The sequence below is a fragment of the Xiphophorus hellerii genome, chromosome 15 (assembly GCF_003331165.1).
Source record: "Xiphophorus hellerii strain 12219 chromosome 15, Xiphophorus_hellerii-4.1, whole genome shotgun sequence".
Classification (NCBI taxonomy): domain Eukaryota; kingdom Metazoa; phylum Chordata; class Actinopteri; order Cyprinodontiformes; family Poeciliidae; genus Xiphophorus; species Xiphophorus hellerii.
In genome coordinates, this window is record NC_045686.1 from 18,797,050 (window position 1) to 18,928,369 (window position 131,320).

The window sequence follows — 131,320 nt, forward strand, 5'->3', positions numbered from 1 at the left end:
TGGACAAAGTTCATAATTGTCTACAAAATACCTTCAAAACAAATTAACAGGGCAAACAATGACAATTGAACAAAGAAAGTGTGCTTTTTAACCAAATACAGTCCAACAAATCACATTATTATGAGAGCAAATCAAAACAAAAACTCCTTTGAGTAGAGAAACAACAGAAAAGTGTTTCTGGTTTGTTGTATTAAATTCTATTTCTTTTTTTTCCAGTGAACATATAGAAACAATTAAAATGCTCAGGATGAAACTTTTCCCTCAAAGATTAGTTTTAGAGCTCCCTAATTAGCTACTTAATATGAGGTCACCGGTTCAAATCCATATTTGTTTCTGGACAAAATACTTCGCCCAACATCCCCATCGTGGATGGTTCTGGACAGCGGCCAGTGCCCCTGTTCAACTAGTGCCGGCCACTGCACTGGAGAGATTACACTAAATCCATTTCTTATGATGATATGTGTTGACACAGAAACCGTAACTAATTGCTCCCTGAAATATTGTCCTTTTTTTTGTGTTGTTGTTTGTTCCATGCTTTTGTTTTGTGTTGTTTTGGTAAATCTGGCCTGAAACCGCCATGGTTCCCCATGTATAAATATGTTGGTGTGATTGTGGTTGTCTGGAGGGACCGCAGGTGCAGAATGGCAACCGCGCTGCCACCGCCGAATGCGACTGAGGGGTGAATGAGTGATGAACAAAATCGTAAAGCATCTTTTGGCATCTAGAAAAGCGTCGGTTATGTATTTTTTTGAAAGCACATAATCCAGTACTTTAACTTAAGTAATAATTTGACCTTTTACTCTTTCAGGGTCACGCATATTCCTTTGTAAATATACAGAAAGTTAGGGATATTAGAAAATCTTGTCATATAAGAGCTTTTGATGATTAAGTAGACTAGTCATTCTGTCTGCTGCAAATAATACAAATATACAGAAAAAAAAAAAAAATTCTTTATCTCTGACACGTCCAAAGTGATTTTTTTTTTTTAACTAATTGATCGTTTAGATTTTTGACTGACAGAGAAGTCACAGAAAAAACTGCATGCTCAATAAAGAATAAAAAAGGACATTTTGCTGTTTTTTTGGCCTCTACACCCTCAAACTGGTGTTTTGTCCTGTTTAAACTGGACCTCCGTTTCTTAAAACATCTATTTAAGATGTCAAATAAAGTCTTGAAACTCCTTTTTTTTTTTTTTTTAAACCAAATAAATGTGTCAGATATTGGGACTTTTTTAAGAATCCATGTTCGACGTAGGATAATCCAGTCCAGACTCTACAAGTCTGTGTTACAGATTTGGAAGCGTAGCTGATCTAAGTCGGTCCAGATGCAAAAAAAAGTAGTAAAATAGACCTTTAGCACAGCGTCTAATCAGAATCCTCCTTCAGAATTTTATCGTTAAATGGTTTGTGACACAAACCCCAAAGCAAACCTATGTCAGTGTAATTATTTTCAAGATAAATGTTCAAAGTGTTATAGTAATTGAAAAAAAAAAATCTGTTTAAAGTAGTGAATTTGAAAGCAGAAAATTTGTAGCAACAAGGATTTTTCTTCATGTTTTCATAAGTTCTTGCATTTATAATGTCCCAGGTGTGCATCACCATCACAATCAGTATATATTAGTATATGCATCAGGTTATTTTTTGGTAGTTAAGCATTTCATAAAATATGTAGGTGTAAAGTCATAGAAGCTATAGTCAAAAGACTAACCTATAATGATTTTTTATTTTCCAATGTTTTCTGAAGCTTTATATTAATACCTGTTTGGATTTATTTCGGTTCTAATCCCAGTTTGAGGCCAACGAGTCCAATTAAATGAATGACATTTAACAGATTATGATCTCAAAATATACCAAAGTATATTAACTTTGGTTTATTTGCAAATTTACTTTCGTTTATTTAATGGTTTTGTTTAATGGAGTCACATAACCCCACAGCTTTTAGTGTAGACAAAGATCAAAGTATAGAAAATTTGTTCACAGAGTGTATTAAACATCCCCAGATATATAAATTGACACGTAGTCAGCACGAAATATCTAGCAGCAGAGGAAACCATCGTGTTGAAAAACGGTCAAAAGTAAAACAATCAAACTGATCAAATGTAGTACAGACTCCTTACAAAATTTCAAATGAGATATTTAACTTCAACTAGCTATAAGGTACATCCATATTCCCTGACATTGTGCACAACACTCCTCATTGACAATGGGAAACTCATTTCCAGTGTGCTGCCCCCACCCCATGCCTCCCTGGATGATGAGCCACATCCCAATTATATATGGTGTGAGGCGCATGCCCTGTGTCATAAAACCACCACTTATTTGTGGAAAATCTTTTCCCAGTCGCCTTTATCATTCAGTATTCACCCCTTCACCTCTCCATGCCACCATTTGGTCCTCTGACCCCGCCGTCCCTCTTTTAGCGTTGCAAAAGCTCAGGGAGTGACGGGGGCCAATCTGAGCTGTGCCAAGTTATACTATTCAAAATACATGATACGGAACCATCCAATATTACTGCAGAGCATATCAGTCAGTCTGGGAGCCCGCTCCAGAAACAGGGACCACACACTCTTTATTAGAGCCAATAAAACGTCCCAGAGATGTGGCTGGACTCTGCTTTCTGCTTAGCTAACATGAACAATAGTAGGATTGTGCTGCTCCGCTCGCTTTCTTTTTGTAGGTCCTATTATTTTTTTCTAGCATTTGTTATTCTCACTTAAACTACAGACTGGCTCCACGAGTGGGCCATGGCGTCTCCGAACCGAGCCCTGCTCGGGCCAGGAAAAACCCGGTGGAGCCAGACGAATAAAAAGCCAAAGCGCCGACGCCGCACGGCTCCCAAATCTGGTTCCTGTCAGGGGGACATCAAGGGAACACCCGCAACGCAATCTCTCCAAACGTTTCCCTCTTCCTTTTCTTTTTTCCCCCCGCATCTCTCTCCACCCTTCAAGCGATACGTCTTACAGATGACTGAACCATCGCCAAATGCTCCCAGAATCCTTATTCTGCTTCTCTTCCCCCCACCCCCATCTTCCATCTCTCTCTCTTGTTTTTTTCTTCCTTTCTTTCCATCTTTCTTCCTTTCTTTCCCCCACCGTCTTATGTCTCCATGTTTGGAGCCAGCCCACATGGATTGGGATCAATTTAGGGTGAAATGATAATTACCCTGTCACTTTCAATTCCGACGTGATGAAGTGAGAAACAGGAAATGTAATAAACATAAATGGAATCTCACGCACTTATGATTCGGGGAGGAATCGTATCTGGGCTCCACAAACTCGGCCCGACTGTCAGCTGCGCGCCGTTCCTGCTGGGAGGCGGCTACGTGCTCATGGCCCGTCTCACACCAAACTGCTTGTTAAAGCATTTCGCTGTGGATAATTGCAAAATTCCAGTCTATACGCTGCTTTGTTTGGAACTTCATCCATGAGAAATGATTTGTGTCACAGGCTTCCAGAGGAAAACTCAGGAGCGCTCTCTCTCTCTTTTTTTTTTTTTTTTCCTCCTCCTCCATCCAAAATCTTTGACACACATTTGGCTGAATTTGATTCAGCCCCTTTTTAACTCAAGCAGCTCTAATATGTTTGGTGTTAGCAGATCAGAGATAAGAGCCGGGCTAACGGTAGCCGGCTCTAACCCTGCCATGTCGGCTGTTCCTCAGCTGATGTATGGATGTGATTCCTGGCGGGGCCACGGTGCGCCGCCTGGATTTGTTTAACCCAGTGGATCAGCCTTCAGACGGGAGCACGTGCGCAGGTAATGGCTGCCATATGAGGCCAGGCCTCGCAGATGAGCTCACATGTGCAAGCTAAAAAAAATAAATAAATAAATAAAATAAACCCTGGTGATCCAACAACAAAATGTGCAAACAAAAAAATAATAAAGTCAATATTCTAAACCGTGCTTCCTCCAGCAGTTCACTCAGAGGTTAAAGTTTTGAATTGCGAAAATATTTGAGTTAAGCATGGACTAATTCGAGGCTCTGTTTGCTGATGTGATGACAGCGTGGCTTTGAGCGATCTGCCCCGGTGAGATGTGAACCGTCCAGCACAGGGCAAAAGGCGAAGTTTGCTGGGCGGCGTCTGGATGTTGGTCTGGAAGGGACGACCCGGCGGACTGACCGGCTGGCCGCAGTCTAACAGGACAAACGGGCCCCTGTAAACGGCGGTACGCTGGAACTAATGGGACTTTCCACCACGCATAATCATCCACAAAGCAAATAAATGTCTTCAAAAGATTAAACACAGCGACGGCATCTTTGGCTTTTGCCACGACCACCCAAGAGGTCACAGAGGCTTCCGGTGACGAAGTTCGCAGACGACCACTCGAGCAAAAATACCCAGACAGCATCCTCTTTCTTTTAAACTGGTAACTTGTTGAAAAGGAACACTTCCTGGATCCGGATCAGCAGCGGGGACGATGTAAAACCTCACCCACCAACTATACAGCCATAAAAGTATAATACAGTTTCTTCCCTTTTTTTTGTACCTGTAAGCATAAGGCCCTGATTATGTTGGAAACAGGCAGAGCAAATCAAAAATGGGGCATTTGATTAAAAATGACCTCCAGGTTCTTGTTTCCAGTGACCAATGCTGCTGATTGGTCACAGCAGGTGTGAGCTCTTTCAAATTGAGTTCCTTGCTGTAACCTGTGCGACTGAAGAAATGGCATTAAGAGAAGCTTGTTTTTCTTTCTAAATCACCTGGTAGCCTGTGGGGGTGATATGGACTCATCCGGTTTGGAAGTGAATCAGGGTGGGACTAAAGTTTCAAAATGGTTCTCATCCAGTTGGAGTCACTTGACTCTAAAATTTGACAGGTTGTGACTCCAGATCAAACTAGAGTAATTTTAAATGAGCTCCTCCACTCAAAAGCCATATGCATGCGAACAGAGGAAATTAGTTTTTACATGCGTTTGTGTCCATCGTATCACCCCCAACGCCTGCATCGTGTTTTTAAGAATGAAATTCTGATAAAACAACAAAAAAAAACATGTTGAAAACACAAACTTAAACTTGTTATTGTTTTTAACGTCATGATATTTTGTATTATTAGTATGTGGACATAAATTCCAGTCTCAGCATCAGCGGCACATTTACAGAAAACTCCTAAAGTTCTGCTTTGGTGTGCCCCCCCTTCCCCCACCTCCCGGCGCCCGCCCGTCACAAAACTTCCTACTGGCGCCCCTGTTGAGCTCTGAATGTTTTGGTGATTTAAAATGTCTAATTTTAGTCTCTTATTCCATCTGTTTTACAATATGGCTCGCTGGGGCAAGTTCGGCGTAATTTTTTCCCCCCACCATCATGTTCTAAACTGAGCAGCGTGGCTGTAAATTAAATTGTTCCCCTCTCCGTACAGACAGAAAACTTCGCTTGTGGATTTTCCAGGAGGGAGCTCGGAAAGGGTGAAGGGGCGCTGTCTCGCAGGCAATTATTAGAGGGTGAACTTAATAAATCAAAGCAGCTGTTAGGGAGACCATCTTTCCTCTTCAACGCGGCGATTAAACATCCATGAGAAACGCGGCTCGGAAAACACGGGCGAACAGCAGGACAGGGGAAGGTGTGAGGAAAAACTGCAGCGGCTCGTCTCGTGGGGCCAATTTCGCCGGTAATAAAAGAAGCGAACGGCGTTGCTGATATTTCAGTTGAACCTTTTTCGGTGGGAGCAGCTATCGGGGAACATCCGCCAGGGAGCTCCGCGGCATGATTTACCACGGCGGCCCACGAAGCAGCGGCCCACAGGCGCAGCGAAACAGACGCCCGGGGGGTTTGATAACGACGCTTAGCGATGAAAAGGCCGCAGCTACCAGCAGCTGCCCTCCCGCCTGCGCTTTACAGAGAGAGGAGAGCCGCGGAGACCACTCCGAGCCAAAAACCCGTGCACCTGGACCCTTGCTCTCTCTGCCTCGCCAACTCTCTTTCCTGTTCCTGTTTCCTGTTATGACGTGTAATTTGAATTACTTCTCTCTCCGGCGTTTCAGCTCCAGAGCAGGTAAAACGGTCATTCAAGCATTGGAGCCACCTGGGACAACAGGTTGAGCAAAGCACAAGGGAGTTGGTGCTCTGGAATATGTCTGCGGACAAATTAGTCTGCCTGTACTGATTACTACGGCCAGCCTCCCTCCTAGCAAACACAACCTCCTCCGTGTGACAGCGTTGCAAAGAAAAACACTGTCAGCTTACATTATGTTGTGACATTTTGTTTTTGTTTCTTATGACGAAGCCGTGGCATGAAGGGATAAGCGAGTAGAGGAATTGTGCAATATATTTTAAAAAATAACTGCCATTCAAACTCTATGGGGGGGGGGGGGGGAGTATTTTGAAAGTTTATTTGAACAATATTCTAATCAAACATGTACACTACTTCAATTACTGATGTGACGAATAAGATAAGTGAGATGTAGTTTCTGTAATTTACTTTTTTTTTTTTTTTTGATGGGTCTTAGGTTTAAAAAAGAACTTTAGAGTGATACTTCTTGCCGCCATTTTTTTTTTTTTTTTTTTACCAACTTATCAACAATGCAAGAGTTTTAATACTGGTGCTTAAAATTTTATGTAATGCTTTTTAAATGAATATTTGCAGGTAAAAGGCCTTAAAATAAACATATCTTTTATTGCTGATGAATATTCTCTCAATAATAATAATAATAATAATAATAGCTTCCACAAAAAAAAAAAAAAAGTCGACGACATCATGATTGTGAGCACAATTTTGTTGTGCTCCCAATCTCTCTTGGAGCACAATCTCTCCAAGAGAGATTGGAGAGATTGTGGAATAAAGAGCCACAAGAATAATCTAATCTTATACTTTTTTAGGTTGTGTTTATACATTTTATTAATACGTGCCTTCATATTTCCCTTTGTTGTAAAACTATATAAGTGGAGTCAGAGGCCCATTTCTTTTTTTTCTTTTTCTTTAAACATTTTTATTAGTTTTGTGTTTTCACAAACAGAAAAAAACTGAAAATTTTACACTGTGCTGCCAGTCACCTTACATGAGTATGAGATATGAAGCGGAAACCAAAACAACAAAAACAAAACAAACAAACAAAAAAATAAATAAATAAATAAAATACAGAGGCCCATTTCTGCTAGACACTCTTCAAAATCGGCAAGAGAAGAGAACATACTGACAATACAGTGAGGTAAAAAAAAAAAAAAAAAAAACTCCAAAGCTTTCTTTTTAAAAATTGAACTGCTGCAAATATTTCAGTGTTAAGTTATGCTGTAGCAAATGAAATTAAAATGAAACGATTCTTCCAAAGCTTTTTTACAGATCTGCAGTATAGGGGTAAAAATATATGTGAAGGTCACTGTTTATACTTTGTTGTATAATATAGTCACCATCTAATGGCAATCATGATCATGGATTTTATATTCCGTTATATTCATGGAATATCTGGGCTTAATCCATACAGTGAATCCAGGTTGTGAGACTTTTCCCACCACTGTGGAATCACTCACTCAGGCCCTTTTGATGTCAATTTCTCACACGCTTGAACACTGGGTGGCACTGGTGCCAAGACCAGCCAAGACCAGCAACATACCAGCAGACAGTGAAAGAAACTGTAGTTGCCAGTAGGCTGTCAGTCCTCTCTCTTTTTCTCTCTCTCTCCCTCCTTCCTTTCCTCTGTCCTTTCTTTCTCTCTCTCTCTCTCTCAACGTCTTCCTGCATCAGCAGAACTCTGCGCCGGGCAATATTTAGGCATAAAACAAAAATATGAAACTCAGTTTCTATGATGTTAGACCGAGGTAAACATTAAAAATGTGGACTTGACCCTCTCCGCCTCCCCCTCCGGAAATCTGACTCACATTTCTGCACCAGCGTACGTTATAATTATTCTGACCACTCTGTTCCTTCTCTCTTCGTTTTCTTGTCCTTATCCTCCTCATTTCCTGCCGCCCCTGTAGGACAGAAATAGATGGGAAGATTCCTGTAGACACTAAACACACACAAAGTACTCTCACTACAAGCGTTTTCCACGTATGATATTTGCTCTTTTGATTTAAAGTCTCGATATATATCTGGAGCTTTGTGTCTGTTTGCTTTGGAGCAATTATACTGCAAGCGTTTGCCTTCGTATCTGGCGCGTATAATTCCGTTCTGGGTTCTTAAAAAAAAGGCTGCTTATTATTGAACGGACTCTGTTGGGTTTCAGGAGGACATCTATTAGGAGGTTAGCCAAACACTATCAGCTAATACGACCTGTAATTACACCAGCAGTGAGGAAACGCAGCGAGCTAACACCAGCATGGAAACAATCTGACAGTGCAAACACCGCAGCTAAGCCACTTCATCTCTGTGTGTGCATTTGTAAAAGAGTGGGTGTGTGTGTGTGTGTGTACAGAGGCCTCCTTGCGCAGATTGTGGCTGTGCGAATTGTCAAATTGGAGTGGATGTTTGGGTGTGGAGGGAGCACATCTGGAGGGAATTTATTGTATAATTCAGTCTATTATTGCTGCGGTCGGTGCTTAAGGAGCACGCACACAATTACCGTCCACTCTGCAAGGCTACAAGTGGCCTCTGGCCTAAACTAATAAACTGCGGACGAGGGTGGAGAGAGGAGAATTCATTTGAGGTTATCATCATCGCACTCCTCTCTGCTACCTCTCAGACTGACACTTACCAGAGTTTATTATAAATCAATGAGCAGCACTTAAAGTTAAAGCCCAGATTGTGGTCAGATTTGATGGGGATCTGGCTTTAAAGATTTGCATTAGATACAGACTGAGACAAAACAACTCACTTAAATTTTAAAGTTTGACGTATTGAATTATATTTTCTAATGTCCGCCTTATAAAAATGCTGTTTTTTTCTTTTTTTTGCGTGTGTACTTCATTGTGAATTATGTTAGAAGACAATTTCTAGGTTTTAGTATCCACTACTTAGATGCATCCACCTCTCGCAAAATATTATTATTATTGTAAAATATTAGCGGAGAGATTATTTTAAAAATACTAGTAATGAAACAATATCCCATGCCATGAAATCACACAACAGGAAATGACACAATATTTGTGTCAAAGACAAACCTGCATCGCGAAATACCGATGCTAGTTGAAGACTTTGTCAATATATTTTACAAGTATTCAGCACTGTATTGCAGCTCTGTCAAAAAGCAACTAGTGGCAAATCTCGCCATGTTTTCCAATTTTACTGTACAGTCTGACATAATTGTTGTAACAGTTGTTCTTCTCGATGAGCAACGGGTGTGGCTCCGTCCTGAAGTACGTATAGTCCAGTCCTCAGAGCCCTCGACGTTTTGTGGAAACCAATGGCTCCTTTCCTTAATGAGGAGTTAGCAATGACGTGCTAACAGCTATCCAGTTGCTGTTGGCACGTTAAAGTGAAAAAAAGGAAGTAGCTTTGAGTTCCTTTGTTGCCTTGACAACGTTGACCAGTTGTCGAGGCAGGCAGGAACGCCCAATATTTAGGTAGGTGGAAGTGAGAACCATGCAACTGGAAACTGTTAGCTGCTAGCGAGGCTAAAGGTAGCCCCTGGCTTCACAGCTTTCTGGAAATAAAATTAATCTGGAAACAAAAGCATGGAGCTTCTCAGTTTTTCCAAAAACATTAAGATTTTTTGCCACGTGTGAATGTCGTTGTGAAGGATTCATCCCCTCATTAACATCTGCTATCATTATTCACTTTCTTTACATCAAATTAGTCTTGTTTACGAAGTTTCTGATTGACCTACCTAAGAAGGGCTCAAACCTTGTTGATCCGTTTATGAGTTTAAGACGCTCTTCTCAGCGCTCCCCTTCTCTATGATGTCACCTGGTCATGCGTTGCCATGGAAGAGGAACTGGTGTGTTCAAACAGCCTCAATCTGAAAAAAGAAACACTGACTAAGAGGGGTCATGACCTGGACTGTATACATTTTCTGTTTGTTGTTTGCTTTTGAAGTTGAGTTCTACAAGGGAATTTATAGCACATAAATAATATCGTTGTCTCAATGGATTCTTGAAAAAAAAAAAAAGTGAGTACATTAACTAGGTGCATGAGCAGGAGAACTGTGTTGGTTTATGAGGTGACGGCTTTTCATATACATTAACTCGTGCCATGAAACAGTCCAAAGTTAAACCCACTTCGTCTTTTCCATTTTAGCAGGCCTCCTGGAATAGACCGGCGAGGCGTTCCGGATAAAGACTTTACCAGGGGGGAAAAAATCTGCCCAGGCCAGACCGGACTCTATCTGAGTGTGGCAACCCCGAATGACCCACGGTAGGCGTGTGTGTGTGGGTGTGTGTGTGTGTGTGAGGGAGTGACTTTGGAGCTCCCGACAGTGTTGGCGAGGAGCTCGTAACCCAGAACAATAAAGTACTTCTCCTCCAGGCCTCCCAGCAGTGATCTCCGCCAGAAGTGAAAGGTTCAACTTGCTGCACGTGTCAGCGTTTTGACCTTTCACCCTCAGAGGCTGTTTGTCTCTCGCTCGTTTTTTCTGCCTCCTCTTTCTGGCCCTATGCGTTCACAGTCTGGGACGTTATTTCTTTCTTTTCATGTTTGTTATTAATGATGAGTTTAGTTAAAATGTTTTAATATTTTATTGCTGATTCTTGGAACTTAGTGACCAAGTGATTCTTATACCGAGATAGCAGTTTATTTATTTCTTAAAGTAATAGCGCACACGATAACAACCCACAATTTCTCTAGATTGAATAAGCAGTAGACAGTAAGGCTACACATAAACTCTATTTAGATAAGAGTGAATGTTAAGATAATGCAATTAAGATGAATAAAAGCCTCAAAAAAGTAATATGAAAAGCCCAATCTGAAACTCTGAATATTTCCTTTGATTTAGTTTGAATTAACCAACATTTTTCTTTTTTTAATATGTGATTTGGCTGTAATAATATTAAACACTTATTTCTTTTTTATCTGAGAGCTTTTGTTTTGTACTGGTGGATTATTTTCATTTGAAGTGTTATCAAACACTTGACCTAACCTAAACACAAGATTACCAAAAACAAGGTTTGGTTTGTTGCCATCAAAGACAAAAAAAAAGGCAGTTTCCGCACGAAAACAAAAGTGCAGGAATGATTTTATATATTTTTGTTGGGGGTCACATTTTAAAAAAACAAATCAGATATTACACTCGGTGCCAGTCCTTTCTAAATATATGAATAATTCCGGGATCAACAGCTGAAATTGGAGTCTGGGTCGAAAAAATCGCAATCAGATGTGAGTGGGCGCCTGTTTGAGTTAAAAACACAGATCTATCTGTTTTACACTGAGCTTTGTAGAAGTGTAACGTAAACCAGAGAGATTTATGTGGGCTTCAAACAGAGTTGTTTACGCATATTTGGCTGCAGAAGATCACCAAACCATTTCTACAGAGTTTTGGGCTCCACAAATCCATACGCAGACAGACATAAACAGAAGGAATCCTAGACCACTGTTACCTTCGTTGTGCAAGACGACCATTGAAGACCAATCGACGAGCCAGGTTTAGAAAAGTTGTTGAATTCAGGAGGAAGCTCATGGGAATGTCTAGGCAAGTACGGGCATTTGTTTGACTGGCTCAGAAATGATGTTGATGAGGGCATGGCAGGGCTACAGGATGAAGACAATACTGTGCAATAAGAAGACTGCAGTTTTTCTTATAAATATAGATATTAAAAAGATCTATGGAGCAAGCTGTGTGAAAAAAATGTAAATGGTCTGACCTCCCTGTTTGGAGCCAATTAAATGTAAATGACAGAAAATGGATGTTGCCGTACCGTAACATCTCACATTTATTTTAGTAAATGAACTCTGAATTCAAAAACTCTTATTATATAGACACATTAAACTCACAGTGATATATTTCAAGCATTTGTGCTGCTAATAGTGTTGAGCTTATTAAAAAACTTGGTAACATGTGCATGAGACTGACATTACACTGTCATAAACATGACATAACACCTGTTATGAACACAAAGGAGTCTATGAATGTCTATGACTGTTGTCATTATTTACCAAGTGTCACTCGGTAAAATAATTATGCTTTTAATGCAAAGTTCCTCTAAAAGTTGCGTTAAAAGTCCATTAAACGTGCCATCTTTGAATTAAAGTGTCATTATTCATGAAAGAATGCAAAGTTGGCACTCTTAAAGGACTTTTAATGCAACTTTGCATTAAAAGTGTCATTATTTACCGAGGGACACTTCATGACAGCATTCATCAAGACTCCTTCATGTTCATGACAGGTGTTATGTCATGTTTGACAGTGTCATGTCAGTCTTATGCACACCCCTTCAAATAAAGTATTACCAAAAACTTCAAATTTGAGTTCTTGGAGAACTATACTACATAATATCAGTAAATAGCATTCTTGATTCAGATTTTTTTTTTCCTTTTCTTATGGCCCACACACTCACGGCGAAGAAAGCCGACTTGATAGGTGCCTGACAAACCCCATTTTTTCCTTCTACTCAATATACTCAATAAAAAATTCCTTTCAATAATTGCAGAACTGTGTGAACAGCCAGCTTCTTTAGCTACAACTTTTAGCGGCTTTGGCTTTCCCTACTTGTGGAGGGTGTTAATGACTGTTAAGTCAGCAGCTTCTTCATCATGGTGTAGACCTTGACATGGATGTAACATACTTTTTTTTTTTTGGTCTCAGATAATAAAGAGCCATGATAATGAAAATTGATAGAAAATACTTTAATTCTATCACTCTGTGTGTAATAAATCTATATGGAATATAGGGGATCCCCTATTTTAATTGAATTCTGGAAATTATTGTTTTGATTTGCTGGGACGCACCTTCATGTCACTAGGCCAGGGTTTAATTGGACGGACAGACAGACATTTGCACAGATCGCTCGCTCCTGTTTCCCAATGCAGCCGCAGTGTTGTCTCATTTCTGCGAGGTGTTGTGTCTGCCGGGTTCAGTGCAATCCCCCCAGCTCATGTGGATGCGCTACAGTATTTACCAATATTGAAATAGCTTGGGATGAAGTGAGTATTAAATCAGGAATGTGCTTGTGGCAGATCTCCACCCTTGATAATATGGGGTGTTTTTTTTCCCAAGTGGTTTTGCCCACTTGTTTTTCCCACTATGTTTTTTTTCTCCCTGCGCAATGCTCTTTCACTCTTCCAGTAAAACAGTACATATGTGTATGTGTGTGTGCGTATGTGTTTTTCAAGGCAGCTTGTTTTTATTCCGGTTGCTGTCTGCGTTTGTCGTTATACTATCTTTACAAGTCTCGGGTTGTAAGCTGGAATGTAAAGTCACACATGTCCAAAGAACACAATAAAATCTGCGGGTTTCACTTCCTATGTACAGGCTCTTGGCTATGCAGTACGCATTTATCTTGCTTATTCACATAGTTAGGCGTGCTATAAAAAATGGCTAACTTCCCCTGGCCTGTTGTGGTAAATAGATGTTGTTCAAAACTTCTGAATTTGGACATTACTGGAAAACGCAACCATCTTGTGCTACAGTAAGCAGGTACAGAATGGGTCCTTCCTTTTGTGCGTCTAAATTGTAAAGGGACACATTCAAGAAGAGCCACAAGGACATTATCATTTAATTTGAGCAGAGATAGTGGTTGTGTGTTTCTGTTATCATTACTCTATCCCATTCATTCGAGGCGCTTCATTCATTCCGTTTTTTTTTGTTTTTTTTTCTTTAACTGTGCCACAGCGTTCAGTAGTCGAAATGAGAGCCTACTCCTTTGTCTGTCCCAATGTACAATTTACACAGCTTGGTGATTTGGTCAGACAGAGACCACACGATGAAGGCGATATACCACAGAGCAAGTGGCAAAAGGATAGGAAACATGCAATGAAAAGTGCAATGAAGTGGATGAGGTCACCCACATTCAACAAGCGAAAATCAAGAGACTCACAGCCTCAAAATTAAAGATGATCATTTCTCTGACCTACAACATTTGTGCCGCCACCACTGAAAAACTTACACGAGTCGAGTGTTTTTTGTTTTCTTTTTTCTTCTTCCTCCTTTCCCTTTCTTCCAGGCAAGTCTGTGCATACATTCATTTAAGCTGAGTGTAGACAAACCACATGAGAAGAGGATACAAACAGAAGCCAATTAAAGAACGAATGGGGGTGGAGGGGGTTACAACAATAAAATTAATGTCATGAAACAGCTGCGGTCAGTGTTTGTGTGACACTTCACAGGCTTTCATAAAAGAGAGGGCAGAAGAAACTGTTTAGGTATAATGACTGGGAACCAGTTCACATTCCTGATTTCGATGGCTTTGTCTTTTTTTATTTTTAGTTTCGACTTGGAAAAAGTCAGGAAATGTGGGTTATTATTGTTGGTTGTAATTGAGTTGGGGTTTTTTTAAGGATAAAGAGATTAAGTGTCTTCATTTAGTCTTTATTTTGCCACTTGAACAACATTTGCCATGAACATCATCACAGATTGTACGAGTAGTGTCGCCCCTAGATGCCAACTTAAATCACTTATCGGTTTTTGTTTACATGTGATAGCTAAAGTCTAACAGTTATAAGTCTGGCAAAGTGATATTGTGATTTCCTCAGTCTGTGAGACTCCACCAGCCTTTAAGGGCAACGCCCACAGAGGCTGACGCTTTCCATTTCCTCAGAAATTGCAGTTTATCATTATGAATGAAATATCCTGACAGCAACTGAAGAAAGCCATGATTTATTTTGCCTCACAAATTAATTTCCCTCCATGTTATGAACTGGCACGCTGGAGTAGCGCTCGCTGCCATCTGTTTAGACTCTTAAATGCATTGCAACAATTTTTGTTTCAAACAATATAGTTACTAAACTTATGGTAATCTCATTTATGACTATCATAGTGATATTTATAACTATGGGACATTAGCATAAACAAAGGTAAATGACAGCCAGAGTGGTGCTGGAACGCTTTGTAAATGTGGGAACTTTCTTGGAAATTTTTGAGCTTTATGATGTTGTTTGATTCACCCCTCGAATTTCAACAGGGGGCGTCACAGCGGACCGGAAGTGACCTGACGGCGAACCGGAAGTGGCCGGACGGAAATTCGGAAGTGGTTTTCTGTCACCATTAGCTGAAGCAAGCGAGCTAAATTAACCTTTAAGCTACTTCTTACTTACTGTTTTGAGTATTGCTCAATGTGGTGAGTTGATGAATGTTGTAAGCTAGAGATATGTGTTCTATATGTGTGTTTTGACAAATTAGCTTTAAGCTAATGAAAATGCTAGTGGTTTCATGGTTTATTTTGTACAAGTCGCTAATTAGCACAATGGTAGCTCTTGTTTATTGCACAGTGGTATGTAATGCTGATATCCATTATACCTTATAGCAGTGGTCCCCAACCCCCGGGCCGCGGACCGGTACCGGTCCGTGGACCAATTGGTACTGGGCCACGTAAGAAACTATTAAATATGTCCGTTTTACGTATTATGTGAGTCTGGAGGAGCTTTTATTTTGAAAATCCTTTAACCGGACTCTCTCGGTTACATCTTGCGCGCCAGCATTGAGCCCACAAACAGCAAAATGAGTAAGAAACATATCAGATGTCTTTGGAAAGTTTCTTTGCGAGCAGAAAAGGCCCAGAGAAGAGACAGGAGAATGGATTTATCCCGGACCGGTAGGTGATTCCCACATTCCAAGCCCGCTCTGCATGATATGGTGACCGGCTCGTTAATGAGCAAATGAAGCCTTCAAACTGCTTCGCTATGTTGAGTCCAAGCACCCTGTGCATAAGCAACACTTCGGGTGTCATTGTCTCTCATCACTCCCAGATGGAACCATCTCGTTGCAGAGAAATAAGCTCAGGGCTCCCATTAGTCGTTATCGTAAGTTAAAATTTTCGCGAAAGTAAAATATTCGTTTTTGTGGCGCATCTGTATCTTATTTCGAAGGGATATGTAAACGTTACCATAGCGACCCGCGTCAGAGAGTGTTGGGACAGTGGTCAAGACTAGACGAGAGGAGTAGAGCTTGTGAGTTTTAGGTCTGGTTCACACGGCACGATTTAAGGATTGTCGGCCGATTTTGTGACCACACACGACACGAGCCTATAAAAGTCCAACAGGTTCGATCGGTTCGTGTGTCCGGCCACACGGCAGGAGCAACACACCACGCAAGAACCGATTCTACTTACGAACATCCCGATTCCAGAGGAAAATCCAGTAAAACCCCCCAACATACCATACGTGAATTTAGAATAATCAAACACAGATGACGATGTAGAAACAGTAGTGGTAGTTTGTGGTCTCATTTTAAGAATAAAAGACAAAACAAAAAGAAAAGGCGTTTGATAAAAGATGGCGGGAGCAGCCGCTCTATTTGCTGCACTATGATTTTAAGGTGAGTTATGTTTGTTCGTAGTTAACATTTTTAACTGAATAAACATAACCACAAATAATAAACATATAAAATGACCTTTACATATAGTAATAAACATTTCCACATATCACCTCTGATGTCCACCGGACTCTCAGTTGCCATGTGAACTGTTTGGGATTCCCTCCATTCTTACGTCATCGCGCTTTCTGATTGGCTACCTGTCACATTCAACAGGCTGAGTTCAAGCTCCCAGTCAGGGAAAAAAACCCACAGGCTGTAATAATTGGGCCAAGACAATGTTGAATATGCCTGATTTTAGCTCGGGCATATTCAACACACCACTCACTGCAGGACGTTCTAAGATTGTCGTAAAGGGAAAATAGGGGCAAAAAAAAGAAAAAAAGGCTTTAGCTGGAACGCCAACATGCAGAAGCATTATCTGACGGTCCCGGGCCGCAGCAAAATTGCCAAGTCTTGACCGGTGCGCGGTAAGAAAAAAGTTGGGGACCACTGCCTTATAGTATTCAAGGAGTTAAATATGTTCTTTATGGGCGTGCCGTGGTGGCGTAGTGGTTAGCGCGACCCATATTTGGAGGCCTTGAGTCCTCGACCCGACGATATTTGCCGCATGTCTTCCCCCCTTCTCCTTCCCCGTTTCCTGTCAGCCTACTGTCATATAAGGGACACTAGAGCCCACAAAAGACCCACTGGAGGGGTAAAAAAAAAAAAAGTTCTTCATTATATATTATTTAAGCATAATTGATGATGATATGGTAATATGATTTACTTTAAAGGTCTAAATCTAAGTTTTAAATTTTTGTTGATTTGAATATTATACAGTACTAAGTATTGCAATTTAGTTTTCACTTTGTTTAGTTTAACTGTCACTTTTTGATACTGAATTGCTCCTGCCGTTTCTGTGCAGAACATGCTCCAGGCAGGGAGTCAGACGAGCTGTGGGCCTGCAAACACACCAGAGATGAGTAGAGCAATGAAGCCATACCTCTGTGTGTCCTGTCACTTCTTGCTTTTATATTTAGCTACAATAAAGGTAAGTATAGCCAATATAACAGCACAAATGTTGTGTTTACACCAGCTGGTGTGGTTAAATAAAACCATGATTTTTTTTATTAAGAAACTTGTAGTACACCGCTGTTGGTTGCATTTAATCCTCTGATGCACAACACATGTTCACCCTTTCTAATCCTAAGCAAGGATAAAAAAATATTCCAATACATTTATTTGATGATGATCATCATCCCTTTGATGAAAACCAATCACAAAGTCATTGTGCTAAGACTTACATTTTTGTTTACATTTTATACTATATAGTCACTTGTCTGTCTGATTCCACTGCACAGTTTCTGGACATTGTCCAGCGTCTCGTTTTCTGGGCGTCTCCCTTTCAAGACACTTCCTCCGATTGCGTAGTGTGTCCTCGCGTTACAAATTAATTGCAAATGTGGGCGGATTGTTTCTGCCGCACTTGTGCAAACTTGATTTAGAATCCAAAAGCTTGTTCACTGGTTAGGAAAAGAAAACTAAAATAATTTCTGCTAAAATAAAAAAATAAAAAAATTAGGATGTATGATGATCACCGACGAGATAACTGGAGAATGTCTGGGACACTGATTTATGAAATTTATTGCAAGAAAAGAACATAAAAACTCAATTTGTTCACTTTTGTTGCATATTGTGCATCAAATATGAAGACAGTCTTCATAGGCTGCCTTTCAGTAAAATAGCAGAATAAGTTTTCATTTAGATTGTTAAAGTAGGACAATATGCGAGCAGCATGGCTGAGGATTTGTGTAAAATAAATAACAGTTTATGTGAGCAAACAAACAGGAGAGAAGCAAATTATATGATAAAGATACACTGATGTAATCTTTTATGTGCGGTTTGTGAATAAGCCACGTTTCACAGTGGCACATTTTGACCTTATTTCTATCCTTACCAACGTCAATCCTAACGGTCAGCAGAAAGACAGTTGGTTCTTGTGAACCCGGGTTGATGTCGGGTTTCAAAGGCTAAACGCGCTCCAAGTTCAATCACTCAGGCTCTTTCGCTGTCAGGACCCATAAACAGCGTCTCCGCAATTACCAACAATTACAGAGTAAACTTCCACCTACTGTTACTGAATGATTTTTTGTATGTTTTAAGGGGCCTTATAAATGAATCTGTGTGAAGAGCTGTTTGTTTTTGCGATGGGACCACAATCTTCTAATCCTGGAGCACTTCAAAGTATTTACAGAAACAAGCCATAACAGGATCAGCCTCTGAACAAGCCAACGGATCAAAGGGAGGGGCTGCTGCCTACATAAATATGGAAATAATATGACTCAGTGGGAACTTAGGGTGTAACAGAGACTCTATGGCAGACGAGAGGAATTGATTGGGAGACGCACGAGAGACAACGATTCTTGTTTTAAATCCAGGACCTTGATGTTGACCATTTATTAATGTAGTCAAACTGCTTGAGTTATTATTATGATTTTTTATTACTGAGGAGCAGTAATAAAATTAATAGTTTTCAAACTTTAACTACACATCCAGTCCATTGGGGTTTTTTTATATATATTGAGTGAGCTATTGTGTTTCATCTAAAGTAACTAAAAATAATAAATATCAAAGCCAAAATGCTTGGCATATGCTTTTGGATGCATTGGCTCATATTAAAGTACGCAGTAGTTCACTTAATAGTTTGACTGAATCATAAATATTATTAAAACAAATCAACATCACTTTTACGACTGCATGTTTTCATGAGAAAAATCAGACCATGTTAATAATGTTGCTTAAATGAAAAGAGCATTGTCAACGTTTTTAATATTCCGTTGTATCTTTTTGTAATTATGTCAAAATATCAGCTCTGATTCATAATGAAGATTTTGATTGACATTATATTTCTGGCAAAACATCATCTCGGGTGTAAGAGGAAGTTGTTAGCCATCACTGTTAATACAAATAGTGAGCCATTCACTAGGACTCACGCTGCCATTAGAAAGAGGGTTGTCCCAACCATACTAGTAGAATGGATGGTTCAGGGATGATTTGACTATCTCTGAAGCTGAAATATCCTGAAGCCCACAGTGCTCATCTGGATGATATTGTACAGCAGTAGGGAGCAGAATATATTGATTTTAAAACAGATTGATACAGTTTTTTTGTTTTGGTGTTTTCAAGGAATTTAAAGACTACAAGAAGGTTTCCTATCTAGTGTCTAGTAGTGAGTTCAGTTTGGTATATTTAACCTTTGCTGCAGGGTTATTGGTATTTAGCTATATGCTTTTCTTTAACATTCTAACTTGGGTATGTTTACTGTAGGCCCTGGTCTTACGTTTTACAGGTCTCTGTGGATTGGCAACTTCTGGTTGACTTGTCTCGGTGTCATCCACTCACGTGGAGGTAAAACAAAGACATAGACGGATTTGGTGTGAGATAAAAGTACCTATTTACTGCTTGGTCTATATTCTAAGTCTCTGTCCAATCAGAGCTAAGTATTGTGTAGTTGGTGCTTTTAGTCAGTTTTCAGTTAATTAAATCCAACTGAAAACTGATTAAATCCAAGTCTATGGAACACAAAATGTCACCAAAATCACTCTGTTCCTCTAAAATCTTTCAGAAAATCATAAAAGTGTATCGAATCGCATTGTCTGTGAGATTATGTGGCTATAAGGTTCAGCATTAATGAAATGCCAAAAAAAAAAGTCTGGGAATCACTGATCCTTCTCTCTGCAATTCTTTTGTGTGGCAAATCACTGGTAATAAGCCTCAAGGTTCCCCCTCCAATAAAAAAATATACGTTTTTACATTTTATATAAAGCACGTTTATATCGTACTTCTGAACCAATTCCACTGCGCTCTGTTGTGTTTGTCCAGTTTTACTGCTGCTGTTCATAATCAGTCCTCTGAACCTCATAAGCTGCTGTAGCAGTAACGCAGCCAAATGAATCAGCTGGATATGAACAGAGACAGTCGTAAAACTCACATTCCTCTGGCTCTTGAGAACCAGAATTGGACGCCACCGTGTTCGCTGATATGCTCAACTTAGGGCAACTAACTGTAGGGCTTCTAAAATTCAGTAAACTTCAGCTCAGACCATTCATCAATGCTTTTTTTGACTTTCTTTCACATCTTTCATGGGCAAGAAAGATGGCCAAGAGAACATCTTGGCCATCCAAAGTGCCATGGATGTCTGCATGGCACTTTTCTGCCATGCAGACATCCTAGTCACATCATCCCTTCACAAGTTTCCTGGGCTGAGACAGATTACTCAATAGACTTAAATTTACTGTGCAAATACTATTTAAGCTAAAATACGAATGCATATCCTCAGGTTTCTCTCATGCAGTCTTCATAACTTAACCTTATTTGAACTCCAATTTTATACTTGCAACAATTCATTCAGCTGCTTATTGCCCACCGGCAACACGCGGCCCGAATCCATGCAGTGATGTCATTTTCTGTGAACCAGGTACATAAGATGAGTAGCTCTTCCAGGCCACGAAATATTATGAAGGTAATAATTATCTGCTGGATGCTGACTCTGTGGCTAGGTATGGATTCAACAGAAACATAAGTCAGCATTTGAGCACTTTAAACTCTAAAACTTAACTGGAAAGTTGGCAGCCAAGCTTTGGTGGGAAATGTTATCCCTGTAACCAATGTTTGTATGCACAGGAGATAAATTTTGGTGCAGGGAATGTCAGTTTTCCATTTGAGTGCAGTTCAAAATTAAAAACAGCCCCATTCATAAAAAAGTATGAAGAAAGTCTGAGGCCTCGGTTCTCCACTGGAAAAAGGTAGAGCATCATTCTCTGCCTTCAGCAGAGCAGTTTAAGCGTCTTGGTGTGTTGTTCTCAAGTGATGGTAGGATGATGTACGGATAGACGGACTGGGGATCCGTCTGCTCTTGCTTGTTGAAGAAAAAGTTGAGGGAAAGAAAAGGAAGCTCTTGATTCATTTGTTCCAATTATAACTTCTCTTTGGCTGTGAAATATGGATGGCTGAAGTAAGCTTTCTTTGTAAGGTGGCTGGATTTTGCTTGTGAGATCAAGTCTGTCATCAAAGTAGAGTTGCTACTCTGGATTGAAAGTTCAGGATGCCTCCAGTTCGTCCGTTTGGAGTTTTTCTTACTCATTGGCTTGTTTGGGAATGTCCTGGATTCCCCCATAGAAACATATGTACTGTTTTCTTTATAATCTGATATTGGATGAGCACCAAAATATGGACAGATGCATAAATAATAAAGGATAAATTAAGCGATCTTATGTTTTTGCTTTCCCATTTTTTGACACAAGAAAAAAAAATAGCGAAACTTATCACTGACCTTTGTCTCTATCTTTATTAATCTCACCAGCTTAAATATTTAATAGTTTCTCTTTCTACTCTCATTCACTTTGGGTTGGTCCAGACTAATAAAAATATTTTTTCTATACCTTATGTTCACATTCAATCATGGACCAATAAGTAAATAATTAATCAATTATAGTTAGAATTCTGGAACTATCTTTTTTAACATGACAGGTCCATAATTATGTCTCACTTTAAATCAGACTAAACTTTTCTGATTAAAGATCAGTTTTCTTTGTTTGCTAAATACCAGATCAGTGAGCAATATGTATATATTTTTTTAGCGTTTAGCGTTGTGGAAATACTTCCAGAAGCTTTTAACTGTACCTTGCTTGAACTTTTGCCTACCCCCCCTGACATAACTGATCACAAATTTTCTATTGACTTCGATGACCTCAAGTCAGACTGTATGGCAGGGGTCAATGTTTGAATACATATAAAGAAAAAAAATCATTCTCATTATTTTGGCGTTTAGAAAATAAAAAAATGTAATCTTAAATGACATAAAAGAGGAAAAAGTTTGTCAGATTTAAATATATATATATTTTATGTCACAGTGAGAGAAAAAAATCATGTCGTTTCTATGCAATTTCTGTAAATATTTGGTTTTGGCTTTATTTTACCTCTTAGTATTTGTCTTACTCAAAAAGCTCTATATATGTATAGAAATTTGTGCTTGCTGCTTGTGTGTCTGCAGGAGACGGCGTGTGTGTGTGGGGGTTCAACGCAAAAATTATAGAGGTGCTGGGATGAATATTTAAAGCAGAGTTGATGACTGACCACAAGGGCCTGTGGCCAATTTATAGTGTAAGACAGTGTGAGCTGAAAAAGACAGAAAACGTGACCGTGGAGTTCACTTGCTTGAACCAATAGCTGGAATCTTCAATGCGATGTAAACTTTCAAAAGAAATACATATGCTTGACCCCTCACGGGGAGGGGTTTCTCTTTACCAGCATAATCGAGGTTGATGCTGGAAACCCACTTTTACGACTTCCCACTTTAATTTCTGCTCCAAACATAAAAGCATTTGTTATATAATAAATCCCAGTGACTTCCAGGGGGAAAACCTATAACTCACTCCAGTTGGGTAATGTCTTCCATTTGTTTAGTCACGAAAAAAAAAAAGGTTTTGGTTGGGGATCAGAGACGAGCGCATTTTTGAAAGTGCGCAGACTGGCCATTGATCAGTCAGTTCCTCCGCAGCAAAGACCAGGACAATGCCTCTCAGTAGTCTCAACAAAAACTCCACGGATCACAGCCCGTTCCTGTCGCACTGCGAGGAAGCTCCCTGTCAGTGTTTCATCTGAAGGCGCCCACATGCTGTTGCTTTATTACCCCCCACCCTGCCCACCCACACGTTTGGCTCGCTCCACCTAAAAGCACAGAGACCGGGCACACACGAGCCACACAAACATAAACTGTTATGAGAAAAGAAGGGCTTGATTTTGCACTGTCCTGCAGACAGTGTAACAAAATTGTCCCCATTAAAGTGTTGGGTTTTAAGACGCTGATTTGTGTCTAGAAAGTTGGTGAAAAGTTGAAATGGTTGGGTCCTCATATTTACTGTGACATTTACACACTGGAGCGGAGCTGCTTTGCTGCCACCAGCTGAGGATTTGGGCTTTTTTTTTTTTTTTTTTCTTTACAGCTACCAGGTGTGAATGTGGGCAACTATGAATCAGAGTTGTACTGAAGAGAATTTGTCATGTTGAGTCCTTGGTATGAAACCGAAAGCTTGCCAAAACTGTATCCGAGTCTTTTAACGAACACATGAGTTAAAAATGTACTCTTAGTGATAAGAGTTTAATCTCCTACATAGAATAGTCCTTTATTTCTTTTTCTAATGTGCAAAAAACCCAGCAACTAGCGACTGTAAAACTCTAGATGCAAAAATTTGTACAAATGTTTATCACTTTGTTACCACTTGGGGGCAGTGTCAAGAACATTTAGTCTGCGGTTTAGTTTGTTTCACAAAGGTGTACATCCTTTATCTATTGTTTTTATTTGTCTCTTTTTAAAGATGTAGCTGAATAAAATGTGAGCTCAAAGTAGAATATATAAGTTAAACAGGTGCTCAAAACATGTTTTTTTTTCACTTCACATTTATGCATGGGGAGGGGGGGGAAACATATCCTACTTTGCTTGTGCTTTAGCTTCACTACGCTACAAAGAAAGTCAGAAGTCAGTTTTGAAACTGGACTCATATGGCATCACTCTGTGTCTGTCTTATATCATGTATTTATCACTGACCAATTCCTGTGCAGGCATCTGACATCGTTCTGCGATTCATAGCATGGAGCTTCAGCTATCAATTGAAACCATATGCCTCATATTAAACACTTCCCCTGCACTTCAAATAAATCAGCCATGGTTGATGTTCAAATTTTATTGCTGCTGTATTAGACTGCGTCATCCCAGTCAAACTACAGATATTCTATTATTTTGTGTGTGTGTGTGTGTGTGTGTGCAGCTACTGTTCTGTTCTGTAGTTCAGATGTGCTAACAGTGTAAAAACAAAGTAGATGGCTTTCACGCAGTGGAAAGTAGCTCCTTGGTAACTCAGTGGAAATTTAGGTATAAATACTTTGCAAGTTGCAATATGAACCAATTAACCTGAATGTTAAGTTCAGACAGAAATATTTCCAAACTTTCCAGTATGAACTAAACCGAATCCTTGCGAACCAGGTAGAAGAGCTGATGACTTTATTAACTTCTGTTTAATTTAACAGTTCTCTATTTCTAAACTCATCAACCAGTATTTGCTCAATCAAACACTCTGTGACTAACCAACTGCTCTTAGCAATACAAAAAAAAAAAAAAAGCATTTCTCTCCATTTTTACTTTTAAGACAGCTGTACAAACATGGTAGCTAAAGAAGGTTGTGAAGACTTTACACTGGATTTATGAGGTAGAGATAAATGAGAAACCTCAAACTTTCGCGTTCTGAGTTGGAAATGACCTCACTGTTTACTTTTTTTTATGTGAAACATTTCACCTGGATCAGTTAGAGCAGGTGTGTCAAACTCAATTTCACCAAGGGTGGCCACTTCAGCCACCCACTTCAGCATATTGGCCACCCTCAACGGGCCACATTGACGGTATAAATCAGGAATGCCCAAGTGCAGTCCTCCAGACTGCAACTTTTAGATGCGTCCCTGCTAAAACATACCCCAGACAAAAAGTTGACTTCCCTCATTAGCAGCAACTCAGTTCTGTAGAGGCCTATGAATGAGTCAATGATCCAGGTGTGTTAGAGAAGGAACGCATCTAAAGTTGCAGAGTGAAAGGTCTGGAAAACTAGACTTGGGCAACCCTAGCATAAATGTATGAAAATACAATGTTAAAAATAAATTAAACACCTCATATTGTTAAATAACTGATTTTATGTATTCAAGTTTTAAATATTACATTTGAGTTTGCATGGATGTAAAATTACTGCTCAGTTTAAAAATTACAATATTTTTAAACTGAGCAGTTTAAAAACTGAGCAGTTTAAAAATATGCTCAGTATTTTTAAACTGCTCAGCTAAACTTTGTTCTTTAGCTTGTTAGCTTGTCGCTGGGAAAATTATTCTTTGTCTGCGTTAAAGATAAGCAGACAAAGAATAAAAACAAGTTTTGATATTAACTCTCAACTTCATTCACAAAACCTTTTCGTTATTTATTACACAACGAACATGTATTTCACATGAGAACAAAACAATGAGGTGATGTTGCCTGTCCTTGAACACAACGCTGATCCCTCTTCACCCTGTCACCAACAGAACACAAAACACAAGCAAAATCAATAAACTATATGCATATTCCAGTATACTGAGTTTTGGTTTTACATTCATTCTATTTAAATTTAGTTTGTTCGTGCTTACCACCGTTTTCCCCTGGTCAGTTCGTCCATGTCTGGTTTTAGTTCTTGTGCTGAGGAAATCCGCAAAACGGCGTGTAGGTTTTCGTCAGTAATGCGCGATCTGGTCTTGGTCTTGTTTAAATTCATTATTGAAAACATCTGTTCGCACAGATAGGTGCTTCCAAACATGGCCAAAAAACACGAGCAGCATGGAGTCGAAGCTGTGGCATCAAATCAGGGGGCAGTAGACGGTAAAAGTCCTCGATTGAAACATCACGGGACTTCGCTCTTTAGCTTGTTAGCTTGTCGATGTTTCAGTTTTATTCGCTGGGAAAATTAATAATCAGCTTGAGGTGACTCTGCTGCACTCTAGTGGCGAGAAGCCGTAATGTTGGCTGGTAACAATCGGAAGGCATTATGGGAGATGTAGTGTGTAGTCAATTCGTGCTCAAAACCTATTTTAAGTCAATCAATGGGGCTGTAAAACGGTGGTGGGGGGAGAGGGCCACATAAAATGACGTAGCGGGCCACATGTGGCCCGCGGGCCTTGAGTTTGACACATGTGAGTTAGAGTATGCGGTATATTCAGCTTGAAATGCTCTAGTCCTAATGTATTCACACTCCAAATTCAAGAGTTATCTTTGCATACAGAAGTTTCATATACAAACACTTCAAAAATCGTATTTCCAGCGAGCCACCGCCTCCCACATTCAGCGCTCCGTCTCACCCCAAAGTGCCTCAGTGTACCCGCGATTCAACCCTTTTTTTATTGCCGCCTCCCCCTCTGGCACTGCTGATAATTCCCTGTGATAAAATAATCTCATAGGTGAGGGTCAAACCTCAGGAGAGGATGACATGCTTCTGACTCTCCTCATCTATCCAGGCCTTTCATTACTAATCCCCATGCAGCTCCGTCTTGCGTGAAACCTCAACCTTATAGGCTCAACCTCAGTCCAGGGCCCTGAGACAGCCAGGCAGCCAGCCCCCCTTTGGAGAGGCACGCTGCCTTTGTGTGGCTGCACTCCCCCGGCTTGTCTGCCTCCCATTATTCCCCCATTCAAAATCCAAATCAAAGCCAACTCGCATATGAAACGCGTTTGAGGTTTAAAGTCTAGTACAACTACAGCAGCTACTATTTCCAACCCTGCATGATGGATCAATATTCATGTTTCCACAGTAAGATCTGTAGAGATAGCCGTTCTGCTGCAACTAATCACTCCAACATTATACATATTATAATTTTTTTCCCCAGGCCTAATAAGGTCTCGGTGATATATTTAATTACAAGGAAGTATGTTTTATTTTAATTAATACTGGCTCATTCTTGTGGCGAGACATGATTATAGTGTATCTTTTTACGCTCCTAGTTTGACAACTAGTAAGTCAAAAGGAGTGCCAGCAGCCTGGAGACGGGGGAAATGTGAAGTACAGACAGACAGATTTTTTTTTTTGTAGCTCTCTCTTTATTTAATCTAGCACGAGTGGAAATGAAACGACAGCTGCAGCGCTCTCACGTACTCCCCCCCCCCCCTGATAGTGATGACGGACGCTTTTTGATTCCCCCCCGCCTTTTTTTTCCCCTGGATGTTCGTTTTTGCTACGGTGCCCTTTCAATAAATATTTCTAAGTCTGTCAGTTAATTCTGAAATTCCATCGATGAACTCTGTCCAGAAAAATAAACGGGGCAGTCGCAGCAGTTGGCCTGGACGGGGAGTTGTTATTTTGTTCGGGGCTATTGGCAGCGACTCTTCACAGAAATATTGCTTATTTTTGCTTCGTTCCAGAGTCGAGCCTCTGACAGTTTGTGTGAAAAACTGCAAACTGGATTGTCGTTTAAACACAGCTCCTCTGCTCTGTAATTATGAGCACCGTTCACGCAGACGGCTTTTGCAGACAGCCACAGAATAAGGATGGTTCTTCAGACGTACACATCCCTGCAATCTCTAACAAATAGTGGTCAAATTGCAATCAGAGGTATAAAAACAATAATTCCCCTCATCACATTAGTCATCGCATTTGCATCAATCTGTGCCTGCTGCTCGAGGATTGAACTAGAAAACCTTGGAAATCCCATTGGGAGTAATTTGTTGGGTAGGCTTTGGGAAAACACTGTGGTGAAATTCAATGTCAGCTTGCTCAGTTATATTTCTTTACAAAGGATGCAGCGCCCTACAGATGTTGACACAATTACCTCAAAAATGTCCTGCGTCAAAACTTGTGACTGTCATTGGTTGTTTGTTTTTTTTGACCCAACATAGGGCTTTGTTGTAAAAATCCTGAGAGGGGCAGTGGCCGCCATGGCCCACAACCCACTGAGCGGGCTCGCTCTAAAATAGAATGGTACATTCCAAACCAATATAACAGCGGCAGTGCACCATCACAAGACCGCAGTAAATGGCAAAATTATTGTGCATACTTTCTGAGGCACGCCTAAAAAAACCCCACTGTGTCCACATGCACTCCCGCTAACATCAGGTAGTATTTAAGTGTCCTTCACCCTAATGTATGACTAAACGTGCTGCCCCTTTACCAAGCAGCCCTGATATGCAGAGCGGGACACTGTCATTCCACACCAGACACTTTAAAAACAGGATATGGTCTGGATTTCTCAGCTCTATATAATAAAACCCAACTCCAGTTTGATTAAAGTACGAGAAAAAGACAAAGAGTCATGCACACTGCCACCCACTTCCTGGGAAACTGCTCTATTCTGTGTGTGGATTTCCTGGCAGCTTGCAAACAAAATGCTAGGAATGATTGCCTTGAAGTGTCAGGCCGGATTCCTCTTGTTGAAGTTATAACTTAATAGCATGACAGGCAGTGTCGGGTTTAGACATCCGATTGAACAGATTTATAAATTTACAATGATGAGTAAAAAAAAATTAGGGAGTAAAGGGAACTAAGGAAAACAATGACAATTCCCGTACCATGCCCTGGAGCAGCTCTCCAAGGATGTAGACATGGACAAAAACTAGAAAACCACACCTCAAGCACCTATACCCAAAAAAGGAACCTGCTACCAGCAAGTGGACTGCTTGTACCATTGACTGGTACAATGGTACCCCAGAACCCAAACAAAAGCAGCCACCCACACATGTAAACCCCATTGAGCGACAAACTCCACCGAGTGCATTCCTCATACCCCTCACCCCTTAGATCAGGGGTCTCAAACTCCAGTCCTCGAGGGCCACTGCCCTGCAACTTTTAGATGTGCCTCTGCCTCACCACACCTGAACAGAATAATTAGGTCATTAAGACTCTGGAAAACTGATCTACACAAGGCGGAGGTAATTAAGCCATTTCATTCCAGTGCTTTGTACCTGTGGCACATCTAAAAACTGCAGGACCGAGGGCTGGAGTTTGAGACCCCTGCCTTAGATGTTCCAGAGCAGCCCACAATACCAGGCAAGATTCTGACTGCCAGAACCCGGTTTATGTTGATGGTTTTGTCTCTGCCTGGGCAAAATGATTTCCTGAGACTCTTAAATCTGGAAAGGCTGCCTCTAAGGTTGACATGAGCTGGTTTCCAGTATCAAGGTATTCCATCCATTCATTTTCTATACAAGCTTATCCCTGCAAGGTTGCTAAAGAAGACAGGTAGACCACAGACTGGTCACCAGTCTGTTGTTGTTTTCTTTTCTTAAATCCAGACTTTTTAACCCCTTTACTGTTTTTCTACATTTATATGTAAGTCAGTGGGTCCATGAGGATGCTGGTGTCATTTTGACAGTTAAACTATTGAAGTTTTCATCCATATCATGAATCATAGTTCTACTAACAAAAGGCCAGAGAAAGTAAATAAGACAGGAGTTTTCTGTGCTGCATTTAACATGTGCCAACCCACCCCTTAGTGCTACTTACTGCCAATCAGCTGGCAGCTAAAAGATTATTATGGTTTTCCTTTTAATACACAAAACATTAATTTGGCTGATTATAAATATTTCCGGTCAGCTATGAAACTAAAGGAGCACCACACTAACTATTAAGTTCAGGTTTTGAGCAGTATGTCAGCAAGCTAGCTAATCGAGTAGACAGCCACACTAAACCAGTTACTATCATTTTGTTATACTTTTGTGTGAACGGAGAATGGAAAACAGCATATTATTCTGTGCAACAAGCATGTTTAGTTTAAAACTGCTCTAATACTGTATTTTTGCCAAGTTCTGTCCATCAAAATATAAATAAGACATATATATATGAACTATAAGATCAATTATTATCTATTTTTATTGCTTTAGCCAAAATTTTGGATTTTTTGCTTTTACAGTTGTAAAGGAAAGCAGTAAGATTATCCAATACATTTTTACTTAAACTTTTTGTGTTGACATCAAGATACTGTCAGACTGTGGTATTTTTACTCAAGGGTGTGAGAATCACATACTGGCCGACGCCTACAAGTGTTCTAAAATCTGTTCCTTCTGTGTTTTGGTGCTCAAACTCATGTTATCCCACTCCGCTGCTGGAAAAATTAGGAATGCCCCAACAGCACTCCTTTAAAAAGAAAGCATGTGAGAATATTGAATTAATAAGACCATTAGGTTACCACCCAGCGAGAAAAAATAGTGCAGGCCTCAGCCATTCATTCTTTGCAGCTGTTAATCACTTTGTTACACTCCGAAACTTTTATCTGCATAGTTTTGGCCGGAGCAAGGAGGAGAAGTCAAACCAAGGCTAATCAGGAGATCTGTCTACGGCGTATTCCGTCTTCCAACCCCGCACTGAGAGCTCCCAGTGAAACACACAAACTTCGCTGTGAGGTATCCTTGAGGAAAATATCCACTTACTTCACAGCAACACATAAAGGTGTCCCTCAAACCAGGTGGAAATAAGAAAACTGACACATGCCGTCACTCTAGCGCTGTCAAATAACTCTCCTGTTTCCAGTTTTCTGAGGTGAGCGTATCTGCCAGGACTTTGCTGGCCTCCGAGGGGGATGTGGGGTGAAAGGGAGCAGTGACTCGGACCAAAGCTGTCAAAAGATTTAATTTAATCTTGATGGAAAACTTCAGCTCACACACAACAAATAGTAATACGGCTCTATTTGTGCTTTGGTTTTTATTTGTTAACAGAATTTATGGTCTAAATATTGACTTTAAATTGGCCCTTTAATTAGCCGAAGCAGTTGGAAATACTCAGTAACCGATGCAGTGAAAGCAAGTCTTTGGAAGCCGACACAAAAAAAAGAGGGCTTACAACGCTGGGCACAAGGGCGTTGCTAGACTTAAGGCAACAAAGAGGGTCAACCTCCAGCTGTGACCTACAAAGATAAGGCGTAGTTCATTTATTAGTTTGTTTTTAACCTTGTTTAAAAAGAAATAGTTACATCCATGATCCAAATCTGCACTGGATGGGGATCAAGTTCATGTTCAAGAAACCAGTTTGGAGTGAGCTAAGCTTTATTGCATTATCCTGCTTAAAGTAGCGATCAGAAGACAAGTAGACTGCAGTCACAAAGGTACGGTAGGTGTCTGTTGATACAAGATTGGATGGAACCATGTTGGATACATCATAGTCTCACTCCACGATATGAATGTTGCAAATTAAATCGTAACTCAATGGACCTTTTGCAATCTGCAGTTTTGGAGAGCCTGTGCGGATTGTAGCCTCAGTTTCCCTAGCTGATTGCTGTTGGACCTGGTGTGGTCTCCTGCTATTGTACAGCCTGTCTGCTTCACGGGTGAACATGTTGAATTTCCGGAGATGATATTTTACGTACTTCAGTTGTAGTGAGAGATTATTTAAGTCTCTGTTGTGTTCCTATTATTTCAAATTAGTCTGCTCATGTTACTCTGACCTCTAAATATCAAGGGGGTATTTTTATTACCACAAATCAGTCTTTCTTAAACCGTGTTGCCTAGGACTACTGGTTGTCTGCGGGTGCCCCTTAGTGGTCTGTCAGGTACTGCATGTAAACAATACCGCATCCCGCAATGTTAGCTCCATGTGTGACGCATAAAGTTAGCTTACCAAAGGACTGTGTTTAAAAATGGTAATGGATAAATGGCTAAAAACCGGGTCATTCAAGAGAAAAACTGAAGGTACCAGTAGAAAGTTTCACAGGGTGAGTTGCAGAACTTTTGTTTTTCAACACTATTACGATACATGCAGATTTTGGTCTGCGGTTTTGCTAATGCGATATGAAGGTGAAGAGGAGGCGACACACACTAACTGATTATTTCACCTATAACGAGACATTTTCCCCTATGTTATGTGAAATAATCTGCCAGTGAAACCAGTACTTTTTCAAAATCAATATTTAGAAATTATTTACTTTAGTCAAGCACGTATAGCTTGCTAAAAAGTTAATTGTAAGTTAGTTTTGTCTACTAAGATATTTGCACAAGAAACTAGACCACAAATGCTTGGTAAGATTTTGTTTTGGTGGTGTGAAAACCAGAGGTATGGTTTCTATGTGAATTTTGCAGTGCCGAAAATAGCAAAAAAAGAAGAAAAAACCCCCATTCATTTATGGCAGTGTCTCAAACTTTTTCAGGCAGAGGACCACTTAAGTCATTTAACAAACACTCATGGACCACCTAACTTGAAAATGCCTGGCAATAAAACAACATCTTAAAATACACAACATGAATTTAAATATTAGCCTTTTAACTCATTGTCTTTGTTCATTTTTTAAGGAATTACTCACCTAAAACAGGCTCCTATATTTTGCTAAAAAGTACTTGTGAGTTTGTTTTGTCTACTAAGATATTTGCACAAGAAACTAGACCACAAACACTTAGTAAGATTTTGTGTTTTTGTAGTGTGTAAGGTATTGTGTGTGTAGTTTAGAAGTTTCTTATAATTTTATAAGATCTGGTCACCCATCAGTCACCATCACTTGCTTGGATTGAGCAAGCCCTGTATTGTGTTGCTGCCATGAGGCAACTCATTTTCTATTTTTGTTAACAAGCAATTGACCAGGTACACTCAAAAGTGGGTCTGGTGACTGTATATCTCTGGGATCTGAGGTAATGGCTCTGATAGTGCCTGTTGTTAAGCACATTTCACAGATCTTCCTGTTTGAGCCTTTGTCCAGATACCATGAATCATCTGTTGTACATCAAATAGATCCGCAGTTTCGTCTGACAATGGGAGTCGCATCAGCATGAATGTATTCCAGATCTGGCAACCTGATAGCACGCCTTTCTTCTCCCGGTAAACAGATCATCCATTCAAAGCTTCTACATCTAACTTAAGAGCAGCTCAGGCTCACTGTCCGCTGACTGGTTCCACTTGTCTGTAGGCGAAACCCTTGTGTGAGTCGCATGTTTGCGCGTGTGTGTGTGCGCGCGCGCATTGATGCTTTTGCGTGTGTGCGGCAACACTAAGGGGGTCATGAGTCACTGAGACACGGACATGACTGATGCCCTCTCTAGGTTTTACTCTAATTACTGCTGAGGTGTTGGTGATTGTCCTGGTGACAATCCAGAGCTTGGCTGGTGTGTTGTTACAGCCTCGCCAAGATGAGGCAGTCACAAATCCAAGCTCATAAGCTGTAATTGCGCGTTTTTCAAAAATGCAGCACTACTAAGTCACAGCACACCTTGACGCTTGGATGTGCGTAGGCTGTGGCAAACAGCAACCCTGTCAACTGCTGTAGTAATTGCTGCTGAGTAATGTTCTTGCTTTGGCTCGGGTAACAAAAAAGCTCCCCAATAAATCTGGAGACCATTTTAGGACGTCACCCAACAGGCTGTGAGTTTGCATGGGAAAAAACGCACTATTAAAAGAAATAGCAAAGCTGAAACCATGCAACCTTAACAACATCAAATTAAAGCTCTCATCAAACTCTGGCTGCCACGAAAAGGAGGCGAAAAGGCACAAAGTTGGCCAACAAAGCATCTCAGTTTGAGGAAATACCCACACTGCACAGAAGCACAGCCTCCAGTCATTTCCAATGCTCACAAAGACAATGGGGATACGCTGAGGCTTAAGTAATAAGAACAAAATGACTTCCAGAGCAGCGAGGCCTCCTCGTTTTCAACGTGGCAGTCATGCGGGAAAATCAGAGCCACGCGAGCAGAGGGTTTCGTCGAGGATCAAAGATCGTGATTAGCCCGCACTGTCCGTCCGCCTTAATGGGGAGATCTGCTGCCAATGGCAACCATATGCAGGCTGGATTAACCTCTCCATCACAATCACTACCCGAGGGAAGAAGAGAGAAATACAAAGCAGGAGAGGAGGGCAGAACAGAGAGGTGAGGGAAGCCAAAGAGATGGGGACTAGAGAAAGGAGGGGGTGGAAGTATAGAGGTAAAAAAACCCCCAAACATTAAATGTCAGTCCCTGATGTGTGGCATAACACGTGTGCCCAATATGCAGGAACGGCTTTGGTAAGTTTACTGACCTATAGAGTCCGGAAGTTAGAGAAAACTGCCAGCTGAAACAAGTCTTTCAACTTTTAAATGAGCCACAGTAGATTTCCTGCACTGCACATTTGGAATTTTAATAAATCAGACGCAAGTGAGGAGAGAAGTGGTTGATATAATCATGTTGCTTTGAAGTCTGTGGTGTCATCATGTGTTGCAAAAAGTAGCCATTTCGTCTAAAAATCAATATTTAACTTAATAGTAACTGTAAATTTACCAGAGAGAACACAGGAAATGAAGGGACAGGGATCGTGAAGTTCCAGCCAGATGTAATTCATGGTTAATGTACTAACCATTTTTCCTGGAGGAGAGTTTAGCAAAAGACTCCCTGCTCTAAGCTGCAGCTCACTTTTTATATTATTTTGTTTGTCAAAAGATCTTTACGGTGTCCTGAAAGAAGTACATTTGTTAAAACATTTTTTACATCGGATTCATTAAGTCCTAGTAAATTTATTGAAATCAAATGGTTTAAAAAAACGTAGACAAAGACTTTTGACTGGAATTACAGTATACGGTTTTTGTGTTGACTGGTGTAAGGGTGAACATGGCTCTCCACATTGAAGTACATGAGCCTCATGGACAAGCACCCGTCAGCTCTTACTGTTTGTACCTTAGGTGAACAGCCATGTCCCATTCAGATTTAAGGATGTCATTAATGCCTCATGCGGTGCCATTGATGCACTGTCTTCCCAGAAAAGGAGAAGATGGGTCAAATAGGAACAAAAAGGGATTTCTCACTAAAATTCCAGTGCAGTTTTCGTATTTGTTTGGTCACTGAAATTAGTGTACAGGGGAAAAAGTAGATCTCTCCACACTGGCTTGGTCCAAAATAAGCAAAAAAGTAAGACAATCTGAAACTGACAAGTTTGTTGGTAACCCTTAGTGTTCATGTTCTTTTAGAGTTGATCCAATGGTGGTAGTGGTTTCTATATTCTAGTGTGTTCCAAGTTATGATCTGTTGCTAAGTCCTAGTGTCTTTGTGTGCGCTTGTGAAATGGTGCCGCTCACCTTGGGTTACCATCAGTGTAACCTCAGTGTTTTGTGGCCTAATAGTGTAGGAGCTTCGGGACCTACTTACTAATTAAACCACTGGTATCAACTGCCCTGTTCAGTATTCCATCTGGAAAAGCTGCTAACCCACAACCAACCCACCTCCCATAGCTGCTACTTCTTCCCCCACCTGCAATGTCACCGTTAACCTACCAATAAAATTAGTTAACCCCTTACCTCAACCATGGTTGTTCATGAAATGTGCCAAATTTTTTGTTTCCTTGTGGACGAATGTTCAACATATCGGTATGGTCAATTAATCACTTTAGAACCTTTGAGCTTCCTCTAAATAATACATAATTTCAAAAAACTTTTTCAAAATACTGAAGTCTTCATTAATCCTTTGCCACCAGATAGGAAGCAGCTTCAGCTTCCATCAAGGAGGTCAGATTTGTGACAAATCTTTTAATTCACCTAAGGGTACATTCACACCAGCCCTGCTTAGTGCGCTTTAATCAAACTCTAGTTTGTTTGTCGTGAAAGTCCGGTTCGTTTGGGGAGGTGTGAACGCATAGCCAATAAAGTGAACTCTGGTCCACCTAAAAACCTAGATCGCTTTTCCTTTGAAGTGAACTCGGGCATGATTCAAAGTGTGGACACAAGCAGACCAGAGACCGCTCCAAAAGCACGTATCAAGACTACAGCGCAGGGCATTCTGGGTCAATACTACCAAAACAAACATGCTAGAAGAAGAAATAGCTATGTGGCCTTTTGCAAAGTCAATAAAGAAATTCTTAAACTCCTAAAATTTGACGCCACTCCATTTTTGTTTACATTTTGTGAAGAATGAAATTGTGTTCAGTGTCTTCTTTGGAGGTTTTCAGGTTGTTTCCTTCAGTAGTGCTTGGTGTAGCGCCACCACAGGCAGGTTGTGAAAAGGTTTTTCAGAGAATTTGGATCGTTTGACACAGCGCAAGGTGAAAGCGAACCCCACCAGATGAAAATGTAACAAACATTGCAATTTTGTTCCCCTGGTGGTGAAAACAACTAAAATCAGAGTTACACTGAGCCTGGCCTAATGTAACACAATGGCCCACACATTGTACCACCTAGTGGTGACTTGCAGAATTGATCGGTGGCCGAATCTTTCACACCGTTTGCGGCCACCTGCAACATCAATTTTAATCTTAATTCCAGATGTCTGTCAATCCCTTTTCAATGTGGTGCTCTTTGAATTGGCACTTGATAGATAATGTCGAATATTTAATTTCCAATCTAACTGCAATGGAAGGGTTAAGACTCGCTTAGGTGTATCGACACATTTGTCTCAACTACTCTAGCATCTCTTTAAAAGGAAATACACAAGAAGCAATTTATGTTCACAGTCTGTTTGCGCCATCTCACAGTAAATGCATTCAGCAATACATTAAATGGCTGCAGCTATACCCGCACAAATTACTCCACGTCTGTACGGTGTATGTCAGTCAGCTGTTTTCCTCCCTGTTTTGCGCCCCGTGCATGCACGCGCTCCTTCACTCGTGTGCCTGCTCTGTATTACTCAGATGAGCCATTGAGTCCTCGGTTTAATGGGCCTCGGCTCTCTTTCATCAGCAGAAAGCCAAGTCATCACAGCTGAGCGCCGGCGACGTGGGCTTGGAGCCTTCAGGGAATAAGAGCCGGATTAAGTGATATATCGTTTAGCGGAGGATCTCCCTCCTTTGGCAGCCGTCCTGAGAGCGAGTCATGCCTTCAAAAGGTGTGCGCCGTTATCTGCTCTGGTGATATTTAATTTCGCAGATGTCCTGACGGTAAATTGGGATGAAAGTGAAGGCGTTTGTTTAGCAAGAAGTGAATCATTCATGCAGCCGAGTGACACATTAAGAGCATCAGCTTGTATCTGTCCGTCTGTTCTCCTAAGTGGGTAAGACCTTCTCTTAGGTACCGATTTTTTTGGACTGAGAATCAAGCTCAACGTTTAAGTTGTCAGCTTTTTTATTTCCACACTTTTCCTGTTTCAAGCTTCGAAATCCCTCTATGTTGCAATTTAAAGGGAATTTAAAAAAGGGGGGGAAGACGTCATAAAATCTTTTTTTCTCCATTATTCTACAAAACTGAACCGTCCAAGACAAGCTCATGCAGACGGATTTTGAACGCTTTGCTTTAATGTTACATCAATCTCCGTTTTCCTTTTGAGGTTTCCTTTCGTTTGAAATAAATAAAACGAGGAGATTCTGTAATCAAGTCACACTCGCTGCGGTTGCACAAGAAGAAAAAAGATATTTGTGAATCGGGCGACGGTTCCTGTGAAAAAGCCCGCTCCTAAGTCCACCATTCCGTTCTAATTAAGTGCAACAGATTCGACATAAACGTCATGGCCTTTCACATAATCCTGCCTGTTATAATAAGAACCACCATCAGGGAACACTGATGTAATGACTGTTATGAACACAAGCGTTTCTAAAAGTCAAATGCCATTTATCAGGGCCACCCACATTACACTGTGCAGGAACATTTCAACAAATGTTTACAAATGTATTTTTTTGAAACCGAAATCGTGACCCATGAGAAACGCTTTCTAATCTTTAGAAATCATTTCAAAGCATCCATTATTGATACAGAGCGGGACTAAAAAGCAGAATGAAGGAGGAAGTTCAAACCATCTCTTCCATTTCTCCAACGTCTCTCTCCCCTTCTTCCTAACAATTCAATCACACATAGATTTAAATAAGAGTGGCAAAAGCAAATGAGGAGGATTAGCGTTGCTTGCCAGCAACTGATGGCGTTATCCAGTTACTGTGTTATTATCTTTGCTGCCTGGAAATTGGGCTGCTACATGTCATGACAATCATGAGTCTGTCACATAGCAACAGCCTTCAAAAAGAGGCGTTTTCAGATTTGATGCAACACTGACTGCTACCGGAGATCCTTCCTGCCCGCAGCCTCACCGTCCACAGTGGCTCTTTGAAGATACTTGAATCATATGAGTTATAACAACATTTCATTTCCCTTCTGGATAAAATGTTTTTGAATTTTTACCAAACTCATCTCCAGACATTCTGTTTTTTGTATGTTAGCTAGCCATCTATCATTTTATGTAATAGCCATACTGTAAGCCAATGAGTTTGCACAGCCAATTTCCTTTTTTTTTAAACAAATGTACTGGACTTAAACAGCAGCAGCTTCCTGTCTACATGTGTCTATTGTCTCTGCATGGAGAAAAGCTGATATGCTCATCATAGATTTTATGACAAAACCTTCTAGAAATATCTATTTCTGGGGTGGAACAACAAGAAAGAATACGTTAAAACATTTCATCAAACTTTCTCCCTCAAGTGCTAAAGTTAGAAACGTCTTCTCTTCCCAGATACAGCAAAGAATCTTCCAGCTTTAACAGAAAAAAAGCATTTCTTTGATTTATCTTTTGAGCGAAAACTGGCTCATTTCATTTTGCAGGAAAATCTCAAACCTTAATGTTGTTCTGCTGTTCAGAAGGGAATAGGGAAGGGATATTTAGATTTCTAAATAAAGAGGACAGAGACAGGCTTTTTCTTTTAGGTCTCATTTCTGTTATTTCAGTGGGATTGAATTGCTCTTGCTTTGCCTGAGCAACGTTCGGCACAGTGGACCGGCTGGACTCTGTGTCTTTTCGGTGTAACTTTCGATAAGCTTCATCCTGAAAAGACCCCGCCGCCACCCCAGTGAAGAGTCTGCCCTCAGTGAAGAAGAGCACGTCGTTTGTTAGGCAGCAATGCGATGATGAGTGTGCGCGCATAAAAATTGCTGCATCCACACCCTTACTCTTTAGGGAGGACACCAAGAGGAAAAACCGTAAATCTTTCATATGCAAGACTTTCAAGAATTTTAGTCACCCTTTGAAAATTTGCCTTGATGAGCAGTAATTGACCCTTCCATCTTCTGCACACTTTCATGTCCCCTCAGTGGGTCTTGAATCACGGCATCTCGTGGTCTCCCTAACGACCCTCTGGGCGTCTGATGGAGGAGAGAAGACCACCATAAGAGCAAAACTTTGGCACCCGAGCCGGTTTCGCTGGTGTGCCGTTTAAATCATCTCAGCCCAATTCCCATCTCAGTAGAAGCTTCATATTCCTGAACAAGATAAATATTTGCATAACACATATACTGTAGTTGCAGCACTGGGCTCGGGCCAGAGACTTGGTAGTTAAAACATAAGCGAGAGAGAGTACCATTTACCATTAGGTAATTACGGCACTGTTTGCATTTCTCTGACAGGACTTTTGTGCATGTTTTACTTCCAGTAACTCCTCCTATGTAAAATATATCATTCTGACATTTTGTCATGTTTCAACCACAGCGTTCAGTGCATGCGTCGGGATTTTATTCTATCAGAAAAATGCAAAGTAGAGCATAATTGCGAAGTGGAAGGAAAATGAGACATGATTTTTCCACATTTTTAAGCCTCCAACACGTTTTTTTTTTTTTTTTTTTTTTTTTTTTGAAGACTGTCACGTGTTTTGCTCAATCCTACACAAACAGACTTTCATGTCAGAAGCAAAGAAAATCATCCCCACTGAATGGTGCTCTCACCACCGTGTTCCACTACGGCGATGTTCAAAACGACGAGTAGAGGTCAGAAAATGTCAGTTTTGGTCTCATGTCATCACAGCGCAAACAGAAGACCTTATGGCCTTCTCTCAACTGTTGCCTCTCAACAAATAGTTGCCCCTTCAACCAAACTTGAGCTTTGGATCCCGAAGGTGTTCCCAGAATTACCACGGTTGCTACTCTGATTTAAGCTTTCATTGGTTAAGTGGACAGCCTTGTCTTAATCGTTTTGCCATACTCTTTCAGTTGTCAGACGATGGATTGAGTCAAAGGAGTTGAATAAAAAAGCAAGAACATTTTGCATTCTTTAACCTCCTCCTACACTCTTCTTGTTGTTTTGAAGTTATGTACTACTTTATGTTGGCTTCTCACTTAAAACCTTCTTTTCTTGTAGCAACACCCTAAAGTTACATCTGGAGCTCATACTTTTTTTTCCTACAGTCACACCTTGAAAACTTGCTGAAATATTCTAACTCTCCTGTTCAAATTAGGGAAACATAATTGTCCAAATTCCCTTAATATATACATAAAAAGTGCACCCCACATTCAGGTCTCTTCAGTTACACACCGTTTCAGAAATATCAGATATATCCTGGAACCACGCACAAAAAAAAGAAACAACAAAAAATAAACACTGATAATTTGTTGAGAGAAAATTTTGAAATGTTTACGGTATCTCAGTTACATAATGCGTTTCGGGTTGTCGTCCAATTGGAGAGACACACTGCTGGCTTTCATTAGCATCAGGCATTTTTCTCCATCACATTGAGTGATGCTGCCAGAAGTCTGTGCTTCTGAAAACATCGCAGGGCCCTGCCAACAAGTCCCCCACACCTCCCCTCCGCCTCGTCCAAAAAAGCCGCCGCAACCTTCCGCCCCTCCACCCCCCCTGTTTTCGGCTCCCGGCGCAGCCAGAGTGGGGCCGGGTAGCTGAAAGGCAGCGCAGGCAGCGTGGCCCGGCTCCAAGCCCGGCCACTTTGGAAATTGCCACACGCAAAGTGCTGGCCTCTCCGGTTGTTGGCGTGACGGGGGTCACCCCTGGGGCTCCGGGGGTGGGTAAACACACATGACCCAAGACAAACTTTCACAATTCCGCCAGGTGTGCAAACAGGAGGCCGCAAAAATACCCGGAAAAAGTCTGACCTTGCAGAAACAATATGACCGCCTCCGATAAACTCCTCTCCGAATGCAGAGGGTTGCGAAGGAGGAGAGAGGCAGACCAATCCAGGGTGGAGCCGTCGCTAGAGGACAGGACTCGCGAAGGCTTGTTGCACAACAGCGAACACGCAAGATTGATTGGTTTGGATCGGGCCGACCCGTCCCGATTGGTCGTCTGCGTGGAACTCGTTCAGCCGTACCACATTGCTGAGAAAAACGAGAGCTTTATGTGAAAGACATATTTCTTACTTGTGTTTTTCACCTTTTTTTTTTTCTTTTTTAAGAAAGATTCCAGTTTGACAAAAGCCTCAACATGGCAAATTTCAAGTATAATCAGATTTTCTTTCCTCTCCTTTCTTTTTCCTGTCTCGGGCTGCATCGGCGATCCAATCCCCCGTCTACTGAACCATTGTCTCCTGGGTCGGTGCGTCCCAGAGCTGACCTCTGTGGGGAGTCTTCCAGGCACCACAAGTTGGTCTGTGCGCTCGTATGAACTCAGACTTGTTTGAGCACTCGGGCCCGTGCCATCGAGTCTGAAGGACGCAGCAAAACAAGGCCTTAACTGGAACCAGATGCGGCACTGTCCTCCCAGATCATCAGATATAGTTTGTGTCAGATTTTAGTCCGATAGCCGTGCTCTCCGGCGAAGGGATGGGCTGTTTGTTTGCGAGGGACAAACATAGCTCTGGAGTGGGGTTTTTTTTTTTCCCCAAATTTGTTTTTATCTTCATCTGAAAGCTAAAGGAACGCCGAACACCCATCGCTGCCATCTTGATTTCTCCGCTTTCCACTTAAAAACGTTCATTCAGAAACGCTCCTTGAAGCCAGAAGCAGTTGATTTTCTCCAAGCTGTCATAAATCTCTGTCACACTAATATGTAGTTTTAACCAAATTATATAATGATATCATTGTTAGAGCTTACCTCTGCTCAGCCCCTCTGCTAGACAGTGAGCGAGCACGTAGCAGCCTGCTGGTTATACTATTAGCAATACAGATGAGAGATGTCTGCGTGTCTGCAAAGTCAACCTGTAATTATCATGGCTTTATATCCCCAGGCAAGAGACTGAGTCAGATTTATAGATTTATTCTGTCTTCAAATTAGCATCGTGCCTCAGATTCCAGCATTTCATCTTGGAGGCTGCAGGAATGTTTTTAGGGCTGAAAAATAAAAATAAAAAAGTAAGGCGAGTCATTGTAATTCCCGGCTACACATCCCGAAACCGCTCCGTGGTAAAAACGGTGTTTGGAGGGGCGACTGTGCCGAGCTCTTCAAAGCGCACGCATTGGGGACCCCTCTCAGAGCTGCAGCCGCATGCGACGCGTTTCGTGTTTGTGAAGCAGCTGTAGACGTTTTTTTTTTTTTTTACAGGGATAGGAAAAAGACTGGCTTCAAAGTTTAGACTGCACTTTAACTTGAATGTCCTCGGTAAACAGAACTGGATCGCAGCTCTTGTTGTTGCGTGCCTTGTTAGAACCTCATGATTCAGTTTTCTGGTTGTTTTTTAAGTGCGTTGCTCATCCAAGAGCAGCGAGCCTTCAAAAAACAGACACTGGATTTTATGTGCACATGTCACATCAGATTGAATCCCTCGCTTTTATATTGTTTTCTGAAAAGCTGGGGTTATTGTTCTTATTTTCTTCTCTTTTCTTCCCCCTGTGATTTCCAACATTTGGACATTGAGTCAGGTTTAGTGGATCGCAGTCCAAAATATTCTGTGGCTCCTAGATGTGCTGGTTTTATTGGTTTCCTTTGCGTTCCAGTACAGTTTCTCTGTCACTGAGCTTCAATCAACTCGCTGACTGAAGTGTTTCAGTCTTGTACTTCAGTTACTTACTTACAATAATCAAAAGTTTTTATGTTCTAAACAAAATTTTCCCTAACTATTTTCACATTAGGGGTGCACCAATTTATCAGCCAGACGATTTATCCTTGATTTTGGGAGATCGGTGATTGGCTGATTTTTACACGTGAAGCCGATCTTATCTACCTCGGCAACAGTCTAAAAATCAACCACTGCCGTCTGCTCTGGTGTGAAAAAGATCTGAGTGACAGACCAGCCCACGTTTACAGTTATCAATACTGTTACTCCACTGAGGCCGATTCTGCAACTTTCTTCCTATATTGAGCAACATTTCAGACAAAAAATAAATAAAAAATTGGTATTGGCCAAAATCAGAATTAGCAGGTCAGGCTTTTCAAAAGATCGGTAATCGACGATCGGGCAGAAAACTCCAATCGGTGTTCTCATACATATTTTCAAAACTAAGATGTTGTTTGCATGTTCTCCCTGTGCTCATGTGGGTTTTCTCCAAGAACTCCAGCTTTCTATCGCAGTCCTAAAACATGACTTTGTTTGTTTGTTTAACAGGTTTCTCATAGTTGCTCTGGCATGACAGAGTGTGTGCCTGGTTGTTTGCCCGGTGTGTCTGTGTTGGATTTGCCGTACCTTTCCTCTCAGCTAAGCTTTCCCAAACAGCACAGATAATAATAATGCCAAGTGGATTAAACTGAAGTGAAATACATAGTTCAGTTCGTTGAAGGAGAACTGAACTGAATCTGACAGGAGTTAATATTTGATTCAGGTGAATCTGAATTGAACTGCTTTAAATATGACAAACTGAGCTCAATGTTAAATATATTACTCAATATAAACTCAGATAATGTAAGTTGAATCACATTCTCTTTGCCTTTATCTGAAATATTCTAAACTAATTTGGACTGGATGCAACAACTGAACAACTTAACTGTTTTTCCTTTCTTTTTGTTTTGCATCAACTCGAATTGAGCAGAACTTAATTTGTACACGAAACGCATTCGATTGAATTTAATTGAGCAGACGCAAATTAAACCTGAATAAAAGCGAACTTTTGCAGACAAACTTAAAAATGTACATGTCTTTATTCTACTCAGTTATATGACGACATGAGTACACTGCTTTAGCATCCTTGCAAACAGCCGTTTTAAACTGATTTTTTTTTTTTCTTCCTTCAAAGCGCCTAAAGAACTGCACGCCTCCGACATTTTATGAGGAAAATTGAACCCGCACGCTTCTTGAGTAGTTAAAAACTCTGGTGCTATCATAACACGATTAGTGCTTTCTGTTTGAAGCTGCGTGCTTTCTTCGTGACTGGTGGATGCATTCCTCCCGCGACTTGTCCTGGATTGATCTCTGCTGACTCAGAAGGAAGGCTGCATACCTCCCCAGCATCTAATGCATAACACCCCCGGGGGGGGGGGGGGGTTACCTTCGCGCACGTGCAGTCGGCTCCGTCTGGAGAGAACATGCTTTATGGTTTGCGCTCGTTTGTACTAGATTTCGAGAGAACCCCTGCTGTCAGGAAGAAAGACATGTTAATCTCTCGAAAAGTGCGGGCGATAAATTTCCCCCGTGAACGTAAATTTGCTTTATTTGGAGCTTATTTAACGTGAATAAAGAAGTAGTTACCTAATCTACATGGCAGAGGCTGATGCTGTCATCTTTTATTCAGTATGAAGCAGGGTTGATTTAAAGTAGCTCCATCTGATCTGAATTCGATATTCAGACATAATCAATGAGACAACTCTGTTTGAAATGATAAAACAATCCAGGCAGTGAACTCTTGAGAGCTGGCCTGCCTCCCCCGTGCTTTGGGCTGTATTGTGACTGGTTCAAGTCGGCGTCCCGCTCATACATCTTTCTAAAATTATACACCACAACCAAGAAAAACCCTCCACTTCTAAACATCTTCCAAAAATTCAGATTTCAGTCTCTCTGCCTCTTTTTTTTGTTTTTTTCCCCCCCCTTTTTTCTGTATCTTGTTATTGTGTTACACGGGGACTGAAAGACGAGTCACAGCATTATGAAATCATGTGAGGAGAGCAATTATCCATCACAAAAGCCCCACAGAACAAAAAATAACCCACCGGCTGGAGGAGACAACAGAGCCTTTTGTTTGCCCGATTGTAAGCGACACAGTGCCGAACTCCTCCCGCATAATGGCTTGTTTCTCCTGCGAGCTGTCTGCTTTTATCAAGCATACTTTGTTCTCTTCAGCAAGCAAGCCGGGTCTCTGGGCGGCTTATCTGTGAGCTCATTCAGGTTGTGATTGGCTTTCCTGACCTCCACGTTTGAGTCACGGCCAGCGCTGCATTAATTCATTCTTCCCTGCACTTGCCACTCATGACACACGGGCCATTTCTGGTTTTTGACATTTGCCTCGAGTGACGGCATCGTGTCACCGGGGGCGTCATGTGACTGCGGACCCTACAGTAGAGCTGTATCATCAGAGCAGTGTAATTATAATGCTGACTTGGCAGTTGAGCTGCTTGAACCTTGTTGAGCCCGATCTTGGAGCCATTGTAAAATGTCTCAGCTGTTGACAACTGGCCTCACAATGAAGGGTTCCCAGCAGTTATCTTGCTGTTTTTTCTATGCCAGAATATCTGGATGGGGATCTGAGTACCATTAGCAGGAAGATCCTCAGTCATGGTGCACAGGTCAAGACGTTATTCCACTTTAATCGAACTTTAGTTTGTTTACCTAGAAAGTCCGGTTTGTTTGGGGAATTGTGAATGCGCAATCGAACTCTGATGCAGGCCAAAAAAAGCAAACTTTGGGCAAACCAAGGTCTCCGTTCGGTTGAAATGAACTTTGGCGCTGTTTGAATGCGCCAAAGCAGAAAGCAGGAAATGCACTGCAGTGCAGGGCATTCTGGGTAAATACAACCAAAACAAACGCGACAGTCTAACGCTAGTGGAAGAAATGGCTCGTCCTCTGAGGCTTTTGTGGTGTTTCCTTCAGTAGTTGTTGGTGCAGCGCCGCCACAGGCGAGTGGCTGAACAGGTTTTTCAAAAGTTTTGGATCATTTGACAGTGCAGTGTAAAAGCAAACCGCACCAGCTCTCAAATGTAAAATAAAACATAGATTTTTGCTGATGAAGGCATTGAATAGATTTGATGGACAATGAAAGAAAATTCAGAGTCTTCGCTGGTGGCTCAGAAGGGGTTAAACAGAGTACCGGCCACTGTCTCGTTGACCAGACGTTTCTGGTGTGGGTTGTTCATTAAAAAAGCTTATTGTGGAACAGTTTCTGTCTCTGCATTACACCGCTGATGCATGTTTTTCTTAATTTTCATCTGACCAAACCACATTGTTGAAACTAGTTCAGGTAGATTTCAGGAAAAATGTTTGATTTCCTGGCATCACCCCAAAATAACCATTTTCATATAGAAATGGTCTGACAGTTCGTATTGGCAGTTCCATAGCTACAACTATTTTATTCTTTACTTTAGTCTCCTTAATCTATCATGGCGTCAAGATAAGTTTGGACTCACGTCAAACTAAGTGGTCAGTGTAAACAGAGCGTCACGTATTACAAATTAATTGTTTATTTGTGAAGTACTGAATTGCGTCAGTAACGTTTCATTTAAAAAGATGGTGCAGCAATCAATTATTGTGCCACTGGTGATTTAGTTAAAGACCAGTTTTGCTACTGCAATGAACAGATGAATTCATCTGAATGCTTGTCGCACGTTTTTACCGACGGTGCAAAATAAATTTGCCCAGGACCAGCAGAGGCCTGCTCTTCTTTTCCATACAAAAGTTTCACAGAGATGTAGAAATAGCAGCAGGGCTCGGGTGCCAAAAGCAAGAAGTCTAGCTCCATCTACTTAGCACACAAATTAAACCCGCTTGTCAGTGAACATTTAGAAATCATCGCAAGCGTCTCAGTGGGCCTCGCTGTTTGAACTGCAGTGTAGGTAGGCACTGTTTACCCTGGACCTGGTCCCTGATTAAAATGAGAAATGGGAGAAGAAAAAAAGAAAAGAAAAAGAAAACGACACGGCTCAGTCTGTCGGTGGTCAGCCACAGACCCCTCATCGCAGCGTCTAGCGATGATCTGACTCTCCTCTTTTTCTTTTTTCTTTGCCGCACTTTTATGCAATCACAGCTCCAGGAGCTATTTTTAATGCGTGTTTAGGTTGTGCGCGCGCCATTCGATATTAAACATTTCCCCTTATTACTTTATTTTCCCTCAAAGCTGCGACTCCAAAAACAGCCGTCCAGACACCACAAGAAAGGGCCCCGGGCTCCCCTGGAAGACGTCGATACGACTTCTGGACTCCCCGAAGAAAAATATCTCCTTTTCATTAGAGGTAACACCGTAAGAGTACCTCAGCAAACAATTCACGCAGAACATCAACATCCTCCCGGCGACACGGCGTCTTCCACGAGACCTGGCCCGGAGCGCGCGTCACGCCGCGGCTGCAGCCCGGCGACGGCTCGGGCAGGTATTTACCCTCACACCAGCGGGCAGGGGCGGCCAACAGAAGCTGATTGCAAGTGGTGTTTGTTTCCAATGAAAGCACGTTAATTCAGGCTCGGCCGCAGTGTAAACTGCCTTGGCGTTTTACAGATGTCGCCTGTTAAAGCGAATCACTGTACCTGCCTGTTTGCCCGGCCGGGGCCGTTTTGATGCCCCGCCAGAGAAAGTACACAACGCAAGCCAAAAGACGTCTATTAATAAGCCCTTCCTCTTCTGATGCTGCAACTCCTCGGCGTGTAACGTCTGCCCTCGGCTAATTGCGTCGCGTCATTTTTAGCCTTCACGGCGAGCGCTGCTTCACGGCACCAGGAGCGAGTTAATTTTAACTCATCTGAGGTATCATTATCCTCCAATATTTTTCCAGAATTGCTCCCATCCAAGAACTAATTTTCTGTGAAAACAGCCGTCTCGTGAAGGACATCTCCTGTGACAAAGCGAAGGAAAGGAGCGGCCCGTGTTTTACGCGCGCACGCCCGCCCGCGCTAATAGCCCGCGTAATTTTCGAGCATGTTCCAGCACATGATACTTCTATTATGTTACCGGGAGAGCTTGTGATAATAAAGTGAGTCCGTCTTGAAAAGGTGTGTGTGGTCCTGGGTGGTAGGAGGGAGAAAGTGTCTGGCAGGGTGGGCCACCAACCACAGTCCTCAGGGCAGACCTTGGTCAGAGCTCTGAGGATGGCCAAGCTCTTCAGCACCGCACAGACAAATACAGCCAGAGTGGTATACGGCCACCGGTGGAGAGCCAGTAATGAATGAAATATTATATTCCGCATCAGATTCCAGACTTTAACGTTATTAGCCTCACATAAAATGATTTTTTTGACAGCGAAATGTACATAAATTAGAAAAATGTCTCTGCAGCGAGTTGAAGTCTTCAAGTGGCGGCAAGGCCTTGAAAGGATTTTTTTTTATTATTATTTCATGAGAAACTGTAAAATCATTTCTCATCTGCTTATACTTTGTAGCTGGACAGTTACAGCGAGGGTGTGAGGGTGTTTGCCCCCTTGCAGTTTTCTTCATTGTTTTCATTATTATTTTTTTTTTCATTTTGTGTTTTAGATCATTGTCAAATATAATATTAGATCATCTGAGTAAGCTTGAAAAGCAGTTTAAATATTACAATTTTAATTGTTGAGGTAAAAAAGTTGTCTGAAAAAATTCAGCCCTTAGCAAAGAAAAAAAAAAATCATGCTTCGCTAACTTGCTAAGTGAGAAGTTTCAGAGGAAACATGCTGGCCTAGCTATTGCTAGATCCAAAAATTGCTTAGCTAACAATGCAAAGTAGATTAACACACCAGAACCCATCTAAAGAAATTTAAGAAAAGACTAGAAATGAAGTGAATGACATGTTTCAGTCCAGAAAGGTTTACAAAGTCATCTCTAAGACATTTTAGAAACAGAGAACTGCATCCACATTCAAACATGGAGGTGGAAGTGTGATGGTCTGGGGTTACGTTGATGCTTCAGGACCTGGACAACCTAGTGTGATTGATGGAACCAGGAATTTTGTTCTCTACCAGAAAATCTTGAAGGATAATTTACTGAAGCACACTTGGGTTTGGCAGCAGAATAACAATCCAACGTACACCAACAAGTCAACCTCTGATTTAAAAAAAGAAAAAAAAAGTGGTCTAGTTAAAGTCTAGTCTTGAATCCAACTGAGATGCATGGAACAAACTGTTCATGCTTATAAACCCTCCAATGACTTGTGAAAGACTTCCTATCAGGTATCAGAGGTGTTGCACAATCTGACCAATCGTAGCTTTAGGTGACATTTACATTTTCACTCAGAACCGGATTTGATTAGATTTAGCATTTTCCTTTAATAAATACAACCTCCTTCTGAAAACCTCTTCTTTGTTTGATATTAAAATTCATTTGATGATTGGAAGCATCTAAGTGAGGTAAAAAAAAAAAAAAAGCCAAAACAGTAGACAACTACACGGGGGCAAATACTTTTTATTTTTTGCTATGCAACTTTTTAAAATGTATTTATCTATTCAGGAAAAGAAAATAGATGTTTGAAGCATTACAAGAACCAAGTTTGATATTGTAAGCAGTTTAATTTCAGCTCTCAGTGCTGGAGTTTTCTTCAGGGGGCTGAACCACTGACCTTCCCGACAGTTTTGCAAGTAAGGCAATATTTGGCCGACTTTATCTAAACTCTGCGACTGTATCTCGAGCACGAAAACATGCTCAGCTCGCCTCAGATAGGATCAGTTCAGGTTTTTTTTTTAAAGAATCCGCGCAGTGATACTTGAGACTGTGCAGCATCATTAAAGTTGAGATTTTCACCATCAAGGATGTTTATCGCATGCCGTGCCACCCAAGGAGTAATGTTTCCTGCCATGCGAGAGGGGCAGTTGACATTTATGCTTTATTTTTTCATTCCACGTCTCGGGGCTCAATCACGACGGGCAAATTACATCCCCCCCCCCCATCAAACTGCACGTAATTTATCGTGGCTCCGCCGAGCTCATGCCGGTGCTGGACTTTGTCCGAAGGTTTAGCGCTTCTGACAGAAAAAGCATCCGTTTGCAGTAACCTTAAAAATGTTTAGACGTGACCTTAAACATTATTCTTGAGAAACTTCAGAATCACGAACCAAGCCGATCCTTAAACGCGGCCGGCCTGTGCTCCTGCCAGATCTAAAATGTGCAAACAATCGTCAAGTAGGCTTTTTTCTTTCTTTGTTTTTTGTCTTCTACCTAAAGAAAAGACGAAGTGCTAAAGTGACGTGGTAAATAAAATCTTTTTAAAATGGAAATAGGTGTTTCCTATATGATGCTCGGTTTTTTTTCCAGGATTCAAATTGCCTTTCCCGGAGGATTCTGAAGCATGTGCTGCAGCTCAAGAGGCATGTTCTTGTTTTAGATGGCAAATATTTACAAAGCAGCGAGCCAAGGCAAACGTTTCACTGCACAAAAATAAGGAAGGCGGTAAAGGCTTGTGGAAACGCTGTTGTGCTGCCGAATTTATTTATTTCTTTATTTTTATAAACCTACAGCGAGGTCAGTGACAGAAGAAATGAGACTGTAAATAAAAAATAAAAAAAAAGCATTTATTTTATTCACACTCATCTTCGTAAAAAAAAAAAGAGTGCAAACTAAAGCCGTCGCGTCGATTACTGGTGCGGCGGTTTCATTTTTTAGAGGCGTTACCGCTGGACAAATACGCTACTTTTTAAAACAACGCAAGTTGTAATCAATCAAATGTAGCACTAAAAAAAAAATCTGAAAATGATACGATTCTTATGCGTTTCACCACCAAAATTTAAAACAACTGCTACTAAAATGATTTAATTTACTAATTAAATCATTTTGAAACCACATATAGTTATTTTTATATAGACTACAGTAAAACTCTAAATAACATAGCTGCTAGATATAGTTAGTACACTTCTTATAGTGGAAAAGACAACGTCTCTCTGTTTTGCAGTAATACAAGTTAAAGGTTAGTTTGTGGGGCTATCTGCTCATGTAGCCAACATGCAGTTTTCTGCTTGACTCATAATGCTGCTTGTAGCTTTGAAAACCTTCATTGGAGTGATGGGTGGTGCTTCTTTACTTTCCATATTAAAACTGCTCATGTTTTTCTGGAAGCAGGTGTGCTACTTTATGCTTCACTTGGCCAGAGAAAATTGGTTGTTCTGCCAGTTTCTCTGGCATCTCATTAGAAGGACTTTGGACCAAAGGAACGCTACGGTGGAAAAGCCAGCGGCTATAAAAGCACAACATTTTAAAACCTTGTCTTTCCTAAATACCTTTGATTCTGAATGTCTACTGAACTGAAATGACGAAAATCTTTTTTTTTTAAATGTTGAGTTTTTACTTGGGGAAAATTATTATTATTATTTTTTTTAAAAACCATCAAAGTATAGGGCGTACATTATTTCAATCATACAATGTTTTTTATCAGAGTTATTTCCGAATCTAATGTAAAAAAATAAATAAATAAAATTGTATCGAGATGCACTAGTGGTACTGGATTTGTTGATTACAAAATATGTCTGAGTATTTCTTGAAACAGTATGAAAATACCTCAAACTCAATTAGTCATATAAAATTCAATCACCCGAACACAACAAGTTCTCCCAGGCATTTTTTTTAATTGCTAAAAACAACACTTCTTTTTTTTTTTTTTTTTTTTTACATTTTATGAATTTCAAACCACAAACTTCAATGTTCTTTATTGAGATTTTATATAACAGCTCAATAATTGCATAATTGTCAAACAAAAAGGAAAAATTTGGCTTTGTTTCATTCCAAGAAGGTGAAGCTCAACTTTGCAAAACTGTTTCCCTACCATGATGCTAACACCACCATCCTTTATCAAGACTATGGTCTGTTTAGCTAGCATGATATCCAGTGCATTTTTCTGCCATGCATTTTGCATGTAGCCCTCAAAGTTGAATTTTTTTGTTTGTTTTACCCAGGTGCATTCTTCCAGGTCTGGTTAGCTCTTACTCTTTATGGCTTTCCTCCAGTGTTGATTTTCTTCCTCCCACTCTTCCATAAAGACTATATTTGTGAAGTGCACTGCTAAAACATTGCCCTGTTAACACATTCTTCCTCAAGGGCTGCGGATGTCTGCAGCTCCTCCAGAGTTACCATGGGCATCTTTCACTTTTGGCTCGAAAGATGTTCTATGTTGAAGTTTGAGGGCAATGTTTTATCACTCAATACTTCTTTAAACTTAATCAACACCTTATTCCCCACCTGTCTGTTGTGTTTCTTGATCTGTGCGATGCTGTTCGTTCACTGACATCCTGCAATAAACCTCTGAGGCGTTCACAGAACAGCTTGTGCTCCGTCTGAACCCATTAAAGGAGGGAACGCAATTAACGGCACTGTCAGGGAAACGTGCTGAATGCAGGCGCACACAATGCCTTTCGAGACTGAACAGTTATGACAAAGACTTTTCTTTGCAAATTACTATCACACCTCATGACCGTTTTGGCAGATTTATGCAATTATTAATCACTACAACAATGCCATTTTTCTCTTTGACTGTTACGGTGTGTTGACATGACATGCTAACCTTTTATCTCGATGATCTTCATACCACTCATTCTTTTGGTTCTCCACCAACACCTCGCCTCCCTTTATGATCTGTCATAGCGCACACCTGTGATCGCTGATCAAAAGCCCAACCGTCTCTGTGGCGTGCAAGCACGTGTACAGCTTGAGCCTTCGTGGGAATTATCCTGTGATTAATCACTGATTGTTGGCGGGGGGGGGGGGAGATCTGCAGGGTGTCTGCGTTCGCGTGGGTGTTTGTGTCTGATTGTGCACAAGACCGTGTGAAGTGAAGCCGTCTCAGCAAGAGGACAGGTGGCCGCGATGCATGGCCTCTTACAGGAATTGCCCCGGTCCTTCTCTTTAGTGGAGGCCAGTGACGGGTCAGTGCATTGGCTTGGATGCAAATGCACATGCACAAACGCATGCCAGTAGAGCGTGACGCGATAACACGAAGTGCTGTCTGCGGCGCGGCGATATTCGAGACGGGAGAAAACAGGAAACTCGGGCAAGTCTCCTCGGCCGAGTGTCATAACACCTCCGCTTTCCACTCGCTTTTTCTCTCTCCTCCTGCTGCACATGCTTACACAGACAAACACACGCCGTCGCACACACCCAGCCTCACACCGCCAGTCAGCCAGCCAGCCTTTCGCGCTTCACTCACACCCTCAAATCTTACCAAGTTCAGCTCTCCCTGCTCAAAGGCAGACAGGAGCAGCACGGCAGCCTGTTAAACGAGTTGAGGGAAGGAACAGCGGAGTCACAGAGAGAGACATAGACGGGAAGGAGAGAAGGAGGGGAAGGGGGGCTGAATGAGTGAAGGGAGAGCAAGGCAGAGAGAGCACTGTTGCCCATATGCTGAGAGGAGCATGGGCGGTTGAGCAAGCTGGCCCCCACTGAAGCCTCCTGACTCATGGGAGCGTCAGGAACCGGGTCCCAAGAGAGCCTGGAAAACGCTGCCGGATCAAGCGTGGTGGGAGAAGGAGGGGAGAGGAAAAAACTCTTGGAAGGGGAGGCAAGAGGCAAGACAAGCTGCAACGGTAGGCTGTCCCACTCAGCTGCTGTGCCGTGATGACGTCGGCGGGCATGTGACCCAGGGTCTCCAGTGACGCCGCATGGAGGGCAGGAAAGAGACGAGTTTTAAAGCTGGTGCCTTTTGGGTTGTGTGAGGGCTCTGCTCGCCTCCCCAACAACCACAGAACCACAGACGTGCGGCTCGGGGTTGGTGTCTGAGGGCGACCTGGAGTGTAAATGGTTAATCGTCACGGGCCAGCACCAGTCACAAGGACGGCGCTAAGCAAGTAAGTACGTTCCAACCACACTGGCCAGGCAAGCCAGTCCGACACCATCTGATCTATCCGCAAAAGCGATATTTGCCTCTGCAATTTTTTTTTTTCTCTCTATAAAACCAAACCTGGTCGTTACTTGTGGTCATCCAAATAGTTGATACGTAGAAGCATGTCTTGTGGATGGCTTTTCCATTTTTTTTCCGCCTTCATGACACGCTGCGTGCTCTTGGTTTAGGACGTGTCGAGGGTCACAGAAACCGCAGAGGAACAAAAGTGGGGCTTGCTGGAACCAGAGGCAGCCATGGCATCTAACAGCCTCTTCAGCACAGTGACACCATGTCAGCAAAACTTCTTCTGGGGTGAGTACCTACGGTCACCGATTCTCTTCTGGAAACGGGTCGGTTGCGGGGCTCGGGGTCACGGAAAGGACTCGTGGGGGGGGAGGTCAGCTGCTGATATGCGGATAGCTTCTGTGATGAGGATAAAGATCTTGGACCTGAAGATCTTGAAGGATTTGAATCCAGACGAGGATCAGCCGAGGTCACCGCCATCAATTTTTGAGCATTTGCGGTGGAAGAGAGAGACCCAACCGTCATCAAGACTTTTTGACAAGTGACCAAAAAAAAAAAAAAAAAAAATTAAATCTGCACTGAGAGATTCCAGTATTTACTTATATGCAGTGTTTATAAATATTCCTGAAAGAGGGAGATGACATGTTTGTGCAACGTACCCTTAGATTTAGAGAGCGATGCCATTGCAGAACCAAAAACAAAGGCAGGGGTGATATTTTTGACAGACGTAAACAGCCGCTGCGCAAAGGAGTTTACAGTTGAGCATTGGAACAAGATGTGGGGATTACTGGGCTGTGTGTGGGTTTATGTGTCTCTGTTGGGAATACAGTATTGATTAGGCTGCCAAGAGGGATCTGTAATCGCTTCCTAAAGCTGCTTGGTCGCTCCGCTGTCATCAATTAATCTGTTTAGATTTCCTCCAGCACCGCAGCAGCTTGAACCGGCTGACGGAAATTCGGAACTGAACTGAGCAAACTCATCATAAGCTCAGATTTAGAACAACCACTTCGTTCTGATTTTTATTGGACTTCTAAAAATAATTCCTCGCCTCGGATACTTTTTAATCCTCTCGTTTCTCTGTTTGAAATTAGGGGACAAAAATAACTCCTGAACAGGAGCAGAGGCTACCTGGGAAGGCCAACTTGCATGTTTCACTTAAGACCCCCTCCACCTCACCCCTTCACTGTAGATTTACTTTAATCTGCTGTGACAGCTCTTTTACAGAGTCTACTTCAAGGTTGCAAAATTAACCGTATTGCATGGATTTTTTATTTTTTTTGCCAAATTGAAGGAAACAAATATTTCCTCCTGATGCAAGACCACCACACGTCTGCCTCCCTGCTCCACTCCGCAGCCTTCGCTCGCCTTGTCCAAATCAAACGCGTAAAAGATGTTTTGCAGAAGTCGCTCTGTGGTCAGCCACAGCTGCTCCGCACAGAAGCAGGCTGCAGGGGCTGTGGAGAATGAGAACGAGAAAGAGAGAGAGAGAGCGGGCTTTCTAACAATCACCGCCACCTATTAACGCTCTAACCCCCTCTGACCTTTCGGCGAGTCTCTGGGGCACGAGAGGACAAGAGAAGAAGAGCATGCTGCCGTGCATTCAAGTGTAGATCTCTGCGGATTTCAGGTAGACACACTTTGAAGGGAAGGTGATGAAAGTGATAATTAGTTTAAGTGTAACGGCATTGCCGCTTGTTATTTAATATCAGGCCCGAAAAAACTCAGTCCCCCTAAACAAAAAAGAAAAACATGATTTAGTATGTTTAACATATCATGACAATTACAAATGGCACCGTAAGTAGTTTTCCTCGAATCGCTTTGTTAAAATTCCCAATGATGCTTCATCTTCGCTTTGCTTTAAAAGCTTCAAGTAAATCCGTTTAAATGGGATCACGTTTTCAACTCCTTCTGTTTTTGTGTTTCTTTTGGTCCAGCGACATTCGGTTTTCATCTAAACCCCCCCCTTTGTTAGTTTTTTTTTTTCCACTCTACACATTGCTGCTTATCAGGAACATTTTTAATTCAAGACCCAGCTTTTTATCCACAGCAATAAACTGAGCTGGCGAAGATTTCTAATTAAGCAAAGACAGAGGAGAGGGATCATTAAAATTTGTCTTGGCATTTTGCGTCAGGCACTTCTCATTAAATCGCTTCAAAATCCATTTTTTTCCATTATATCTCCTCATACTGGCAGATCAGATGGAGAGGGGCAGAATAATCGACAACACGTGTGGCACCCACTCAACCGCCACTGCCTCTCTGGGGAACATTTAACTGCCTATTTTCTCTCTTACAAACCTAATTACGTATAGACAATTAAGTCATGGGTAGCAATTATCGTTCAATAAAGTCGTGCAGGAACAGTAAAGAATAATAAAAAATTGTAAAAAAAAAAGAAGGAGGGGAAAAAAAGGCAAAGGGACCCGAGTCAACACGATCAAAAGCGAAAGGGGTAAATATCTGAGGACTCCAGGCGGAAAACTTTACCCCCCCCCCCCCCCCCTACCCCTGAAGAAAATCTCGGATAATTTGCAAGGGAAACCGTATATGTATTTGAGAAAGGCAAGCTTCTGTTGCATAAGTATTGCCTTAGATCTAACCACAGGCCTGCTTCTTGGAGACATCTTAAAAGTGAACCAGACATCACCCCCCACCCCTCCTCTCTCATCCCACCCTCGTCCCAGCCGGGGAGCGAAGTGAAGCCCACTCATCAATAGGTAATTTGAAAATGCCAGAGGGTGGAGGGGGGGGGGGGAGGAAAAAAAAGCGGCAGCGCTTCACTGGCTGCTACTGTGCAGCGGAGACTCTTCCCTCAACTCCGCGCTCAAAGGAACTCTTTTTAGCGTCTCTTAATTGTACCTCTGAGGCAAACTTGCTATTTAATCCCAGCAGGGTCATACTTGATGAAGTACAACGCTTCTGTTTGTGTTTGCAAACTGCCTGGGCTATTAAAACCTATTAGCCTACGCTTGTTCCTGAGGGGGAAAACAGAAAGGTTCAGAGTGTTAATGTGATCAGGATTTATTCGGAGATAGATTAATGTCAGTGAAATGTGCAAGCAGCGAATGGTGGGCTTGTTGCGGCCAAAACTTAAGCTGCAGGTAGCTATTACGGTCTGAATGAGAGTGTCATGGAAACACAATAACCTGTGATTTTAATGGGCTGAAACAAGCTATTCCCACTTTTTTTTTTTTTTTTTTTTTTAGGAAACTATCTGTAATTTTTGCCCTTTCTACAGCGACGCTGCGAAGGCAACAAAGGTTAGGAGTAGGCATGAGTTGGTTTTCACACTATGTGGAGGGTTTAAAAGTGGCCTTCGCAACACAACAGAAACATTCTCTGATCACGTTCCTAATTTTTAAAAAGTTTTTGTAAAGTGATACGTGAGAAAGTGCCAAAGCAAGCCTGGATTTATGACTGTGTGGGTCATAAATTCATACAGTGACAAAGCGCTGACCCTGACAGACCGGTTGCTGTGCAATGGTGGTCAGTTGAGTTGAATAAATGAGCCTACGCTTTGGAAGAAAGACAAATTCATCTGTTTGGAAATAGTTGCAAAAAAAAAAACACAGGAAACTTAAGGGGATGCAAGAACTCGTCACTCTTGTTGGCTCAGAGTCTCTGGGGATGTTAGGTTTGTAAAATGCCTGGATGTGTCTCGTTGAAGTGAAGTCTCCCTTGCAAGTTTGAGGTAAATTAAAAAACTTTTTCTTTTTCTGTTTGTGAAATGCTTTTGTGCCGATCGGCCAGAAAAAAGTGTCCTGAGTTTGGGAATCAAATCCCAGGAGGACTTTGTAGGGGGCAATTTGAGGCACCTGCTCTACCTCTAAGCACGATGACACCCAAAAACCGAGCATTGTCAATGTTTTTATAGCATTAAACCTGTGATATAATGAGACGAAATATCAGTGGATGGATTGGATTACTCTGCTCTGCCTACAGATTCTATTAAAACACAGTTTTTTAAATCAATTTCTGAAGACAGAAACAAAGAAAATTACATTCTTAGTTCTTAATTTTAAAAATTCTGCTACTGTTTGTCCTCTCATGAGCTGGAACGGGGAAGAAGCACCACCTATCACTCTTAGTTAAACTATTTTATAGTATGTTTGTTAGCAGCTGACTGCGAGTGGCAGATAGCCTGACAAAATATCCAACTCCTATAAAAAATGGATCAAATTCTGCACAATAACCACTCAGAAACATAAGCATATCTCTCAAAATGCTAAAAAAAAAAAACTACATGTAGCTAACACCATTATTACTACTAATAATAAGTATGCAACATGATTTAAGCAACTGGAAAAATAAATATGGATGTCCTCCATTATATAGAGGCAATTAGACCATGTAATGTGTTGTGTAAATACAGTGAAACTTATTTTTACTCAATGTTATCGTTTCATGTGAATCTCGTACACATACACAGGTTAAATAGCTCAAGCTAAGTCTGCCAACAAAAGCTTGTGAAGAAGTGCTTCTACATGTAATTTAATGTACAGTAAATAACCTGCAAACGATTGGATTCTGTTTTCCTACCTAACTCTGAGCTATTAGTTCGTGGATTATCGTCCGGCTCCGGTGGAAGAAAAGGAACGGAGAGTTGTTAAAACAAATGAGATTATTCTAATCCCTGTAATATGAAGACTGTGACAACAAACCCACAATTCGGCGCACATTTTCACAAGGCAGCGTGTATTATCTTTCGTTTTATCCCAATACCCACTTGCAATGGGAGTAATTACACTATTATGATAAGGTGACCTGCCAGCTGACTGTTCTGCCTGTTGATAGTGTTGACGAAAGACTCACTTTTTAAACACCGTTACTGCTAACCTCTCTCTTTTTTGATCTCTTTTTTATTTTTTTTTTACAATTTTTTCCAAATCCTTTGCCATTTTTATTCAAAGTAAAAGTCTGACCGGTTTGATTTTTGAACTCTTGACTCCTCTACATGTTGCCAGGTAACCGTTAACCGGCGAATCTTTTAATGCGGCGCTTTTTCAGCACTTAGCGGGTTCAGGCCCTCGTCCTCGGCAGCAGCAGCATCACGCTGGGCGAATTACCGTTATCCGATATAAGCCCTCAGAGAGGAAGTAACTACCTAACACTTTGAAAATTGGTCTATCTTGGACCGGGTTCATTCTAATGAAACACAAGCCGCTTCACCTCGCTCTGTCCCGTGTCATGTCCTTCCTTTTTCCCCCACCGCCACCCTCACCTTTATTTGCGTTTGATTCCTGTTATTCGATCAGCAGGCAGCTTTGGGCCGAGCTGATACAGCGATCTCGAACCGCAGGGGAAGCTGAACATCGTCCCGCAACACCCCTCCCCACCCGTTTGGACTTTCAGCCTTTTCTATATTGAGAGGAAATATGGAGTGTTGAGCTTTCCCCGTGTTTGGATTCAGCTTGTAACGACGTGAGTAAATGAGAGCGCGGCCAGCAGCACCGGCACAAGGCGCTACCTGTTCTCGTCTGCGCCGGGGGGAAAAATGGCCAACTATTTCACCCTGTTTGGTTTAATCTGAAAGGAATGCGGCATCCCCTCTGACTCGGGATGGACTCAAACGTATATGTAAAAGCCTCCACTTTCCTTCGAAGGGTAGTAAAAAGAGCAGGAGGTGGAGTGGCTCATCCATGAAGTAATTAAATAAGCACGCATGAGTTAATTTGATTCATTTCTAGGAATGAATTAAACTGGTATCTGGATTCTGAGGTCCACCTGGGCAGAATCTCTACTACTTCTAGATTAAACATGAGCTGTGTTTCCATTGCAAATGCGTGCAAAACTTTTTTGATAGTCTCTTAATGTCGAAAAGGCACAATTTAGCAATTGCGGTGTTTCCATGAAATAAGAAATGCAATTAAAATCACACGTGAGTAAGTGATAAAAAATCACGGCGGTGACAGATGTGAACATTTACATGAGAAAAGCCCCTAGGGAGCGGCGACGTATCCATGCACGGGAGTTTTACAGAAGAGCGTCGGCTTCAACGCGTTCAAATGTCAAACTCAGTTTTTGATGAACTGAGCGAAGCTGTGAGACTTCTGGTGGAGCCGTCTGAGCGCTGTCTCACGAAATCTGGCCTGATGCGGAAAAAGTGTTTCTATCGCAGTTTTGCGATAGAAACACTGCACCAATTTTGACACAGCTCTGAAAAACCACTTCGTCCTAGTGGAGGCTTTTATTTTGAAAAACTTGAATTTTTCTTTTTCCCTTTGTAAATCCAATTTGCGCAATTCAATGGTCCATGGAAATGCAGACCCTATAGTATTTGGGTCTTAACACAAATTCCTGCCACTCAGATTTTTTTCAAACATTTTCAACTCGTACATCATTTTCCTTTGCCATTCCTCTGTTTTGGCCCGTCACACAAAATCCTAACTAAATACATTAAAGTCTTGACAAAACATGAAAAACTTCCATCAGCATGAATAGCTTTGCATAAAGCTGGATATGTAGGAGCTCTACTGTAAAGTGTGTATGCTATGTGAGGACTTCGAGAGTGTGAAGGTTTCTGCGTCAGGAAGATCTGTCTGCTTGATTAATGCGCTCACTCAAACTGGCACCTGGAACCAATCCCCCCCCCCTCCCCGATGAACCCCTTTGCTCGCCCCCATGTGCACTATATGTTTATGTGTGTGTGCATTCCACACACTCTGCCTGACTGAGGCTGAGTGTTGAGCAGGAGGCACAGATGGGACTGAGGAGGGGGCGATTCAGAGCGGAAGAAAAGAAAGGTGTGTGCAGGGGAGGGAACAATAGGTGGACGTGCAGCAGAGGGTGTGGGGTGTCATTAATGGCACACAGGCCCCATCTCCTAATTTGCTCGAATTACCAGCCCACGCAGAGGGGCGGGGAGGGACCCCCCCCCTGCCAGCGTCGAGGTGTGAACACAACAAATCAAATGCACCTCAAAGTCGGGGAGCCCACCCACTCGACGACACCCACACAAGCCCTTTATGGTTTCCGACCGCTCCGTGATTCGATGACGCACGGAAGACCGACGTTTCATGCGTCGCGGATTCCGGTGGGAGAGATGTAGTGAGCAGCACAAAAAAAAAAAAAAAACGGAGGGCAGAGAATGCCCAGTAGCTACAGATTGGTCCTCCGTAGGGCTGACTCTTCAGAACCACCTCCCATATGGCACTGTCAAAGGTTGCAATTTGCCGTCATCAGCTCTCCTCGCCTACCTTCCTCCCCTTCCCTTCGGAGGTCCCCTCCCACCCACGCTTTCAGGAAAAGGGCGATGACAAATGCGATGGGGCGGTGATGCTTTTGGTCACCACAACAATCAGAGTCACCAGCGCCGCGCCACCTGTGGCACGCACACACTCTCAGACACACACACCGGCACACACCGAGACTCATTCAAGTGCATTCACCGACACCAAAATGAAATACGCCCCAGGGACACAAAGGGTGGAGGTAGTGGAGGGGGAGAAAGGGTATAGGAGTGTGTGTAGGTGTGTTTAGTGGGATGCTAGTCTTTGAACCTTTGAATCGGGTGTGTAGCTGACATTGACAAGTCTCTGGGGAAAGAGGGGGATGCGAGAAAAGGTAGCTCTCATTTGTAGAGTGGCCTGTAGAGAGAAACAAGGAAGGAGAGAGAAAGAGAGAAGGAAAGAAACTGAAGAAAGATCTTCAGATTTAAATGTTTTATTTAAATCTTTAACCTATGCAAAGAAACAATATACTGTAATGATTTTTTTTTTTTTTTTTTGCCGGCTCTATTTCCCTTGAGTTATACATCTTTATACAGAAGTAACAAATCTCCAAAAACCTTTTAAATTTCCCTTTAAATGAGACTTCTTATTAAATACACAAGACTACTAATCTATAACTCCTAACCTTTGGCTGTGACGTATGTAATGCGCCAGTTTGACATAATGAAGCTTACAGCTGCAAGCGACCGTCCTCCGCTGCGGAGAGAGAAGTTTATTCTCTGCTGCCAGTTTTACAACTACTGGCAGACTACGATTCTACAACGTTGCAGAAAATCAACGTCACGGCTCATCACTTGTCCTTCTGTTCGCTGATTGACCTGGTTGAAATTCTACGTGAGAAATCAAGCTCAATGAGAGAAATCCCCGATAGAGCACTAAAGGGAGATGAGAATCAAAACGAATAGCATGAAAAGACAAAGGCTACAGTTGTGTGTTTGAATTTGTTTTTTAGTATTTGTGGACAAAAAAATAGTGACCGGAGATAAATACGATGAGATTTTCAAATATTTACTCTTTTCAAACAGATGGAAGCACACGTTTGTATATATGAATTGTTTTAAACAATCAAGCTGAACAGGATGTGTGCCGACAGCGAGATGCTTTCTCTATATCACAGGAGATGAAGTTCAGTTTATTTCATGAGCAAAATGTCAGTTGTGCGTAAATAACTTTAGTTTCCAACCAGGTTTTCTAGAAAAAGCTCTTCTGTCACCGAGTTCAGAACACAGAACAGATGAACAAATGAACTTAAATCAAATTTTGAAAAATGTACGACCGATAAAATTGTGAACGATACATAAAAGCAATCCTAAACGTATATAACATGTGCACCTGGAGAGGTATCGTTGCAAAATTCATAACGTATGTTTTAGTAGCAGAGAGGTCCTGAGCTCAAGTTTTTTACACCAGCAATTGTAAAAATGGCTAAAACACACCTACGTCCACGGCCACACACCAAAGCTAGCTTTAGCGATTCTAAGTGCCATTTTAACTCTCGCAGCGGCTAAGTTGTCTTGTTTTTGCATCAAATGTCGCAAAATGTCCCGTCACTTCCCTATTGGTGAACTATCAAAACAACAAAATCAGCTTATTTTTCGTCCTTTGCGTGACATAATTTTCACATCACACTGAGTCGCACTGTATAGCAGCTGTAACACTAAGCTCTTTGTTTAATAAATGTCCTTTATATTTTAAATAATTTAATAGTTTTTTTTTAGCTTCATTCCCATGTTTCATTCTAGTGTATCATCATTTCACATCGTACCAAACCGTATCGTTCTGTGTAGTATTGTTTTGTATCATAGCTTAACTTGATGTATTGTATTGGATTCTGCTTACCTGATGTGAATCATGGCAGGATTGGTGAACTCAGTCGCATTGAACCCGACCAGTGCATCAAGATGCAGCCTCACTGTCTTATATTTAAAGTAAATTGGAGGGAAAGTTACGGAATAAAATTGTTTTGTCAAAATGTCTTTTTAGAATCCCGGCCATATCTGGAGAACTGCAGCGTTAGCCTGGCTTATTCTATTATCGAAACGGGTATATAAAGTTATTTTGTCTTTTCCTGCTACAACTTTCTTAAGTCTGCAGCTCTTTTTGCTTTTGAAGAAAAAAAAATAAAACACAGTTTCGAACTACTCCTGCAAGGACAGCAATGTTACCAACCTGCAAAAAAAAAAAAAAGAAAAGGAAAGAAAGAAAAAGAAATCCCCTGAGTTACATTTCAGGTTGTTTGAAAGCACTTTCCTCTGACTGACTGGGGCGGAGGACGTCTTTTAAGAGTTTTTCTCTTGTTTTTGTGTTGATCCGTGAGCTGTTCCAGTTTACACACTCTCTCAATCAAATCACACTGCTGCTCCGACAGGCTGCTCTGGCTGATCAAAGTCCATATACATACGTACAGTCTGATCCTTGCTGGGGTAGGCTTTCAGTCTGGAGCTGAATAATCCTGTCACTCACCCAGACAGCTGCTCTCTTACAGTCGTCTGTAGTTGGGGGGGGGGAGAGTCCTCTTTTTTTTGCAGTTAAAAGTTTTCCTTCAACTGTTACTCTGTTCATTTTATTTTGCGTCTTTCCTCAAAGGAAATAGGTCTCTCTCTCTCTCTCGCTCTTTTTCTCTCGTTCCCCTTGTTGGACAGAGACCAATAACAGGCCTTTTCCACTTTACCTCCCGTGATGCTGAATGAGCATCCCAGAGGAGCGGGAATATTTTATTAGAGTGATATTTTGAAAGCTCCTTTTCTCCTCCTGCCTTTCTTCCTCTCCCGTGAAGGAGTCCTGCGATGCTGCGACACTGCAGCATATGTGTTTGTGCGAAGGAAAAAAGCTCACACAGAGCAAAGATGATTCAAAGTCACAGCTAAATGAAAGGCTGCGAGCTCCGGTCTATTGAATTGCATTGTTTTCTTTTTAGTCCTGCTTGGGAGGAGGATTACGGCGGGGGCGGGAAAAGAAGAAGAAGAAGAAGAAAAAAAGCCCAACAGGGACAGAAAGTGAGCGGTTTGGTCTCTGGAGAATTAGACTCAACACAAACAAAAATAGAAGTCAGACAGTTTTTGCTGACAAACATTTTTTTAATGCAAGGGTGTTTCTTTCGGGAAGTTTGCATCATTTATTTCGTCTTTTTTCATTTATGAGAAGGCTGACATTTCAGGATGAAAATGTAGTCGGTGGATCATTGGAGATAGGGCCGTCCCAACATTAATCTGGGGCCCTGAGCGGAATGCAGTGTGGTTCCCCTGTTGTAGTTAAACCCACCAGCTACTAATTACCAGTTCTAAATTAGCAAAGTTTCATAATTTTATTTTAAAAAGGCAACAAGTGGTTTATAAGTTATTTAAAAACTGTACAACAATAAGTAAACTGTGAGACAAAGTTATTTCTCTTGTTTATTAATTTGGTTCTGGCAGTCATTTCTGGAGTTTGGCTCAATTGGAAAGGAGAGATGGTTTAATTAGTATATATGGAAAATTGTCATTTAGTGATAATTCACTTTGTTTTACAGCGTCTATTAAATGTGACCTCTCATACACACAATTAGCAGAATTAACAAGAAAATTAGCAATATTACAATTTTGAACCTTAAAATAACTGTTGGGAGATGAAAAGTTTTGTCTGTGTGAATACGACTGGTACATTTTCATGTCCTTAGATTATAAAAATAAATTAAAATTTAAAGAATTTTAATTCTTCTTTTATGCTTGCTACTCTTGAATTATAAAAACAAATTTTAAAATAGGATCATTCTTCAGCAAAATAACCACAAATTAGAACCTTTGAGAAGGTCTATGAGAAGCTGAGAGCTCTTGGGGGCCCCCTGCTGATCTGGAGTCGCTGGGCAACAGCTTATTTCGCTCATGCCTAAATTTGTGCCAAAAAGCTAGAAACTAGGATTAGTCTCATACTAATCAAACTAGAAATGTTTTCCTGTGTATGATTACAACTAGTATACTTGTTAATTCTGATAAATACTTTATTTAAATCTGTTAAAAAAATAAAAATAAAAGTAGAAATTGCACCCACTTCGCTCTATAAGGACTGCCAGGATCATTTCGTTTACATAGAAAGATGGGTTTCTAAAATGAAGACAATTGCATGCTCCTTTAAAGAATTGTATGTCAAATGGTCTTTGCATTATATTCGCCTGTTTTGCTCTCACGCAGATTCCCTTCATTTGCACGCAGCCAGATAGATCAACATGCATGAGTCCTGCTGGACCCAGGCATGCTGAAGCGGCGAGAACAGCAGAATCGGTCTCGCTGGTAAACATCAGAGCGAGGCTGCTGCGAGTCTTTGCTGGGCCTCCAAATTATAGCCTGGTTAACCAAAGTCTCAGAGCCCGTCCCTTTTACTGCAGCGCACATGTGTGCAGCATACATGCGTACACATGCGTTTGCCTGCATGACCTGTGCGCATTGAAGGAGGCCTGCATTAAAAGCGCATATGCATTCAGGTTGAGGGAGCTCGTCTGCGCGACAGTCGAGGCCAAGAGTGGAAGGTTTTATAGACATTAGCGAGGCTGAAAGCGAAGCACACCCCGAGGGCCTGTAATAAATATTACCCAATCATCAGGCTCACAGTGTGAGGTTATTACTGATGAAAAAGAATTGTTCGCAATGTAAACACGGGTTTAATGTTTACAGCTTTTAACCGTGTGTATCCGCTCTCTGAGTCTTTACTGGCAGAAGTTGGTTTCCGTGGCCTGAACCTGGTTCAGGGTGGTAAATGATAAGGCTTTGTGGTTAGCAAGTCATCAGACAGTTACCTCTGTTTTTTTTTTGGGGGGGGGGGGGGGGGGGTTCTTTCCCAGAATAATGCAAAAACAGAGCCTTCTTGGGGATGCAGTCTCTTAAACCATGGTTCAGTGAGAGCAGGTTGGAGTGTTTAGAGCTTCTCTAATTGTGTCTAAATGAGTTCTGCAACTACTGGGGACAGTTTTCAGTTCCCCGGAGGATTCACAAACACAGCAGAGTGATCTACGGTGCCATAAAATCCAGTTAAAATATTTAGGATGATCGGTTCTCGCAAAATGATTGGTCATAAATCTGGTGCTTCCAGAGTGTATTCCGAGCGGACAATTTAATTGTCAACTGGAGACCACATCCCAACAACTCCGTTGCCAGAGAGGGGGATATTTAATGCATGTGACGCTGAAATTCTCAGCTTTGCCATAATGCAACACCGCAGAATAGATTGGGTTTGAGGGACAGTGTTTCGCAACGTAATTGATGTTCCTCGTGGGACCCTGCAGTTGATGAGACTCTGCTCAAGACTCAATTTAGACTCTATAAAGCTGGCGTCATCCGAGTCTTGGCTAGGCGCAGAGCAGACATGACATGAAGTCTTTAACAACCTCTGGAATAACCCGAATGCATGTGGAAAATCCTGGATCATAGGTCACACAATCAGACAATGATCATTTATCTCCGGGGGAAATTTTGCCAAACTTTGACGCTGTTTCCTTCATTAAATCTGTAATTTTTCCAAAGATGTCTGCAGCTGATTTCTTCCGAGGACATCTCAGGCTGCAGGCTATGAAAGTGAGCTCCATCCTCTTGTCATTTTTCTCCACACGCCCACCTTGCAGTGAGTCATTTCTGACCAGTCGCCTAATGGGCTCAGGATAATTACAGGCTAAGGTTTAAGGCAAATGCCAATCTCTGAGAGAGCTGCGTCAGCCGAGACACTCTGAAATTAACTCTTTCAGCAAAGGGAGCAAGACCTGGCGTAAGCAGAGTCTTCTTGGGGGCGATTCTGACATGTACATGGGGGAGAATTCAAACCCCAGTATGCGCGGCCCCCGGACTGCGTACGTCAGGTACGTTTCTTGGGATTTGCTCCAAAGTAGACTCAGAAAGGATAAAAAGAGAAGGAAGTGAACTCTGACAGAGTTGCTTTTCGGCTGTTGTCTCAGAGTTGGAAACATTCACTGAATCTAATGGCAGTTTCAATATTTGGTCGGTGATATTTGTGGTACCCCTAGTAAAGATGAGTACAAAACCTTAAAATAAATCAGTCTTTTACTATACAGGCATCATCTTGGGAAAATTAAAACACAGCTTTAATTTTAGAACATTTAGTCTGTGTGTGTGGGGGGTGGGGGGGAGAAGATCCATGTTTGACATAATGATTGGCACCCCGGACTATCCCTTTTGTCTACATTTGTAATGCGATCAGAGTTTCTTGGAAATTCTTATTAGTAATCCAAAACTTCCTTTTTTCTGGGGTATAAATCTGATGTGAAACTGAGGTCAGTTTCTCTCAGGCAGACAAGCAACTATGCCATCCAAGTGCGGCAGATGTGTTTTTCCACCACAAGTCAGAAACAAGAAAGCAGCTACACACCTAAGCCTGCCAATGTGTACAGTCAGATCCAAAAAATCAAAAGTTTCAGTCGACTGGCAATGTGAAAAAAAGAAAGCTGGACGAGGAACTGCATTTATCTTGCCACCACGCATGGTGAGAAGGATGTTAAGGAAGCTAAATATACAATTACGAGGCATCATCTACATGCCAAATGGTTGTTGGCATGTAAAAGCATTTTCCCGAACATAAACAAGTGGAGTTTGCTAAATACTATAGGAGTTTAACTGAAACCATGTGCTTTGGTCCAGTGAGACTAATATTGAGTGTTTTTTTTTTGTCCAACATTCCACATGGGTTTGGTAAGAGTATGTGGAAAACAACCTAATGCCCAGGAATGGTAGAGGATCAGTGATGCTGTGGGGCCATTGTGGATCCACAAGTCTAGGTTTCAATGTGCATGTTGTCGTAAACTGTTGAAATATCTGATTACTTTCATCCTGCAAGGCCATGAAATTTTTCTGATACCAATTTAAAAATCATACTGACAAGCCAACTCAGAAATGGTTCATCAGACAAAATAATCAGCAGCTACTTCATGGCCATTTTAGTCGTCAGGCCTAAATCCTACAGAAAAACTGCGAGGTGTGAAAAGAGGAATGGTCAAAAATCCGTCTAGCTGTGATTCGACCTTAAAGTCTAGAAGACTAGGTGCTGAAAACAAGGTATTTCTTCGATTTTTCAGTGTTAGATTGTGCTACTGAAGTAAAAGCTATATATATATTTAGGGCTTTTCACTCATCTTTGGCAAGGGTGCCAGTAAATGAAGGCTTTCTTTCACGGACTGACTTATAATATACGTCCAGTCGAGCTGTGCAAGCTTTGACGGCAGCCAAACAAAACATACGGTAAATTTAATTCAAACTTTAAATACCCCAAAACTAAAATTGTGCATGGGACATTTACAGACATGGGGTGGTTTTTGAATGTTTATGTCTGTGTGCAATTGAGCATCCATGATGGCATCCCTTCTCACATCGGTTTGGGTCCAGTGCTCCTCAACATTCCTCTCACCTACCTTCCTGTATATACATACATATATCCTTTCCCAACGTCTCCTTCCTTTTTCTCCCTCATTCCTGCCTCTGCTTGTCCTTCCAGTTTCCAAGCTGCGGCGCTGGAAATGGTCAAGTGATAGCCGATAGGTCCCCTGCGAGTGCCACCGCTTGTCTGCCTTCACGCCATGCAGTCACTCTATCTGTCTTTCCCCGTGTGTCCATAGCCCACATAAATCATCATCAGTCAAACTCTACGGACAGGGACAACAGAAAGAAATACCCCTCTGTGAGTGCGGTGTTAGTTTTGCCTCGCATAATGTACGCGGGGGCTAAGCGCTCTTGGATACATGAGAACCGCGTGTCTTGCAGATGTACTATAAATATTTTGGTACTAGCCGGCTAGTTTGCAGGGAGGAAGTAGACCAGTGAAATACACAGAGGAAGGGGGAACGTGTAAAGTGGAATGTTGGCCCAGCCCAACTGTCTGTATTGTCTTTAGCACCTACAGATGGTCTCGGTCCAACAAAAACGCTCTTTACAGGGGTTCCTGTTCCCAGTCGGGGTCTTGTACCTATCCAGGATATGCTGCGTTTCCTGCGAGCAAATCCGCCAAACCAGTCTCCGAGCGGTCATAGTTTGATTAATAGCATAATCATGGGTGATCGACGCGTGCTTCGTAGGAAAAACCTGCAGAGTTTACTGATGCTGTGGTCCAAATCGATGAAGGAACTGAGCGTAGCTAGTGCTACAAAAGCTGTGAAGGGAAAGGGGAGGTCAAATATGGTTGGCAGGTTTAAAAAATGTTTGGTCGCAGCAATGTAAAAGACATCTACAATTTAAATGTGAAAGAACTGAACTCCCTCTGTTTGACATGTTTCTGGCCCCAGCCCCAGGCACTGTCACCCAACCCCGTGAAAGAGCAACACAGACACATCGAAAGTGAGCCGACACGCACACGCACGCGCACACACTTTGACAGCAGGTGGTGTGAGACACGTCAACAACTAAAGGTTCGCTGGCGGACTCAGAGAGAGTTCTCGGCTGTGCTCTCCGGTCGCTCAGATCTATCATTGGGTCTCTTTAATGGCAGCCTTCATCACATATTACTGCCTTATTTTCTCCTCTCCATCTTCTAGCCCGCAGAAGTTCCTTTTTTGTTCCTATTTTTAAGTACAAGTGATCTCAATTAGGGACCTCCGTGAAGGCAGTAGGCGGCAGACAGTCAGAGCAATAAGAGCGGGGAGGAAATTGTCTTTATACCCCCTCCTCCAGACTCCCATCCACCCTCCTGCCACAAGCAGCGAGCAGCCGCCCCCTCCTTGTCTCCATTTCGTTTAATGCTCCCCTCTGCCTTTGCTGAGTAAAATATCAGACGAACTGTGCCGGCGCGGCCTCCTTCAAGTCCTGTACAACTTTCTGAAAGTAGTTACACATTAAAAATGCCCAGACACACAATCATACTAACAGGCACGCCACAGAACGTGCCGTCCTCATCCCAACGGCTCACGGTGATGTCACAGGCTCGGTCAAAAACAGTCATTAAGGGCTTAGCTCTGATCTGGAATCAGCGCGTGGATGTGACTCGCGTCGATGAGGTCAGGGCGAATAAAGCCGAGGCCCGTCGCCGTCCTCTGCCCGGTTCACCAATCGGCCCGCTATCTGTGACGCTACTTTCAAGGCGGCACGTGTGTTCTTTTGGGCTGATTGGCTGGCGGACTGGGTCCTTGGCTGGTTTTGATGCAGAGCCCGGTGGGCTCACTTGATTGGCTTGCTGGCAGGCCACTGGGCTGGTAGCCTGCCAAACGTGGAAACATCCCGTTAGAGCTGAAAAAGCCTGGTCCTCGTCACTAGAAACCTATAATTTAGCGTCTTGAAAAATGCAGCACTGTGAAATGGATCTTTAATCCAAAGTCTTTAGTGAACGCACTTTTTTTTTTCTTTTGAATGATGAGAGTGCACCGTGTGCTGATGTAAGAAGAGGGTGCAAGTAAAAATAGGGTTTATAAGTGTTCTTATTGTTTCTCTTCAGAACCTAAACTTCGCTAAACTGCGTGAGTGCAGAGGCTTAGCATCATCTTTGGATAACAAACCATGTTGTAGTGGGCTTTCAGGAGATCTTAAAGCATTTGATAGAGTAGATTATAGCCTTGTTTTATAAAGGCTGTTTCATGTGAGCTTTTTGTTACTGTGTGTTGAATTGTTTTTTAATCTGCCTACATGGGTGAACCCGGTTTGTGTCTACAGGTAACAAGAACTGCAGAGGGAAGGGTTGATCTTGGGACCAGTTCTTTTTTTTCTATTTCTAGTTCTTTAACTAATCTTGAAGAGGTATAGATCTAGGTGTGTATCAATTGTAAGCATGGTGTTACACACTTATGCACACAAAAGCGTCATCTTTATAAGCAGAAGCAGAGTCTCTTCCATCGCAATTCAATCCTTTACAAAGTCATTTGGCCAATGTGAAACTGGTGCTTAATGGCAAAAAGACAAATCATGGGATTTTCATGGGCTTTTGTTCAAGTTAATAAATTGGAAACTTCAGGAATTGGTTAAGTGAACATCTTTATCGCTTAGAACAGTAGTTCATTAACTGTGGTGGCACTTGGCTTGCTTCTTAGCGGTTGGTACTCATTATGTCGGTATTTGTTTGCTAAATACAAAATAACTGGCTACTTACTGCACGTGGTGTTCTCTGAAGAGAGAACTTGGGTCTGGGAATGACATCCAACAAAAATTTAATCAAATCATTTCGGCTCAACGTTTGGAAACCAGTGTGGTTTGCTAATTGTTCAGTGACCAGGCAACTACTACTAACAACACAAACCGAAATAGTAAATGTTATTCCAATGTAGGAAACTGTTCTGCCCATGGTTTCTTGATCATGTACAAAATTAAGCTAACCTGCTCTTCAAACATTAGCTCCCCATTGATGGAAGGACTTACATTATATTATGAGGGGCCGTTTAGGACAAAATTTACGTTTTGTCTCTCACACACTACCAAAAACTCTCGCATACTCCAAAAAAGTAGCCACGCACACTCCAAAAAATTACGTTTTGTCTCTCACACACTACCAAAAACTCTCGCATACTCCAAAAAAATAGCCTCGCATACTCAAAAAAATTACGTTTTGTCTCTCACACACTACCAAAAACTCTCGCATACTCAAAAAAATTACATTTTGTCTCTCACACACTACCAAAAACTCACGCATACTCAAAAAAATAGCCACGCACACTCAAAAATTACTCACGCACATTCAAAAAATACTCAAATTGCGTATACACACACTACTAAAATGTCACACACACACACACAAACGTTAACTTTCTCGCTCACATACACTACTATCAGCTCGCTCACATACACTGTACTAACAGCTCGCACATTCACAAACGTTAACTTTCTCGCTCACATACACTGTACTACCAGCTCGCGCACATACACACAAACGTTAACTTTCTCGCTCACATACACTGCTAACAGCTCGCACACACACAGACGTTTATCTCTCACATACACAAGACTAAAGTTGAACACACACACAGTACTAAGACTCGTTTTATGTATGTGTGAGAGCGAGACTTTTTATGAATGTGTGAGAGCGACACTCTTTATGAATGTGTGAGAGCGACACTCTTTTTGAATGTGTGAGAGTTGTCACGGAAGAGGCGGGGCATAATTTTTGGATCAAACTGCGCATGCGTAGATCCTAAACTATAAGTTTCGATTGTTGACTCACTGTATGTTCTATTACTTAGTATATTTGTGCTTTTAAATATATATAGAACGTTTAACTTTCTTGTAGATTAAATGTGCTATAGAAATAAATGAATCTGATTGATTGATTAAAAATAGCAAAATTGCTGTAGTACAATCTGTCCACTGGGTGCCAGTATTACAGGAATTATTAACCGGCGCCAACTAGTGCCGAAGAAGAAAGAGTTTGCTATACCGAACATGGCTAACTCTAATTCGAAACGAGAGAGAATTGGTCAGGCAGCTGCCATTTTAAACACCATTCTATCTTCTCCGGAGGCAACCAGCACTTTGACAGGCGCATTAAACGATTCAACGACTGCCCGCAGTGCTACAATCTGGCACCCAGTGGACAGATTGTACTACAGCAATTTTGCTATTTTTAATCAATCAATCAGATTCATTTATTTCTATAGCACATTTAATCTACAAGAAAGTTAAACGTTCTATATATATTTAAAAGCACAAATATACTAAGTAATAGAACATACAGTGAGTCAACAATCGAAACTTATAGTTTAGGATCTACGCATGCGCAGTTTGATCCAAAAATTATGCCCCGCCTCTTCCGTGACAACTCACACATTCAAAAAGAGTGTTGCTCTCACACATTCATAAAAAGTCTCGCTCTCACACATTCATAAAGAGTCTCGCTCTCACACATACATAAAACGAGTCTTAGTACTGTGTGTGTGTTCAACTTTAGTCTTGTGTATGTGAGAGATAAACGTCTGTGTGTGTGCGAGCTGTTAGCAGTGTATGTGAGCGAGAAAGTTAACGTTTGTGTGTATGTGCGCGAGCTGGTAGTAGTGTATGTGAGCGAGAAAGTTAACGTTTGTGAATGTGCGAGCTGTTAGTACAGTGTATGTGAGCGAGCTGATAGTAGTGTATGTGAGCGAGAAAGTTAACGTTTGTGTGTGTGTGTGTGACATTTTAGTAGTGTGTGTATACGCAATTTGAGTATTTTTTGAATGTGCGTGAGTAATTTTTGAGTGTGCGTGGCTATTTTTTTGAGTATGCGTGAGTTTTTGGTAGTGTGTGAGAGACAAAATGTAATTTTTTTGAGTATGCGAGAGTTTTTGGTAGTGTGTGAGAGACAAAACGTAATTTTTTGGAGTGTGCGAGGCTATTTTTTTGGAGTATGCGAGAGTTTTTGGTAGTGTGTGAGAGACAAAACGTAATTTTTTGGAGTGTGCGTGGCTACTTTTTTGGAGTATGCGTGAGTTTTTGGTAGTGTGTGAGAGACAAAACGTAATTTTTTGGAGTGTGCGAGGCTATTTTTTTGGAGTATGCGAGAGTTTTTGGTAGTGTGTGAGAGACAAAACGTAATTTTTTGGAGTGTGCGTGGCTACTTTTTTGGAGTATGCGAGAGTTTTTGGTAGTGTGTGAGAGACAAAACGTAAATTTTGTCCTAAACGGCCCCTCATATTATATAGTTAACTTGGAAACAACTTCCAAACCTGGAATAGTGTTGCTCCTTTGATTCCGTTCTTGTTTTTAGGATAGTTATGATTTTTTTTTTTGTTATTGTTGTAGTTATGGACTCTGGCATTACAAGCATTGGATCTCCATGGGTTAAACAAAGTACAGTAAAAAAAAAAAAGTCGCACGTGTTCTGCTTGAACTGCAGCGTTGTGTGCCATGCTGTCATCTGTTCCCAGTGAGGAGTTGTTCATTGCGAACTTACACTGATCCCTTGAAACATCAGAGCGCTCACAAGCAGAGCAGAGAGACGTCTCCGCTTTGTTTAGCTCGCTGTCGACATAATAGACAGCGGTTGCACATATTAGCAGTTCACACGGTGCCGCGTCACTCCGACAACAGAAACTTTTCCTCCCCGTTTGATTATCTCGACAGGAAAATTAGTCACAAAAGCGTCGGCCGACTTGGAGCTTTTTTTTTTTCTTTTTTTAAAAGAAAGTAAATAATCGAAGCTGAGAGGCAGACATACAATATTGCCATAAATCACACGGCGCACATCTCCGCTCAACGCGGCACGCAGTGGTTCTCAGTGACTTCTCCTACTGTGCGATGACTCCGAGCCAGTGTAACACAGTAGATGAAAAACACACACACACAAAAAAAAAAAAAGCGGAGGGAGAAGATCCAGCTGCGCGCCAGGCGAGCTGCAGACCTACTGCACGGTGGAGCGGCTCCACGCTCGATTCATTACCGCATCCTGTTATAGTGGCTGTTAATGCAGGAGGAAGATCGGTCAGGTATCTTGTAAAAAAAATTTAAAATAAATTAAAGATTTATACGTTAAATCTTTTTCTTTTTTCCTTTTTTGGGGGGATAAATCTGCCAGAGCGAGGTAGAAAAGTATTAATTTTATTCAACAGCATATTTTTGTTACATTAAAAAAAAACAAAAAAAAAACGGGGGCCTGTCTGCTGTCTCTCGCGGACATCAAACGGTGAATTTTAAGCTCACGTGGAGGTGGAGGTGGAGGAGCAGGGTGGAGGTGGAGGTGGGGTTCGGCCTATAATATAATTCCGAATGCCAGAAAGCAGAGCCTCGCTGCGTGAATGCGCAGCGTATCCTGTACTACCGGGAGCTGGAAGACAGATGCTGGATGTGCAGCGGGGGAAGCAAGGAAGCAAAGCGGAGTCAGATGGGACAAACACTCTTTGATGAGCCGAGCTCGTCAGGGCTAAAGTCACGACTGGCTCAGCTAAGGAGGAGTGAGGAGAGGGGGGGCAGAAACCGGACAGGCCCTGGATGGACATAAACGAATATAGGCATGAAATATTATGCCTGATTAAAAACCGTTTTTCAGCTGGTTTAATACCTGGACACCCAACTGAATTCCTCCTCGAATTGGATGTCAGAATTAAAACTAATAAATCTGATTGAGCTAATGGCATGAAATAGACTCAAGTCGCTGTTGATATTTCATCTCGGAGATTTCCACCCCATCCGTGACGTGCTCCCCAAAATTGCATTTGAGCTTGGCGGCCGTCCACGTCGCTCCACCACGTAGTGGCCCGTCTGCGCCCGGGCGAAATTATCCCCGCTTGAAATTGAACTCCGCCGGAGTAACTGCCGCCACGGTTCCTGCAGAGGCCATGTTTATGACTATTACAGATTTAATTACTACTATTCACATTTATTCATCCATGAATTTGTTAGTTGATCTTTTGAGAATGTTTGACAATGCGAACCATATTTCTGGTGTTTGGGGCACGGCGAGGGGGGAAGTGTAACTCAATCACTTTTTTTTTTTTTTTTTACCTCCTCCACTTCATCCTCACAACGAGGTGCCAGATGCATGTCAGCGTTCTCAGACTACATATATATATATATATATTCACATATATTCTTGTCCATCAAGCTATTTAAAACAAGAAACCACTTTATTATTTTTTTTTTTAGCTTTGAAACATAAGCTTTTGGGGTTTTGTTGTTGTTGTTGTTGTTGTTTTTTATTTCAATATTAAAGCAAAGTTCAACTTTACAACATGAAAACAAACTGCAAAACCCCCTCACAGGATCCAAATAAACTAACATCTGTGCCTCCAAGTAGTCTTAATTTATTTTTGAAAGAGGCCTGCAGTATCAAAGGCCTTTGTCTCAATGACTCTGAGCAATAAAAGCCTGTTTGGGAGCAGCGGGGGGGGGAAAGAAAGAGAGAGAGAGAAAGAACACAGAATGGTAATACACATGCCGCTGTGTGATGTGGCACTGAGAAACGTCTCGCTGGGAGACTGATGGGTAATTAGACTGGGAGGGTGTGAGGTGGGAGATGGCTGCGATGAAGAGCCTCATGGAGGGTAGAGGATGCCCTCTAGTAGGGGTGAGAGGGGCAGCATCCTGACTTTAAATTAAAATAAATAAATAAATAGTGTAACATCAATATGTGGATGTAAAGATGCCTGTCCTTTTTTAGCAGTAATGGTAAACGTATTTATTTTTTATTTTTCATTTATTTCGATGATGTTTACAGTAAAGATGAGAAGATGCAGAGGAGCAGCATTCTCATTTAACATTAAGCTAAAAGTAATAATTATAATTTTCTTATTTAATTGTTTAATTTTTTTATGCCTATTGTGTTGATGTGAATATTAGGTTTGTGTTTGTTTGTTTTTTGCTGGATTTTATTTAATTTTCTAAAAATGAAATTTTTTATTCTTTTTATTTTCTTGATTTTTTTTTATTATTATATATTTTTTTGTGGTTTTCAACAAACACAGCATCGGCACTTACATTTAAATATGTATATTTATTTATTTTTCTTATTTTTGTTTAATGTCGATGTGTGGGTGTAAAGGTGCAGTTGGTGTTTTTCCAAATTGGATTTCATTCAACCGATCATTGAGTGGCCTGTTTTTATTTTATTTATTTATTTTTCTTTATCAATTTATGTCTTTACTTTGTAATTTTATTCTTACATTTCAAGCTGGATCATTTTAAGGGGATGCTGGCAGCAACAACAGTGCATTATGAAATACATATTTCTAAAAAAAAAATGTGTGATCTAAAAATTAAAAGGCCTCTGGGTGATTTTCTGTGATGTTATTCTCACCGTGTTGTGAGCTACAATCCTTAAGAAGTTTATTTTATTTAACCCAACACTGCTGCGTATCGCACTCTGTTGTCGTGTTTCCTTCCTAGCGTGCCAATGAAAAGTGGAAGCAAACAAAAATGTCAGACAATTAATGAGATTCAGAACATTTTTCTTCCTCTTCTTCTTCTTCTTCTCTTGCTCCTGCCAAAAGAAATGAAACACGATTAAAATAATTTGTCATTTCTTTTAGAATATCATTGTAAACGCGGGCGTAATTTCGGCAAATTCGCAAAAAATAAACAAGTAATTGTTTTTTTTGTTTGTTTTGTTTTAAATAACGTAAGGTTTCATCTCTCTGCGTCGTGTGCATGCGGTTTCGTTTTCTTCTAATGAAACACGTATGTAATTGATTTAGCTCATCGTGTGCGGCCGGAAAAACCGGAGAAGTTTTTTTTTTTTTACTCGAGCGACTTTTGTAGACTCGGTTGTCTGCTGGATGGACAGTTTTGGGGGGGGGGGGGGCGCGACTTAAATGCCTGCTGCAGCTACACCTCGGCTTACACCTGCGCAGCAGCTCTCCCCTGCGCCCCAAAGTGAAACCCTACTCCTGCGCGTCCTACCTGACTCACCGCTCTCCGGTGACTCAGTGGCTCCGGCCCTTGATGGGAGCTCAGTCCGAGACGCTCCTGTTTGGCGCACGTTGTCGAGCGCCGTAACTCAACACTGTCTGACTGGAAATGACCAGCTCCGACGTCAGGAGCGCGCTGCCGGTCCACGGGAACGGTGACATGTCGGTACGTATGCGGTTTACACGCGCGCCCCGCGTAACCCTCTCGTGGGGGTTGTGGTGGTGGTGGTGGTGGTGGGAGCGCAGAGACGACGCTGAACAAAAAAACGATTGTCCGTGTTGTGGGAGGGTTGGCGGGGGGCAGCGAGCGCATTAGAGGCGTGATAGATCGCGGCGCAGCGCGGAGGGAGCGGATCTGACTCCAGACACCACGTGTTGGAGTCGCATCAGCGCAATAATTGCCGGGGCACTTGGGATATATAAACCACAAAAACGCCTGCGCACGGGGAACCCCGGCCCTCCGAACACTAACCACATTCACGGCCGCAAAACGGGATTTGTTTTTTTCTTTCTTCTTCTTCTTCTTCTTTTCCCTTCCCTCCTCCTTCATCTCACCGGCGATCATTTCTCTTCTCTCTCTCTCTGCCTCTCTCTCTCTTTCTTTTTTTCCTCCCTTCCCCAGGCTTTTTAACCCTATATACAAAACCTGCTTCGCGGCCGGAAGACCTCCAGAAAGATTTGTTGAATTTGCAGGCGTCGCGGGATTATAAATAGGCTTGTTAAGTATTGTTGAGGCGTAATCTTTTCACTTTGAAACTCTCCTTTATGTGTACATAGCCTGCGGGTTTCCAGAGCGCCTTTCAGTTTGGCACAAAGACTTCAATGACGCACCTGGAGGAGCGCTTTGACTTTTTTTTTTTTTTTTTTTTAAGCAAACGAAGGCAGACAAAAACCTTTTAGACCGTCTGGTTTAACTGTACAGCCTAGTAGCGCGCTCGGAGATTTATTTGGTGTTATTACAGTGAGAGCGCGCGCCTGCGTTATGGCACGTGGATTCCTCCCTGGAAAAGCTCTCGATTTAGAAAAAACGCGTCCTTAAAGTTTTTTTTTTTTTTTTTCCACCCACGGGAGAAAGTCTGCTTTGTAGTCGAGAGAGTTTTAGAGCGCTCAACCGAACCGAGGGGCAGCGAGTGTGAGAGGAAGCGGAGAGAGCCCGAGAAAGAGAGAGAGAGAGAGCGCGAGAGAGAGACCCCCTCTCTGCAGCGCCTTTCCGCTAATCCACGGTGTTGTGATGCGAATTCCCGTAGATCCCAGCGCCAGCCGGAGGTTCAGTCCGCCGTCCAGCAGCCTCCAGCCGGTCCCAGGGAAGATGAACGACGTGAGCTCCCCGGCCGGCCAGCCGGACGCGGCGGCCGCGGTGCCGAGGCTGCGTCCCCCGCACGAGAACCGCAGCATGGCCGAGATCATCGCCGACCACCCAGCCGAGCTGGTGCGCACCGACAGCCCCAACTTCCTCTGCTCGGTCCTGCCCTCCCACTGGCGGTGCAACAAGACGCTGCCTGTCGCCTTCAAGGTGAGCTCAAACTGAAGTGTTGACGCTGCTAGGTTAGAAGGAATCCCAGTAGAAACTTTTTTTTCCCCTTTGCAATATAAATACACTGAATAAAAGCTGATTTAAACGTATCCAAGTTTTTTTTAATCCCTCTACATTTGTAATTAATAGGGTTGCTCCAAAAAAAAAAATATATATATTATAGAACTTTTTAATTTTGAAATTAGTTTTTTTAAAAATGAACCGAAAAATCGTCTGTTTCTATAAATGTCGCCACAACATTTTTACTTTATTTTTTATCCTTTTTATTATCTATGTCAACTTATGAGATAACTCCACTTGTTTTTTTCTTTCTTTCTGAATAATAAGTTGATTTTAACTCCTTATGATTAAATCTGTGCATCAAGAAAATCATTTCTCTGAGGTGGTTTCACAGCTTAAATGCAAAATTTTTAAAAAAAGTAGAAATGTATCACAGGAGCCAAATGGTTTTTTTTTTGTTTGTTTGGGGTTTTTTTTAAACAAAAAAGCAACAATTACACCTCCTAGTGTAGTTTTGAATTACAGTTCTGATGTTCTGCACAGCATTTTGATTTTGATTATTAGACTTTCTTGTGAGCCTGCGAAGTGGGCTGGCACTGTGAAGAAACAGGTGGGGGGGGGGGGGGGGGTGGTAGCGTCATACAGCCAGAGAAAACTTCATTCATCCCTGCGGCTTCTTTGGCATCTCATTAGATATGCTTTAGGAAAAGTAAGATGACGATGATGGAGTATTTTTAACTGATTTGTCACGGCAACGTTTTAAAAGCCCCTCTGCAAATCTTCACATCAAAAACCAATTTAGTTTGCAATGTCATTGACAGCTACTGAAATTATCATAACAAACTGAAATCCTTTAGAAATGTGTCAGAATGAAGAATAACCACATTTGTTTGCCGCCTCCATATATAAACAACCAGACACATCAGTTTTTATTTGAGCTTTTTCAACGAGATTTATTTGGTGTGTTTTACAGTCTAAAAACAAACAAACAAACAAACAAAAAAGAGGCTCCAGGAATAATGGTTTTAACATTTTAGGCTTTTGAAGCCTTCGTCATTTATTTTCTTTCCTGATATTCCGCCGATTTAAAAAAAAAGAAAAGAAAAAAATAAGAGGCCCTTTTAATTAGGCGGCGTATTACTCAAAGGGCAGATCAAAGACCCTCGTCAGTGGAAATGTATAGCTGAGGCTCTGGCCTGGAATTAAACGTGACAACTTTCTGAAATATAAGTGTTATTTCCCCCGTCGTTATTACGAGGGGGCTCTGTAATTATCGCGGGGCCTTGCTCTTCCCCTTTTATCCGCGTCCAAGAAGCTAAATGATAACACAAGGCCTCCACGCTCAGGATGGTTAACATCATAACATTTATCTTATTGTCAGATCGCTTCAGAGGGACAAATTAAAAGCCATCCATCAACATGATTTGGAGGAGGATGGCATGATGGGGAAACAATAAAGGAGAGCAGAAAGTGTTCCTCCATTTATTTCTCTTTCTTGCATCAATATTTTTTCGATTTGAAAAAGTGTTATTAAAAAAAAAATCTCCTCCCCTTCGTCTCCTCGACAGGTGGTCGCCCTGGGCGACATCCCCGACGGGACGGTCGTCACGGTTATGGCGGGCAATGACGAGAACTACTCGGCCGAGCTGCGGAACGCCTCGGGCGTGATGAAGAACCAAGTGGCGCGCTTCAACGACCTTCGCTTCGTGGGCCGCAGCGGCAGAGGTGAGGCCCCAGACTCTCTCCGTCTTCGCTGCCACTGCCTGCAGGGAGCCATTAGGGCTCAGTGGTGTGGATTAGTGGCCACATTCCCCCAAAGTGGCAACCACATAATGATCTCCCTAACTCCAGGGGCTAACTCCCACAGCCCATATCCTTAAGAGAGGCCAGTGACGTCGCTTCTGCAAGCTCAGGACGCTGCTCCTTTAGAGTTAATTATCCACAATAAGCAGGCGATGCTTCTTGAAATCTGAAATATTTCATGATTTTATTTATTTATTCTGACAAAGAAGCAAATTTCCTTTTTTCCTTTCCCCCTTTCACCTTGCATAACCTCGGCTCGCTTCAGGCCCGTAAACATGCTGGGAGGTGCTCCTCATAACTCCCCTCCAGGCCCACACGGCTGATCGTTCTCTGCCCACATCCTCGGGCTGCCGGAGTGAAACAAACTCCTGTTCAGTCCAATATCATTCCTGGAATGCTTGGCATCACCAGGCGACAATTCGGATCGCTCGCTGCTCCCATCGCTCGTTAGCAAATTATCATATTTGCACGCTGTGACGCTTGGCACTCGCCGCTCGCTCCCAGCCGTTCCCAGTTTCTCTGGAACGCTCCGTTCGATTTTCCCTTCTGAATTTCCCCGCCCTCCTGCCCCGGTTAAAGCGATCGCAACAGGTAGCTGTCGGTTTAAAATAAAAAAACACCAAACAAACAAAAAAACGGTTTGACTCGGGGATGAGCGCAGAGGGGTCGCGTGGACCCCCGCGACCGGTTGCCACGGAAACCTTTCCTCGTACGGCTTTTTACTGAGACACAGAATCTCGCAACAGGAAGTGACACAGGAGCCAGGAGGGTGGATCGGACTACGAGGTGTCTGAAATGAATACCCTCCAGTGACAGATAAGTACAAGCGGAGAGAACTGATAGCATGTTAGATAGCTAAAAGTCATGGCCAGAGAGGAGGCCGGAGCCAGGCGGGGCGGACGGGAATCAATAATTACAGGCTTGATGCGGATGACGATAGCGTGGACGCATGGGGCAGGTTATTTAGAGAGGAATCAGATACTCCTGATAAGATCTTTGGACTTAATGGCGTTCCACAGGAATCGGCTAATAATAGGAGCGCAGGTACTGCTTTCATATCCCTTTGACGTTTTCACGCGAGCGCAACACAACCACAGGCTTCAGGGTGCTTCTTCTGCGATAAGACAGGAAGGGCGGCTTAATAAAGTGGGAATCAAATCTGGAAAGTGCGGCGTGCTTTTTGCATCCACCTTTCACTGCAGGCACAGCTGCCAGTCTTCTGGAGGGGGGGAAGTCTCTATCCCCGCCTGTAGACGGAAGTTGGGAAGGAGACCATCTGTGGACGGCCATTTTTAAATCTCAGTCGGGTTATGGTATGGATGTGGTATATATTCGTTTAACACTTGAAAATGCTGTGATCTGAACCCATCTCTGAAGCTCTGGCTGTACGTTTAGGGTCATCGCTATGCATAAGGTTCCTGCCTCAAACAGGTTTTTGTCCAGGTTAGTCCTTTTTTTAGTTCCCTACATTTGCCTAAAAAAAACTGCAATTCTACCTGGAGACGCACTGATCCGATATTAATATCTGTATCGGTCCCAATATTGAAAAAAAAATTCTTGATCAGGTATCGGTGGCAATGCGTCCATTACGTAAGAGCATGGTTTACTGTTTATTTAAAATTCCTAATTGTCTGTGACTGAAATCTGTGTAAACAAAAAATGTTCTTCAGAAAAACCGGGGCCAGTTGAGCACCAAACTGAAGCCTCCCACCATCCAGAGGGACAAAAGAGGGAAAACGACAATCGTTTTAATTCGTCACGCGATCGATTGATTCATTGTTTATGGCGACAGGCGTAGATGTTGATGCAGGATGGTGACCTTTTCATCTCGTGGATCCCCCCCCCCCTTTGTACCTCCGTGGGGGTATGTGGGTCACCTGTCGCCGCTGCTATCTGCTCAGTCCATCTCACCCCGTCTTTGAGAGCCATGTTTACTGAGGTTGTAAAGTGGAAGAGAGAGGGGAGGGTCGAGTGATTGGGCAGCTGCTCCCTCTCCTCCCTCCGCTCCCCGCTTTCCCGTTTCCCGCTTGCAGCCACGCTTGCGCGGCGCGTCTGCATACCTCAGAAGTTAGTGTAGCTGCTGACTTGGCTGTTGTGCTGTGATTCACAGCATTCCTCGTGCATGAACACGGGAATACACGCGCTTGCACAGACAAGCGCTCAACCCCAAGGCAACAACTGCTGGGGATTATCAAGAAAGGAAGTGGCTATTAAAATGCCTCTCGCCGTCCCACACGGCAGTAGAGATTCTTGATAATGAGATGCTGGCTGCTGCGGTGCAACTCTACAAAACTAAACCGAACCCTTAGCTAAACAGAGCTCATTTAACGTTGTTATTTTGTTATCATTCTTTCTAGGCCAACATCTCCTTGTAATGTGATCGCTGCGACACTCGTGACTTAGGAATGGTTTTAGAGATAAATGCCAGACATTGTCTTTGCAGATGGCATATCCTTTGATCTTCTTTGATGTCACCACAGGCAAGAGCTTCACACTGACAATCACGGTATTCACCAACCCGCCGCAAGTGGCCACGTACCACCGAGCCATAAAGGTCACCGTGGATGGACCGCGTGAGCCCAGGAGTGAGTACCGATGCATGCACTCGCAGCACAGTAAGGGAGCGTGCCGGAGCGCACTAGAAACATTTCTTCCAGTTGAGTTTGTCTTGAGAAAGATGAGTGAGTGAGTGACAAGACAGGAAATCAAAACTGAAGGTTTTTTTTGTTTTGTTTTTTTAAATAAAAGCACAAGACAAGAAATGTGCTCTTATATTTCCCATAAAGTCATTCAACAGTTTAAACTTTGAGATCGTGGATCTACTTTTGAATCTGAAATGGGGAATTGCTGATTTTTGTTTTCAACTGATATTCAGTGAAATTATTAGGAACAGTTCTCTTACTTGTAATCAGATGTCGTGTCGCAGTTAATTTGTCGAAAAATAGTCATATTTGCGTATAAAAGTTGCGTCTTCTCAATGTTAGCCCTTCAGTTGGATAGTTTGCAGGTACGTAAATGTGCCGACAACGAATACCTGCAATGTCTTCATGGTAAAATTAACAGAATCTGAATCAGTTTTTTGAGGTGTTAAAACAGTCCTGCATCTCTCCCATTCAACATGAATCAGATAAAAAATCGTAGAAAATTTGTCATTGCAAGTGTACGCTGTTTTTTTTTTTGTTTTTTTTTATCAGCTTGGACCTGCGTCACCTTCCCTATCATCTTCCATCTTCCCTGCATGTACCTGGGTATATCTTTGAACAAAATCCAACTGATCCAAATTCACCATGAAATCCAAACATCAGGATTGGGGTTGCTCAATATGTTCCCAAATGTTCTCACCCGTCTTACAACAATCAGATGCCAAAATCAACTAAGCTCTGGCCCCCAAGTCTGACTGGCTATTAGCCTTCCACCACTCTGACAGTTTCTTCTCTTATCACCATCTCTCAGGCCCCTGCTTTAGATTTTGGCAATAAAAAAAAACAAAACAGCAAATGCAAAGCTTTATAAGCCGATATCAACCATCTAGACTTTCACAGGAGACATTTGTTAGGTTGCAGCTGTGCTTAGATGCTGATCATTTTACTCTCTCAAGAAAAAAAAAAAAAAAAATGGTGAGGGAGTGAAAATGGTATTTTTGTTGGTTTCGCATACAAATGTTCCCGGGGTGGGACGGGGGCCGTCCTCTGCAGCGGTGTTTCCCAATGCTTGTAGGTGTTTCCCTGCTTCATCGCACCAGAGTTTTATTTATGCCTGATTAACAACGTTTTACTGGACTGCAATCATCTGAATTAGGCATGTTACAGCAAGGGGACATGTAAAACACGCAGGGCAGTGTGCCTTGACGACCAAGGTTGGGAAACACCAGACTCTGTAGGACATTCCGTACCAAGAATGCGTCATTTTATACGCGCCAAGGTGTATTCTTTGTATTCTACCTGACCATTTAAAGTGTTTTTTTTTGGTTTGTTTTATTATTATTGTTGCACTCATTTGTTGGCTGTAAGACAGTGATTATTGTGGCTGTGTGATTTAAGTTAATACTTCACAAGAAGGAAGTCGTTTGGTATGATTTGGGTTTGACCAAAGGCGATTTATCTGTCATGATTGAAGTCAAACCAGAACGAATGACTTATATTACTTCCAATATTCATGAAAATATGTAACTACAAACATAGACAAACTGATACGAAATGGTTCGAGCGCATGAGCTTGAAGTAGTATAGAAATGGAAGTAAGAAGCAATGAAATAGCAATGGACGGGTAAAATTGGGTTCAGCGATTAAAGTTGTAGTTCAGTTTGAGTTGTTAAAGTTCTAAAAGGAGATTTAGAAAGAGAGAAGGAGGAGAGGAAAAGGGCTAACGGTATGATACGTGACATTATTTGAACTAACTGTGACAATTTACAGAATTGAGACACGACGCAGTATCAGTGGCTTACGAACGTCTGCATTTTTGCGAGAGGCTTTTACTTCTCATGGTTTTCTCAATTGGACAACATTTCTGTTGCTCTGTGAAATTATCCAATCAACTATAATGCTACTTTAATTTGGATAATTCTTTGAAAAAACAACAACTCCTTATTGTTCCAAATGTCGCAGGTTGTCGCTAAATCCAAATGTCTCAGCTGTTGATGGGAAGACATTTAGTTGGAAGGACAACAATAAATTTAACAAACTTGTGAGTGTAGACATAAAATACACTAATATAGTGTGAATAGTTTTGGTGTTCCTTAAACAGCTCATACAACTGGATCCTTAGTCGCAACCTGACAGGTTATCAGCCTTTCTACATTTACTTCCGGTTCTGATAAAAATTCCACTGGACCTGAACAAGTCCTTTCAGAGCCAAAAACATTTCCTCTGGTTTTCACAAACTGAACTGTTTGATGTTAAAAACAACAGCTGCGCTTTAACTAAACCGTACAAGTGGCCCAACAGCTAAAAGCTAAAGCTAATCGATGGGAGACGCTAAGGTATTTTAGCTGAAAGGGTCTGACATGTTGTACAAGCTGACAAGCGATAGGAAGTTAAATAAAGACGAGCCGATGTTCGGTTTCCTGTCTTACATGAACGTGAGACAAAGTATTCCTGAAAGGGTACTCCGGGTAGCAGAGTGCTAGCATCAGCTTCTTTTAATGGCCCACATAAAAACAACTGAGGAGGAAAAAAAAAAAACTTTACTGTAGACAACAGTGCCAACTGGTCTGGCATGCAGCTGTTTCCACAACCCTCCTCCCTATTCATAAAAAAGAAAAAACGATATTCTCATCTCAAGGCGTCTCAGTGAACAATATCACATCACAAACAATCCACCCACCCACCCAGCCTGCCCGGTCACATATGGCACCAGGACACAGAGGAGCCAGGAGACAGTAGGATTACTACCACCATCACTCAGCGTTGTAGGAAACCGGCGTTCGGTGCCAGAAAACCGCCTCACGCACACCCGACAGTCAGACATGGCGCCCCGAGACAAAGGCACATGCTTGTCCTCGAAGCGCGCATGCTCTCGCAATCACGCCCACTTCATTTCCTCCACCGCCGCCGCCACCTCCCGTTCGCACCAGTGTTTGATCAAAAGCATTTCCTGTGCATCTGCTGTCCCCCGTCAGAGGACTTTCAAACAAGTCCTATTACTCGGTGGCGAGCAGATGGGAGTCGGAACTGAGTTTGTTTAGAAAACCAGAGCCGAGTTAAAGAGACGCGAGCAACTGCACAGGAGGACTCTGTGTTTTGTTGAGAATAAATGGGATGATAGAGTTTTGCTTGTTGTGAGAAAGGAAAAAAATAGTCATTCGACTTTGCAAATCTTAATTGCACTTGTGCAGCGCCTTGCAAAGGTATACAAACCCCTTACATTTTTTCACATTTTGTCAAGTTTCAGTCAAAAACCAATGTGTTTATTGGAATTTTATCTGGTACACCCAGACAAAATGTGGCGTGCATCTCGATGCGTCCTCTGAGTCAATACCACTGCTTGCTTCAGTTACAGCTGCAAGTGAGTTGGACTAAAATCCTATTAACAATTTTTAATTGTAAAAGTAGCTCAAATTGGAGAACATCTGAACATGAACCTTTTAGTTGTACCAAAGATTCTACTATACGAAAGATAGTACCAGCAGAGATTCAACTCTCTTCCAGCCTCTAACCGTTTTTTTTTTGTTGTTGTTTTTTTTCTGTGTTGACCTTTATTACTTACTTCCATCCACTGCTGGAAAAAGGAATCCCCACAGCATAATGCTCCCACTGCCTTGTTTTCCCATGGGGGCGGCGTGTTCAGAGTGACGTGCAGCGTTAGTTTCCAGCCACACACAGCGTTTTGCATGCAGGCCAAGAAGCAGAACTGTAGTCTTTTCTGAATGCTGCCCGGTCCCCTACATCGTTTCTGGCAAACGCTGATGGGACTTCTTATGGCTTACTTTCTGCAGCGGCTCTCTTTTTACCACCGGATATATCCAGTTCATGACTGGCTGTGCTAGGTTTGTAGTTGTGCCCATACTCCTTTCATTTCTGGACAATGGAACAGTGCAGCATTAGTTGTTCAGATTTTAGTTTGTGCTGTAACTCTGTTTTAAACATTTCCATTACTTCCTCCCTGGCCTGTCGGGTGTTTTTCTGCCCTCATGATGTTGTTTGATCACAAGCGTTCGCTAATAAAGTAGTGAGGACTTTGGAGAACATTCATAGAGATTCAGGATGTTTTCATACCTGATAGTTCGGCAGAGTCGGTTCAACTGGGGACCAAAGCTGTGACATTTGTCACATTTTGAGCCGGTGAGGTTCAGTTTCACACTGCACTGTGTGAAACAAACTAAACCCTTTGAGCAACATGTTCCCCCACTCGTCTGTGGTGGCACTGCACCAAGAAACACTGAAGGAAGCAACATGGAAACCTCTGAAGAAGACATAAGTGCAACTTCCTTCTTCACGAAATATAAACAAAAATGGAGAAGAGTCAGATTTCAGCAGCTGTAGGATTTCTTGTTTGTCTTTGTTAAAAGACTATGAGCCATTTCTCTCGCTAATGCTAGTATCTCGTTTTTGTTTTGGTTGTGTTTGCCCAGAATGCCGGGCGGTGTACTCCGCTTCCTGCTTTTTGAGCGGTCTCCGGTTCATTTGCCGTTTACATTAAACAATCAAACCTCACGCCAGAATTCACTTCAACCGGACCAAGGCCCCAGTTTTTAGGCGAACCAGAGTTCACGTCTTTGGTCCGCATCAGAAGTCGATTGCAGACTTTCCAGGCAAAAGGACTGGAGTTTGATTAAAACGGACTAAACAGAGTTGGTGTGAATGCACCCTCAGTTATACACAGCTGGGCTGATTAGGTGACCTCTGAAGCGAATTGGTTGAACTGGATTTTGTTTAGGTGTGTCATTGTGAAATGGGCTGAATTATCTTTTAACAGTGAGTTGGACTAAAATGCTAACAACAAAATAGGATTTTAGTCCTATCTAAAATCGTATCTTGTTGATAGGATATTAGATCTGCAGATCTAATAGGCCTCATTAAATGTCTTTTTGAGCTAATAGACAGGGAGGGCAACCAGCTCTTGGTTACCCTGTGGTTTGCCACTGCACATCTAAAACCCTCGCAGTTTTAGATGTTACCTTGTGTTTAGAAAATACAATAAAAATCCCAATAAAATACATTAAAATTAGTGGTTGTAATGTGACCAAAATGTGAAAGACTTCAGCCTTAAAGAGTATGAGCCTTTTTGCGAGGCTCTGTAATTGAATCGTAAAGACTGTGTCATCCCACATAACCCCTGAACCTCTTTGCTTTGCTGTTAAGTGGTCAGAATTACCCCGGTGGTATAATTTACCCAGAACTAAAGCCAGAACACGTATCCCTCTCAGGGGTCATTACGCTGAGGTCTAAGGGTGGCAAAACACACATGTGCCCTCTCCCCTGCTGCCCCCCACCCCCCGCCCTTTTTTTGTTGTTGTTGTTGTCAAAATGTTCGGCGCTCGCTCACTTGAGCCGAGGGGCAGCGGCTGTCTCCCACCGTGCGATTCTATCTGTGAACGCTTCATTTAGACATGGTGGGCTTTGTCAGCCATTACAGCTCTTATTTTGTGTTAAACGAGCGGGTAATTAGGGGGGCCTGTAGTGCACCGGACCCCTGCGGGGAGGGGTCAGCGGAGCGGCGGAAACAGTAGGCCGTCTCAGGGCTCTGACATACACGGGCGCTTTATGGCTCTCTGCTGTCAAAACAACGTGTTGTTTCTGGAAAATAAGGCCGACAATAACCCTCGATTAGACCGGTGTGGGCCGGTCTGGAAAGTAGAAGTAAAGGGACATTCCTGATTCTTTTATTGATATTCCTTTAACACTTTGCAGTTTTATTGACTTTTCATTAATAGCTCATCTGGTGGTGGGTGTCTTTCAGGAAGGACATTTTGTCCCTGTGTTTGATGAGCCTTATGGCTGCCATATGAGTCCAACATGCCACCCCCCTCCGACGGATGTGATTTCCCCCCACCGTCTCTCCCCCTCCCCATCTAATATCTGTGGAGGAATAAAGTGGGACCACCCGTGAACGTATGGTCTTCGTATCTCTGCGCAGTCGACTTAATTAATTGTGTGGTCAGAGTGATGAATATTAGCGAGGCTTTGTTTAAAGATCTGTGGTGTGAGGTTTACAGCGTGCACGTGGGTGGGGGTGGGAGTGTGTGTGTGTGTGGGTTTGGTAAGCGGTTAGTCAGGTCCCTCTGACCACTGCGCTATTAGCAGTAGGCTAACTTGGTTTCTGCGGCTTGCATTGTCCTTAATGGCTTGACAGCTCTTGGTTACCCTGTGGCTTGCCGCTGCACCCAACAGCTCACCAAGTGTGTGAAGGCGTGTGGGCGTGTGTGTGTGTGTGTTTCCTCCTTGTGCACGCAGATATGATCTGCAAAAGTCTGCGATGGATCTCCCGCCTTTCTACCCGTGCTGCATTTTTCGCAGGGAAAGAGAGAGGGTAGAGAGTGTGTTGTGTGTGTGTGTATGTGTGTGTTATGGGTGTCATTAGTCGAGTGCAGCCACAGTGCAGATTTGGAGCAGAGCTAATAGGCCTCATTAAATGTCATTTTGAGCTAATAGACAGGGAGTGGCTGTTTAAACCAATATGCTTTTATAGGTGGTTCTGTCTCCTTTCAGCTGCTCCTTATGGTGGCTGTGGCCAGCTGAGACAAACTTCCTGAGTGATTATAGCGGAGCTGCAATAACACAATAAACAAGGCTTTCTGTCCAAACCCACTGTTCTCATTAGAGTTAATTGATCGCAGGCGAACAGAGAAGGTGACAAAACCCCGCTGTGGCATCCATCACAGTCTGTCTCTTCTGGGGCTCGCGCCTCGTAAGCGGGCGCGAGTTTATGTTGTGCATCAGCGCCGTTGGAGGTTCGTGGTCAGATCCATCTTTGCTGTTTTGGCACCTGGACAAGTCGAGACTTGGGGCTTCTGGGTTTGGGGATGGGAGTGTGTTTTGGTTCGGTTTTGGTCAGGGTGTTAACAAGTCTGGTGAGGAGGCCCTGGTTACTTAAAAGCCTGCAGACAATATTAGTGGTTCAGAAGACCTGTCTGCCAAGCCAGAAGCCCCTGTGATACACATCCACATACTCACAAAGCCACTGTACTTGTATGTTCATATGGGGGTTTTTTTAATGTCTTTAGCATTACAGCAGCTTCGGTTTTAGATGCAAAGTGTTGCAGAGCTGAAAGATTTGAACTAAAATATGCCTACATGTGATTAATTAATCATATTGTTTAAAATACTTAAAGTCAAATGTAAAACCTGTAGGATGAGCTAACAAAAAACATGTCCGTTTCAATATGCAGGGCTAAATGACCGCTGTTGACTTCCTGAATGTCAGACATAGTGCCTTACCAAAGTTAAATCAGTAAAGTCAAGTTTATTTTGATTGCACAGTTCAGCAGTTCAAAGGCTTTACGCCATACAAACATAATACATCAACCATCAAACAGGTTGATCAATGTTCAACTTACTGCTAATCAAAGGCAACTCTAAACAGACTGATTTAAAGGAACTCGGTGTTTCGGCATGTTTGCAGGTTTCTGGGAGTTTCTTCCAGATTTATGGCACGTAGAAGCTGGATGCTGCTTCTGCGTGTTCGGCTGCGATTCTGCGGGATGCAGACGCATTCGAGTATTCAAACATCTTGGACATTTTCACACTTTGTCATGTTGCAGCCACCAACTTGGATGTATTTTAATTTGACTTACCAACAAATAGTGCTAACCTACCAAGATAATGGCATGACTGCAAACAAGAAATGAACGAGCAAACCTGGAATCACAAATAGACAGACAGGTGGGGGAATTTATTCATTTAAGTTGGCATCTCCCAACACACGGCACTGTTACACTAGACTGGAATAGCTGCCTTCATCGACACCGCCATCGGCTCTGATTTCAAAAGTCTTTAGAATCTGTGGCAAGACCTCATAATAGATGTTTTAAGAAGCTATCCATCCAGTCTGAAAGAGCTTGAGCTGTTTCAAAAAGTATCTTTTTTCCCCTCTGCTTCACTATTTTGTGTTGGTCAGTAACATAATAGTCTCAATACTTTGCCAGGCGCTGTAGACGCGATCAAAGGGAATACGATCCAAGTTTTCACATCATTCTGCCTTTAAATGTAACTGCGGATGAAAGGCCAGAAAATGCGCGAACATAAATATTAAGAAGTTTTTTTCGATCATGTCTGCCGCTCGTAGGACGAATGCACTGTCCCAAAGCGTGACATTTTAGCTGTTTTCTTTGTGGCGGACTTTAAAGGGGTTAGACACTCGGTGACACTTGACAAATTGCTGCTGTTAATTGTTTATCTTACACAGCATGACTTTTAATCCTCGATTTTGGGAAACGTAAAAGACGGCAATAACAGGTTGTACTTTCTACTACATTAAACCCAACATAAACCTCCTTTTTCACATCCTTCTAGAGTTACACGAAATACGTTGGTAATAGTTTGGACTTCTCTTCTGAAAACTGTACTTTAAAGTTAAACCTGGGTGGAAATAGAAGGGAGCAAGCTGAATTTTTCATACTTTGAGCAGAAAAATCGACATATCTTTTCCATGGAGACAGGAAGAGCTCTTTATGCGATTTATTTTTATTTAGTCAATCATACTAATGATTTATTTACCCACGCATTTTACATTTCACTTTCTATTTGGTCTGAAAATTACAGTTCATGTTCAAACCTGACGGTAAGTACCTTTACAGATGCTAATTGCAGACGAGGATTTTTAGATGTTATCAGTAGTTGGCTTTTATTTAAACAAATTAGATACAGGATTCAGGGCATGTTTTATCTCTAAGGTTGATGTTCTGAGCAACCTGTGGAAAAAGAAAAAAAGCAGAACTTCTTGATTCAATCCAGGTAAGAGGATTGCAAAAGAATCACCTTCGTCTTGAGGCTTCGGCTGAAGCAGCTTTTCACAATGGGAACTGGGCAAATAAAACTCACCCAAACATCAGGAGGAAAAGAAATCAAAAAGCAGGATCGAGAAAGAAAGAGCGAGAGAGAGGAAAAAAAGATGAGGGTGGGGGGGGCGATGAAAAAAGAGCAAAAATACTCCAGGCTTTTCCCAAGGCAGCCAGTCACTTGAATGTCTTATGAAGTTCCTTGAAGAGGTGCCAAGACTCCTACAACACAGAATTATTCACAGAGAGGGCAAGACAAAGAGGAACACAGAGGAATAAAGAGACACAAAGTGAATCATAAAGAGATAATGACAAAAAGGACTCCGTCTGGATCTGGTTTCTCCCTGAGCTGCACCAAAATAAAAACATCTCTCGGATTTGTTCTCCCCTGTTCTGAGTCAAAACACTTTAATGTGAGCAGAAAGGTGCAGAGGGAGCCTGTCTGAAAACCGCACACAGCCCAAACTGTCTGTCTTGCTCTTTAAACTTTGTACAGTATTGTACAAATGTGTATAAAGTGTGTTGAATAAATGTATGGCCTCTGGGAGTTGCTGCATGTGTGTGGGTGTGTGTGTGTGCCCTTCCCTCGCCTGGCTAGCTTCCTGCAGGCTGGAACGCACAGACCACACAGACGGCTGGCAGAGCTCCACGACAGCCTGGCTCCCTCTTTCTCTTTTTTTTTTTCCTCCTTCGCCTTCTCTTTTTCGCTCGCTGCCTCGTCTTCCACACCTCCTTTCTCATCTCACTTTTTGTTTTTTCACTCCTTCCTATTTTTCTCTCCTCGAAAAAAAAAATCTGTTTTTGTTCTCCTCCCTCCTCCGTGTCTCCGCTCTTCCCGCCCTCCTCCGGGCTTTTTCACCAGACCCCCATGGCGGACGGGCACTCGGACCACATCGACTCGCCTGTTTCGCCGCCGCCGCCACGCTCTGCCGTTTTCGGATCGCCACCTGAAATAATTCATTGCTCCTGAGCGCCCTGCAAAAACAACACGGCCACTGTGAGAGCCTCGAATAATAATTAGAATTATAATAATAATAAAAACACTGAAATACTCATTCGTCAGATTTACTGTTTCGCCGCCACTGACTGGCTGGTTCGATGGCAGCCCTGCGGGACGGGAAGGAGGGCCTGAGAACTCTGAATCAACCCCAATCGTCCAAACTCACCAAGCGACCGTGAAGGCCTCAGCAGAGAGCATGATGGGACAATAAATTTACATTTTTTCTTTATTTTCCGGATTGAGCATTTTCGTCACACGTTTCTGAGCTGAGACGATACGCAGAGGAGCTTTCTGTTGATGTGTGTGTGAGGGCGTGTGTGTGCGGATGTTTCTGGAATTCGCCTTCTGTGGTGTTAAAAGCAATGTCAATAGGAGGGTTTGATTCTTGCAAAAAGGGATATTACCAGAAATTTTCCCAATATCTTGACGGTATTTTGTTGGGAATCCTAAATCACCAAAAACGTTTTAGTCTCACAAAGGTTTTTTTAAGCACTTTTTCTAGACATTTTAATAGAAGAATATTGCTTTAGATCAAAGAGGTTTTTGGTCCAACCCAAACTTTAGCAATAAGCCCAAGCTCATTGCTAAAAACAACATGAGCAAATGATGTTCTTGGAACTTTTACTTCATGTTCTGGATGTGAATACCTGAAACCCCCAAAAGAAAAGATAAAGCTGTTTTTTGAGCAGCTGCAGACTCACTCATAGTAAAAGGGTTATGGCCAGTTGTTAATCAAAAGTACACAACATTTGCTCTGCAGTCTGTAGCGATGGTGCTTGTTCTCGTAGAAACATCGCATCACCACTTCATTCAGGCCCAACGTGCCGCGGTGCTGTTTCCAAAAGGGAGGAGGAGCGCCGGAGTTTGTTAGTCTGGTGGTTGGAGCACAGAAGGTGAAACTGGTCTGATGTGGCGGCACCTTTCACCATAACCACTTTCCAATCTGATCTTTCAGATTGCCTGGCTTGTTTGACAATCTTGAAGCGAAGCCGACTCCGTGTGAGAGACGACCGGCGTCTTTTAACATCTTCTAGCAGTCTGTTAGCTCGGCAAATATCAAATAGACTTCAGCTAAAGAATCGCACTGATGAAAACATTGGGTAAGAACCGCTAGTGTCCACTCTCTTAAGATTTTTGCAGACTTTTTCAGGATTCAAAGGAAATATGTTGCAGCCATTTTTCAGCCAGCTGACTGGGGGAGTGCAGCAACAGTTTGCTGTATGATCCATACGTAAAAATTTCTGGTCGTAATTTTAATTATGACTTCTCACTGAAGGGACTTCCTGACTAGGAAAAGTATGATGGAATATTACAGTCATGGTTATACTTAGGCTCAATTTAGTGGTTGATTCTCTGGTATGAATTATTCTCTGAATCATGGGCTGTTAAGTAAACAACCAAGCTCATTCATATCTGCCTTAAATATACTAGTATATACTACTCAAAGTGCAAATAATCTGTTTATACTCTAGCTTCCACTATGTTTTAAACACATAATAGTCCAAATTGACTATAAGTCAGTTGTTTACCTCAAAATATTCCAAAACATGACCTCAGGGTGACAGGAAATTTGACTTCAAACATGTAAGTGAATAAATCTGCTGTTTTCTTTCTTTTTTGTGAGAAAACAAAAAAGGGGTAAAGTCTAACTGTTGTTTGGAAATGTCTTGACAAAATGGTGGAGTTTGAAAAATTACATTGGTTTAAAAAAGCAACATTTTGAAACCTTTACTTGAGGCTGACAGCCAAGCTCTGCTTGATTACTGCTATAAGAACAGCAAGCAAAGTGGTTTGAGATATTTTGCGAGAACTTAATATTTAAATGGGAGCAGAAACTTGTACTCAAACCGTTTGAATGATTTAATGTTAATGAAAAATAATTCAATGAGCTTAAACAGGTTTACTTGAATTTGTGCCTAAAAGACCCTCTACTGGATGATTTTGTCCTTTTCTTCCGTTTTTGATGACACCGGCTATAAAAAAGGGAATTTTTTAAACTCATAGGCATGAAATGAATGCTTTGTTTGCTTAATTCAGACAGACTGACTCATTTCATATCACTTCCCTTTGCTAGGCTACGCTATCCCTGTATTGGCTAAAGCTGCGTGTTTTTTGTGAACGAAATTTAGCAGGAGGGACATAAATCTTCCTGTCTTATTCTTGGACAGCAACCAAATGGTTGCTGTTTTACCAATTTACATCCAAGATTCATAACATTTTGAGGTGAGGAACGTTTGAAAAAGAAAAGCAAATCCAGCACAATCAGCTAAGCTAGCTAGCTAAACGAGTCGCGCTGTGTTTAAGAGAGATCCTGTGCTGGGGGCACATGAGAGACAAGTCATTGGTTCGAGATTTCTGTGCTCGGGATCAGATTCATTCGAATGCGGCCATTAATCATTGAGGACTTGGATTCTGTTGCCTACTTGCTTTAAGTAACAGTTATCAGATCAACAGCTGAGAGTTGAATCCAGACAGCTAAAATAATACTATTTTAGGATCAGAGTACAGTGGTTCAAGATATAATCTGAAGAAATGTTATTGATCCATTATTATTTCTGGTTGTGTGTTTGTGTGCCTGAGCCAATGGTGCCAGTGTCAGTGTGCAATGATGCTCTTGTGCAAATGCTCATGATTGCATGTCCAGACATTTCCATACCCCCTTTCTCTCTCTCTCTCTCTTTTTTTTTTTTTAACTTTATAAGAGTGTGTTTCTGTGTGTGTTAAAGTTGCTCACATCTGGTCTGAATCTGTCCATGTTTCCGGCCGCTGGCTGGGCAGGGAAGTGGCAGGCGCTATCGAAAATCTCCGCTGTTTTCACAGGGATGATGGGAATCTCAGGGACTTTCCCTAAGGCAGTGAAATCATCCGCTTTTCCCGCTCCTTTAAATACCCCCACAGCTCATTCCTCCGCCCAGCGAGGGTTCCGATAAAACAGCTGAGTTGTCTTGTGTTTGGCAACTGCTGTCCTCTAAAAGGTGTAATTAACTCATGAAAAACTGTATTTACCGTCAAGGCTTGCTAAGCTAATGGGCTTGAGGTCTGGCTGTTGGGAGCGTAGATTGGTTATTGTTGACATCTTCCATTCCTGCAGTTTGTGAAAGAAGTGTTTTGGGGTTTGTTTGTTTTTTTCTGGTATTCTGCGTCCAAATATAGAACCTCGGAACCTGATAAGACTAGGAAGCAAATTAGCAAAACGAAAAGGAAAAAACTGAACACCTAGAAGAATTTCTCTAACCTGGATGTAATTTGGTTCCCATGTAGACTAAAAGCTTTAGCGTCATAGGTTCAGTGTCAACACTTTGCTAAAAGAGTTAGTGACAATCATTGGACACAAAGGATGTAGATCCATTCAATGACAGGCAATACCGGGACTTCATAATTCAATGGGAAGCTGGGTTATGTCCCGCAGTTGTCTGCCAGATTAGTGCATTTTGGTACAGAGTGAAAGACGATGCAATACACTCATGTACATGTTGGTTCAGAAATCAGCCCAATGAAACGTTTGTACACAAAATCTAACCCTTATCAATCTTCGTACAGTGGTTCTGTATGCATAATGTAAATCCGCTCTGTCTGGTGACCATTACTGTTCTGACAGACTCTCTGGCCACATAATCGAACTTGTGATGCTTTGCCATTGCATTCATTTTTGCTCAGATTGTACTATTTCCAGCCAGAATGAACCAAAAGTTTTTCAGCTCCCTGAGGTTTTTGATAGCTCCTACATAATTTAACCCAACCTACATATTAATATTTTACCAAGAAGTCTTAAATTTTAAAAAAAAGCTCATATCTGGCAGTAACCAGACTAAGGGTACATTAGTACGTGCTGTATATTTTTACGTTAAATTCTTTATATTTGCAAAAGCAAAATTGATCTGCACTCCCTGATTATTGTGGTTACTGTAACCGGCTTGTTCCCTTTTTTCCCCACAGTTTCGATGGTCAGCTCAGACCTTTACCATCACCTCATACCTACACATTGCCATTAAATTCTTTCCTTCTGCATTTAACAATATCACCCCTGTGTGCTTAACCCACAGCCAATCAATTTATTGTTTAGGCATTAGATATAGAAATATGGATATAGGTACTCATAAACTGCCTAAATCTCAAACAATTTTGTTTCCTAGTTTTGCTCCATATTTCCCTTTGTTTTGGTTCTGAATCATTTTTGGACCAACTGACTTGTGAAGTATTACAGATAAACACTTTAATAATATTTGTCGGTGCCATAAAATCCCATTTCCTTACTATATAGTATGAGTAAAATATTAAAACTAACTTATTAACTAAATCACTAGCTATCTGTGGTAGGTATTGATTTACAACACATTATTTAAGTTCTTTCATACCCAAACTATAACAGTGCACCCATTCCACAACATATCGGTATGTATTCAAATAGATCCCTATTGCTAACGGTGAAAGGCTCTTCACTTTAGCACAAGCCCAAATCATTATTAGCTCACCTCCTTGTTAAAAAACAAAACAAAACGGTTTTGTTTGACAAAAAATGCCATGCTGCTTCCCACCAAATATAGCCGACCTCGTTAGAACTCAATTTTAAAGTAAAATTATTTGAAACTTGTTTCCAGAAGGCATAAACTCTGTTTTTAAGTTCATTTTGTACCTTATGATTCATTGGATCCAATGGACCTTTTTTTTTTTTTTCTTCTCTTATTTCTCATGAGTCATAAAAGTTGGTGTATATTTGTTCAGGTGTGGCTGTAGAGTAGAACAGCTTACCATGACTGCTGAGTCTGGTAACATTTCCACATGGGACTTTTGGTGTCTAAAACTGTTTTAATGTGTTGCTTTATTTTAAGCATGTGAGCAATTTCACATAGTTGTTTTTCAAAATCCATCTTGAAACACTTTTGTTTTGCTTTGGGGTTGTTGTTTTTTTTTTTTTTGACTTTCTTGTTCTACTTTGAATTATTGAGTATTTTAATTTGGAGCGTGTCAAGTAGTTTTAGGATCCTGTGGCCTTTAATTTGGGGGTTTCGGTTTTAAGGAAGCAACCGTATCCCGCCCGACCTTTTTCTCTATGAATGATTTATAGTTGAGCCACCGAGCTGACTTCTCACTTAACTGTAAATATTTACAGTAACAGTAAATTTAACCTGTGCAGCTCAGACGTCGCGCTGTCCAAATACCACGTTTGTGTTTCGGGATCCTCCTGAAAGACGTTGCAATCCAAAACCCTCTCTTAACTGCTTCACCATTTGTTGCCGTCGGCCCGTCTAATGGGGCCTGTGTCGCCTGACTGGTTCAGAGCTCTTAATTTACTGGTCATCGGGGGTCTCTTCCTCACCCTGTCCTCCTCCTACTTGTGTCTGTCCCCCTCATCTCACTTGGAACTCCTTTAGCTATTTATTTCCATCACCAGGAGACAGGCTGAGCACAAAGCCCACACTGTGTCCCGGGGCTTTTTTAGGACAGAAACGCTGCCTGTTTTAAAATGGAAACGCCACGATTGACTGGGCACGGCTTACACGGAGGAACGAGGAATGCCTCGACATGAATAAATTACCCGCCGGAATGATGGAGACGCACTATTAATGAAGTATGGAAGTGAATTACTGTCAACACCAGATATTTTTCTCTCTCTCCGTGTGGCGTTAAATCAGACTTAGTCTTTCCTGTGGAGTCTGAGAAACACCACAACAACAGCGGAGGACATCGTGTAGATGGCGGACGAAGGCGGTAACAGAGCCTGCTGAACGGCCACCTCTTCTACAGCAGCACAAAATGCATGGTTAGTTTGTTAAAGTGCTCAGAGACAAAGACCTTCATTTTTGAAGACATGTCTTGTTGTTTTAGTAAAAAAAAAAGAAAACTGATGTATTTGGCCTTATAAAGACTGTCTGTTCATCTGTCCGTCCTCAAGAAGTTACATTAGTTCACTTATTTCAGTAACTCACTACACTAAGTGCAAAACATTCTGTAGATTAATCAGACACACTGTTTCATTTATGCTAAGCTAATAAAATAAGACATTAAACATTATAATATGACATCAGACTAATAAGAGAACATGTCTAATACAGAATCGTGAGCTTCTATGTTCAACAAAGACTCTTATTTTCAAATGATCTTGCAAACAATATATCTTGTCTGCACCAAGGCAATCACAGAGATCACACTACAATCATAATAATATAATTACACCATGTCAGGCCAATCAATGACTCCATTTTTTCCTCCCTCTCTGGTGTGATTCATTGCAGCAAGATTTTTGGTGTTTTGGTTCCAAGATGTTGTTCCACAGTGAAATAATTTGTTGTGAAGAGCAAGATGGTTTTTAATTGCATATCTGAGGTCGAAATAAAGCGGAATTGCAGAGGTGGAAAGGTGCCAAGCTGTAATGGGCGGCTCTGAAAGAATCCACGCTTGTCATTTTGCATTTATTTACCCATTAAAGGGCAAAAAGTCTTGCAGAAGCTTGGAAAGCTGAACACGATACGCAGCAAAGCTCCTCCAGCCAGGATGTCAGTGATACATTTGGTAAACCATTCTTATTTTTCTTTTTTTTCCTTCCTTGTGTGATGCTTTAGAAATACAAATGATGACTGTCTTTGAGAATTGACTGCCTTTTTTTTTTTTTTTTTTTGTTTATCCTCATGTCTGCTCTCCTCAACACCCACCCTGAGTTGTAGGTGTAGTGCCAGGCCTTTGTTCCCAGCTCTGACTGCAGGCAGGTTGGGCAGGATTCTGAAGTAGCTCACTGTTTCTGCCCGAGCCAGCTGGAGCTCGGCCAAACACAGCAGGAGTTTCTGCTCTCCACTGTTTGATATTTACTTTACCGCTTTTACAGGGGAACTAGTGCAAGACCAGACAGACATACTGACACAGTGCTGTGTCGGTGCTGAAAAGAACTATGTGTAGGCGTGTGTGTGTGTGTGTGAGAAGGCCTTTTATAATACCCCACTTTTACTGAACGGCAGTCCACACCTGGCCCACGGCCTGGGAAGGTTTTGATTGGGTTCCCACTGCAGGCTTGATAGGGATGGAAAAGGGTTGGGCTCAGAAGAAGAAAGTGTACCTGGTTTGGTATGTTGTGGCTTACCGCACGTGGGTTATCTAAGTTCATGATTTTTAATTGTTTGCTAGTAGCTACAGTTGCATATCTAACAGTATTGGCGGGTGGACTGGCTGATGGGACAACTGGGGACTTTCCCGCTGGGCTCGTGGGTTAGTGAGTCGGTGGTTTAGCCCGTGGAGGAACTGTCACGCTCGTTTTTGCCTCCAACTACGCCATTTCAAATACCTTCTCTGCTCTCCAGCACTACAGATGGGCAGATTTGCTGCGTATCCACAGGGTGGACCTGTAAACACACGAACGAGCGCCACAAGGGTAACCCGTCACACAAAGCCCGGCCTACGAAAACAATTAGCCGCTGTGGTGCTAATTATTAACTCAAAAAAAATCAAAAATCACAACGCGGAAAAGCTCGGTCTCCAGTAGCACTACAGTACATAAATGAAATCTCCGCGTCCGCCTCTCGCATCCAGCCGAAGAGACAAAGTGAAGAACAGTAGAGCTGAATATCGTCAGCATAGAAATGATAAAACGTGTCTGATTACTTTACACGATAAAACGTGGCCTATATTAGAATAGAAATTTTTTTTTGTTTATTTCAAGCTTCTTCTTTAGGTTCCAACAAAACACGTGCATCTTCAGAGTCCCTGTATATTTCTCTCTAAGTTGTTCTAATCATCCCACTGAATTGGAAAAGCAAACTGAGAGTCATAGCACTAAAGATCTGACTCGTCATCTTGCAGAGGATATTTGTTGAATTGTGAACCAGCAAACATTCACAAAACTGAACGTTTCATTTTACACTTGATATACCTTGTGGTAACAAGTCACATGCAAAACACCAACGTGTGGCAGAAAACTGATACCGATAACCAACCATACCGACTATTCCCCCCTTTGCTGTGGGGATTTTTTTTTTTCTCAGAAGGGACAGGAAAGCCGGTCAGAAAAAGACCTACAAGCCCACAACAACCTGTAACAGTAGTTGTCTCAAGTTGTCTTACCTTTGCCAAAATGATAAGACCTGCCATTGTCACATGAACGTAACTGATGTAGCCCCTCCTTTTTCTTCTCGCTTTCTTTTTTTTTGTTTTGTTTTGTTTTGTTCAGGGCACCGTCAGAAACTTGAGGACCCGCCCAAAACTGGCCTGTTCTCAGACCGCCTTAGTGAGCTTGAGAGGATGAGGGTGAGGGTCACGGTTCCCACGCAAACGCCCCGACCAGCTCTCAACACCGCAGCCAACACCTTCAACCCGCAGGGTCAGACACAGATTACAGGTGAGCTACTACGGTTAGCTTTTGTTGAGTAGTTCAAGTGTTAAACATCCACCTGGTGTTTAAAGGGTGGAGATAACAAGGCGTTGAGTGTGAACAGAGTTAGGAAGCAACTAGTTACATTCACTCAATTACATTTACTTTTGGGAGTATTTGTACTACGCTGTACTTTTTACTTTTACTTGAGTAATTTTATTATGAAGTATTACTGCTCTGACTTGAGTACAATTTCTGGATTCTCTACCCACTGATAGAAGAACGAACATGTTTTAACCCAAAAATTCAGACACAACTGCAGTTTTTGTTAAAGTTTCATAAGTTTTATATTGAAAAGAAAACTGAAAACATAATTTTTTTTACTTATGTGAATTATAGTCATTTTGATCCTTAAAATACCAAAATTTCCACTTAACTTCATAGTTTGGTCTGTCTGATGATGTCATTTTTGAATATTAAATGAAGTAGTAGACTTTTTACCAAATACTTTTTTATTCTCTTGGATGTTTCCATTTTTTACTTTTACTTGAGTAAAAATATGTATCGCTACTCTTACTTGAGTACATTTGCTGGGTGCTCTAAACATTTCTGAGTGTAATCCAAAAAAAAAAGCATCTCCAGCTTTTTTACGACATAAACATCAGCATGGCCTAAAGCTGCACAAAGACTTATGGCTGCACGCATGACAGACATACCCGTTTTACAATTCATGTTTTATGTCAAGACAAGGCACTTGAAACATTTTGTCCTCTTTAACAATGCGTTGGAAATGCGACACCGAAGATGCTCGAGACTAATCTCCAACTCGCACCACAACCCTTATGACCGCTGAGCGTTTGCCAAGCATTGTCCGGCCGAACCACTTGGAGGTCCGCTGTGAAACATCAAACCCCAACTGGAGCCGCGGCCTGACGGCACGAGAGTCTGCGGAGCGTGTTATGTTGCGTCTGAGATTGCCTGTCCCTCTCTGCCCCGTCGCTCAATCAGTCTCCAGCTCAGACGGTAACTCCATCTCTCACGGTCGGGCACGGCCGCCACCCGATCGCTCCCAAATCGGGAAACCCGTCGCACGTGGTTATTTAAGTCTCAGTTATTTTTGGAGCCGGGCATTGTAGTGCTTCTAAGGGGATCGTTAGAGGCAGCGTGTGTTACACGCTCTGGCTTAAAACGCAGACCCGTTTTACCGAATGATATTCAGATCTTTTTAGTTTTTGAAAACGTAAAGTAAGAGTAAAATTCCCATTTCGACTCAACCTCTTACGCTTTTTTCCCCCTAAACTTTTCTAGCTGTACATTTTCATCTGCTTGCACTTTTTGTCCTTTGTTTTTAATGCAGAACAGTGCCATGGCTAAAGCCTTTACTTTTTCTTTTTTTTTTTTCACATAGCAGCCGCTAAACCTCAATGCATTTCATCGGGAGATGAACACAAAGTTGTGCTTGACTGTAGAAGGATAAATAGCATAAAAATAACATTGCATCCTTGTTGTGTAACATAGTGGTGGCAGGGTGGTGCTGTTGGGGTTCTTTGTGTTGAACAAGGCGGAGAAAGTTTAAACTGAAATCCAATTGAGAATCTGTTTCCTTATTTTTATTTTTTATTTTTTGTAGGTAATATTCGAAAGGCATCTTCTTCCTTCCACGTTGCAATAACGCACCGCTTTGTTTCACATAAAATCCCTATAAACTACACTGAAGTTTAACACCGTAACGTGACAAAAAGCGGAAAAGCTTCTCTTGGCACTGCATATCAACTTTCTGCCTGCTTGCTGTTGTGTTTTTCTTTCACCCCCCTCTCAAGCCCAACTTCATTTATTAAACTAAATACAAAGTCTATTCTTCCAGTAGCCTTAAGAAGAACAAACTGCAGCTTGCAGTCTTTCTGAAGAAAAGAAAAAGCCTTCACGGTCTGTTGTGTCGTTGCACAGACACAATAACAGAGTCTAGCACGCTGTGGTATTTAGCGTGGCGTGTTTACATCCTGGACCCGGGCCAGCGAGGCTTTTCTGTTTCTCAGCTGCGAGCACACAGTTTTATAAAGCAAACAGGAAGATCTTCTCTTCAGAGGTAAACATTGGTTGTGTCACTGGCGAGACCTTTTCCAGAATACACAGTGATATCTGTAATCCTAAATAAAACTACAGATGAAAAGAGACAAGGGGGAAGAGGGAGGGGAAACAAAGTCTAAAGCTGCTGTAAATGTCTGACTTTAGCGAAACTGATTGGAGTGTTTGAATGTGCATGTTGGGGCACTTGTAATTATTCTCCCTTTTTTTTTCCTTGCTTCCTTTTTCTTTTGCTTCCTTTCCTTGCTTCTTTTCTTCCCATCAGACCCTCGTCAGTCCCAGTCCTCTCCTCCGTGGTCGTACGAACAGCCGTACCCGTCCTACCTGAGTCCCATGGCGTCCCCCTCTGTCCACTCCACCACCCCCCTCTCCTCCAGCCGAGGCACGGGCCTGCCTGCCATCAGTGACGTGCCTAGACGATTGCCAGGTAGAGCCATTACTCTCTAGGGAAAGATAAACGTCTAACATCTTAATGCATCACGAAAGCGCATAAACGCAGGTCCTCTCACTGTGGAGCATTAAATCAGACGGAAGGTTTCCTCTTACGAATCAATTTGAATGGCCGACTGCTTTAAATGCCAAACCAACGAGGGAGAGAAAATTCATACACACTCAAAAAACTTTGCAGAATCTCGAACAGCTAAGAGGCTAATGTCCTGGCTTTGTAAGCTTCTGATTGGCTGATTAACAACACTTGAGTTAGACAGAGACACAACTCTGTGTCTCTGAATGACTTGAACTATTCATCTTGACAAATAACTACAGACAACTCTAAACAGCGCTGGAATGTCCAGCCGTCAGGCCGTTCATGAAGGGGTTCTGTGCAGAGGTTGAGCTAGACCAGGGGTGCCCAAAGTGGGTCCTCGAGGGCCGGCATCCTGATGTTTTAGTTCTCTCCCTGGTTTAACACACCTGGATCAAATGATGGCTAATTAAAAGGCCTGAGAAGAACATTGACTTGCTGAAAAGGGTGTTGGTACCACCAGGGAGAGAACTAAAACGTGCAGGATCCAGGCCTTGAGGACCGACTTTGGGCACCCCTGCGCTACACTCTTTCATTTCCGGTCATTTTGACTGACGAGGTTAAAAAAAAATTTAAAATCCTGTCATGATCTGCTTATAAAATGATAATAATGACATATTCATTTGCGGTTATTTTTCATTCAGTCTAATTAACATTCAGTCCAAACAAGAAGTGTCGCCAGCTCTGCGTATTTTGAGTGACTTTAGTCCTGTTTTTTTTTTGTTGTTGTTTTTCTAAAGTCTCTTGCAAATTTAAAGAGTCGCAGGTTGCGTTTTTTTGGGCTTGTTTTTGAACGTGAAGTTGCTTATTTTGGCTTGACTTTATTTCAGAAAAAAAAGATTATATCAAGCTACCCACAATGAATCAGAACACTAATGGTGTGTAGTTTGCAGTGATGCAGGGTTATACTCGGGTATATGCTGGAAAACCACCTTGAAATCTTCTCCAGTTGGGCTTTTTTTGGAGCTTCTTTCTCTCGCAAGACGAGGCAACGCTGTTAACCAGCTGAACAGAGAATCTGCATCGCAACATCGCCCAGAAATTAGGTGAACACATGCAACTTTTTAATCCACTTGCGAGTAATCAAATGTCTCTAGTCCAGTTGCAGAGGGTTTGGATTTTTGCCTCGGACAGAATATCTTCTCATGGCTGTTTTAATGTCGATCTGGATGCTGAATCTGCGCTCTGATGCAACAGTGAAGTCGTGTATTACAAGCAAAGCTTCAACCAAAGTTTTGAAATCGGGGAACATTTCTCAGACTGATGTGAATGAGGGGTTTCCTGATCCCCTCAAGGCTTTGCTTCGGTGGAAGGAAGTTGTGTGGCATTAGCTCCTTCTGCACCAGCGGTTCTGTTGCACTGGTCTGTGACCCATAGTCAACTGTCCCATAGTCAACTGTCCTTAATTATAAAAATAATTTTTTTATTATTTTTTTTTGTACCCCTCCAGGGGGTCTTTTGTGGGCTCTAGTGTCCCTTATATGAAAGCAGGCTGACAGGAAAGGGGGAAGAAGAGGGGGGGAAGACATGCGGCAAACATCGCCTGGTCTGGGAGTCGAACCCGCGACGGCCGCGTCGAGGACTCAAGGCCTCCAAACATGGGTCGCACTGTCCCCTACGCAACCCAACCCAATTAAGGACGCCCAACTGTCCTTAATTTTCAATCAACTCCCAGATAGCATTGAGTTCAGTATCCAAGTCAATGAAAATGGCATAAAGTCGAACATTTCTGATAGATTTCCTTCAGATTTTGCCATCAGCATTTTAGAAAAACTGGTCAAAGATGGGAAAATATTTGGTCAAAATGACCATTTGTCCTGTCCCAAAGATGACTGCGTTTTTGCTGTGAAATGTGAAAATTAACTACAGAACAGAGGCAGATGCTAGCCAAAGGAGGTAACAGAGAGTTATTATCCATAGTGAAAAAATTATTTACCAACATTTACTGAAAAGACACTCAGTAAGGAAGGAGTCGGTACTCCAAGACAAACATAAAAAAGCAGTTTACAATTTACAAATGAACTCTGGAATAAGGACGTACATTTTCAGAGACTTGTGTTTGATTTGATGAAACTAGAATTGAAAGGTTTGACTACAGTGCTTATTGCTACTTTGGGAGGGGAAAATGGGATATAAACACAGTATGAAGTACCATAGTGACAGAATCATGTTGTTTGGGTGTTTTGCTGTACACCTTTAAGAAAATGGTGACATTTTGAGGAAAGAACATTTTGAGGAAATATTGTCATCATTTTCAGACTTCAGCCAGGAAGTTCACGTCTTCCAAATGGACAACAACCCTAAGCAAAGAGCCAAGCTGGCTACAAAGTGGCCTAGAGACAACAAAGTCAGTGTTTCAGAATGATCTCAGTCCTCCAGAAAATGTTTTGGTCAGAGCTAAAAAGGTGTTCATCAAAAAGACGGATTAAACATCTGACACACTCGTCTAGCTCTGTCAGCAGGAATGAGCCAAGATTCCAGCAAGCTAGTGTTGGGAGAGTATCCGATATATTTCATCTACGTCAATCTCAAGGCCCGGGGGCCAAATCTGGCCCGCCATAGCTTTTTATGTGGCCCTCTAGACTTCAAATTACATCAATAAGTCCCTCCAGTTTTTCACAGATTTCCAAAATTCACACAAAATCAACAAATCTCCAAATAAATTTCTGATTTTACTGCAAATTTTCTCACAACTGATCAAAACCACTGAATTTAAGTTACTGCCGCCTCAGCCGTACTTTATTTATGTGAAGTTACAGTCCGTAATTCATACGGCGAGTAATAAAAAGTCACATTTAATGTTGTACATTAGTGCAAATATCGTAAAAATTCCTTCCAAATATTTCCAAATTATTACCACAAAATCTACATTTTTGATAGCAAAAAAAAAACGCTAAAACAATCACAAAATCCTGGAGGAGCAGCTATTTATTGATATTTCAACAGTTTAAATAGTTTAAGAACATTCAGATTTTTGATATGACCCAAAATGAAAAAGAGTTCTACGGCACCCAAACTAAAAGGCAATGCTACCAAACAGTAGGCAAATGACCTGTATGTAAACTTCTGCATTAGAAGAAAGCTATAAATAAAATGAAAAAAAAGGCAAACTGAAAAAAATCTGATAGTCCTAACTGGTGTAAAAAAAAAAATTATATACGGTAATACGTGTAAAAATCTGATTTCAGACGGGCATTCACACTTTTACACACTGATGCTAATAAAAAGGTCCTCCTCCCCCAGAAAACAATACAAAACAACCCCAGCACTTATCAGCAAGTTGCTGCTAACATGAGTCTGGTCGCCTCGCTAACAGAGGAGAGGAAAAGAGGTTGTTTCCTTTTTCGCTCTGCACCTTTGATCCCAGAGGAGCATGGGTAATAACAGGCCTCGGGATAATAACAGGCTCATGGCTGACAAATAAAGTGTCTTTACAGCGACACGCCGCTCTCTCGAAGCATTCTGGGTAACTGCATTAGCCGCTGTCTTCACGCTGACTGCGGCGTCTGCGTCCCGATTTGTCTCCAACGTGAATGGAAACTCCTTGAAAACTCTCACATGCCGCCAAACAAGTTTCTCCCCCCCGTACACCTGTTTGACTTGCTGCCATGTGTAGGTTTCTTTCTCTCTCTCTCTCTCTCTAACTTCCTTTTTCTCTGTTTCCTTGTTCTAGCATACTTCACCCTCCTCTCCATGTGTGTGTGTGCGTGTGTGTTAGTATGTTTATGTGCCCCGAGCGAGGGCGAGTGATTAAGCGCTGCAGCCGTGTGACTCTGCATCAGAAACCCAGCCAGCTGCCCTGTCAGCTCTGATTAGCTCGGTCTTTACCCCCCCCCTCGGCCTTTCATCTCGTGAGCGCCGGGGCTTTTGTTCTCCGAGTGACAGATGTGCACGAGAGAGCATGCGCACACGTTCCAAAGCCCGGCCTCTCCCCCCTCCCGACCCCGACGCCCCCGCTCGCACACCTGCGCGAGGTGATGCGCCTCAGGCTCGCTGAGCTCCAGAGATCGTGTTGACACCTTGTCAGGAGGCTCCGAAACATTATCTGTACCGCGAACAGAAACTGATACGCCCCCTTTAAGTTTTTCACAATTTGTCACTTTTCAACCGCTATTTCAGTTGCACGTAATACGATTGACAAGCGAGCTGCAGCGCATAATTGGAAAGTAGAAGGAAAATAAAATGTTGCCAATACTTTATAGAGCCACCCTTCCTTGGGGTATGTCTCAGCTTTTGGGTTTTTTTTGTTTTGTTTTTCAATTCTACTCTGTAGCTTGCAGTAGACTATCTGTAAATGTAAGACTTTGCACAAATTTTTAGCTGGACTTAGTTTTGGCCTTTGACTAGGCCATTCTAAGCAGGGCTGAATTTTGATTAATCGAGATGAATCGATTAGTAAAATAAACGTCAACTAATTTAGACATTGATTAATTGTTAACTGGAGTATACGGGCTCAAATTTGCTAAAAGAAAAACACTCTGAGCAGTAATTAAGAAAGAACTGTATAAAAAATAACTACATTTTGCATTTAAGATTTAAAAAAAAAAAGTTCTTTTTCTGTAAATATGTTTTAACACAAAGCGTGAAGTGGCCGTTTTAGCTTCACCCGGTTCGGATTCAGTGAAATAAAACAAAATCTCTTATTAAGCACCATTTGCTGTACAGTTCATAATCAAAATATAATTATTATTATTATTATGTAGTTGCACTGTGTTGATGTAAGTCAGGGACTGAGCTTTTCACATGTTCATAGCAGTTTTTTTATCTGCTGATGCATCCTTTGCTACAAATGATCAAATGCAAACTAAATGAGAGCCATGTCATGCAATTTTAGGCAAGAAAATGTTTGTTTATTTGTTTCGAAAAGGAGTTGAGTTATTTGTTAATGTTTATGTATTTCTAATATGATGTAAAACAAGCTAAGGTGGTTAAATGAAAAGTCTTCAGAATGTGTCTTTCTTTTTTAAAAATCATATTAATCAATTTTCCGCCATTTCACCAACTTCTCTATGTCTGATTTAGAATAAAATATAATATCCATAGCCTGAATGTTTCACCTTCGGGAAGGTGTGCTCCATGAAATGAGACAGTTTTCCGACATATTTAGCATTTTGCATTTGGGTCAAAAAAAAAAAAAAAAAAAAAAAAGTTCAGTTTGGGTCACGTGTTGGGTCTCCTCCTGTGTGATCTTTGAGGTCAACTTTACAAGGAACTTTCTGAAGCTTTCGTCCAAGAAGTCTCCTCGCTACTCGTCCATACGGGTCTGATTTGCGGAGTGCTCCACTTTGTAGTTGCCGTGGTAACGGGCTCTTTCAGATGAGCTCTGGAGCTCTGCAGCTCCTCCAGAGTTACCAGAGGCCTCTGTCTGCCTCTCGGAAATGACAACACCCTGGAAGGTGTATGGTGAGATTATGATGTTTATCCACTGTCCTTCCACATAATAATTAAAGGGTCAGGGTTATGTACTTTCTACACACAGTGCCATCTTATAGCACAATCAAGTAACTACGGTACCATCAGTTGTATATATCAAACATGACTAAAAAGACATTTTGCTTCACAATTTAACGCCTTGAAGTTGGTCGTCTGTCTCTTTAAGAAGCTCCTACTCTTTCTGACGCTGCGCCTTAAGAGAACAATGCCGAATCGAGCCGAGCTTCTGCCCCACTCAGCTCCTCCAGACTAGCGGCAGCAGCAGTTGGCACACGTCTGGTGGAACTGCAAGTCCTCTAAACGCATCATGCAAACTGCTTCTAGGTCCAATGCTGCTAAGAACGGTTGTAAATATAATTATGATGCCTAATGAGAAGCATTGCTCCTTTAAGAGCAGGAGCTTCTTAAAGAGACAGAGGCCCAAATACTCAAAAGTTATGCTTAGCATTTATTTTATACTAACTGAAGGTGACATAGTTGCTCGATGGTGCTGTGAAATGGCACCATAGTCCTGGAAAATATTTAATATCGCCCCCGTTAGCAACCCAGCCCATGTGCTGAGCAGTGGTCGCAAAAGTTCATCAAACCGAGTCATAACACCTAATTCGGAAATGACGCCTCGCTGTTTGAAAAGCCCCTCCAAACATTTAGACACTGTTACACTCTGGTTTCCTCTCAGCTAATAAAGTTTGATCTGGCTCATCATCACAGGGCCCCTCTGAGCAACGGGGTAGGCCAGAATTTTTTTTTTTTTTAAAGTTATAAAACAAGAGTCGGTATTTTATTGAACAGCACTGAGATCACACTTCTGCCCCACAACAGAGACAGTCGCCCACGATTGCTATTTGAATCAAACAAATCTGGTGGAAAGAGGAAGTTTAAGGGCCCTAATTGGCAGCATATGCTATCTGACGCTAGCGACAAACCCCGGCTTCGCAATCCCTCCCTGCACATAAACACCGCAGCCCTCCTCTCCACCTCTCCACCAACCCAACCCCCCTGTCCTCTCGGAGCAGACATGGTGACACGGAAGACGCCTTGTGATTTATGATAAGAGCGCCATGGCTGGACTAAACCACCGAGAGGAGACGGATGGAGGGGAGAGAGGAGGAGGAGGAGGAGGACCTCCTATTCTCCTTCAACTCTTCGCCCAGCGCGAAGCTCGCCGCAGCCAGTTAGTGGTTTTTTGGGTATTTTTTAAGGGATGAAGCGAAAAGAGGAACGAAGGGTGAGATGGAGCAGCTCCCGCTCGGCTCTCTCCGTCGCACACAAACACACCCGTGCGCGCGCCCCCACACGCGCGCGCGCAAACGCGTGCACACACTGGAGCCGATGGGAGGCGAGGAGAGGAGCCACATCAGAGCTCAGCCCTGCCTCATTATGGATCTCATGGAAACTGTTTCTGCACAAAGTGTTTCCACATGTGCAGCTCCTGATTCATCCCAACTTGCCTCTCTTTTTTTTTTCTTTTTTTTTTTATGTGCATACAGTATTCACACACATCCACTCTCGGCACACGCACACACAAACCGGCTCCACACGCATATAAACAATAATTTAGACAGGTAAACATGCGCCAACACACACACACAGAGGAGCGCGGATGTGTAAATACATTAGGGAATGTGCGGCTCAGCAGAGGTTATCAAAACTCAGGAACGGTGATTCAGATAGTATTTATAGATAAGTGCTATTCCATAAACCGCAACGTTAATTTTGCAAATTGATGAATACACATATCGGGCTGGAAATGACTGTTAAATTTACAGCAGGGTTTTGTTTTGGTTTTTTTGTAATTTCTCAAGAGACGAATTTATTAAATTCAATTATTCTACAAGAGGTTTTAAAACTGACACGCTAAAAAAAATAATAAAAAAGTGTAACTGCAGTGCCGTGCAATGAGCTGCTGGGCCTTTTTCACATTTCGCCACGTGACAACCGCAAACTATTTTATTAGGATTTTATGTGAGAGAGAGAGGCACAAAGTAATTCAAAATTTAATAACGTCTTTTTTTTCTTTCTTTTTTTAAGTGGTTTTCAAGCTTGGTTAAATTCCCCCCCCCCCCCCCCCCCCCCCCCCCCCCAAAAAAAAAATTTGAAAGTGTGTCAAACTTTACTTCTTCATTAGGGAGAGGAAAAGGCGATGAGAATATGGATGAGCTATATGTTGGGTCATTGAGTCAGAAAACCTGTAAGACTCTTAAATAATTAAAAATGTACTTTTTCTTTAGCTTTATGTCATTTTGTTCCCTCATGAAAAACGTAGCTGGAGCATTGATTTGATTCTTTCATGCGTCTTTGGGGAATCCTTAAATCTCCCGTGGCAACCATTTGGCAACGTCTAAATACTTGCTCCCACTCGTCTCCTCCAGACTAGCGGCAGCAGCTATCAGCAGACATCTGGTTGTCCGCTGAGCTCATCACACCAAGTGTTCCTCAGCCCAACTCTCCTAAAAGCGGCAGTAAACAAGAAAGGTTGTTGTGATGACGTGCCGAGTGTCGGAAGGAGCTTTTGCTTCTTAAAGAGACAGGCGGCAATTTCAGGGCGTCGGATTTCTTTCGAGTCTTTTTGTCAAAACTGGAAACGACGTGCCTGGAAAATACGAAGCGCTGCCTCTTTTATATCCACTCTGGGTTAAGTGTCAGCTAGCTTCGAGGAAAAACTTGTGTGCAACGCTAGCACAGACGTACCGCAAAAGACTTGCAGCTGTAATGTGCAGGGAAAGCTGCTTGTGCAAACAATTCCCAGGACACCACAGTTGTTGTTTGTTTATTTTCTAAAGCCATGTGTAGTTTCCTTTCACTTCACAGTTATGTCCTACTTTGTATTGGTCTATTAAAAAATTTAAAAAATCCCAATTAAACTTATTTTGTTTGGTTGTAGAAGAAGAAATCTCAAAAACAAACAAACCCAAACATGTCCAACAGAACTTATATTTTGCAGAAACCCTAAATCTACCAATGGAACCACTATTGGCAGATTATTTCACTTATGACATGGGAAAAATGTCTTAAGTGAAATAATCTGCCAATGCAACTAGTACTTTTTATCTGTATTAAGGAATTATTTACTTAAAATAAGTAAATAATTTCTTGCAGAAATGTTACTTATGAGTTAGTTTTGTTTACTTCCAGTGTACTAAGATGTTTGCACTAGAAACTAAACCAAAAATACTTTGTAAGACTTTGTGTTGTTAAAGTGACTCGCTCATTATTCTGTGGAGGGATTCTTGAAAGGCTGTCCTACTTCCTGATTATCTACTACTTTCCTTTTGTTGGCTTAATGCCACTCCAATTAAATACACTGACCGATTGCCGTAATGTTCCAAAAACCTCCTAAAGTTGACCGTATGTATGAGATCCCCGCGTTGATAACGATGTTTCTCCTTCATCCGTGTTTTTTTTCAGGGTCTTCCGACCTGAGTCCGTTCCCCGGCCAGTTCGAGCGCCAGTTCCCGAGCCTCTCCTCCATCACGGACAGCCGCTTCTCCAGCCCGCGCATGCACTACCCGGCCACCTTCACCTACACCCCGCCCGTCACCTCGGCCATGACGCTCGGCAGCGCCCACTACCACACCTACCTCCCCCCGCCGTACCCGGGCTCCACCCAGAGCCAGAGCGGACCCTTCCAGACCAGCAGCACGCCGTATCTGTACTACGGCGCCTCCTCCAACTCGTACCAGTTCTCCATGGTGCCCGGCGGCGACCGCTCGCCGTCTCGGATGGTGCCGCCTTGCACTAGCGCCTCCACGGGCACCTCGCTGGTGAACCCCAACCTGCCCAGCCAGACGGAGGGAGGGGTGGACGGCGACGGGAGCCACAGCAACTCGCCGACCGTGCTGAACCCCGGCGGCCGCATGGACGAAGCGGTCTGGAGGCCGTACTGAGGAAAGACCAGGGGGACACGCGGATGACAAATCAAGTGATGTCGCGGTTTACAAGCACAAAACCCCCTTTTGTTTTTTCATATCATGAACAGGGGGATTTCTTTCTTTTCTTTTTTTGGTTGTTTTTTTGGGGTCCTCTCCTCGGCTATCTCCACCTTCTGCTTGGAAATTAAAGCAGAGATGATGATGATGATGATGATGATGATGATGATGGGGGAAGGGTGGAGGGAGTTGGAAAAATGAAATAAAAGACCAGACTTGCACCGACTTGTCTTCTTGGAATGTGTTTGGACCGAGGCACTACAAAGGGAACCATTCTCACAGCAATAATGAGAAGAAAAGACACACAAAAAAAACTAAAACAATTTTTGATTCACCAAGCCCACGCAGACGGGACGTTGTTTCAGTTTTTAGGGCAGCCCCACCAGCTAAGGGATGCTGCGTCGACATTTGTAAAAGACTGCCCCTTTTGGTTTGTTTGTTTTTGTAACGTGTTTGTACTTTATTAAGGCTTTTTTTTTTTTTTTTTTTTTGCAGAGCATGTTTTTGTACAATATCGAGATGCAACCTAAGCACTGAGTAGCAGATGTGTGTTACCAAAAAGCGGCGTGGACATTCATTTTGCTCTAAACCAATTAATTTAACTTGTACATTGTGGGTTATGACGTTGATGTAGATTGAAGCGTTTTTTTTTGTTTTTTTTGTTTGTATGTTTGTTTTTTCTCTAGTTTTAACTTATAAAAGCCATAAATTATGTATTGTATTTGAAACTTGAGTCGAAGAAGTGTAATCTGAATATTTTTGATGCATCTATATGACTAAGTTAATTTTATCTTTGATAGGTAATTTAAAGAGTTTTTTTTTTTTTCTTTGTTGTTGTTGTCGTTGCTATAGTTGCCCCCCCCCCCCCCCTCCTGAAAAGATTTAATAATAATCGCTTGGAATACAAAATCGAGTTTCCGGAGAGTATTGCAACACGTTTTCTTCTGATGTGTTAAAGAAAAAAACAAATAAATTCAGTGTAACTGCTCGACACATTAGGAGGCCAACATCTTCGGTAGGCGTCGACACACATTTGGCTCGGAATGAAACCTTTGGTATTTATTGAGCAATAACTCGCGTCGTGCCTCTCGGCAACGCGGCATTAAAGCCAGCTTCGGTGGGGAAGAAAATAATTATCCGTTTATGGAAATTTTCTCTTTTTTTTTAAATTTTGTCTCATCTGGCGTGCACTTACAAACTGCTTTTCCTGACAATATGAGAACAATCGAAGCGAGTCCAAAGATGGATGCGCCTGGTGGTACAAGTTACGGCGTCAGGTCAGACCGTTTTTTGTTGTTGTTGTTTTTTGTTTTTTAAGGCTCAGTTGTTTTTTTGTGATACATAAACTCCTCAGGACTGGAATTATCCCCGAATGAAATTATCTATATCTGCTTCTCTTTCTCCCTGTCTTTCTCTCTCTCTTTTTTTGTTTTTTTGTTTTTCATATCCAGCCTGGCTGAAAGGCTCACTCGAGATTATAGCTTACACACGCCAAGGTTATTATAGCTTTCATATCATGTGCAGAAGATGACTTTGAAAAAGTTGGGGTTAGTGCGTGACACACACGCCGAGAGCGAGAAAGAGAGAGAAAGCAAGGAAAGTAAAAAAAATATATACAAAATTAAAACCATGACATTCCTTCAGACATTTATTTATCTACAGTTTTTTAGATTTAATATCTAACGTCCCAGCCTAAAACAACATTCTCTTGCAGCAATACAAGGAGCACGTCTGCAAAAAAGTGCTGGGGTTCAGGGAAAAAGTGCAAAACAAAAAACGAGGTGATTGGATTCAGCTGCTGGCAGCAAACTGGTGACCAAAAAAAAAAAAAAATATGGGAGACTTGTATGTTTGTTTGATAAAAGCACTTACTTCTTGTTTTATTTCTAGCAGCACTCGCGGCTGGCTGCCAGCAGAGCTCGTGGTTTTGGGTCCTGAACGCAGCCATCTCGGCCCAAACGGATAACACTTGGCCAAATACATCTGATCCCTTGGTGTTTATTTGAAGCAACAACAACAACAAAAAAAAAATACAAAATTGAGATTATTGTATCATTTCGTGCCTTTTTGTTATTTAATGTTTGCAGGTAATGTAGCCCCTTGCGTGTGTGTAAAAAAAAAAAAAAAAAACAGTAGAGAGAAACACGGGATCAGTGGGTTCAAGCTTTTCACTGAAGGTTTGCACGCGACCTCAGCCGAGGATGTTTCCAAACTCGCTTCGTGATATTGGAAAATGTCACGTCGCGTTTCCCCCCCGCCCGCCCCCGACTGCCTCGGCCGATAAAATATCTTGAAAAAGAAAGAAAAAAAAAACAAACAGAAGAGAAATATTTCCAACAGATTTTAAAACACGGCCTTGTTAACATTTGCTACCCCCGTGTCTTGTAGTCTGATTTTTTTTTTTTTTTTTTTGTACTTTTGACAACCTAACAGGAAATGAACGCAGCACTGACATCCCATACTGTCTTCATCCTCTTTCTTTTCTTCTTCTTCTTCTTCTTCTTCTTCTCCCACCTCACGAAAAAAGGTTATTCTTTTTCTTGTTGTTGTTTTGTTGGGGGGCAATAAACTGTCATGGAGAGAAAAAAAAAGCCGGTATTATTTAACAATCAGTGTGTATACTTGTACTTTGTGTTGCTCCTATGTAACGTTTACGTGTTATTTTCCATTGTTACGCTCCTTCTCATGAACACTTGTCAGGAACTGACATCTAAAGCGACGCGGTTAGATTCTGCTGGTACGTTTCATAAAGGGGATTTTTTTTTTATTTTGTTTTTTATTTTTATAAGAAGGGACAAACAGATCTGACAACAGTGAGTGAAATTGGCATTGTGATTGTACATGTTTGTTTATTTTTAAAAAAATAAATAAAGCCGGTATTTTGTAACTTAACTCTTCCCTTTCTCAATGTCAGATTTTTACCTCATCCATCACATCATATATTATTTTCTTTTTTCTCAGTTAGTAGAATTTTCTGCATGTTTATTTGATTTTTTTTTATGTACGTTTTCTTGGTATATATTTACTTTCTTGTGAAATCTTATTTATCTAATCATTTATCTAGCTATAAATGTTTATTTGATTATAATTATCCATTTTTATTTTATTTATACATAAGCTGTTTATGTTTACCAGAATTTCATTGATGTTTTTTTTGTTCATTTAGAAAAACATTTATCAAATAACATTTAATTTATGTTTTCCTAAATGTAATTTTAACTGATTTTCTCCTTGTTCTTAGAATTCATTTAGTTTCTTTTATTTTATTTTTTCTTGGTTTATGTTTACCTAAATGGTCACCAAAATGGATTTATTTACTTAATGTTTCCCAACTCAAAGGTGTGAAACATGGAGAAACTTTTTAAAAAGTGACCTTAAGTGTTAAAACAGGAGCAAAATCAGTTGCGTGAAGCTAAAATAAACACCTGAAAGGAGCACGTCCCAACCAATTAGGCGCCATGGCAGCCAGAAGAAGATAACCAGCGGTCCAGTATCATGATTTTTGTTTTGTTTTTTTAAATCGTACATTTAAAATCGTACATTTAAAAAAAAAAAAAAAGTAAGGGTTTTTACCTCTCCTCCAGCCTTCTGTCTGCACCAACGTTGTTTTTGGGTGGTGGAGGTCCAACAGCCTGGGGACTGTGGGGGGGGGGGGGGGAGGAGAGAGGGGTGTTTTGGGTGTAGGGGCCACACTGCTGCTGCTGCTGCCACAACCGCTGCCATGGCTGCGTGTCAGCGGTGCATTGTGAAACCAAAGAGATGGAGACAGGAGCAGAAAGCAGGGCGAAACCAGGCAAAGCTGGTTTACATTATTCCAAGACATAATAGAGCCAATCTAACTCTGTGTGTGTGTGTGTGTGTACACACATGCTGAAAAGGGAGATCTACACCATCTCCATATGTTTTGCTAAGGCCGGGGGGATTGGGAACATTCTCTGGATTTTCCTGAATATGGATTGCGTGGAAAAGAGGCTCGGCGCTCGGTTTCAGGTTCGCATTCTCCGCGTTCTCAGCCATGTCTGGCAATTACAAATAATGAACTCCGGAGGAGCGGAGGAACCCAGACACCCGGAGAAATTTGCATAATGTCCTCCACGCACGGGAGAGAGGGGCATCAGCACGCGGGCCGTGACTCATTCGGAGGACGGACGTGACGGACGGAAGGGGTCGACACGGACCTGTCGTCAAACATGGGAATTCAGCAGCAAGAAGAGCCGAGCGCGTCTCTCCTTGCAAGCCGTGATGTGTGTTACCATTTTTTTAATTGATTTCGAGTCTCATGGCCAGCTTTATAAGCAGAAATCATTTTCTGACATTATGCAATCAGCGGAGAATACAAGGAGAACTTTACCGAGTAGGCAAAACCACACTGTATGAGAGGATGATGCTAGTTTGAGATTTCTTTTTTTGTTTTGTTTAAAGACAGAAAACACACACAGTGTGTGTGTGAGAGAGAGAGAGAGAGAGAGAGAGAGATCTGACAGCTCAGTACAAACTGTTTACTTGACCTCTGCAAACGTTTTAGAAGAGCTGCTCAGGCGGGAAGTGATCCTCAAGGGCCTCATACCACTCAGGGGGCAGTATATCTCTTCCTATGTTTCCGTTTCTGCTAACAAGACTGCGTGTGTGTGTGTGCGTGTGTGGGGGGGTGTAGGCGTGTGTGTGTGGGTGTGTGTGTGTGTGTGTCTGAGTTGAGTTTAAGAAGGGGGGGGGTCTGTGCATCTTGGTTTCTCATTTAGTCCCAGTGCTCTCCGAGTTCAGACCTCAGCGCTACTCCTTGACCTTTTTGACCCCTGTTGTCTCGATCGTATCGGCGCCTCAGACCGTTCATTGACTCTCGCGGTGAGAAACTTTTCGTTTTGGTCAAGATAACTCCAGCATCCCAGAGTTTCAAACCATAATAACCGGTATATTTGCGCACTCTGGCGCTCTCTAGTGGCATTTGGAAAAGAAACAAAAAGAGAAAGAACTCCAAAGGGAGCAGCTTGAATCCCATTTCTCCCATCAGGACTTTATGTGATGGATTAACACAAAGCATTGCGTAATCATCGCAGTGGAAGGATAAATGGTTTATTAATTAAAAAAAAGTAAACAGCAGCTTTCGAGTCTTATATAGACTGCCAGATGGATTTAGGTCTGGACTTTGACTAGGCCACTCTAACCATATGTTTCTGTTAGTAGCGAACCTCTGCTTAGGTCTTGAGCCTTTAATAGGTTCTCCTCAATTTTCCTGTTTTCATCTTCCGACAGGGAGGGCTGGGCACAGATTTGTTGCTTCAGCCTGTCGCTGTTAGCAACACATCAATGAATTGCATGATAAATCAAAACAAGCTCAGTCATTTCTATTTGCATGATTGGCTGATTTTCTCTTTTCTCTCTCTCTTTCCACTAAAAACTGGATGACCAAAGTCTTCAGTCTGGTGCTTTGGTCTCAGCTAGCCTGGTTTTTGAAGGACGATGAAGACTCCCTGATTTGTTTTATTTGGTCTGTCTAAAATGTCTTCTAGCTCCTGTGCTCGTTAGGATTGAAAGTTTATTGATATTTGAAAACGTGTTCTTGTATTACTACGCCTTTACTATTATGTTACTTGAAAATTGTCTGTTATTTTGTCCGACAAGAACGCATTTAAAACTTGTTTTGAGTTGATTTTTCTTTTCTTTTCCTCAGGTGGGCATTCTTAAGGATCTGCATCAGACAGAATATGACTGTTGATCTTGAAATAGGTTATATACATATACACGATGCTCAAGCTGTGCCTGTAATTAGTCTCACACAACCTAAGCAGCCGGCGGCTCCATATCGTCACCTAGCGACAAAAACTATTTTTTGGCATAAGTCGTTTTTCACCAAAAGTGATTTTCTCTTTTGTCTGTTTCTTTCTCTCTCTCTCTCTCTCTCTTTTTTTTTTTTTGCAAAAAAAATAAAGAAAGAAAAAAAGAGATGGTAATTATTGTTATTATTTTCCATAATCATTTTTGGCAAAAAAAATAAAAAATAAAAAAAACATTTAGGCCATCATTTCAGAAAGGTGACATTGTGGTTCCTTTTTTTCCACTTGCGCACCCGAACCCCCCAAAGCGTCTGTTTACGCCACTGCTCTCGACCCACTGAGAGACTCTCCGTTAAATCAAGCAAGTCTATGAAAGCGCTTTTACAAAACCTGTAATGTCTACATTTAATGAGAGCTGCCAGTCCAAGTTATGTAACATGAAACTGGCCACAATACCTTTAAAAAAAAAAAAAAAAAACAGAGGAAATAAAATGAATTAATATGAAAATTTGACTGTCAGGACCATGGACAGCAACCAAAATACATAAACAAAAGGCTTCTTTGTCCAAACCCTTCAGCATTTCAAAATGCATGTCAAAAACAGCGAACTCAGAGCATGAGACTGCATAAGTTGCAACTTAACTCCAAACGTTTATGCGACATTCTTTTTGCATGACATTTCAGCCAGGCAATGAAAGAAAATAAATAAATAAATGTATTTGCCGAATGCTTGCCTACAGTTGAAAACAGTTTCAGAATTTGGTAATATTTTTTGTGAAGAATTATCACATAGTTGCCTTTAATTGTCTGATTTTGATCAAGTGCTAAAAACATCAACAACATGAGATTTTGTAACAATCAAAATGTTCTCAGACATTTCAAAAGCAGAATAAGTGACCTCTGTGTCGCGGCCTTCTGTGTTCCAAAAACCAAAATTTCCAACAAAGGCCGTGGGTGGGTTTGATTTGATTGTCTTGAAAAAATATATATATGATTTACTTCTTGTTAAAAGTAGAAGCGGAATAATTGCTATAAATGTTTTGCAACTTAGTCGAAAACGAAAAATAATCTCAATTTGATGTTTGAAGCTCTAAAAAGTGGTCAGAAAATCTTTTACAAACCTCCCGTCCACACACCAGGCGTTTACCAAACAATGGGAGGTTCTAACAATTAACAACGTAATCTAAACAATTCCAAACAATTAGTTACAAATTTTGGTTCTACACTAACGTAAATATATTCTAACGACCCAAAGAAGAAATCTAAATTGGTAGAAATTACGATCCACAAAATTTAGCACAAGTGGCCACAACATCCACAAGTGAATCCTTGTCAGTACAAACTTTGGCTCCTCTATACTTTATGAAATATTTCATCCTATTTGATGATTGCTCTGAATATCGCCACGTTCCACGAACAAATGATGCAATTTGTCCTGGGAAAAATGTAGAAAAACGGGATGATTTTATATATATATTATTTTTTCTCAGTTTGTCAGCTTAACGTCATACGGGAGACTCGTTGCCATGGCAACCAATAAACAGCAGCCCCGGGGAGGGCGGAGCGAAATTACGTTCAAGTGCGTCAGGAATTAATACTAAAAAAAAAAAAAGAAAACACAAAAACATTTCCCACACAAAAAGGACGTACAAACAACCAAACAGAACATTCTGTCTGTTGCGGATTTATGTTTTTGAATTTTCATTTTGGGATCATTAGGAAGTGATCCCGAACACTTCCTAAAGAATAATGAAGCTTAAGTTTAACTTAAACTACCTTAACTTAGTTTAAGTTAAACTTAACTTAGTTTAAGTTAGCTAAGTTGATTAGCTAACTTAAACACCTGCACTTCTGATTATCTTTTCAGAAAATGTACGTGGGTCGCCTTGTTTTTTAAATACTCTGAACTGCGCAGCAAGAGTAGCTATAAGCTAAGTTAAGCTAGTGTAAGATGATTTATTTTTCCTTTTCAATTAATATGGTTTTATGTGAGATTGGTTATTTGCTGGGGATGTTGCATGGATGAGTGGGGGCGCTGTGCCTTCCAGAGGATATATTTCTTTCTTCTTCGGGGGTTTTGTTGGGCTCCAGTCTCTTCGAGGGGCGGAGACGTTAGGCTGTTCGGTGAGACGGTTGAATAAAGGTCTGCAAAGCTACGCTATTCCCGCTCAGTGTCTGCTCTTTCTCTACCCACGACCTCTTATTTTATAGTGACACACCTCGAGATATCACTACGCCGTGTTACACTGGTGGCAGCGGGTTGTGGACGCTTTCAGCGATTGAAGAGGTGAGCACATGCTACGCATGCTAACCACAGATAGCTCATGCTGCACGTGCTGAGCGGCGTATATAGCGGCTGCTGAAGACGGACTTTTTTTTGCCCTGTCTCTCATCCTACTGCCGGTTACGGAGACGAATACACAGCTATGGCGAGTACTTTTTGGGATCAATTACCTTTTCATTCTACAAGTAGCCGCACCAGGCCTCACTACAGCCACATTTTCATGGGGGATGGAAAAGAGGATTTTTCAAAATGGTGCAGACGTTTTGAAGTGACTGTTGCTGCTGATCCTGATACCACTGAGGACAGTTTGGTGAAGCTGCTACCTACATGTTTAGGAGGTGCTGCTTTTAGTTACTGGGATAGCCTGTCTGATGCAGTAAAAGCGGACTATTCCGCCACAAAGGAGAAGCTGAAGAGCGTTTTTGGACAAACTGCTTATTTGTCGACTTTCCAGAGCTACATTAATGCACGCAGTCGCCTTCCTGGTGAAGCCCTTCCTGTGTTTGCTGCTGAGATTTGCCGTTTGGTTGAAGAAGCTTTTCCGACTTACGGTGATAATGCTAAACAGGGCGAAAAATTTCGACGCTTTATTGCTGGTCTTGACCCATACCTTCAGCTGCGATGTCACGAGCAGGGTGTTGATACACTGGAGACTGCTCTAAAGTTGGCTATGCAGATTGAAACTGCTCACCAAGCTAGTAGAGTGTTCACTACCACACCCCCTGTGCAGTCTTTGTCTACATCATCAGTTTACCCTGCTGTGTCACCTGTGTGGTCTACTCAGGTTCCTTCACCCACTCCTCTAGGAGTCCACTCAGCTACTGCAGATGATTTAAAGACGATGGCAAAGACTATTGAAACACTGTCGGACAGAGTTCAACAGCTGCAGCTGGCAGTTGACCGCCAGCGCGAGAACACACATCGCCAGGACAGGCGAGACTATGGATTTCGTCATCGGAGCCCCACTCCAGGTGAACGCCGGGGTGACCGATATTCATCAGATGGCTACTATGGATCTCCTCCACGACGTAGAGACTCATCAAACGACCGAAACACACCTAACCACAGTTCCAGTTCATATGTGAAGGATGGACACAACCAGCAGGGTCCACGTACCCTATCGGGATCATCTGAACGCTACACGCAGGGCTACAGCTCTTCAAACAGAGGCTACGCTAGTCGGGGCCGCTCTCCTGACCGCTATGAAAGGGGCCGACGTAATCACTCTCCCAGCCCAGGGCGAGTACGTTTCCGGTCTCCTTCACATTCGAACCATGATCAGGTAAACTAGGAGTAGCTGACAATGAGGGCAAATTGCCAGCTACTGACTTCGCCCTAGCCCAGACACACAATGACACCTACCATGACACCGTTACTAGTGACGTTACAGGTTTGGCTGATGTAGAGAAGAGATATGTGTCAGTGGTTATTGAGGACACTGTAGTGCATGCTTTTCTTGACACTGGAGCGGACGTTTCAGTCATTAGTGAGGACTTTAGAATGGCTACACCTGCTCTTCACAGGAAGCCCATTGTAAAACGGTTTATTCCTCTCACTGGTGTCACAGGTGACCCCCTTGACTCTGTAGGCTCCATTTATGTGAACCTAACTATTGCAGATAAGCTCATGACACACACACTTCAAGTTGTCAGAAACTGTACAAAGCCAGTCATTTTAGGTTGGGATTTTATGGTGGCAAATGGCATTACAGTTGACACTCGAAACATGACTTGCAAGGTAGCAGGTACAGCTCTGCCACTAGTTAGTCCACATCTGTATGTTCCCTGCCTGACTGCTGTTTCGGTATCATCCACCGTTAGCATTCCTGCTATGTCTGAGAGGGTCATCACTGCTACTCTGGATGCACCCCAGAAAGGGTTGTTACCTAGCGGCTACATGGGTGTGTTTGAACCACATTATACCGACCAGTCTGCTGCGGGTATTGCATGGACTGTGGCCAGGGTAGAACGAGGTTCTATTTGTGTTAAAGTAGCTAATGTTTCACATAGTGATGTCATGTTACATAGTGGTACACAGGTGGGCCACTTTCATGCTGTCTTAGCAGAGGGCCAGGGTGAATTCACCATTATGGACAGTTCTATCTGTAACATTAATACTCAGACACCTGACGGTCCCAGAATAATCCCTCTTACAGATAGTACAGACTCGGATCTGACACCTCTGCAGAAAAAACAACTGACAGAGACTTTGACTTCTTTTGCAGATGTTTTTAGTCAACACCCACATGACTTCGGCAGGACTGACATAGTGACACACAAAATTACTACGAACGGTGACACCCCAATCTCACAAAGAGCCTACCGCACCTCTCCGGCCATGAAGGCAGAAATTCGCCGTCAAGTTGAAACACTTAAATCACATGATTTGATAGAGGACAGTTCAAGCCCCTGGGCCAGCCCAGTAGTTATGGTGAAAAAGAAGGATGGCTCTTACAGGTTTTGTGTAGATTTTCGTAAACTGAACTCTGTCACCATTACTGACGCTCACCCCTTACCGAGAGTTGATGACAGTCTAGATGCGCTTTCTGGTTCGCAGTACTTTTCTACCATGGACATGTCTAGTGGGTACTGGCAAGTACAAATGGATCCAGCAGACAGACAGAAGACTGCGTTTACGACAGGTGACGGCTTGTACCAATTTAAGGTCATGCCAATGGGGCTTAAAAACTCACCTCCGACCTTCCAAAGGCTCATGGAGCTGGTTCTGAGAGGACTGCACTGGACGACTTGTGTCATTTATTTGGATGACATCATTTGCATGGGAAAAACCTTTGAAGATCACCTAGGCAATCTCACAGACATTCTCACTCGTTTTCGACAAGCTGGTTTAAAGCTAAACCCAAAGAAATGTGACTTTTGCAAACCTACTGTGAAGTACATGGGGCACATTGTGTCTCGGGATGGACTGGCATTGGACCCTGTAAATAGTGAACGCATCAGAAACTGGCCTGTTCCACGCTCTCCAACAGAGGTACGTGCTTTTTTGGGACTGTGTTCATATTACAGACGTTTTGTACATAAATATGCCTTTATTGCTCAGCCTCTGCATAGGCTTACCCAAAAACAAGTGGTGTTTGAATGGACAGATGACTGTTCTGCTGCTTTTCAAGCACTTAAGGATGCACTGACTTCTCCTCCAATAATGGCATTTCCCAACTTTGACCAACCATTCATTTTGAGTACGGATGCATCTAATTTTGCAGTTGGTGCTGTACTGTCTCAGACACAACAGGGACGAGAAAGGGTTGTATCTTTTGCAAGTCATGTACTTTCAAAAACAGAGAGAAAGTGGTCTACATATGACAAAGAACTGTATGCCATTGTGTGGTCAATTAGACACTATAAACATTATCTGAGTTGCAATCCTTTCACAATCATCACTGATCATCGTCCTTAACTCAGCTTAAGGAAGATGGACGTCACGCATGACCCTACCGGACGCAGGGGTCGTTGGGCATTGGAGTTGGACCCGTATCAATGGAAAATCACTCACAAAGATGGCAAGAAACACACAAATGCCGATGCCATGTCACGTATACCATTGGAGCAGGATTCAACTGAGGTGACAGTTTCAGCGCTGCCTGATGGTCACTCTCCTCCTTGCGATACAGAAAAATCGGTTTCGCCGGCTGAGTTGCCATGTTCAGGCCCTGAACGTTCAGAGATGACCAATGTTGTACCACAAGTGTGTTGTGTGGACAATGATAGAACACATGTCAATATGGGGTTTGCCACATTACAACAGACATTATCCAATCAAAACATGGACATTGTAGGTGCACAACTCTCTGATCCTGTTTTCTTTGAAGTGTATACCTGGGTGAAAAACAAGAAACGTCCCTACCTCAGACAGGTAAAAGGTAGAGTTCAGAGAAAACTTTGGTGGCAGTTTCCTAAGTTATTACTATGTAATGATTTGCTTTGTCGCAAAGGTCAGAGTGCACCGGGGAAACCCGAGGTCTATCAAGTGTTAATTCCACCTGCACTTGTTACAGAAACAATGCATTTTCTGCATGGTAATCCTTGTTCTGGTCATTACAGTGCTGAGCGTACATTTAAGAAGGCATTGACAGTGTGTTATTGGCCAGGAATGAGATCTGATATTGAAAACTTCTGTAATCTGTGTAAGACATGTGAAGCTTTCCGAAAAGCTGTACCAAAGCACAGAGCCCCTTTGCAATCTATCCAGACTGACAGACCATTTCAGTTGGTCTGTACGGACATTACTGAACTTCCGGTTACCTCTCTTGGTAATAGATATGTGCTTGTGGTACAGGACCATTTTACCAAGTATGTAAACGCCTATGCTATGTCTGACCAAAAAGCTGCCACAGTAGCACAGTTACTGTGTGAACGGTATATACCTGAACATGGTGTACCTGAGGAACTGTTGTCAGATCAGGGACAACAATATGAATCTGAAATTATTCACACAATTTGTCAGAGACTACAAATGACAAAAAAAAGAACCTCTCCATATCACCCAAGAGGGAATGGTATGGTAGAACGGTTTAATCGGACTCTGAAAGAGCAGTTGGCCCGACTCATTCAGGACTACGGAGGCGAGTGGGACCACTACCTCCCTGCTGTGGTACTTTCTTTCAACTCCACTCCTCACTCGAGCACAGGGTACTCACCATATTTCCTTGCTCATGGACGAGAACCCCGACTACCTGCTAATGTCCATATTTCATCGCCAAAGGTTTCTGATTGCCCACAAAACTATGGTTCAGAACTGGCTACACGGATGGACGCTGCTTTTGAGACTGTTCTTCTCCATCGCGAAGAACAAAAACAAAAACGAGAGTACTATTACAACAAGGACACACGGTTTAGGCCTTATGCTTATTGTGATCTGGTATGGATAGATGACCCCACCACACAACGACAAAAGCTTTCTCCAAACTGGACTGGTCCATTTAAGGTTGTGTCTGTGGATGAAAAGGGGCTCCTTTACAAGCTGGTGGATGTCATATATCCTCAGGCTGCGACCAGAGTCATTCACTATGATCGTTTAAAACCTTATCGTAGCTCCACAGACACATTACCCACAGATGTCTCCCAGTCTGTATTTTCTCCAAACAGGGACACACTGCCGAGGTATACTGCTTTGTCTGGTTCATTGCCCTGGCTTTTTGGCCAAACAGCGGCAGCCCAGACATCAGGAACCACTAGGTCGTTGCCATCTTCACCAAGGAACCCAACAGGACTCATTTCCCATCAGCCTACACAACCACCCCCCAGCTTGCCGCCTTCTGGGGGTGCAGTTATTACCAGGCATGGGCGTACTGTGCGGAAGCCACAACGACTGCTGTTATGAGAGAAATGATCTACAGTTGTTGTTCTTATTAGGGGACGTTAAAAAAAAAAAAAAAAAAAAAAAAAAAACTGGTAACGTAAAACCCAAACATGTTGACCGTTGTTCTTTATAAAGGTCTTATTGAGAGTTTGTGTCCTTGGTTTTGTAACCCCCCCCCCAGGTGATATGTGACAGTCTGGAAGGATTGTGCTTTGGTGAAATTATTTTTTTTATGTAACAACTTCATTTTGAAATGAGGACATTTCATTTAAAGAGGGGGAAGTATGTAAGATGATTTATTTTTCCTTTTCAATTAATATGGTTTTATGTGAGATTGGTTATTTGCTGGGGATGTTGCATGGATGAGTGGGGGCGCTGTGCCTTCCAGAGGATATATTTCTTTCTTCTTCGGGGGTTTTGTTGGGCTCCAGTCTCTTCGAGGGGCGGAGACGTTAGGCTGTTCGGTGAGACGGTTGAATAAAGGTCTGCAAAGCTACGCTATTCCCGCTCAGTGTCTGCTCTTTCTCTACCCACGACCTCTTATTTTATAGTGACACACCTCGAGATATCACTACGCCGTGTTACACTAGCATAACTAACCTCTCCACTTTCTTTATATATTTTTTAATTAAAGTTTTTTACCGACCTGTGACATGTGATCCCGTTGGACTTTGTTATCTTGCTACGGTAGTGTTGACAATCAATATCAAAACTTTGTCCCCCATCTCAGATTCTTTGCTCGATTGCGTCATTCCCCCCCTCCCACCCCCTCCAGACCACCGACATTCCTGACTCAGTGCAAAGCAACAGCGCAGGCGCTCACAGCAAGTCACGTGATGTCCAATCCACTAGATCACTGAGCGGGACTTGCGATTTACGTTTCACAAAGGAATTAAAAAATATATAAAAAATTACCAGGCTGTTAATGCTTTGAATACAACGCGCAGCTGCTGTCGAGTTACACATGCAGGCACACAAAGGAAACAAAGGTGCAGGAAATATTGGTGGGGACATGTCCCCTTCAGGCCAGAGCTGGTGGGGACATGTCCCCTTCAGGCCAGAGCTGGTGGGGACATGTCCCCTTCAGGCCAGACTTGGTGGGGACATGTCCCCTTCAGGTCAGACTTGGTGGGGACATGTCCCCTTCAGGCCAGAGTTGGTGGGGACATGTCCACACCAGTCCTTCAGGAAGTTACGCCTATACGCACGCAACCATGAGTGACATTGGGGCTTTTTTCTTCTTCTTTTATTTTAGGGGAAAACCCACCATAAGCCCCCCAGCAAAAAAATTTGCCAGCCTTTGTGTATGGTTCTGCTTTAAACATCCAACTTCTGCGGCACCAGGGATCACAACCCGTGTTAGATTCAAGGTTTTATGGTTTACGGTTGGAAAGAAAGTAAAAATTAAAATAAAACAAAGTTTAAAGAAAAAAAATGGCTGCGTGTTTCCTGCAGCCCGAAGCGATGATGTACAACTCTGAATGATAAAGTAAGCACCCGCCCGACGTGCGTGGACGTGTGAGGGTCTTTCCGAGGATCCAGATCCAGTTATATCCGACATGAGGATGTGAGCGTAACCGTGCAGCGAGCGCCGGTCACCGCAGCGAGGTTATGGATGTTGGAAGGCAGCGCAGAGGAGGGAAAGAAGAAGTAGAAGAACAAGAAGAAGAAAAAAGCCCGTCCTGTCTGGCTCGTTGGCCGGTATCAGTACCTGACATCATCCTCTCACATAATTAGCACGGTGTCCACATCCTTCTCCAGTGACCAGGGATTATTTCATGTGGTTCACAACTGGAACTGAAGCCCCGACCAGTAAATCCAAGCAGAACTTCTTTTTTTTTTGTTATTTAACTACATCTGGGCTCTGCAAGTCTGCAAGACATGATTGCTGCTCTCTGGAGCAATTATTCTCAAGAAAGCACTCTGATACGTTTATTGTTATCTTTTGTTTCTTTTTTTTTTTTTTTTAGTACTTTAATTTTTTAGTTTGACTTTTATATATATATATATATATATATATATATATATATATATATATATATATATATATATATTATTATGCGAATGAAACGAACACCTGGCTTAAGCTCAAACTAGCAGGCCTCTTTTTTTTCCCCTCAGTAGCCAAAAAATATATATTTTTTTTAAAATCCGCTCTGGTGAAGTCGTCAGTCTTTAGCCGAAACCGCAGGCGCGCGCCGGGCAGATCAATAATCCCCATCAAGCTTCACCACAAAGCCGCTCAAACGTCTGAGGACGGAGGATGGTGGAGGGGGTGGAGGACCATACCGAGAACCCGATACTCTCTGAGACGCTCTCCGTCTCAGGCTGGAGGAGACGAGGACGCGTCCTGTGCAGTCCGTGTCTTTCTTTTTTCAGAACGTCCTGCGTCCTGATTGGACTCTTCCTCCTCCCACGCGCCCAGGGAGCTGGCGGTGGCTGACGGGGGGACGTCAGAGGACAGACGGTCTTATTAAAGGAGAACACCGGATAACAGGAGAACCGGCCGGGGGAATGAATCCGGAAACTCAGAAAGGAAAAACTGAGTTTGACTCTGTGCTCGCTTTAATAGTCTCGTTGTGTACTTCTTTTTTTCTTAACCGGAGGTTTTATTTCATAATTCTGAGCTCATTTTATAAAAATAATAATAAAAAAATCAACACAAGCCAGTATTTTTGAAAGAATAACATACAAATATATATATAATTTTTAATCCTTCAGCCCTCCAGAAGACTCCTTTTAAGAAAATTATTTTTGTCTACGATATTCTTATGAACTGCCATAGTAAAAAAAATACCAATGAAAAGCGTACCTTTTTCTAAAAAAAAAATGTTCAAAGGGTCATTTGAATAGAAGCAAAAACAATTGCATTGAATTGAGTGAAATAAATTCAGTCTGACGGACTGAAGTTAAACTGAACTGAATTGAATCAAACTAAGATTGAGTGAAATGAACTGATTTGAACTGAACTGAATTTTGTTGAACTGAACTCAATTGACAGATTCATATCTGTTGCATTGTGTATAGTGCCTTGCAAACGTATTCACACCCTCTGTTCTTTTATTGTAGTTTTATGTGAAAGTCAAAATCCCATTTGTGCATAATTGTGAAGTGGAGCAAAAAGAATAAATAGTTTTCAAAGGTTTTTACAAACAGATATCTGGAAAGTGTTCGCATTTCGCCACTCTTACAGCTGAAACCTTTTGTGGTGTATGACTTTTAAAAAATTTATAGAGTATCTCTCAACAGGAATTCTCAGTTAGATTAACTGTTAAGCTCAGTATTATTGGTTTATGCTTAAAGTTACTTTCATTCAACGCAGAAATTATTTGCTAATGTGGCACCTAGGCCATGTTAACATAATACTTTTTGTAAATTTATATTTACATGTTATCTTTATATGTTTTGTGACTTATATGTTCTTTACTAATTGTGTTTTTTGGATTTAGAGCACAAAGTTAATTTTGGTTATAAAGCAGAGTATGTTGTTATTCATCACCTGACATTGTTTTGGCAACTATATCAGTAATTCGCCAGTAGGGGTCAGTGTCGCTTCACCAATGACGAAGAGGTCGAGGGAGAAACGGCGCTCTCAGGGAAATATCGCGTTATCAGACACAACGAGAAGACCGTTTGTAAGATGGATGTGACCGCCGTTTAGCGACCATACCACACTAAACGGAGCTATCTTGAGTTGCAGGTAAGCTGGTGATGTTAATGATGTTATATTGTGTTATATTATTGGGTTCTGTGAAGAATAAGGTACCGTATTGAGTTCTGTATGAATTTCGGTTATCAGCTGCTTTGTGCACCTCCGCCGCCATTACCGTGTTCGGAACGTTGGGGAGTAACAAAACTATGCAGATGGAGAAACTCGCCTCCTGTGGAATCGAAAGGTGGTTCCAAAAATGGAAGCCAAAATGATCTTTTCGCTTCTTAATAACCAGTAACCATCAAAAATTTTATTGGCATTTTATCAGTGACGCTCTTTATGGTCACTGATAAACCGATTCGTATTTATGATGATTTAAATCTCTGGTGATGAGCGTGGGGTTTGAAAGTCTCCATACCATTACCCTAATCATTATCTCACTCTACAGATTATCTGTAAGATTCAAGTTGGTCCAAACCTGTATGCGTCAGAAGAAATGTGTTGGCAAAATTAAAAGATTACCATACACCTAAATCTGCCAGAGGAATAAAAGGGTTTGTGCTTAGCGGTTGGTCTGGACTTTGACTGGGCAATCCTAACATATGCATCTGCTTTGATCTAAACCCCAGGTGTCAAACTCCAGTCCTGGAGGGCCACTGCCCTGCAACTTTTAGATCTGCCTCTGCTGCACCACACCTGAATAGGATAATTAGGTCATTAGCAAGGCTCTGGAGAACTTATTTACACAAGAAGGGGGAAATTAAGCCATTTCATTCCACTGTTTTGTACCTGTGGCACATCTAAAAACTGCAGGACATTGGCCCTTGAGGACTGGAGTTTGACACCCCTGATCTAAACCATTCTATTGGATTTCTGGTTATGTATCTAGGGTCACTATCCTAACAGAAGATGAACCTGGTCCAGACTCATGCCTTTTGTAGCTAGGAAAATCAAATATTGGTTCTCATATCATGTAATTTCCTTTAAAAAGTTGTTGTAGATGCTGATGACTGTGGACAGTTAGTCTCCTGTAGCAGACTGTATTACAGCCACGCTGAAGAAGCCTCTGATAGAAGACACTCTTTAGTTGTGTAACAGTCTCGTTAAGAGAATGTTGAACTACAGGTGGCTGTAGTTTACTAATTAAGTGATCTTGGAACCAGTTGGCTGAAATGAAACAAGCAGGAGGACAAATGTATGAAAAATGACACACTACTTTCTGATGGGTTGATCAACCTTGAGAGGAGGCATTGGTGGCAACTTTTAACTATAGTTATGGAAAATCAAAGTTGTGAGGCCTAGTTTTGCTTTATTACCTAAAATCCAACAGAAGTTTGTGGCTTATTGTTATTTATTTGTTTTAGTGAAACGGCCGTACTGTACCTTCTTTCTTTGTATTTGTTGGCCTACATAAACAGAAAGTTCACCGCAGCATATTCTCCTCTTTGTGAGAACTTACTCTGACTTTCGGGTGTCTAAAGTCCGAACAGAACTTGGAAATAACTCTTTTCAGTTTTCTGCTCCATCTTCTTGGAAC

The 131,320-nt window shown here is 42.0% G+C and overlaps 1 protein-coding gene and 2 long non-coding RNA genes across 10 annotated transcripts; 1 reads left to right on the top strand and 2 right to left on the bottom strand.

Annotated features, from left to right (window-relative positions):
- Positions 1–9,635: 9,635 nt before the first annotated feature.
- LOC116733781 (uncharacterized) lies at positions 9,636–16,253 on the bottom strand. The gene is made up of 3 exons (XR_004342113.1): positions 16,106–16,253; positions 12,347–12,349; positions 9,636–9,646 (listed from the first exon to the last, which is right to left on the bottom strand). It is a non-coding gene; the product is annotated as an uncharacterized LOC116733781 (long non-coding RNA).
- A 35,888-nt stretch (positions 16,254–52,141) lies between these two features.
- Positions 52,142–115,649, top strand: runx2b (RUNX family transcription factor 2b). 7 transcript variants are annotated; one of them, XM_032585356.1, is made up of 8 exons: positions 52,155–53,178; positions 53,398–53,521; positions 77,968–78,233; positions 79,823–79,979; positions 82,538–82,642; positions 100,647–100,814; positions 103,138–103,299; positions 112,237–115,649. In XM_032585356.1, the coding sequence occupies exons 2-8, from the start codon at positions 53,464–53,466 to the stop codon at positions 112,713–112,715; spliced, it is 1,395 nt and encodes a 464-aa protein (XP_032441247.1). In that variant the 5' UTR covers positions 52,155–53,178; positions 53,398–53,463; the 3' UTR covers positions 112,716–115,649. The 7 variants fall into 7 exon arrangements, with proteins under 7 accessions (XP_032441251.1, XP_032441250.1, XP_032441248.1 ...); XM_032585355.1 differs by having other exon boundaries at positions 52,156–53,174; XM_032585360.1 differs by lacking the exon at positions 100,647–100,814 and having other exon boundaries at positions 52,142–53,174.
- Positions 75,895–76,831, bottom strand: LOC116734170 (uncharacterized). 2 transcript variants are annotated; one of them, XR_004342181.1, is made up of 2 exons: positions 76,722–76,831; positions 75,895–76,293 (listed from the first exon to the last, which is right to left on the bottom strand). It is a non-coding gene; the product is annotated as an uncharacterized LOC116734170 (long non-coding RNA). The 2 variants fall into 2 exon arrangements; XR_004342182.1 differs by having other exon boundaries at positions 76,713–76,824.
- Positions 115,650–131,320: the final 15,671 nt, after the last annotated feature.

Coding starts and splice junctions, on each gene's coding strand:
- runx2b (XM_032585356.1), top strand. CDS start 53,464: ATGGCATCTAACAGCCTCTTCAGCACAGTGACACCATGTCAGCAAAAC. Junction 78,234..79,822: donor CGCTGCCTGTCGCCTTCAAG/GTGAGCTCAAAC, acceptor TCTCCTCGACAG/GTGGTCGCCCTGGGCGACAT. Junction 79,980..82,537: donor CGTGGGCCGCAGCGGCAGAG/GTGAGGCCCCAG, acceptor ATGTCACCACAG/GCAAGAGCTTCACACTGACA.